Below are 114724 nucleotides of genomic sequence, written 5' to 3'. Positions count from 1 at the left end.
TCCCATTCCTTACAGCGAACCCCCATCCATTCCTCCGTCCTCGCCTCCTCGCTCAGGGGCGGGGCTAAGGTGTGACTGGAGGACGGAAGGATGGAAGTGTGAGTGTTGGATAAAGAGAGTCAAAGACAGAGAGAGAGAGAGAGAGAGAGAGAGAGAGAGAGAGAGAGAGAGAGAGAGAGAGAGAGACACAGAGACAATAGGGAATAAGGCTGCGCAATACGGACAATGCCGATATTGGTACAGTAATATCATATTGTGACGATACTATCACATTTAAAAACATTTCAAACAGCCTGAACAGCCGATCTATGAGCTTGTAGATATGCTATTTTGGCTATGGTGTTTTTGACAATTTTTTAGTTATTACAACAAGGAAAAGAATATTACACTATCCAATGTCCCAGATGATAATCTAGTCTAATGTAATATATCACAATATCGATAAAATATCGATATATATTGCCCAGCCATAAGACAAGAGATAGTGATAGAATCAGAGTGGTAGACTGATAGAGTTGGAGTGACAGTGAGATTGATAGAGGGTTTGATTGACAGTGATATAGATTGATAGTGATAAGAGGCAATAGAATGACCGATGGACAGAGTTATAGATTGATAGGATGATAGAGTGGTAGATTCACAGCCATATACATGATAAGAGTGGATTTTTAGTGAGCACAGTATGCCAGTATAACACACTGCATGTGAAACGAGAGTATATGAGGGGACAGGGGGAGGTTTATAAAAATCGCACACTCTCCATTGTATGTGAGCTTATGCAACGTGTGCACCAGGATAGATAAGAGTGCTGCTGCTTTGTGCACACACACACACACACACACACACACACACACACACACACACACACACACACACACACACACACACACACACACACACACACACACACACCTACACACTACAGCATGATCTGATCATGAAGCTCTCTGGCTTATATAACACCCAAGAATGTTTACCATGATGGAGCACAACGAGCTGCCGACGGCTGGGATGCATTAACCACTTAAACCCTCTCTCTAGACTGGAGTGGACCTGAGTTGACTCCGTACTTGGACCGCCTTTTTTTCCTCGTTTTTACACCAATTATTTTCTTCTTCGCCCAAAATAGTCGATCTACGCGACACGTTGTGTGCTTGAAGATCGGCTATTTTTGGCTAATGTTCCCCCCCTAGAATATGGATGCTGGGGTTCAAGTGGTGAACACTATGTGGATAAAGCAAATAATTGAGATACTCTTATGAGTGTGTGTGTATGCGTGTGTGTGCATGTTTTTGTGTTTGTGTGAGTGAGTGTGTGTGTGTGTGTGTGTGTGTGTGTGTGTGTGTGTGTGTGTGTGTGTGTGTGTGTGTGTGTGTGTGTGTGTGCGTGTGTGCAGGAGAGAATCAATACCCCCCTTTAAGGATAAAAAAAGGGGTTTAATTGGTGAAACTGTACTAAATCTGGTTGTTCTGCCCTGGGCAGAAAAAAAAAAACGTGTTCCGTGTTGGGATAGTGAAAGCTGCGTGCTGGATTCCGAACTGTGTCTTCATTTACGTCGGTGGAATCCCCAAAAAGAAAAAAAAAAGAAAAGAAGAAAAAGCTGCTGGAAATAATAGTATTGGCCTGTTATAGCCCCGTTTCACCTTGTACAAAATAGTCAGTTGAACCCCTGTGCTTTGCATACGAACGCCCGATTTGCGCGACGTCGTGCGGCAGTGTCGCCATGCCAGAAATAGCCGAGCTTGACTTGTGGTGGTTCCCAAACTGGTGGCCGGGACCCCCGGAGGGTCCCCGAATAATTTTGTGGGGTCCCCAGATGATTAGCTTAATGTGCAAAATAGTTCTCTCACTCAACAGTAAACAAACCAACATACAGTATAAGTGTATACATTTCTAAAGTGACAATTTAAAGACTTTTAAGACCTATTTTTCTTTTCTTTTCCCCACACACATTTCTCTGTTGTCACTGCTGTCGTATCCTACTGACCTTACCTGCCAGTGAGGAGCCCCCACCAGGAGGACGTAGAGCCTTCGTCCTACTCCTCCTGCCCAACACTCCCCGCCGACAGGTGCCCCCCAGCCCGTAGGAGTACGTGCAATGACCGATATCACCCTCCTCCCCGCCCGGCTTTCCTCCCCCGAACACGGGCCAATTGTGTTCGTGTAGAAGCTCGACAAAGCCGGATGCACCACGGTGGATTCGAACCCACAACCTCCGTGGTGATGGGCAACTTTACCACTGCGCCACCCGAGTGACTTTTTTAAGACCTTTTTTTAAGACCTTTTATAATACCAAATTAGCCAAATTATCTAATATTTCATAAGACAGAGGCAAAAATTGCAAAAATAGCCGATCGGCCCGGACTGTTGGCGTAGCGGTCCAGGCACCTAGGCTGTGGTGTAGCCTGGCAGCGCGTCGTGGGTTCGGGTCCGGGTCCCGACGGCCTTTGCTGCGTGTCACCCCCCGTAGTTCGGCTGTTTTCACAACATTTATCTGTGGAACCGAGTCAAACTAAATGTAATGCCTCAACTACTGCAATTCCAAGTGCTTGTCAGGGTGGGGGGGGTCCCCAGTTCAAATGTGATTATTTTGGGGGGTCGCGGCCTGAAAAGTTTGGGAACCCTTGTAGTGTTGATTTTGACGGCAAATTTGGATTCAGTTTTAGTTAGTCTTTTGAAACAAATTCTGTTTCGTTTTAGTCATATTTTAGTCATCTGAAATGTTTTAGTTTATGTCTAGTTTTAGTTGACTAAACATACAATTATAGTCGACTAAATCTACAGTTGATTTAGTCGACTAAGATTTATTTTGGCGGTGCCTTGATTGGCGTCGTAATGGCTGATTTTACACCTGGATGCATGCTGAAAATAGCAGATCTACAAGCTCACAACGCGTCGCAGCTCTGCTATTTTCAGAGCGCAACACCCGAGCGCAACCAAACATAAAATGACTTGTCTTTTAGTTCTACTGCATCTTTTCTCCACTAGTCCCTCACTAACATTTTAGTCTAGTTTTTATTTGTTGACGAAATTGTCAATATATTTAGTCTTAGTTTTAGTCATCATAGCTTATTTTGTATTTAGTTTTCGTCAGTGAAAAAAAGGTAGTCGACGAAACATTTTCGTCAGTTTTAGTCGACAAAATCAACACTAAACCCTTGTTGTAGATCGTCTTTTTTCCGGTACGTGAGACTGTCGCGCGGCGATGTGTAAATCACGCTTTTTAACCCACGCTCTCCATGCTTTCACCAAGGACAAAAAGCTCTTCTCCTCGGCCATTCAAGCACAGTAAACGTCAGGTATGGTCCCGTTTTAATCTCCGCCACATGCTTTTGTTTTCTTTTGAGAGTTACCTTAGATGATAAATAATCCTAATAATAATAAATGAATTAATAATACCTGTTAAATGTATATACAGTAATAAGAAAAAAAAATCATGTTATTATTAAAGTTATATGGATGTAGTAATGTAAATGTTATGTACATATGGTCTTAAATATTTATATTATATATATATTTTGTATCAAAAGAATCATTATTTGTATAAGATGACGTAGAGCTCATAGGGAGAGTTGCATGTTCATTTGTGGCTGTTGTCTCATGTTGGAAATAAAGCGTACTTCACTGGACCAATAGGAAGTGGCGTCTCATTGCACTGATCTCTGGGTGGCTGTGAGACCTAGCATGTGATAGGGCCTGGCTGATTTATCCGTCGGGCCGAATATATCAGCAATTATATGACTTATTTCTTTCGGTTTCGGCAAATATACAGCCCGATTTGTTTGTCCAAAATAGCTGATCTACAAGCTACAAGCATTTAGATCTGATATTTTTCTTTTCATGGGGCTCAAGAGATAGTTCACCCAAAATAAAAAATAATAATCAAATCAATTACTCACCCCATGGAGACTTGAATGTATATTTTAGTTTTTATCGCATTCCTAAGCCAATAATTTGATGACCAGCGGACCGGTAGGCAGTGGTTCCGGTAATTATTGTCTTAGGAATGTGACAAAAACAAAAAAATATCCATGAAAGTCTCAATGGGGTGACTAATCGAAAAGTCATTTTGGGGGTGAAATATCCCTTTAAGTGGTTTTAAAAAATGACATTCTGTTCAGATGTAGTATTTACTTCTTCATTATACTGTTTACATTTAAATGTTCTTTTCATTTATAGAAGTTTACTTAATTTAAAAAAGTTCATATATGAAAAGTTAGGCTTTTTACTTGATTATATAAGTTATATTTTCTCAAATATAAAATGTAATCCAATCTTAAGTTTGTTTGTTTTTTTATTGATTGGAAAATGTTGCACTTTTTTCACAAAATATGGGTCTAAACATAGGTAATAATGGTATGAATGAGGATACAGAGCTTAACTCCCAGAGTGTACATCCGTATCAATAATTTGATGATAATTTGATGATAGATTACTATGATAATAAGATTACTATTTCTATGCATTTGATGTGTTACCTCATGTTTTCCTTGTTTACTGTAAGTAGCTCTGGATTAAGAGCTTCTGCTAAATGCCTAAATTGTAGATTGTAAATTTAGCTGGGGACCACCTCAAGGACCCCTGGGGGTCCCCGGACCCCACCTTGAGAACCACTGGTCTAGGACTCTCTGAAATGGGGATCGGCCCAAGTCTCTGGCATCGGTCAGGCTCTAACGCAGTGGTTCTCAAAGTGAGGTCAAAATGTGGAATCTTTTTTAAACATTAAAGCAACACAAAAATCTTGTATGGGGGTGCCTGGCACTAATTATTTTCAGATACCGGTCCATGGTCAAATATGTATTAATTTAGGTGGTCCTCGACATGAAAACGTCTGAGAACCGTGTGAATGGCCTGGTTCAGGGGTGATGCAACTTTGATGATGGAGAGGGCTACACTCACTCCAGAGGGCCACATTGCATATAATGTCGGGCAGACACGTCTTATATCCGTACTTTTTTCGTAAATTAATGCTGTACTTTGAAATTCTATGTCACACAAAAGTAGCAAAAATAGCCGATCTACAAGCTCAAAACGCTTGAGCTTGTAGATCGGCTATTTTTGCTACTTCTGAATTGGAATCCTGAATTTTTCTTTGCCATTTTTTAATTGGAATCCTGAAATTTTTTATTTTTATTTAATTTCAAATGCATTTAGTTATACTTATGTTAACTTTTATGAACTTAAATACAAATACATTGGACATAAAAAAGACAATAGAATTTTAATACCAGTCACTCACTAAGCTACTAATATAGACTGAAGTAATTAAAGCGGGTCATGTTTGCATGTTTGGAATTGTAACAGCTGAAATCAATAATTTATCAGTATTCCGATATTAACCTGCAGGCCGCATTATGTGAAGGTGGGGGCCGCATGTGGCCCCCGTGCCGCCATTTGCCCATGTATGGCCCGGTTGGTTGGTTGGCTGGTCTGGCAGCTCTTCCCCCAGGGCTGCTAACGTCAGCTCTGGGTGTTTTCTGGTTATGGGAAACGCCATCTGTTTGTCAGCAGAAAGTATGCTTACAGACTGTAAGACCTGGCTGCTACGGCGGTCACACATAACACGCACGCTCCATTACACAATATCTCATGGGTCTCATTACCCAAGGTCTGGCCCGCTCCCGTACCACCCATCCACCCACCCACCCCACCCCACATTAGTAAATATTGTTGCGGTTGGGCAAAAACCTCTTATCTCCATATTCTAGCTTGTTGTGTTTTTTCGTAAATCAGCGGCACACACAAGCATCCAATGTAGAGATCTGCTACTTTTGAATTTGAATCCTGAAAAATTACAGTTTTGTACATATGAGGTTTTTCCACCCGACAGGGATGATTTGTAATTTTTGCTCTCTGGCTTGATTTGGTGTTATCTAGTGTGACATTGAATAAAGCACTAAAGAACAATTTATCATCATCTGATATTTAATATAGCAAATGGGGGAAAAAAGGGAATTACAGAGTACAAATGATAAATTATTCATCAAAACAAGCTAGAAAAAAAGTTTGTGCCCTTGACTCAAGGCTTCCCACAGAGTGAGCCACACCAGCTTAATAGTCCAGTACAAACACAAGGAAAATGCTCGAAAATGCTGGCAAAACATTAGTCATTACACATTTAAATGCCAGCCTTTTCTTTTTCTTCTTGATTAGACATTTTAAACACATCTGCGTTTGGCACCTATGACTCACTCTTAAGCAATTGCTACAGTGTATTTTTTCTTCCTCCTTTGTATTCACAGTCTGTCACCACTGGTGGAATTTATCCTCCACATGATAACACGATGCTACGAAAAACATTAAAAAAATGCAAATACAAATAATGATAATCCCGCCCACTCGTGGTTAACAGAGCCGTTAAGAAGAGCAGAGCCAAGCGGAATGAGGCTCGATGCCAAGAGTTGACTGTTGACACGACAGCAGGCGAGATCATCAGTAGCACATGGAATGATTTACAAGAACATACAAAAAAAATTATAAATGAAACGTTAAGCAGCCTTTAACCAATGTGACACACAAAGTCTCCACTCCACATGGTTGTTGTGTACGCAAGGCAGACAAGCACCATTTTAGAACTGGTTCCGTTCTAGATTCTTTGGAACCTCGATGCTTTCACGGAACGTGGCCACAAACCGGCTTGCGTTTCCTGGGCCTCCCTCACACAGTTAAAACAAGCGTTTTGTCGCTGCCTTATACCTTACGTGAGGCATAAGGCCGGTTTAATTCATTCCCTAAGGAAGTCACATGGTTTGATAAAGCCGACTTGCTTCGCCGCTCTCTGGCTTCCCCCCCCCCCTCCCCTAAGGCAAGTCAGCTTTATGAAACCATGTGACTTCCATAGGAAATGAATTTAAATGGGCTTATGCTTCACGTAAGGCATAAGGCAGCCATAAAACGAGTGTTTTAACTGTGTGAGGGAGGCCCACCAGTTTTTAGCAGAACCAAATCAATTGGTGGTGGCATAGCTGAATGGTTATAGAGCCCACCTGGGGAGCAGGAGTCACTAGATGCCCCAGGTTTGAATCCAGGGCTGGCCAGCAATGTGTCGAATATGACCAGTCGAAGTGTTCATTTCTACAAGCTACAAGCTTGTAGATCTGCTATTTTGTAAAAATCGTGAAAATGTGTGCAAATCTTTGAATATATATTATTTTAAAGCGAACATTCTTACTCCAATCTTCGCTTCTGGGGGTCCCTGGAACAAAATATTTTTGGATGGGGGTTGGCGGCCAAATATATACATTTTGGGGTCCTTGACATGAAAAAGTTTGAGCATCACTGATATAGAAACATATGTTTTTCAGAATAATGTTGGGATTTAGAAGACATTTGTAGAATCGGCTTCAGGTCTTAATGACCCTTTTATAAATCAGACTGAAGTGGACCGTGTCCACTGTGCACAGAAAGCGTGTTTTGGGTTGTTTTTAGTTGCCAGAGATTTTGTGCCGCTCAGTCTGAATCCTGAAAAGTAAGTTTGGGCTCAGTGCACATGTGGCGCTCTGGACACGATGCCGTCACGGTCGGGTGGAAACTTGTCCAGAAAACCGTTCCATTTCTATTATCATTTAAAAAAAACAATTTAAAATAGTGATAATCTACAAGCTCACAACGTGAACTGGCATTTTCTTTTTTTTTTACTTTTTACCCCCAATTTAGTCGTTATGCCAATTAATTCCTCGTGAATTCCTGGCTGAATGGCCAGCATGTCCAATGCGCTTCAATGCAAACACTGGGTTCTGGGGGCTTGAGTCGAACCCACAACCTCTGCAGTGGTGGGCAGGCACTTTACCACTGCTTCACCCGAGCACCTACAGTAGATCTGCAATTTTCACCACTACTTTTGTGCGACACTCTTGTATGATGAAGTAGGGCGTTGATTAACAAAAACATAAGTAGTTTACCCTCTGTACGATGTACAGTCAACAATGCCAAAAAAATCAAATGTACGATAATTTCACCATATCACAAAAAAGGTGCATGAATTTACTAAATTCCCTGGCTGCTGATTGGGGATCTGGCTTGTCTTTTCACAATAAGATCTGTACTTGGAGGCATTAAAGGCACTGGTCGCGTCTTTCCAGTCCAGTTCCAGGTTTTATTTGAGTACGATCCAGGAAGGAAGCCTTTTTCCACACAGCAACACTGTTATGTGTTGTGTATTTCTCTTAAGTAGTTGTGTCAAACAAGGTTGTCTCTTTACAATAAATAAAAAAAATGTGTGAAATTACATATTTACACCTGTGATTTATCTTGTCTTTGGCTGTAGTCGTCTTTAAAATATGATAATGTTAGTCATCTCATCTGGTATGATAATTTAACATTTCCCATCTGGCAACATTGTACGTCGCTCAAAAAACACTTCCTGTGGACACGAATCCTTATACTTGCGTACCGCGTCTCCCACCGAAAATAGCCGCTTAACGTTATTTCGGCAGCGTGCCGCAGTGTCAGCTGGCAAATGGGACACCGGTCTATCAATTACACACCCCATGAAGCCTTGAATTCATGGAGATTTTTTAGTTTTTGTCACATTCCTAAGCCAAAAATGTGATGACCGGGTCATCGGTCAATAGGAGACTCAGTAGAAGACTCTTTGAGTCTCAGCCGGTCATCAAATTACTGGCTCAGGAATGCGACAAAAACTAAAACATCTCCATGAATTCAAGGTTTCACCAATTCATCTGACACAACCTGAGACCCATGTACGCACACAATCAATCTCCTATATACATACTTCTCATACAACAAATACAAAAAAATAGCAGATCTACAAGGCTCACAAAGCGTCGCATCGCGGCACGCTGTGAGCTTGTAGATCTTGCTATTTTGGAATCTTTTTACAAAATTCGGTCAGTTATGTGACTTTGTTCGACATGTTATTACAATTGTGCACCTCCGAAAATACGTGCCCCAACCCCCCCAGGAATGTATGTGCATGATTGTGTGTGTGTGTGTGTGTGTGTGTGTGTGTGTGTGTGTGTGTGTGTGTGTGTGTGTGTGTGTGTGTGTGTGTGTGTGTGTGTGGACTAGAGAGGAGGGTCCTTGGGGTGCTTGGAGTCGTACTCCTCTATGAAGGCCTGCATGGCCTCCACACAGCGGTGGCCGATGTCCCGCAGGTTGTCCTGGAGAGACGTCTGCAGGGTGGGCTCCAGCAAGGGGTCTTTGGCGATCAGCATCCTCACCACCACCGCGAACGTGTCGCAGTCCTGGCGGTACACCTGTGGAAGATAAAACAACACAATGATGAATGATGAGTACGGCAGGGGTCTTCAACAGGGGGTCCTTAGAGATACAGCCAAATCTTTGCTTTGCTTCTGGGGGTCCCTGGAACAACATATTTTACAAAAAAAAAAAAAAAAAGTATATATATTATTCAAAGATTTGAACACATTTTCACGATTTTTCTAAAATAGCAGATCTACAAGCTCATAGCACCAAGTGAGATAATTGCGATTGCAATTGTGTTTCTGTTGTTGAACATTGTTGGAACATTATGAATTAAAATTACATTTCTGTTTGGCCTTTAGGCTTCGTAAACAAAAAGGCGCACCGAGCAGATACGACAAATAACTTACAGCATTTAATAACTTGACGTGAGTAGTGGAAAATAGCAGATCTATAAGCTCAAAACGCGTCAGATCGGCTATTTCCACAATTTTTTTAAATGCATATATATAATATATAAATATATATGAACATTTATCAACATGGAAATGATTATGACGATTATCTCAAATAATTGTGATTAGGGCGATTGCGTTATAACTGTAACAGCCCTACAATGGACCACACTTTTTTGTGTTATCCTTTTTTAGCATAACCTTTGACTGGTACTACTATGTACTGTTAACAATCTTTTAATAAAAGTATTATACCTTTGGAAAGTGTCATTTGTTTCATTGTTTGTTATTATTCAGACACAAGCTCTTGTTGATATACTATTTCATTGGTTCAATATCTATAAAACACACACGCACACACACACACACACACACACACACACACTTAACCACTTTTTTATAGCAAAAATAGCAGAGCTACAAGCTCACAACATGCGCCATCGCAGCACGTTTGTGAGCGCACAAACGGTCAGCTTTTGACGGCACTAGAGCATTGAGCGTGTGAGTGTGTATATTCTTGTATTATTAATACTATACTTGTGACGGCCAAATGGGGCGGCGGGGGGGGGGGGCCTCGAGTGAGACGTGTCTTAACCCATTAAGACTGGGAACGCCAATGTCATTTTTTGATTGCTTTGGCTAATCAAAAATGGCAGATCTACAAGCTCAAAGCGCTACGAGCTTGTAGATCTGCTATTTTTGAAAAATAAATTGTGGAAACGTTTTGCAAATCTTAAAATTTTTAACTCAAATACATATAATTTTGGAGGACCTTGACATGGAAAAAGTTGGAGCACAACTGCTATAGCAACATACTGTTGGGATTTAGACAACATTTTTAGATATGCGTTCGGTCGCCCGCAAAATGTTTTGTTCCAGGGACCCCCACCAGAAGCTTACAAATGTTCGCTTTAAAAATATATATATTCAAAGATTTGCACAACTTCTCCACGATTTTTCCAAAAAAGCTCATAGCGTGGCACTATGAGCTTGTAGATCTGCTATTTTTGGAATAGCCAAAGAAATCTTAAAATGACACAGATCCGTTCCCGGATTGAAGGGGTTAAGAGAAACCTTGAGTGAGACGCTGAATGGATTAGCATTCCATCGCAGAGCGCACAAACCGGCAGCTTTTCACTGCACAACAGCATTGAGCGCACGCACGCGTGTGTGTGTGTGTGTGTGTAGTGTAGTGTACTTGTATTATTATTACTATACTTGTGAGGGCTAAATGCTGGTAGACATTGTGAGGATCATTTTCCTGATCCTCACAAGAAAAAGGGTTGTTTTATCGTTAAAGAGATTTTTAGAGATAGGTTTGAGGCGATTCTTTAAAAAAATCTAGATCCTAACAGTTTTTTTAAAAGAATCTAAAAAAAAATGTTTTCAAGATTTTTCAAAAATAGCAGATCTACAAGCTCATAGCGCGGCACTCGGTGCCGCGCTATGAGCTTGTATATCTGCTATTTTTGAATAGCCAAAGAAATCTAAAGTGACACAGATATGTTCCAGGTCTTAATGGGTTAAAGATTAAGGTTGGGGTTGGGGATAGGATTAGACATTTAGAGGTTAGGTTTAGGGGGTTGGGGTTAGAGTTAGAGTTTTCCCCTATTTTATACTTAGTTGTGTGGTGATATTAAACACCGAAAAATAGCCGATCTACAAGCTCACAAAGCTTCGCAGCATGACGCTTTGCGAGCTTGTAGTTCGGCTATTTTCAGCTATTTTAAATGCCATCCTAAAATGGTAATCTCTGCCTAAGGATAGCAGTGCAAACCTGTGTGTGTGTGTGTGTGCGTGTGTGTGTGTGTGTGTGTGTGTTATGTCTGCATCAGCTATCTGTTGCCAGACAGCCTCTCTATCTTCTCCTGTAACCATGGCGATATCAAAAGCAAAGAGGGCCTCGTCTCTAGCGAAGAACAACAGATCTTGGAGCGAAGGCCTCGTGTCACGTTGGAGACCGCCATGAAGCACGCGTACCACTGGTGAAAAGTAATTAGGTACATTTACTCCAGTACCGTACTACGGGTAAGTGATCTTTTTATGTTAAATGTGTTAAATAGCTCTATATTCTGATAGTAATCATTGCTATAGAGTGTCAGTGACAGGAGTCTCCATGTCTCTCCACCTCTTTAGTGAACAGAAAATGCTTTTTTGACACAGTGTCTGGATGACGATAAATAGGCAGGGACCCCCCTGAGTCTATAAATGTATGGAAAGATGTTTGTTATTTCTTTAAAAAAAACGTATTTTTAATGGGACATAATATGCTGTATATAGCTGTTAATATAGTTGTTAAAAAGTTACATAGTGCTGCTTTAAGAAACATTTTGAATACAGGAACCTTTACTTGTAAACAAAGTATTTTTTACCATGTGGAAATTGCTACTTTCACGAAAGAACAAAATCTGAGTGCTTTTTTCCACCGCTGGTCATCACTGTGTCAGAGTCCTGCTGTGTCATGGAGACGAAGCATTTCATAACTGTCCTCAAAAAGCCACAGGCTTTCACATTTAACTGAAATAAATCACCTCTCCTCCAATCAACTACCAAAACCTCCCATATCAATCATGTCCACATGATGAAATGCTTCTTCGTTGGGCGCACAGTAAATTGAACTGCCTCAGGCTCCGTGTTTACACGATTCGTCACTGTCGGGCAGAAACCTCGTATCTACATAGTTCAACAACAGTTTTTTTTTCCAAAAAATGAACGCCCAAGTTCATCATACCCGAGTGCTGCACAAAAGTAGTGAAAATAGCTACAAGGTCACAACGCTACGATCTACAAGGTCCCAACGAACCTTGTAGATCGGCTATTTTCAATGTTTTAAAATGTTTTTTTTAAATAATAAGAAAAAGAAAAAGAGAAACGGTTTTAGATATACAAGGTTTCCACCCGACAGCGACAAATGTTTAAGACAGCACCAGTCTGATCGATTGACTTCAAACTTAGCGTGCCACGGATGACCCGCGGGCGTCCAGTGGGAATTCGGTCAGACAGGCGGTGGTCCACAACCGAAAAACCACGAATGTCTGTCGGCGAATCTACGATTCTACGATTCTACAAATGTCTTCTAAATCCTAACAGTTAAAAAAAAAAAACGTATGTTGCTATAACTTTTTCATGTCAAGGACCCCCAAAGTAACATGTATTTGGCCGCGGACCCCCATCTCAAAATATCTTGTTCCAGGTACCCCCCAGAAGCAAAGACTGGAGTTAAAAATTTTGAAAATATATATATATTCAAAGATTTTCACTACTTTTCACGATCTTTCTAAAATAGCAGATCTAACAAGCTCATAGTGCGGCACTCTGTGTTTGTAAATCTGCTATTTTTGAATAGCCAAAGTATGAAATAATGGTTAAAGTGGTTACACAGATGCGTTCCCGTTTGGACGGGCTAACAAAAAAAGAAGTAGTATTTACTTTCTTTATCAATTTCTAGTGTGCATGCATACGTGTGTGTGAGTGCGTGCGTGCGTTGACATTACACCCTCACCTCCTCTATCTCTTTCCTCTTCTGTTGGATGGCTCGGTTGCGCGCCGTTATCCGACTCAACGTGGAGGGGAGCTCCCTCTCTCGACCTCGCTCTTTCTCGCTCTCCTGAGAAGCCTGCAGGACAAAGAGAGGAGAATAATTCACATTCAGGAATTGGCGTTAATTTACAAAAAAAAAAACTGCAAGAAAATCATCCAAAATTTGCTAAAGTTGGCTCACAACAAGCTCACAACACGTTACGACGACGCGTAGTGAGCTTGTTGTAAATGATTCTATTTTATTTTATTATTCTAGAACATTTTGGAAAGTGACAATGGTTAAGCGTGTGTATCTGTGGTATATGTTCAGTTGGCTGTTCAATAATATTCATAGATAAGGCATTGCAGCTGCGTTGGAGGACGAAGTAATCGTAACTCACAGCCTGGAAAATCAATATGTGTATGTATTCTGTTTGGGGTGTATCTTGGTGTACAGTATGGACATTTTGTGAGTGTCTTATAAGCCTGTGCAGGCTGTGCATCTTGTGGTGCAGGATCTATCTATCTATATATCTATCTATCTACACATTAAAGTTCCTTCCCTTGTAGTAAGCTGATATCCAAGTGTGAAAAACAGGTGAACTTAAGAAAGGTCCAGCTCAGTTGATTTTTTATTTATTTTTTAAGCCTTTATATGGTCAACTTTAAAAAACGCAGATATGACCAACGCGTTTCGGCTCAAGCGCCTTCATCAGGGTCCAAGAATTGTGACATGCACACACTCATCATTATATAGCGACCACGGACTGTCAATCATCATTAAAAAATCTATGTCACAATACAAATGTACACACATTATGTCCACACTACTTGTCAGATGGCAATAACAAAATATAGGAACAGGAGCAGATAAACTACCCTAAAATGGGAGATGTTGTAAGCTTGCAGATCAGCTATTTCTGCTATTTTAAAATGTTTTGGAGAGTATAAAATTATTAAATATGTCAGTAATTTCTTAGTATATAGTTATTTGTCATATCTACCCCGTGCCATTTGTGATAACGAAGCCTAAAAGGCCAATCAGAAATTTAATTTTTATTAATATGTTCCAATGTTCCAACACAATTAAATCGCAATTCGCAATTATTTGTGTGACAATTAATCGTCAACTTAAAATGTTGTAACCTTGACAGCCCTGAAAACTTGAAATCAGACACCCTGGTAGTACCGGCAGGAGATTAAATAAAAGTACAGGAGAAAGCAGCAGCAGAGGATTGTTGCGTGTACTTCACTTACGTTCAACTGTTTGTCTTTCTCTCTGCTGGAAGAAGACCTGGGGAACAGAGGCGTCAGGGGAGCTGGAAAACACAGAAAGCACACAATGTCAACAGGAGAACAACACGAGAGAGAGAAGCTGAGAAAACGGCTAAAAGACACTACTAGGCTGGGTGCTGGATCAAAAAAGTTAAAACAATATACAAGAACAAAAATCCGTACACCAGAATTGCTGCTCATTCAGACCTTTTGGGGCTAGAGTCTGCAATGTGTGTATCCAAAACAGTTCCCGTCAGACACAACACTGCAACACAACCCAGCGCAACCTCACTGCTGCAACACAACACATCAATGTGTTGAACCCATTAAGACCTGGAACGCATCTGCGTCACTTTTTGATTTGAGCTAAAAAAGCATTATTTTACACTTTGGCTATTCCAAAATAGCTACAAGCTCATAGACCGAGTGCCGCGCTACGAGCTTGTAGATCTGCTATATATTTTTTTTATCGTGAAAATCTTTGAATATATATAGTTTTAAAGCGAACATTTTTAACTCAAATCTTTGCTTCTGAGGGTCCCTGGAACAACATATTTTGAGATGGGGATTGGCGGCTAAATACATATCATTTTGGGGGTCCTTCACATGAAAAGGTTTGAGAACCACTGATATAGAAACATACGTTTTTCAGAAAACTGTTGGGATTTAGAAGACATTTGTAGAATCAAATTCAGGTCTTAATGGGTCATTTGAATCCTGAAAAGTTTACAGTTTTGGACATGATATGAGGTTTCCACCCGACAGAGACATTATGCCTGAACGCTAGGGCTTGTGGGAAAAACATTGACTCACATAAGAATCGCAATTCTTACAGTATGTTCTACTACCATTCTGAATCGATTCACAACTTCCAAACATTTTTTTTTTTTAAACGTTTCATAATTTAGCATCCCTCCTCCTCAGCTAGCCTAAGCCTACTCATGATAAATTTATATACCACCATTTTTATTTTTTACTATAACTTGTTATTCTCTCAGTCACTGAGAATTGAGCAATACAAAAAGAAAAAGGTTTTATTTGTGCAAGTTTAACATGAATACATGTAAAATTTTTCATTAAGTTTTCTAATATAAAAACTACATTATCTTACACACACACACACACACACACTAATTTCTTGCCATAAAATCATGACATTACACAACAACATTCTTATATTCCCCTGAATCCAGAATCTATATTTAATCAAATCCTCAAAAATCTAGATCAAAACTGAGACAGTGAGCGCTACGCAAGGGATGGGAACCATAATCGTTATCTCTTAACAATAATCGTATTTCAGAGATAAAAATGTATCGTGAAATTGTCCTCTGTCTTACACTGAGACCAATTAGTTTTTACTGAGCTGCATACCCGGCAGCAGTGAAACCCTCTGTAATTAGTAAAACACTACCTGTAAAGAGCACACTTATTTCACTCTACACCAGGGGTCTTCCAACAGGGGGTCCGGGACCCCTAGGGGGTCCTCAGAGTTACTACAGGGGGTCCGCCAACTCTTTGTGTGATATGATTGTTTTTTTTACCTTAACCACTTGAACCCTAGCATCCGTTTTCTGAGGAGAACTTTAGCCAAAAATAGCAGATCTACAAGCTCACAACGCGTTCGTGAGCTTGTAGATCGGATATTCTTGGCAAAGAGGTATAGGTGTAGAGGGGAAAAAAGTCTGCGGCCCGAATACATATCAATCTGGGGGTCCTTGTCATGAAAAAGGTTTGAGAAGCGCTGCTTTAAAGGAGTAGTTCACCCAAAAAATTACTTATTTTCTATCAATTGCACACCACATGAAGCCTTGAATTCATGATTTTAAAAAAAGTTTTTGTCGCATTCCTAAGCTAATAATTTGATTCCTGTCTCCTACCGGCTAATGTATCCGGTAGGAGACACAAAGTAGATTATTTGTGTCTCCTACCGGAAATACACCCAGTCATTAAATTATTGGCTTAGGAATGCGACAAAAACAAAAACAAATCCATGAATTCAAGGCTTCATGGGGTGTGCAATTGATAGAAAATAAGTACTCCTTTAAGCATATTTTGATCATCGCGATTATAGCGTCAATCGGAATTATTTTGGGCCACAGTAATCGTGACGTGAAATGTTTCGTCGTCCTCCGTCTCCCTACGACTACGACTCCCCCACAGAGCAGAGCAGAGCAGAGCTGTGATAGTACGGTTGCATTTTTAGAGCATGGTTTACACTATGGCTCAGTGTGGTGGTGGTGGTGCCGCTGTCTCTCCTCAATCTCCTGTCCAGAGAGTCAGAGCTTTGTATTGTGGTGCAAGGAGCAAGCAAGCGGCTGACTGGGGGCTAAAATTAATGTTTCTTTAAGCGGGATCTGTTGGGTGTGATTTGAGAAATCTGCCTCGCAACGTCTGACTGCAGTGCTGCTATGTGAGGCGATAGCGTTGTTATGGCTCATTATATGCTGCTCTCTCTCTCTCCCATTTGCGCTCTACTGTCTCTCTCTCTCTCTTTCGCTCTCTCTCGATGAGTCACCATCATCGCACCATCTCTCAGGCACACAGAGAAACCCGTTTCTCACACACACATTTGTATTACTATACGTGTGAGGACACCTAAGAACTAAGATGGTCAAACTAAAGCCTCATTAAAGTATTGGACTACATAGTCGTGTGTGTGTGTGTGTTGACAAACTTGTTATGCTTGTTATGGGCTGTTTTTTATAATCTGGCTACGATTGCATTAACCCCTTAAGACCGGGAATGCATCCTATTAAAAAATAGCAGATATACAAGCTCATAGCGCGGCTATGAGCTTGCTTCTGGGAGTCACTGGAAAAAAATATTTTGCGATGGGGCTTCGCGGCAAACATACATTTTTGAGGGGTCCTTGACATGAAAACATTTGAGGACCACCACTGACATAGAAACATATGTTTTTTTCAGAAAACTGTTAGGATTTAGAAGATATTTGTAGAATCCCCCAGAAGCAAAGATTTGAGTTAAAATGTTCGCTTTAAAAATATATATATATATTCAAAGATTTGCAAATATTTTCACGATTTAGAAAAAAATACCAGATCTACAAGAGCTTGTAGATCTGCTATTTTTTGAATAGCCAAAGAAATCTAAAAATGACACAGACACGTTCACGGTCTTAATGGGTTAATAGCCCCCCCTTGACAATAATAGCATCTGTTGATGAAGTCCCGGGGCGGGTCGCCTGTCGCCTGATTGTAATTATTTGAGGTAATCACATTTTTTTTTTTGCTTATTACACTGCTCGGTTGAATGCTTGATTCTGATTGGTCAATCACATAAACATTTTTTATAATGACCGCTGAACTCGATAACAGACCTCTTGTCTAATCAAAGACTCAGATCACCTGGCTCAAATCAGCTTGGTTTTGTGCCGTATCCAACATGGCAGCCAGGTAAACAAACACACAATGTAATGTACAGCAAAACATTACTCACAAGAATGTTTTTGGAAACATTTGAAGTGAGATATAGACCGAATATTGATCAATACTTCCTGTTTTCGAAGAAGACCACGTTGCACTGGCATAAATGTATAGAATACTTTTATTACAGTATATGAAATCCTTTGTTTTGTTTTGACTTAAGTTTTTAATTTATTGCCGTGATACATACCCCGTTTCCCACTGTAAATTTACTCTTTGTCTGTATTTGTCTGTATTATTTTTTACTCACGTTTATTCTGTCGTCTTGAAAAAGTTAGGCTAAGTGATTTTCTTTGGTTAAAATAAGTGTTAAATAACTCTATATTCTGATAGTACTCATTGCTATAGAGTGTTTGTTCAGTAACAAGAGTCTTCATGTCTCTCCATCTCTTTATTAAACAGAAAATGCATTTTCAGGTCGGGATACCAATGTCATCCAATCAGGATAGAGAACTCGGACAAGATACAGATTAAACAAGTGAAATTGGAAGTGATGACACCAATAAATGAGCAGACAAAATTGGAACTGGAACTACTATAAAAATGAAGCTGATAAATGGGTACTCTCTCCTGATTGGCTAAAATGTATTTGAAAAAATAAAAATGTATTTTCTGTTTATTAAAGAGCTGGAGAGCCCTGTTACTGAACAAACACACTCTACAGCAATGATTACCATCAGAAAATAGTGCTTTTACCTTTTAACAAAAAATTATGTTTTAACCACAAAATATCACTTACCCTACCTTTATTAATTGTGCTGTCGTGACGTCTTAATGCTTAAATGTTTTATGTAAAACTCTTTGAAACATGTGTTGAAACATGTTTTACAAGTTGCCTTGCCTTACATAATCTGCATTCCAAATCTTTGTAAATCACACAATGGAATTTATGCCTCGGGCTGTGCCAGCACTGGTCTATACTGCCACCCACTGGTCACATATATAAATGCACAAATACTGTACTCCTTTGAAGCACATAAACATAAATGTTTAAAGCGAACATATGTAACTCAAATCTTTGCTTCTGGGGGTCCCTGGAACAACATATTTTGAGATGGGGGTCGGCGGCCAAATACATATAATTTTGGGGTTCTTGACATGAAAAGGTTTGAGAACCACTGATATATAGAAACATTTTTTTTTTTCAAAAAACTGTTAGGATTTAGAAGACATTTTGTGGAATCGGAATCAGGTCTTAATGGGTTAATATAATTCTGCTTAAACCTGGTGGAAACGCAAGCCGGTTCGGGGGCCGGTTCCATGAAAGCACCACGGTTCCAAGAATCTGGAACCAAACCAGTTCTAGAAACTGGTTGGAAAAGGGGCCTGGTGGAAAAGGGGGCCTGAGAGTGTGTACAGAATACAGATGGAACCAAATGGACCTGTAAGGGTTCATTTGCACTCAGTTAAATGAACATTGAGTATTACAGTGTAGACTGGGGTCACACGCATACGGTAAAATAGTGTGTGAGCTACCTCCAACTGAACTCTGTTATCAGCATGGAGGACTTTCGGGAAACAGGATAAAGGACTATTTGATCAGCTGTGTGAGTGTGTGCAGACTGTGTGTGTAGACTGTGTGTGTGTGTGTGTGTGTGTGTGTGTGTGTGTGTGTGTGTGTGTGTAGACCGTGCACATGTCCTGCTACTGAAACGCCACTAATCTGTATTGTTTTACATTGTTTCAATAGATTTTTTATGTTGCTTGTTTTAGTTTTTTTTTATGTGAAACGTTTTTTTGCTGCCATCTTGGCCAAAAAGATGGAAATTTTGTTTTATATATATATATATATATATATATTTATATATTTTATTTATTTTATTTATTTTATCTGATCTGATCAAATGAAACGTGGTTTAGGCCAGTGGTTCTAAAAGTTGTATTGGGACGCTAGTAAATATCCCTGTATTGTTTAATACAAGGATATTAAACAATGTATTGTTCGTTTCCTACAAATGTATTGTTTAATCATTGGTTCAAAAGGTTTTCAAAAATGTCCGCCTACAAAATAATTTCATAGACGAATGAAAAGAAATTCCATAAATTAGAAAGTAGCAGATATACAAGCTCACGACGTGTAGATCGGCTATTTTTGCTGGTTACATCAAATTCCTCTAGCTAATAAAGTTAGGGAACCGCCGTAGATTGTAGATTGGCTATTTTAACATTATTCGCCTCTTTCTTATATCATTTGTCAATTTGGACAACGTTTGACCAGTTTTTATTGTATAGTTTGTTGATTACTTTTGATGCAGTAATGGTCTTTTTTTCCCTTTTCGAGGTATTAAAAAGGGCTTAAAAGGCCTCAACCCATTAAGACCAGGAACACATCTGTGTGTCATTTCAAGATTTCTTTGACTATTCAAAAATAGCAGATATACAAGCTCATAGTGCGGCACAGAGTGCCGAGCTTGTAGATCTGCTATTTTTGAAAAATCGTGAAAAATGTGTGCAAATCTTTGGATATACGCATTTTTAAAGCGAACATTAACTCAAATCTTTGCTTCTGAGGGATTCTACAAATATCATCTAAATCCTAACAGTTTTTTGAAAAAACATATTTGCTATACTATCAGTGGTTCTCAAAAATGATACGGCCGTGGACCCCCATCTCAAAATATTTTGTTCCAGGGACCCCCAGAAGCAAAGATTGGAGTTAAAAATGTTTGCTTTAAAACAATATACGTATATTAATATATAATATATATTTTCACGATTTTTCAAAAATAGCAGATCTACAAGCTCGTAGCGCGGCTATGAGCTTATATATCTGCTATTTTTTAATAGCCAAATTGTAAAATAATGCTTTTCAGCTCAAATCAAAAAATGTCACAGATGCGTTCCAGGTCTCAATGGGTTAAAATGTGACTTCAGTGTCCCCCCCCCCCCCCCAAAAAAAAAACTGGAGGGGACCCGACCCACAGGTTGAGAACCAGTGCTATAGGGGACGTTGACAGACAGTACCTGTGAGGCTGTCTTTCGGAGACGAACTCTTGTCGTCCTTTCTGTCCTTGTCTCTCTTCATGTCTCTTTCCTTCTCTCTCTCCCTGATCCTGTCCTTCTGCCGTTTGATGTCCAGCGCTGACGGGGGGTGGTCCCTGTGCTGGAAGTACCCCCCGGAGCCGGGGGGGAAGTGGTGGTACGGCCGGAAGCCGAAGTGAAAGGCCGGTTTACGGAAGGGATACTCGTGATGATGCACATGGTATCTGCAAGGATTTAAGAGACACAAAGTCAACAAAAGCCATCATCATCATCCCTCAGCCTTCACTTTAATCATCAATATCACTTTATATGCATTAGGATAGGAGTGGACAGCAATATTACATTTTCTAGTATATCAACCCATTAAGACTTGAAGCCGATTCTACAAATGTCTTCTAAATCCCAACAGTATTCTGAAAAAAACGTATGTTTCTATATCAGTGGTGCTCAAACTTTTTCATGTCAAGGACCCCCAAACTTAAATGTATTTGGCCGCTGACCCCCATCTCAAAATATTTTGTTCCAGGGACCCCCAGAAGCAAAGATTTGAGTTAAAAATGTTTGCTTTAAAAAAATATATATTCAAAGGTTTGCACAAGTTTTCACGTTTTTTCAAAAATAGCAGATCTACAAGCTCGTAGCGCGGCACCGTATATCTGCTATTTTTTAATAGCCAAAGTGTAAAATCATGCTTTTTTAGCTCAAATCAGAAAGTGACACAGATGCGTTCCAGGTCTTAATGGGTTAAAACTCTTCTTTTTTTTATTCTGAGGAGAACTTTAGCCAAAAATAGCAGATCTACAAGCTCAGCTTGTAGATCTGCTAGGTTCGGCGTAGAGTGAAAAAAAGAGCAGACACAGTAAGTACATTCAGCAAGTACAGAGTGAAAGGTCAAGTTTACTAAGTATTGACGGTTCAAGTGGTTAAATGTCTGAAAATACACATTAACATGAATCCAACATACACTGATGACAGTGTCTGTCAAACAAGTCTATAAATCTATCTATGATAAATATCTATGAAAAAGTGTAATCTGCAACACAATTTTATTTAATATGTAGTGGGGGTCCCTGCTTCATCTCTCAGCTAGGGTGTCCTTGGGCTGAAAAACATTGACCCATGGATTAAAAGGAGTAACCTTATCTTCATATAATCGGTCCTCACTAATGCTCATAATAAGAGAAGGGCTGTGAACAGTTCGGAAACCTGCCTACCAGTGACATCATCGGTAGGTTTGGTCATTTCAAACTTCTTCCTTTTTTTCTAATGCAAGAACAATGGCCTCTATTTCGTTATGCTAACTGTCCAGGAAGAGAAAGGCTGTCGTTTCTATTAGCTTGGAATACATTCACTTCCCACGAAAAGGTAAACAAACAGAACAAACATTATTATGCAAATAGAACCGTGCCGGTCCTACCGAGGCTTGTAGAATCCTGGTATCTTATAGGCACTGGTGGGTACTTTGGATAGCCACGCTCTGGGTCTGGATGGACTTCTGACTCGTCTGAAAGGAGTTTTCTTTTCAGCAGTCTGAAAGAACAAGTGCTAGCATTATTACAAACACACTGGAATCAAACACTCTTTCACAGGTTGACCAGACAGACTGTCCGGGTTTCAAGCTGGATGTCCCGGCAATTATCTCTAAAACATTCAAATGTTCCGGGTTTTTAAACATTCGCTACCTAATTGTCCCGGTTTTCTCCCTTTTTGGTTTATTTTGTATATATATATGGCTACTCTAATCTTTCAGCATATAGTTGCTCGGACAGCAACGATAATGCTGAAAGATTACAATACCCATATATTTTTTTAAAGAAACCTCTTATCTCCATGTTTAAACTTTGTGTTTTTTCGCAAATTAACACATTACTTGATCATACTACAGCGTCACGTAGAAGTAGCAGATCTGCAAACTCAAAACGTGGTGTGAAGACAATATACTGTATGATGTTTATTATATAATTTATGATATATTGACGTATAAATCAAGCAGAGCTGCTGTAATGGTGTGTTCACACGGGCAGATTAAAAGATACAAAAATACACCGCAACTTTGACGCTTTGTATCTGTGTTGCTCAACGCTGTCGCTGACGTCATCAAACGTGCGGACATCGGAGCTACAGTTGTATCTGTTGTATCTGGAAGTTGAACCCAGCTCAACTTGAATTTGTAGCTTCGTATCTTTGTCTCTAGAGCTACAGCTACAGACGTCGGATGTATCTTTCTATCTTCATGTCGCTGGTTTCCATTGAAAATAAATGGTAGCATGTATCTTTTAATCTGCCCGTGTGAACGCACCATAAGGCTGTGTGTCCAACAAAGTGTTTTTTTTGTGTGTCAGCTGAAAAGGCAAAGTCTCTCATCCAAACCAGATGAAAACAAACACTAGAGGTGAACGCAGAGCACAGACTTTTCTCACAGGAAGTGACAAAAGAAACGCCTACATTCTAATTTGGACCCACAAGGTCACATTGTCTGTCTGTGTACAGTATTTACATGAGGAGCGTCTCATGTAAATACTGTACACAGACAAGACAACCGAGTAAACACCAGGCCATCCACTGTAAGCCACGTAACCATGGAAACATTCAGTGCACGAGATCAGCAGACTCAAGTCGGAGCACCAGCCTATTTTATTCTTGTTGGTGCAATCGTTTTATTCATTACTATTAGAAACATTAAGTCAATATGTCGTTGCTGTAGTCCATATTCCAACTTTTTGTGGGTTTTTTTTCGTAAATGAACGCCTTGATCATACCACAGCGTCAGTGGTGGAAAAAGTACAAAAATTCTTTACTCAAGTAAAAGTACCAATACTGCAATATAGAAATACTCTGTTACAAGTAAAAGTCCAGAATTCAAAATTTACTGGAGTAAAAGTACAAAAGTAATAAAGTATTGGCATCAAAATGTACTTAAAGTACCAAAAGTAAAAGTACTAAAATGTTTGAAAATAACAGATCTACACGCTCACAACGCGTCGCGATGCGACACGTTGTGAGCTTGTAGATCGGCTATTTTCAAATAGCCTAGGTACAAAATAGTGCTAAAGTGGTTGGTGTATGTTTCATAATATCATAATTTGTATCTGAAAAGTAACTAGTAACTACATTTTCAAATAATTGTAGTGGAGTAAAAGTACAATATTTGCCTCTGAGATGTAGTGGAGTAGAAGTAAAAGTATTGGAAATTGTAAATACTCAAGTAAAGTAAATACCTAAAACTTTTACTTAAGTACAGTACTTAAGTAAATGTACTTGGTTACTTTACCCCACTGCACAGCGTCACAAAAAAATTATCAAAAGTAGCAGGTTTACCAGGCTAGTTGTCCTGTCGGTTAACCACACCTTTCAACTGTTGTCGCGGGCGGAGCGTGTGCATGAGAGTGTGAGACGAGCACACACACCACAAGCTCACAACACGTTGCATTTTCACTATTTTAAAATGTTTTTAAATGATAAAAAGAGTAACGTTTTTTTGACCTACCAGGTTTCCACCCGACAGCAACGATATACAGAATATCGTATCTGTCGAGTTGGAAACCTGTCCAAACAGAACTGTATTCAAAAGCATCAAAACTTAGCAGATCTACAAGCTCAAAATGTGCTGCGTTTCAAGCTTGTAGATCTGCTACTTTTGATGCTTTTGTGTGATGCTGTAGTATGATCAAGTAGGGCATTTTTATATCGTGACGGTTTTGGCAAATCTTTGAATATATATATTTTAAAGCGATGCCGCTTTAATAGACAAAAAAATCTAAAATGACAGAGATGCGTTCCCGGGTTGAAAGGGATAAAGTGTTCACCAGTGACAATCGCACCGATGCTAAAATCCCTCTCCAGTACAAGATGGAGTTACAGAGACCCTCTGAATTGTATGTCATGAAGGTCGGTCACATGATTAAAACTTCATTTCTAACGAACGCCAGGCCGATGTTCTGATATATATTACATATTTTTGCATGTAACTTTGGTATTAGGCCTATGGCTACTTTTACTGTGTTGCATTATTGTTTGCAGTCAAGTGCATAGGAGTGGCAGCACTTTGGTGGTCTGTGGAAATGTATATACAGGGCTTTCCTGCTTGGATGGACAGGTTATCCAGCCTTTGATATTTGATCTTTGGGTGTGGTGTGGTGTGGTGTGGTGTGGTGTGGTGTGTCACCAGAGCTTCGGTGACCAGGGGTCCCCAAAGATGCTAATCAGTATTGCCATGTCGGCTTATTATGAGCGACTTTGGGCTTGTTTTTCTGTAAAGTCGCTTATAAATATTTTTGGTTTCATAATGTTGTTAAAACCAGTGGTTCTCAAAGATTTTCATGTCAAGGACCCCCAAATTAATATGCATTTGTCCACGTACCCCCCCCCCTCTAAAAATATTTGGGGCCAGGGACCCCCATTTGTTGTTAAAAATGTTTCAAGATTTTCTTTTGAAAATCGCCAATACATACGTTTAAAGTGGCCTAGTCGCTTCTTTTGGGCTTGTTTTCATAGACCTGGTTGCTTTTTTCTCACGCAAAATCTGGCAACACTGATGCTAATCCAGTTCTGGTTTCACGAGAGTGCAACCCCCGCTTGTTCCTACGCCCGTCAGACTGCCACCCCCCCAAATTAACCAAATGGAACCTACGGGTCCATTTGGTTCCATTTGTACACTCTCTCAATTATGGGGGTCCTTGAAATAAAAAAAAGTTTGAGATCCACTGATCTAGGAGTAAATAAAAATTGCAGCTACAAGTTAGTAAAATAATAATGTAAATTGTTCAGTAAGAGTATAAAACAGTAGTGCAACTGAAGCATTCAAAATACTAAATAATTGATGACTGTAAATGACATAATCATCATGTAATAAATGACATGGTATGGGAATGGCACAGACCAGTGCTTCTCAAACAGTTTCATGTCCGCGGACCCGCATTTGAAAAGATATGCCTCAAGGACCCCCATAAGAGAGGATTTTTGAGCGGTGCAACCGCTCCTATAAGAGGGTTTAGGACCCATCCGTGGTGAAAGTTTTTCTTTCGCTGTGACGCCATGCTGTGGAAAACACGCCCATAGGCTAAGCTCTGCAGGACGTGCTGTGATTGGCTAGCGAGACACATGATGAAATTAACTTCAAACTTCGCAGACGCGCTGTGATTGGCTAGCGAGACGCATGATGAAATTAATAATAATGTAAAATGGCCTAGACTGACAGACCGATACCAGCATTTTAGGCAGTATCGGCAGCTTTCCCCGATACTGGTAGTATCGGGAGTGGTGGAAAGTAACTAAGTACATTTACTTAAGTACTGTACTTGAGTACAATTTTGAGGTATTTGTACTTTACTTAAGTATTTTCAATTTCCAATACTTTTACTTCTACTCCACTACATCTCGGAGGCAAATATTGCACTTTTACTCCACTACAATTATTTGAAAACTTTAGTTACTAGTTACTTTTCAGATATAAATGATTACATTATAAAACATACATTTACCACTTTTGCCCTATTTTATACCTAGGCTATTTGAAAATAGCCGATCTACAAGCTCACAACGCGTCGCATTGCAATGCGTTGTGAGCTTGTAGATCTGCTATTTTCTAATATTTAGTACTTTTACTTTTGGTACTTTAAGTACATTTTGATGCCAATACTTGTGTACTTTTACTCAAGTCAATTTTGAATTCTGGACTTTTACAACTTGTAACAGAGTATTTTTTATAGTGCAGTATTGGTACTTTTACTTAAGTTAAGAATTTGAGTACTTTTTCCACCACTGAGTATCGGTATCAGAATAACTCTACCTAATGGTTCTCTGTGATGATGCCACCATCCTGGCAGACTGCAGTGGCACAAAAGTGAAAGCGAAAGTACATTTAATGTAGTTATAGCCTGAGGCCTCATTACAACTCCACGGTATGCAGTGTTGCTTTCCTAAAAAACAGAAGCTATAACAAGCTACCTTGTTATAGCTTGTGGATCGATTCTTTTCGACCAGTGGTTCTCAAACTTTTTCATGTCAAGGAGGGCCCCCAAAATGATATGCATTTGTCCGAGGACCCCCATCTGAAAATGTTTTGTGCCAGGGACCCCCAGAAGAGAAGATTTGAAGAGGACAACTTTGTTTTTTTACAACCAAGGTTTATGTTTTAGCTTGTAATTAAAGTAAATAAAAGACGGGTGTTAATTTTTTTTCCCCCATTTACTGCTTTCTATAGTTTTAGCAATTTTCGCGATCTTTTTTTACAGTGGGTGGGGGCATGCGGGTAGCCTGGTAAACCCTCCCTCCGGAAATCTAATTTCTATTTGATTCCTGGAATCAAATAGAAATTAGATTTCCGGAGGGAGGGTTTACCAGGCTAGCATGCGGGCAGGTGGCTAAATATGTCTTTTTTTTACACAATAACCCGGCGATTTCTTTACTATTATTTACAGTAGCTCTTCTAGCCCCCAATAACTCACATCTGGCCATCAAAGACCACGGGACCTTTTTTATTGTGTAAAAAAAAAAAGACATATTTAGCCACCTGCCCGAATGCCCCCGCCCACTGTAAAAAAGATCGCGTAAATTGCTAAAACTATGGAAAGCAGAAAATGATTTTTTTTTAACACTCATCTTTTATTTACTTTAATTACAAGCTAAAACATAAACCTTGGTTGTAAAAAAAACTAACTTGTCCTTTACAAGAAATTCAAGACTATTCCACATTTTTCTGAAATTTTCGATATTTTTCTGAAATTTTCAAAAATAGCAGATCTACAAGCTCGACAGCGAGGCACAAAGTGTCGCGCTGTCGAGCTTGTAGATCTGCTATTTTTGAATAGCCAAATGGATAAAGTGGTTCAAATGATTGTGATGCTGCTGTATTAACAAATTTAGCTGAGGAACCTCCCCAAGGACCCCCTGGTATGTTTAATCCCAACAAAGGGAATGTAAGCCATCTTTACCTTAACAGCAGAAGATGAAGATGAAGATGATGAAGACGGTACCTTAACAGCAGAAGATGAAGATGATGAAGACGGCACAGAGCTGTCACTTGGCCTCTTGTTGTCACCAGAAGACCCAGAGCTCTGCTCGACTCTCTATGGGAGGTGAAAGCAGTGGTTTAGTTAAAAGGCTCCAGTACATTTCATCATAACATCATAACATAACACCAGTGCATACAACCAGTGGTGGAAGAAGTACTCAAGATATTTTACTTAATACCACAGCATAAAAATACTCTGTTACAAGTAAAAAAGGCCTGTGTTCAAAATGTTACTTGAGTAAAAGTACAAAAGTATTGGCATCAAAATATACTTAAAGTACCAAAAGTCAAAGTACAAAGTGTTTGAAAATAGCAGATCTACAAGTTCACAACGCGTCACGATGACGCGTTGTGAGCTTGTAGATCTGCTATTTTCAAATAGCCTAGGTATAAAATGGGGCTAAAAGTGGTTAATTCATGTTATATAATATAATATTATAATTTATAATAATATAATTGTAATATATAATTTATATCTGCAAAGTAACTAAAGTTTTCAAATAATTGTAGTGGAGTAAAAGTAGAATGTTTGCCTCTGAGATGTAGTGGAGTAGAAGTAAAAGTATTGAAAATTCTCCAGTAATGTAAAAAATACTGGTACTTAAGTACAGTACTTGAGTAAATGTACTTAAGTTACTTTACACCACTGCATACAACATGCGCACACACACACACACACACACACACACACACACACACACACACACACACACACACACACACACACACACACACACACACACACACACACACACACACACACACACACACACACCTGTCAAACCACTTTTTTTGGTCATTTATAGGTGAACATTTTAAAAGATTTAAACATTTTGTTTCCGCCAACATTTCCAAAAATGTCTTAGATTTTAGCGTTGCGGCTGTTCAAAAATAGCAGATCTACAAGCTTGCAGCATGCCGCGAAGGGGGGGGGGGGTCCCGATGATTTTGGGGGTGGTCCCCAGATGACAGTGAAGAGACAATTTAAGGACTTTGTCAATCGGCAAATATTATATGAAAATGTAAATAGCTGAGCTACGATCTCACAATTCCCACAACATAAATCTGTGGAACTGAGTCAACCAAAATGTAATGCCTCAACTCCTACAATTCCAAGTGCTTATCAGGGTGGGGTTGTCCCCAGTTCAAATCTGATTATTGTGGGGGTTCACGGCCTGAAAAGGTTGAGAACCACTGGGCTACATCAACCTTCAAGTCATTGTAATGTTGAATACATTGTTCAAATCTGACATACTACTACTGTAGGTAAACAAACAAAGCCTGAGGCAAACGACATAACTCATGCAACTCAGTGACTGATCTTCTGCAGTGACAAAATGCAAACAACATAACTATAATACAGGGCTAAAGTCTAGCCTTGGATCAAGGCTATCATAGATGTATGATCGATTTTGACATTTGCATTGATAGCATATTATACGAAAGTAAAAGTCAGACTCGATTAAATACATCTATGTTAGTCTTGAATCCAAGGCTAACATGACACTCGTCTGTCACGAGCGTCATGGCGCTACTTGTTCCTGTTTTTGAAATGTTTACATTTACAATCAGTACATCTACATAAACGTTAAGATTTCAAATATAAAGTGCTGACCCCACGGTCACGGATGTTACAAGTTAAAGCGCACTTGTCTAAGTACCCGAATATTCCGTATTGTTCAATAAAAAGCTTTTTAATCTAATCGGCGGCTATTTTTAGTTTTTCTGTCATTAGTATCCGGGTGCAATACACCTCCCAACCGATAGGGGCGCGTGGTTGAAAGCATATGGAGAAAATTCGGAGAAAGTGGCCGGCGATCGGATTAAAAATCTTTTAATTGAACAATACGGAAGATTCGGGTACTTAGACACGTGCGCTTTAACTTGTAACATCAGTGGCTGGGGGGTCAGCACTTTATATTTGAAATCTGAACGTTTATGTAGCTGTACTGGTTGTAAATGTAAAATTTCAGAAAAGAAGAACAAGTAGCGCCATGACCGTGATGGTAGGGCAGTCGTGTTTCAGGTGCTACCATCGGTGCAGTCACTGTCTGAGGCTCGATCTTCCAGTGACAAGATCAAAGATGTTAACGACATAAAAGCACGTTTTACTGTACCTTGTTCGGTGTGTCGAAAGAAGAACTCATGGTGGCCGAGTTCTTCTGTTTGTCGCTATAAGACAGATAAATGTCTCTTAGACTGTTGGTGTCGTTGATCAGGAAGCGTTTCTCTGCTGTTGTCTCCTCTGGTTTGTTCATCTGGATTGGAACACTTTCTGTTTCACTTTTACCGTGGATTACCTCCTTCTTCTTGTATGATTGTGATTGTGTAGAGGAGAACATTAAGAGACCGCAGGGCAGGGCTTAAAGTCCACTCAGAGTTATTATTGTGTCCCGTTGTGGCTGATGATGTTTGATTGTTTGTTGACACACAAAAATATGCTGTTTTTTAACCGATTCCCCGGAAGAACTGCTTGTAGTTCTGACACAAAGTTGTGTTGCTGCGATCAGTCTCACAACATGCCGTTCCTTTTACTTCCTTTTACACTAATGTAATCCACAGTATTGACAGCAGGTTCCACATAGAAAGCAGAAGCAGAGCAGAAGAGCAGAGAAGTGGTTTCGGTTGAGTCTGTGTACCTAGTGTTGTGTCGTATCTTCCTCAGAATGAATGGATCTACAGCTGACTGTTGATCCGAGGTCGATGTTGTGAGTTTTAATGGTTGTTGTTGTGACGTGTCTTCGCCATAGGGTGGCGTAGGTTGACCGCTGGAGAATAATGGAGAGGCGTGGCATTTCGTGTTAGAATACATACAGCGGTGGTAAAAGTACTCACTTTTTTTTAATTTTACTTAAATAAAAGTATCGATACTGCTATGTAGAAATACTCTCTTACAAGTAAAAGTCCGGAATTCATGATTTACTTGAGTAAAAGTACAAAAGTATTGGTATCAAAATGTACTTAAAGTACCAAAAGTAAAAATAGCCTACTCATTATGCAGAATGTCCCATTTCACAACTTTTCAAATGTATGAAATGTATAAAATAATATTTTGGAAATAGCAGATCTACAAGCTCACAATGCATGGCGTTGCGAGGCATTGTGAGCTTGTAGCTCGGCAATTTTCAATTAGCCAAAGTTTAATAGGGAAGACAGACATGTAGAAATGTAGACTCTGTTACAAGTAAAAGTCCAGAATTCAAAATGTACTTGAGTAAAAGTATTGGCATCATATACTGTACCAAAAGTAAAAGTACTAATTATGAAAGAATGTCCCTGTGGTGCAAAGTACTTTTGCTGCTGCTGTGCTAAAGGTAAATCTTTGTTATACTGGTTTTACAGGAGCCTTCACTAACTAACTTATAAACACTCAGTGCTGCTGTCTCTCTAAAACATCTCTTCTTTCACTCTCTGCTGTTTATTCTGTTGCCTGCTATTCTTTCCCTTCCATTTCATTAAGTAGAAGTAAAAGTAGGCTTATAAAAATATATATATATATTCCAGTAAAGTAAAAGTACCTCAAAACTGTACTTAAAGGTAGGGTAAGTGATATTCTTAGGTTAAAACAATTTTTTTTTGTTAAAAGGTTAAAGCTCTATATTGTGATAGTAATCATTGCTTTAGAGTGTTTGTTCAGTAACAGGAGTCTCCCCGTCTCTCCAGCTCTTTAATAAACAGAAAATACATTTTCAGGTAGGTGACAAAATCTCAGCCAATCAGGAGAAAGTACTCATTTATCAGCTTCATTTTTATAGTGTTCCAGTTCTAATTGTGTCTGCTCAATTCTTAGTGTCATCACTTCCAATTTCACTTGTGAAAAATGCATTTTCTGTTTAATAAAGGGGTGGAGACCTTTAAGTATGGTACTTATCAGTAAATGTACTTAGTTACTTTCTACCACTGCTTATATGTTTATTTTTTCTATTAATTCACTGCCTGAATTATTTCTGGCTGTGTTTGCCCACTGCCAGAGATTTTTCATTGAAAGTACTCAGGAGCTGAGATACAGAATTTTTAAGTTTTAAGTTAACAAGGAAGTGGATAGGAGTCTAGATCTTCGAAAAATCATATCTCCTTGGTCTTTGGGTCAAAATTATTATTTTTTAAAAGTTGGCGGCTTTAAATAGGTTTGCGTAGATCTACGCGATTGGCAGTCAATGGGTTAAAGCAGGTGTCGTTTTGGATGAAAGCCAATGAATCTCACACGTGAGGGAGATTTAAAGATGGTTGCACTCCTATGTTTACTAGTCTCAATTTTGTTCTGTTCAATAACAATGATTATTAAATGTTATTTTCCATGGGTTCTCTTTCCAAAGCCAGTCCTGCTCCATGATGCCAGTCAGTTATATGATAAAGATGCACAACTCCATATCCTCCATATCCCTCAGCACAGCAATCTGGCATAGGCCTAAAGTCATTTTACCATGGGACAACGCACCTTGGACGCACTTGGAGCAGATAATACAGAATACAGCTTTTCAACATTATGTCAACATTACAAGTCAATGCATTATGCAATATTTAGTTATTATTTAAGGTAGGTAGGTAGTATATTTTATCCTTTTGATAATGGCCATGGAACATTGGTGAAGCATTGAAATAACATGTAGGCCCTATGACTATGTGAATAACATACCATAAACATCATATCATAAAGCAAGGACAGGGGCCCAGAAAACTAACCAATGGGCCCCTGTCCTTGCTTTATCTTTTTCCTAAATGTAACCATGTAACTATAAAACAACCATTTATTTTTTATAGTTACACACACGCACACACACGCACACACTCACGCACACGCACACACACACACACACACTCACACACGCACGCACACACGCACTCACGCACGCACGCACACTCCAATCATAACAATCTCTTACTAGGCCTCCCTCTCTGTCCTCTGTTAACCTGATGCTCTGTGTAAACAAACAAAAGAGTGTGGGAAGTATTCTAGTAGAAAGTAGACGGCCCCCGGGGTAAAAACAAAAAAAAACACAGTAGAACTTTGGGTCCCTTTGCTTCTATGCTTATACCTGTTTCACTGAAGAGCACCTGTTTTGAGCCACTGCCATTGAACCCAGGCAGCCATCCATTTCTTTTGTTTAAAAAAAACCCACTGTATTTGTCTGTGAGATGTACCCTGTATGTGCAGTGCAGTAAAAGTTTAAACTATCCAAAAAAAATAATATATATATATATATATATATATATATATACTGTATATATATATATATAAAATAACATGCTATCTAAATGACATTTTAACCTTTGCATAATGTAGAGCAGTGTTTCTCATAGTGGGGGAGTCCGGGGACACCCATGAGGGTCCCTGAGGTGTCAACTGGTCGGTAACTCAGAGAGTGCTCAAATGTTTTTGTATTTGTACACTCTCTGAGTTAGGCTTATACAAATTCAAATTCAAAAATAGCAAAAGTAGCAGATCTACAAGCTCAAAATAAAACGTGTGTTTACTAACTTGTAGATCTGCTACTTTTGATGCTTTTGTGTGACGCTGTAGTTTGATCAAGTAGGGCATTTAAGTATATTTTGATGCCAATACTTTTGTACTTTTACTCGAGTACATTTCGAATACAGGACTTCTGTTTGTAACAGAGTATAGTACATTGCAGTATTGATACTTTTACTTAAGTAAAACATCAGTGTACTTCTTCCATCACTGCTTGTGAGGACCTCACACTTTTTTGCCATTTCTAACCCTATAAACCAGTGGTTTTCAACCTTTTTCATGCCAAGGACCCCTAAATTGATATTCATTTGGCCGCGGACCCCCAGAAGCAAAGATATCAGTACATTTTCGCTTTAAAAAAATATAAATATTCAAAGATATGCACACTTTTTCAAGGTTTTTCAAAAATAGCCAAAGCTAAGTGGTTAAAAAGGATTGTGACGCTATGTTAACTAATTTCTCTGGGGACCCCCTGGTACTCCCTCCCTCAAGGACCACTGGTGGTCCCCGGACCACTGGTTGAAAACCACTGCTATAAACCTAAAGCCTGAGTTATATAAGAATGAATCAGGCATACAGTACTCCAAGGCCTAACCTCTAAATAGATAATCTTTAAACCCCAACTATGAATATTTTTCTTAAATGTAACCTCTTATAACTATAAAACAACCATTTATTTTGTGAGGACGAATGTTACAACTGCCTATATTAACAGTTGAACAGGGCATGAGAGAGATTTACATGCTCAGTAACCATAACACCACATTCATGCAAATACCCAACTGTAAATGTTTATCTAATCTTTAGTCATAGTTACACTGTGTGGTGTTTTAGCTGTGTTTGTTTAAACTAACATGGAGAGTTTTTCTATGTTGGCTATTCAAAAATAGCAGATAAACAAGCTCACGGCACTGCCACACTGCAAGGTTGTTGTTTTTTTGTTGTTTTTTTACATAAATCTTTTCTCAGGGGTCCCTGGCACAAAACATTTTCAGATGGGGGGGTCCGTGGCCAAATATGTATCAATTTGGGGGTCCTTGACTTGAAAAAGTTTGAGAACAGAGTACAATTTCAACAATGTCCTCATCTCTAGTGCTTTATGGTGAGATAAAAGGATAATTGACCCCCAGTTAGCCTCTCCATTCACTCTAATCTGCTGTTTCATAAGCTACATCAAGTCCACCACCCAAACATCCTAAAGATGATGAGAATATCTAGGTCGTATTCTACAGTCTGTGACATATCTTTATACAGTAACAGCATTAGCATCAACAAACATAGCTATACTTCATAGCAGAGAAGCCTCTGTTACTTTATATGGTTTTCACCTTATAAACACTAGAGGGTGATATAGGCTCGATGCTAGAGACTATGACGACTATGACGCTGTGGTCCTTTAACATTGAGCAGGTATTGTAGAATGCACTTTTTATTTTAAAGGTTTTTATGTAGAGTAGCCAATATTTCTTTAGCCCCTTTTTCTCCTTTATTTAGTAGTTATGCCAATAACTACTAAGCACTTGTTTTAACTTTTATATTTGTATTTGTACTTGTCTGTATTGTATTTGCTTTGTTCAGGACCCCATGAAGACTAGAGGCTCATTCATGTGTCTCAAATGGGGATCCTTTAATAACATTAACAACATAAACCTCTCTCCTTGGTTGAGGGTGTTTATTTGTAGAGCACATTTCAATGACAAAATACTTTACACGAAACATTAAGACTGTTAAGACAAAGTGCAAAATATTATTAAAAAAATACATTGGAATTGAATTACAATTAAAAACAGAGTATAGAATAAAATAAAACTGATACAAAGTTGCAACTGCAGTTTTCTGAGAGTTTGTGCCAGCGTAAAAACCTGAGAACTGGAGTGATATAATTCACTTTCGTGGTTATTAGTAAGGACTAGAGCGGCAGCGTTCTGAATATTGATATTTTTAGTAAGACTGGCTGTAAAGACATTACAGTAGTCAAGTCTACTGAAGATGAATGCATGGACAAATGTGTCCAAATCCTGCTGAGACACAAGTCCGTCCTTGATATATTGTTAAGGCAACAGAAGGATGACTTTGTAATTGTGTTAATGAGGCTGTTCAAATATGACTACATCAAGATTTCAGGCGTGGATTGCGGTTCTACCATTATTGCGATTGAAGCTGAGCACCGACTTTGAAATCATTCTTCCTTGGCTCCAAAAAACAATGTGCTTGTGATTGTTCAATGCAATTCCTCAGTGCTTGTATTGGACCATAGGCTATAGTCCAAGTCATTTATGATATGTCTATCATGACAGACCCAGTCCAAGGTTTTCATTGTCACATGCAGTTTACAATACTGTACATGCTTTGGCTTTTTGGCAGCACAGGTAAATGCCTTGAAATAGCCAGGTAGTAATTGTAATGGTAGCAATGGATCATACAGGTATATTGACCCAGTGGTTCTCAACCTTTTCAGGCCGTGACCCCCAAAAAAAATCATGTTTGAACTGGGGACCCCCCGCCCTGATAAGCACTTGGAATGTAGGAGTTGAGGCATTAAATTTAGTTTGATTCGGTTCCACCGATAAACATTGTGAAAATAGCCGATCCACAGGTTGAGAACTGAATTGAACACAGGACCACAATGAAAATAAGCCCTCAGGGCTTTTTGTGTTATCCTTTTAGCACCATCGGATGATCGTAACACTGTACTGTATTTGCAAACTGTTAATAAAGTATTCAATCAATCAAAGCCACTGGCTTAACCCACCATTGCAAACCCTGGCCAAACGCCTCTAAAGTTCAGTACGGAATCGTAGAGTGGGATTCTTCTTCATCTTTGTCTTGTAATCTTCATCAAAGTGTTGACTCTGGGCCTCGGTGAAATGGTTCTTCCAGTCGCCAACCTTTCCTGGGGAATCACAAATACAAAGATATAAAAAACAGAACTGTTCATTTTCATGAAAAGAAAAAAAAATTGAGTTATGTGATTTAGTCACAAGCTCTAATACAGGGGTCTTCAACGTTTTCAGGCCAAGGACCCCCTGGCTGCGAGAGGGATGAACCAGGGACCCCCTCTATATTGTATAACATTGTGTTTCAGATAAACTTTTGCTGCTCTTTTTTCCCTCTACACACCTTTAACTCTTTGCCAAAAATATGTATGCTATTTTTGGCTTAAGTTCTCCTCAGAAAAGGGATGCTAGGGTTCTCTCTTTTCTTTCTTTTTCCTTTATTTATTCAGGGAAGCCCATTGAGAGCAAGCTCTCTTTTTCAAGGACGCCCTGATAACAACATATAAAATACATACATAATGAGAAACAATAACAAACAAAAGTGGTTCAAGTGGTTAATGTAAAAAAATATACATATAAAGATAAAAAATCATATCACACAAAAGATTTGGCGGACCCCCTGTAGTAACTCTGAGGAACCCCTAGGGGTCCCGGACCCCCTGTTGAAGACCCCTGCTCCAATATGTTTCATTGGTTAACCACTTTCAACCTGGTGTCCCTACAGTATAAGTGGAAAAACATTCTCCAAAAAAAATCTTCAAAAAGGTACTAAATCTACAGGTCCACAACATGTTGTGTAGCAACGGGCTTGTAGATCTGCTATTTTCGCTAATTTTGATATATACGCAGTGAGAAGTGTGTTGATCTTTAAAATCAAACACAAAATGTAGAGATACAAGGCTGCCACCCAACAGTGATGATACAGTATACAGTATTAAGCTGAATCTACAGGGGATGATTTTAACAGATATTGATGCATGATGAACATTGATATTTTGAACACAGATTATAGTTCACACTGAGCACTATAACTATAAAACTATAGTTTTACAAATCGTTCAATGGCAGAGTTCACACCAGCTATGAAGAAATTACAACTGCGAACGATATAGATATAGTTATAGTTATTGTTATAGGTATAGGGCTCAGTGTGAACGGCCCTTTAGAAAGGGTTGTTATACACGGGATGGATCACTGTACCTTTCCTCATGAAGGGGGACACAGTAAAATCCATAACTGTGACGGTGGAGTAGTTGGCCATTTTATCCTTCTTCATGTTGTCAAACTGGGATCCTGTTGTGACTCTCTCCTTCTCCTCAGCCGATGGAGACAACCCCAGAAAGGAGCACAGTCTGTCTATCTCTGCTCCAGTATCCTGTCAACACAAACAGTCAACAATAACAATAATAATAAACACATACTGTATTCAACAACAAGGAAAATATAAGGTAATAATCAAGGAATAGCAGCATTATTAAGCATTATGCCGTTAAAACTGGGAAAGTAAACTGTGTCATTTTAGATTTGTGCGATGGCCATTCAAATATAGCCAATGTACAATTTTGAATTATGAAAAAGAACTGAGAACTACTGATTTAGAAGGCATTTGTAGAATCAGCCTCGGGTCTTAATGGGTTAAAACAGTTTGTATGTTGGTCCTATTGCATAACGTGATTGAAGGTGCTGTGTGCAGATTCTTTGACTTCTGTAGGTGAGAAAACAAATCACTCACTCACTCACCTCAATCAGATCTTCATAGAACATGTAGTGGAGTTTAGAGTGAGTCTGTTGCTTCTCCCACCAGCCGTTTACGTGGTCATACCAAGATCCAAACACCACTGAAACAAGAGCACAACACATATGGATAACTAAAGCTATAGTAGAATACACCCACATAGACACAATAATAGCAAAAGGCAGTGAATCAGGCAATACAGTGAGGTCATGGATAACCTAACCCTAACCCTAACACAGAGATTTATAAATCAACAAAAAAAAATCAACTAAAAGCAAGAGTGAAGAAGTAGGTCTTGAGCTGTGCTTTAAAGCTATCCACAAGCTGCCTGTCTTAGGTGTAATGGGAGTTTATTCCACGCTGTTGGTCCGTAGAAGCAGAATGCTGCTTCACAGTGTTTTTTATATGTCAATGTAGGCACCTCAAGCAGCTGCAGGTCAGCACTTGAAGACCCGAGGGGGCGGTTTGGAACATATCTAGGCAGGCAGTCATAGAGGTAGGAAGGTGCCAGGTGCAATGTACCCCTCGTCATCCCTCCTCTGCACATGCCCAAACCATCTCAACCTCGCCTCTCTTGCTTTATCCCCAAACCTTCTAACCTGGGCTGACTCTCTAATGTAGTCATTTCTGATCTTGTCCAGCCTTGTCACTCCCAATTATGAGAATCTTAGCGTACTGACGTACTCAATTTTGCCACCTCCACCTCCGCCTCTTGTTTTTTCGTCGGTGACACCATTTCCGAGCTGTGGAGCATGGCTACTGTCTTATACATCTTCCCTCTCACTCCTGCTGGTACCCTTCTGTCACAAATCACTCCTGGCCAACACTCCTGACACTCTGTTACACATTCAGGTACTTTATTTCATGGCACTCACTCACTCTTTCCCTCCATGAATCTGTTCAGAAAGCTGTCCCAGTCTCCTGGCTCTGGTTGGAGCATGTTCATACGATCAAAGTGATAAAAGGACACCGCGTTGTCTTTGGCATTCCGACCCACATAGACCACCTATACAAAGAGAAAGAACGTTTACACTTTGTAGTTTAGCAGTTGGAGGCAGTGTTGATTTCGTCGACTACCTTTTTTCACTGACGAAAACTGAATCAAAACTAATCAAAACTAAGATGACTAAAGCTAAGACTAAATATATTGACAATTTCATCAGCAAATAAAAACTAGACTAAAATGTTAGTGAGGGACTAGAGGAGAAGAGATCCAGTAGAACTAACTAACTAAGTCATTTTATGCTTGGTTGCGCTCTGGTGTTGCACTCTGAAAATAGCAGATCTACAAGCTCACAACGCGTCGCAGCGCGACGTGTTGTGATCGACTAAATGTGATCGACTAAATCAACTGTAGTCGACTAAATCAACTGTAGATTTAGTCGACTATAATCTTATGGTATTTAGTCGACTAAAACTAGACTAACAGTAAAACATTTCAGGTGACGAAAATGTGACTAAAACTGAAAGGAATTTGATTCAAAAGACTATGACTAAAACTGAATCAAAATGTGCTGTCAAAATCAACACTAGTTGGAGGTAGGGTTGTCGCGATCATGACATTTGATTTGAACTGATGACAGTGATGTTACAAAATACTGTACCCTGCAGTTTTGCTCCCAGAAGGACTTGGGCACAAGCTGGACTGGCAGGTGGGTTTTGATGAGGCGAGGGGAAGTTGGCAGCTTATCTGCCAGCTCGGTTCCTTTGAAGACCCCAAGCAGAAAAATGCACATTTCAAAATACAAAAATAGACAAACATAATTTTGGCCCTCTGTATACAGTATGTACTGTATATGGGATCAAATACATTTTGACCTTTCCAGGGTACAAAATAGATTTTTACTGTGCATTTGTAGTCTTCTTTTCACATTTAAAAACACATGAATGTACCATTTATTGCTGTTTGGAGACAATTGCAGTTAGATTGAAAAGAAGTTAAAATTCTGTGCTTAGAGTTGAAGACCAGTGAGTGATCCTACTGTATGTGTATGAATACAGAGGAGTCAATTCAGACAAACGTACAAGGAATAAATGTGGATGCCATGTTTTTAAAGTTGTTAATGAATGTAATGTTTCGGACAAGGGGAATCGTGTCTATAACCTGTGTCACATACAGTATGTCACATGTACCGTAGCTGGAGAGTGTGGATTAAGGTGCACTCACCGCCAACCCCCCCAAAAAAAGGTGGAGAAAATATGCATCAAAGAACTGAATTTGTGGTCAACTACTTAATCCCCACATGGTTGAGCTCTACATAGTGTCTTTTCTGTTTTCTGTTATTGTGTGGAAAGCTTTCGCAGAAAATGTTCCTGCTGGGGTTTAAGTGGTTAAATGTGAAAGCCGTCCCCTGGAACCCCAAATGACGCCCCTGTATGAATATGATCTTTTGTTCCAACCTGGAGGGAAAGGAGGCGCATAGATCTCCAGGAAGGGGACTCTCTCATGGATAGGTTTGGACGTCTGGCGTTCTGGAGATGTCTGTCCAAAATGTAGAAGGTCAAGGATATAAGAGACCCATGTGGTTCCTGAAAGTCAAAGATGTAATATTTAGAATACTATCAGTGGCGGAAGAAGTACTCAAATGTTTTACTTAAGTAAAAGTATCAATACTGCAATGTAGAAGTACTATGTTACAAGTAAAAGTCCGAAATTCACTTGAGCAAAAGTACAAAAGTATTGGTATCAAAATGTACTTAATGTACTAAAAGTAAAAGTACTGAAATGTTTGAAAATAGCAGATCTACAAGCTCACAACGTGTCGCGATGCGTTGTGAGCTTGTATAACGGCTATTTTCAAATAGCCTAGGTATAAAATAGGACTAAAGTGGTTAATGTATGTTTAATAATCTAATCATTTATATCTGCAAAGTAATTAGTAACTAAAGTTTTCAAATAATTTAAGTGGAGTAAAAGTACAATATTTGCCTCTGAGATGTAGTGGAGTAGAAGTAAAAGTATTGGAAATTGGTAATACTCAGAGCCGTTTCACACTCGGGTCCCGGGTGCGCACTCCAGACCACATGGCAGATGTTGTGGTAGTGTGAACGTAGCGAACCGTTCCCCGTAACGCATCACCGTACCGTACTCGAAACCACCTGGGGAGGTAGTCTCGGGTCCGATTGCTGCGGAGTCGGGAACGGAACGCGGCAGTGTGAATCCATCCATACCAAGAGAAGGAAGTGGACAGACTGGACTGCTAATCATATATCATTTTTATATTTGTTATGACGCATTATTTTAGCTGGGTTATACCTTCTCATTGTTCTACTTGAATGTTGACAAGAAATAATAATCCCGCTAGTGTTTGAGTAGCACGAGCCGTGAAAAATAATAAACAAAAAACACATGTGTGGCGAACGTATTTATAAGGATAAATACACCAAGGGTTAGTCCGTGACGTCATACCAAGGATGCGTCCGTGACGCCAATATCATATTAACAGACGACGTTACATTTCGAGGTTTCAAAGACCAGTGCACACACTGCTTTGGTTGTGTATTGTTGATCTGTTGTTATTATAACTCAAGACATCGTCAGGAACACAGTCAAACTTTATTATTCACTCTAGAGTGACTTTTCTTCTGAGAATGACATTCTCTCTTCCAAAGCCCCATAGTCAACAGCGCCCCCATGAGGCACATATTTACCATTACTGCTAAATTAAATGGTCGAGTACGAAAGGATTTTGGCCAGTGTGAATGCTGACCAGCTGGGAGAAGCCAAGCGTACTCGGGAACGCTTCGATTCAAACGGATCCAGTCTGAAACCGCCCTCAAGTAAAGTACAAATACCTCAAAATTGTACTTGAGTACATGTACTTAGTTACTTTCCACCACTGAATTTAACATGTGTCAATATATGATAATATATGTCTATAGCAAACATAAAATACATGGTCAGGCCAGGATATCTATTTGATCCAATCAGGAGAGAGAACCCAGGCTACAGGATAAACAAGTGAAATTGAAAGTGATGATGAACTGGAACTCTATGAAATTGAAGCTGATCAATTGTCGTTGCGGGGTCCTCTCTCCTGATTGGATCAAATTGGTATCCCGACCTGAAAAGGAATTTTCAGTTTTTACTCGCCAGGGGAGACCCCTACTGAATACTCAAAACCATATGACAACCCTTTTTTTTCTTTTTACCCTTTTCACTTCATATTTAAAAAAATATATTTACAAACACATCACCTGCTTTTGGATAAGTAGCGATCAGAATGTCATCTGGTCTGGCTTTGAAGTTCTGCAGATTGTCCCAGTTGTCGGTGAAATACGTGATCATGGAGACTCTGTGGAAGTCAAACAGCGTTGGTCGAGGTGGTTTCTCCATCTGTAAGAGTTTACGTTTGAGCTCACAGTTGTTTTCTCACTCAACAGTAAACAAACCAACATACAGTATACGTTGTCACAGCCCCTGTAGTCTGGCCTAATGGGGCCTGTGTGTACACACGCCTTCACTGAAACCATAATGAATCTGCCAGCACAGCCTGTGTTAGAGAGAAGCCTTTGAAAACTGTGTTAGCCCAACCAGTGTTGCCATTTCTGCTTACAAAAACAACTTTCTGCAGTTACTAGAAGTATTTACAAGTTCCTTGTAAATATTGATAGTTGCAGTTCTCAAATATTTGCACATCAAGGACGCCCAAATGAATGTATTTCTCGGCAGACCCCCTTCTGCAAAAATAATCTAATATATTCCAAATATTTTCTTTTCAAGATCTTTTTGAAAATAGCAGATCTACAGTACAAGCTCACAAGGCGTCGCGGATGAGACGCGTTGTGAGCTGGTAGATCAGCTATTTTCAAATAGCCTATGTATATACCGTAGGTTTAAAGTGCTCATGTAGCCTCGTCGCTTCTTTTGGGCTTGTTGTCATAGACCTGGTTGCTTATTTCTCTCACAAAATCTGGCAACAGTGTGAGCCCAACAAGTCTGTCAAGAGAATAACGGACCACTGAAACAGTGCACAAAAACAATAATGCTTTTTACATGAAAACCTTAAAGTAAGTACTTCACACAAAATGCCCTGCAGCTGCCTCGCTGTCCTTTTCACCCTTCTTATTTCCTCTATTTGGAATGTGTTTTCTCTCTTTCCTGAGGGGCCCCCATGGTCATATCTCAATCTCCTGTGTGTACAAACATGGCCTGACATGAACCACATGGGAGGAAGGTATTGTATACAACCCTCTGACATTCCAAAAAAAGACCAATGTAGCCCTTAAGTTAACTTTTAAAGGAGGAGTTCAACCAAAATCAATTACACACCCCATGAAGTTTTGAATTCATGGACAGTTTTTTGTTTTTGTCGCATTAGTGAATAGGAGACTCAATTGACCTGCATTTCAAGTATTGGCTCAGGAATGCGACAAAAACAAAAAAATCTCCATGAATTCAAGGCTTCATTGGGTGTGTAAATGATAGAAAATAAGTAATTGTTTTGGGTGAACTACTCCTTTAAGAATAATATAACTTAAAAGGTAGGGTAAGTGATTTTCTTTGGTTAAAATAAGTGTTAAATAGCGCTATATTCTGATAGTACTCATTGCTATAGAGTGTTTGTTCAGTAAAAGGAGTCTCCTTGTCTCTCCAGCTCTTTATAAAACAGAAAATGCATTTTCGTTTCAGTTTCAGTACGTGCCTACTATTGCTTTTGGTCATTTATTGGGATATGAACTTTTACCTTGTAATTAATTTCAAATCTAAAATACACATTATACTACAGTACCCTGTCTTGTGAATTAATATGAAGTCATAAGAGTAAGACGCAGTCACTCACCTGACCTGGTTCAATAGATCAAAGTGTGAGCAGTGCCGGTCTCAACTCCAACTCCAACAAACCGCTTGCTGAGCAACAACATGCCCCCAAATGACATTATGTAATTTCCTGATATGACTGTAGGCGTGTACCTATAATGTCACACACACACATCCGTTTGTATTACTATACTTGTGAGGACAGCAACATTTTAGGACAGAAGTGCACGACACCAGCACGCAACTCGAGTCTAATTAAGGCATTAACCATAACCCTAACCCCTAAACATAACCTCTAAATGTCTAATCCTGACCAGAATATTTTCCTAATTGTAAACCCAACTCCCCAAATCATCTTTAACCACAAAAAGCATTCTACTATGCTTGTGGGGACATTGCGCACACACACACACACACACACACACACACACACACACACACACACACACACACACACACACACACACACACACACACACACACACACACACACACACACACACACACACACACACACACACACACACACACACACACACACACACACACACACACACACACACACTTAGCTGACTATCACAGGACAAACATTTGACCTCCTGTTTGCCATAAAGAAGCGTATCTAATAATATGCAAACTATTATAATAGTTTTGGCAGGGAGAATACACGGAACATTACTAGAGACTTTGTGAATGGCAGCAAAATATATTCCTTTTTTCATGTTCTGAGGAAATCTGGAACAGGCTGAATCATCATCCATTTTGTCTTCAAATTAATCAATGCATTCACAAAAATGAAAAGTGTAACCTAGTGTGAAAAATGAAATGACTAAAATCGAATCTAAATCCAAATTGAATCGCTTCCAGAAATCCCAGAGAATGATCCAATGTTTTTGTGATATTTTCATTAGGGATATGAGCTCAGTGTTGTTAGAAGTACTGTTATTTAATCCCTTCTTATAGTCTTAGTAAAACGGGCTTCGAGTTACATCTGTGCTCGGACCACTTTTTTCGCGTCACAACGTGCCACATTTTGATCTTGTAAAGCAGCTATTTTAGCTGAATGTTCCTCCCAGAATAGGCATGCAGGGGTTCAAGTGTCAACTTGTCTTAAGTAACAGTAGAAGTAACTACTGGTGCCGTGCACAAGATATTGGGTGCTGATCGGTCAAGTGGTTTGTGAGATTATTATCCCTGGACATGGACACACTCACACTTTGCTAAGTCTATGGTTTAACACGAGCGTGCGTGCTTGCGTGCGTGCGTGCGTGCGTGCTTAACCTTAAACCATGGACTTAATAATTAATAGTAATAATACATTTTATTTGTTTTGCATTCACAGGGAAACTCAGAGTGGTACATGCTTAAGACAAATAATCAATCATAGAAGGTTAAAAGCAGGGTTTAGAAAATGTGAAGCACAAAACGTTTTTTACCCAACAATTCAACACGAAAAGGCCTTGCGATTTTTTTTGTTTTTAGGCCTGTTTTAAAAGAGTCCAGGGTCTGCTGTGCTCTTAAATCGTAAGGCTATTCCACATGCAGGCGCGGTGCTGTCGAGCAGAAGGCCCGCTTCCCCTAATGGTGTATAGCTTGGTACTGAGGACCTGGAGGAGGAAACTGTTCGCAGATCTTAATAAATTTGACCTGAGTCGGCTAAATGTTTTGGCTAATGTGTGATGGGGTCGGTTTTGCAGTGTGCATAGAGTTAATGTTACTGACTGATTGAACTTTTGATTGAGAAAGGACCTGCACCTGCGAGATTGGGTGCACCTGGGCATACAGCCTTTAACCCATTTAGACCTGAGGCCGATTCCAAAAACGCCTTCTAAATCCTGACCTAAGTTTTCTGAAAAACAGGAACCCCAAAAGGGGTTTTCGTCTTGAAAGGTATAGTTACAAATAGGGGTTCCCACTCAAAATGGGTTAAAAAGCAGACTGCAGTGCAGAGAGGAGAGAGCTGTGTGGAGAGGAACAGAGTGCCGAGGACGGAGACCTGGCTGGAAGGAAGGAGAGCGGCCATGGACGGGGGCCGGAGTCGGGGGATCGAGCACAGGGACACCCCAGCTGGGAAAATGGCTGTTTGGCACCAGGCGGGATGTGCCCTGTCCGACTGTGGGGTGGCTGAGAGAAGACGGCAGTGGAGGGAAGGTTCGAGAGAGAACCGACCAGCCGATCCTGAAGCACAGCATCAAAGTCCAGGTGTAGGACCAACGGCCATGGTGACGTAGTGGAGCAGAGGGGAAGGGAGTAAAAAGCAGGAGAGGGCTTAAGTTGAGACTTACCCCTCTTTCGAGATAAGTACCCTCTCTTGTTGCCAGTTGGATGGCCACTGCCTCGACTGTTTTACATTTTAGTTTAGTGATTTTGCAACCCTTAACCGGACAGTTTAGCCTATTGTATTTAATTAGTCATTTTTAAGCTTTCTTGGCCTTGTGTGGACAGACTTGCAGTATTTTAATCTTAGTGCCTACGGGTTCTTAATATTGAGTGCAGTGTCAGTGTGTGCAGTGTCTTGCTAAGTGTATATATATATATATATATATATATATATATATATATATATATATATATAGGAGGCCATACTTTAAGGGAAACGAGATGAATGAGATGTCCTTTGATCCCTCAAGGGGGAACAGAAGGACTGACTGCCCGTGAAATGGGACATTATGGACTGGTGGACAGCCTGTCCGAAGGACTATTGGAGCTGGGTTTGGGATGTATTATTTGATGTCATGTTTTCGGTTTAATTATATAAAAGCCTGTTTAAATTTTACCCTTGGTTTGGTGATTCTATAACTCTGCTCAGTGCTCAACCCCGGGTTTACAAGAACCTGTTAACTTGGTGTTATCTATTGTGTGGTCTTAAGTGGAGTCCTGGGCTCCATAGCCCCCAGGTGGCGTAGTCGGCTACTTTAGCATAATATACTTTTTAACCTCGACACAAGTGCTCCCCCCAGAATATATGGATGCTGGAGTTCAAGCGGTTAAGAATGATGCTGCAGGACACACATTCCACATAGAAAGAATGCACCTGGCGTGTCAACAGTAGTCTCTCCAGACGGACCAGTTGGTTCCCACCATTTATGAACGCTTCCGCCTCTCTACAGAGTTCAAGTAGTGTTGCCATATCAGCTTGTCATAAGCAACTTGTTTTTCTGTAAAGTCGCTTGCAGATATTAGAAGTGACGGGTTGTGGGGTTTTTTGGGCTCGTTTTGAAAATAGCAGGTAGCCCTTTTTCATCCATTTATTTATCTCCCTATAGTTGCTTTCGAAGAACTGGTTGCTTGATTCTCTCATGAAATCTGGAAACGTTGGTTCTCAGATCTAATGCTTCCTCCTCTACAGCATTCAAAGATTGTGGAAGGGATAGTCTGGCTTCAGAGACTATCACCACCAGCATGTGCATCCAGATGTAAGGTATGATTTGTCTTCCCCTTTCTTTTTTTATTGTATAGACTATATACTCAAGGATTATACAAGCAGATGTTACTGTACTGTACATGTCTTTGGCAGTATATAATGTATTTATGGATACAACAACAACAAAGCATGTACTGTGACAATATAAATTGTCATTATAGTGGTGTTGGTGTATTAAAATACACACACACACACACACACACACACACACACACACACACACACACACACACACACACACACACACACACACACACACACACACACACACACACACACACACACACACACACACACACACACACACACACACACACACACACACACACACACACAGGATTTAAACCAAGCTTTGTTGGCCTAACTTGTAGGAAACTCTCCATGCTTATGACATTCGTAGCGGTTTCTGCCCGAACAACAATGATATATTGAAGCATGTTTCTGTTCTCATTCTCTGTTCTCATTTTGGTGTTGTAAGTTGGGCCAAACCAAATCATTTACGTAATTTGTGTTGTTTGTCTCTTTGTGTACACATGCTGATACAATGGGACCACAGAGTTGAAACTGCAGACGTTACTCCCTGGAACACCATCCGGCATCCGCCACAACTACAACTACTGTACCTCTGTAAAGGCCTTAGAGTTCATGGATTATGGAAACTCAGGACTCCAGTCTGTCTCACGCCGTCCTGCAGGGAAAACTCATAGAAAGCGCCACGTCCTTTATCGCGCTCTTCATTCGCGACAAAGACCGTCTTCAAGCGACTGCCGATAAGTTCAGAGAGTTGGCTGTCGGTCCCAAAACTCAGACGGGCAAAAAGCTGCTCGGCTTGTGTGTGGCAGTAGGAGGTGGAGTGCTGGGCGCAGGCGTCGGCGCGCTTACCGGTGCAATGGGCGGGGCCTGTGGCGGAGTTGTGGCGGCAGCTTGTGACAAAATTCTCGACGGTATCGGTGCAGTGGGTGCGATTCAGGGTGTTTTTGGTAGTGTAGTTGGTGGTGCGGCGGGGGGCGCAGCTGTAGGTGCTGTGGGTGGCGTAACTGGGGGTGCACTTATAGCGTCAGGTGGCTCAGTGGAATGGTACTACTACACCACACTAGGTTTTGCGGTATGGGGCCCCGCTGGCTGCGTAACGGGGGGCGCATTTGGCGCTATCTTTGGTGATGCGGTCGGTGCAGCAGGCGGTGCACTGGGTGGTGCATTCGGCGCGCTGTGCGGCGCACATTTAGCGGCCGGTGCGATTCGTGCCGTCGCAGCTCCGCTCGATCTGCGAGCTGAAGCTGCTGAAGCCAGCCAGGTTGAGAAAAAAGTCACGATTGTTCAAGAGTTCCAGCAAACGATCCACCCGCTTGTGAAAGAGCTGGAAGTCATTAAAACGATCTGCGACTTGTTCCATCCCGGTGCCACTGTGCAGGCCGTTGCCAGGCACAGCATGAACGCTATGGCTGCTGTCTACAACATGAACAGAACTCTCTCTGGAACCACCGGGTCCACCAAACAAGACGCTGCTCGCTTTGAAAAGTCTGCAAGGCAGTGTACGCAAACCATCGAGGAACTCGAGAAGATCAGAGAAGAACTTGGAAAATGTTTAGCTTCGATAAAAAGTCAGATTTAATTTTGAGAGCATTCACCACCATGCAGGATGTCAGGAGCTAGTGTCATGGTTCTGTTAAACACAAGAGCTGTGATTGTTTCCCGAGTATTATATACTGTAGGCCTACAATACACAGTGTTATTAGAGAGGTTTGTAAGGGAATACATTCAACAGTGTCAAACTGGCAAATGGTACTTTTAATTTTGTTATTAAAGTTTCAAAGGACTTTGTTTAATGAAATGATTTAATTGAAATGGCTATTCAACTGCTAAAGTTACCAAGGTAGTGCATACCGTAAGTCAAGGGTTTTCAACTGATTGTGAACCAGGGACCACCACCAGAAGCTTAGCCAGCGCTGGGCAACTCGGGCAGTTGCCCGGCCAATTGAGCTCTTGTCCTGCATAGCTGCTGAAAGACGGCGGTGTAAAAAAATAATAATAATAATAATCTGTTCCTCCGACAACAATAGATACATTGACTGCCCCTCTATTGGCTGCCCATCAGACGGGCAGCCAATCACCACCGTGTCCATACTGTGGGAACGGCACACAGTGCTTGCAAATTTCTGTTGATGTAGCCAACCACAGTCGCCTTTGTTTTCAAATGGGGGGGCAGGCAAGTCGGCAAAACCGGTTTTACCTGCCAGGTACAGTATAAAGAGGGCACAGAGTCAACAGACGGTATCTGACTGTGAGTATACTGTAGCGAGATGGGAGAGGGGCACACTTGCACAGAAGCTAAATAACACATTGTTGTCTCAGATACAAACAAAGAAGTTTGTTTACCTTCTCATCGTCTTTGCAAACCTGTTTAGTGTTTCTGATTGTGCAACCAAGGGCCTGCAGTCTACCAACATAACTTTGTCAGATTGCCTAGTGTAGATTTACAGGCAGATTTACAGGGGGGGGAACCTGGGGACCACTGTTGTGTTGGGTGGAGATGGGCTAATAGTGCTTTGGTAACACTTGCTATGCATCCCACTGTTTCTCAACCAGTAGTCCACAGACTACTTGTGGTTCATGGCATAATTAGGCCTGCTGGTGGTCCAAGGGTTAATGTTTTAAAATGTAAATACTGGTACATGAATAAAATTCCTTTGTTAAACATATCAAAATATGTTTAAACTAGAAAAAGTCCTCCTCTGAGCACAGGTCTCCGACAGGTCAGGTAGAATCGGCCTCCTGGTGGCGCTATAACTGGCCCATGTGAAAAAATTGGGGCAGAGGTTCGGAATTGGCATCCAGGGAGTGTGTGTGCAAAGTTACGCTGCGATCAGGCCAACGGTCCCTTCTGTCTGCTGTTCACAGACAGAAGGACGGACGGACGGACGGACGGACGGACAGGGTGCAAAACATACTCTCTCGCCTAATGCCTTCGGCCTGGCGGAGACAATGATATTAAGTCCATCAAATGTAAGAAAGTATTAGAATTAATAGGGGTGGTGTGGGAGAAAAAGCTTGCTATTAAATAATGACTGTTAAGGGCTTGATTTAATTCGTTGCACGATACCATGCCAGTGTCTTGTCTAAAATATTGGAAAGAATCCTCCTAACTAGGCTGGAGATGCGTGTTCTCACTACTGATAATCAGTTTGGGTTCAATAATAATTTAAAAAAAGAAACATATCAAATAGCAGCAGCTATATATTATGTCCTTACAGAGTATGGGAATTAGAATGTAGCACAGATAGCGTAGCACTGATTTATGTATGCCTTAAAATAGTTGAAGAATACCTACTTTTGTGTTTTATTGATGCTTCTAGAGCATTTGATAGAGTTAATCATATAAAGTTATTAAATTGATGAGAGGTGTTCCAAAATACTTAGTAAGAATACTAGTCTTTTGGTATGCCCGTCAGATGTTTCAGGTAAAATTGGGCAATTGCATTTCTATACTGAACCATTCTATGTCAGTAATGGGGTCCGCCAGGGTGGGATTTTATCCCCTATGTTGTTTAACGTTTATATGGATGACCGGTCAAGACATGCGCTCGAGTGATCTGTTTTGTTTTCTTTTGTATTGTATGTATTTACTGCAGTCTTTTTTTATATTATGTGCCGTCTTCTTTTATATGGACCCACGGTTCTGAAATAAAGATCATACACAGTATTATGTGCAACAAATTATATCAAGCCCAGGCATTATTTAACAGAAATATGCTAGTGGTCCAGAGCAACACAAAAAAAAGGTTCCATTCTCTTACTTTATCCATCCTTCCATTAAACTCATGTTAACTGATATACTGATTTGCATCTTATGAGTGAGCAGGCACATGCGATCATATGGGCACATTTCAACTCAACGTTGATTTATAAAGCATATTCAAAATGACAAAGCCAACCAAAGTGCTATACAAGGTGTGAGCAGTCTTTAATTGCGTGGAAACTTTAACAAAGGTAGGTAGGGGAAAACAATAACAAACTCCCCCCGGATTGGGGTATAACAGTTTTCTAGTCCATGAAGTGCCCTATGGTGCCTAGCCATAAGCCATAATTAGTCTTATTCAGTCTTAACAAGCCAATGAAGCCATACAAGGACAAATGTTGGAGTGTGTTTTTGCTTACCGCCTGAGCCTGCGTCTAAGAGAGTGAGTCTCATCTGACGAGATGTTCAGCAAACATTTATAGGGCTGGGCTGATCAGACCAGGCTGTCACCACTCTGGCAATCAGACCCCAGGTGTCATCATATCAAGTTGAATGAGGATGAAAACAGGCACATACCTTCCTTCCGCTACTTGCCCCAGTACCTGCACTGTCTCTGGTGCTGAAACCTCTCCTCAGCCCGCAGAATAAAAACACAAAAAGAAACAACACAACACAATAAATAACAAAAACAAGGTAGAAAACAGAAGGGAATGCAGTTTTATATCAGCGTTTTTGTCCTGATAATGATGACTCAATCAGGCAATCCGGCACACTTCCCCTTCTTGAGATTCTAATTCCCTTTTCTGTGGACTTTCTTGACCTCCGACCACCCACCAGTGGTCCACGGACCACCTGTTGAAAACCCCTGCCGTAAGTTACTGAAAATAGTCATGATAATCCTGGTCATCCGTTTTCTATGAACCTCCTTAACCCTAAATACAAAGCCATGTAGTGACCCACACACCTCAGTCAGTGACATTCTAGTAGGATGTGACCGTTTCACAATTAATTTGAACCCATCCCTATTATGGGGTGACTATGATGGTGACTATTCTCTGAAAATAGCTTATAGATCTGCTATTATTTTCATCAAAGAGATTTGATGCAAAGGGAAATATTTGCAAGAACAATGGCTTATATTTCAGTATGCTAACGTTCCAGGAAGAGAAAGGCCGTAGTTGCTATTAGCTTGGATTCCCCATCGATGATGTCACTGGTAGGCAGGTTTCTGAACTGTCCACAGCCCTCCTCTGAGACAGAGAGACTTGACAGAAATGGCGGCATCTTATAATGAGCTTATGGTGAGGACCAATTATATGAAGATATGGTTGAAAATGTGTGAAGTGCTCCTTTAAGGTCAGTTCTATGTCAGGGCCTACAATGTGGAATCTGATATCTCTGGAAAGATATGAGGTGATCATTTCACTGGATACTTTATGCATAACTTTTCTGTATAATTATTAACACAATTAAAACAAACTGATTATGAATACATTATTATTTTAAATTAAATGATAGATTATACATTATTATTCTATTATTAATTAAATAGATTATTTGATTAATTGTTGCACCCCTACTCCACTTACTTTGTATTATCTACTGTACTTATTCTGTTATTCTCCATTGTACATAGTGTTTTATATGTATTGATGATATGTATTATTGTGTTATTTTAATGCTATGTTGATGAATTGAATACATATGACCACAATGGAAAAAAAAAGTCCCCGGGACTTTATTTTTGTATCCTTTTAGCCTTAATGTATGACTCATACTGTTTATATTTCTAACTAATAAGGTATCCAATCAATCATTCAATTCAATTTGACCACTAGATGGCGACATCTGTTGATGGCTGTAGATTACATTCCAATTCCCATACTCTGTAAGGATATATAGCTGCTGCTATTTGATATGTTTTATTATTATTATTAATAATAATAATAATAATTATTATTATTTATAATAATAATAATAATAATAATAATAATAATAATAATAATAATAATAATAATAATAATAATATTAACACAAGAGACTGTGGAACACTGTCACACCATGTATGTGTTTATTTGATATTTGTTTTGATGATACATATTTCTGCTAATACTTTCTATCTTATTCGTATTGTTCATAAACTGATGTTGAAGTTAAATGACAAAATGACTGGCCAAAAAAAGGTTTGTATTTTAGAATGTGAAAGAACTGTCTGTCTGTCTGTCTGTCTGTCTGTCTGTCTGTCTGTCTGTCTGTCTGTCTGTCTGTCTGTCTGTCTGTCTGACTATAATAATTAACATGCTCAGCCAATGGCTGGCAACTCTATTTACATATTAGCTGCACCCCCTACGGAAATATGCTGCACTTATACCTCGTCGTAAGACGGTGTCGCGTGTCAAAAACAGATCTACAAGCCCACAGCAAGCAAGAGCTTGTAGGTCTGCTATTTTTGGCACGCGACACCGTCGTATGACGAGGTATAAATCCAGCTCAAGTCTCCGCCCACCTGCACCTGAGAGAGAGAGAGAGAGAGAGAGAGAGAGAGAGAGAGAGATCATTATTGTTAGCAGACAGTTTTATAAAATGATTTATGACTGTGTTTAGCCTCAGTCTATATCCTGACACTGACTTAAAGGAATACAACAAACAAGGTATGGATCAAATTAAAGTACAGTAGTCAGTAGGCCTAGTAAAGCTGGGGTCTTTGTTTAGTATCGGTTCCTTTTGTGCTGTTGCTAGGTAGGAAGTTAGAACTAGTTTGAGCAGTTTATGTTCTGTAGGAAGTGGTGGTAGAAATACTCACATTTTGTACTTTGTAGTAAAAGTACCAATACCACAATGTAGAAATACTCTGTTACAAATGAAAGTCCAGTATTCAAAATGAACTTGAGTAAAAGTATTGGCATCAAAATATACTTAAAGTACTGAAAGTAAAAGTACTCATTTAGCCATTTCACAAGTTTCGAAATATATAAAACTGCTTTGAAAATAGCTGATCTACAAGCTTACAACACATCACTGTGTGACATGTTGTGAGCTTATAGATAAGCTATTTTCAAATAGCTTAAGTGTATAGGGATGAAGTGGTTAAAGTATGTTTTGTAAAAAATAATCATAATCTAGTAACTAGTAACTAACTAAAGTTTTCAAATAATTGTAATAGAGTAAAAGCACAATATTTGCCTCTGAGATGTAGTGAAGTAAAAGTATTGAAAATTGGTTAGTGTTAAAATAGCCTCATATATGGTTTATAATATAGTATTATGTAATATAGCAATGGAATGTGCAAGTCAGGATGGACTATAATTTGTGTATATTTAATTGCATTATTTGTTTGGACAGCTGTAGGCTGCTAAACAAAACAACTACACAGGGCTGGTAAATAAATGCCTCAAGAGTGATAATTGTGTATTAATCATGTATGTAGCACATCTGTTTATGTCATTGTTATGTCTTCAACTTTATTGTCATACCACGTGTACAGGTGCTACAAGCTTCCACTAATTGCAGTTCAAAGAAAAAAGAAAATGTCAAAGACTTATTGCAATTGTTTGGTGTCACATAGCTCTGTTGAGGAGGCAACATTTGATTTTTAACTATTGGGGGGGGGGGGGGGGTTGACAACAAAACCAGATGCACATAGTGCTATAAACAGTTAACACATGTAGTGTTTGAGCTTTTAGTATATATTTTTATATATTTTATTACTTTATTTACTTATTACTTATGCAACACGTCTTCATGTCATGTCTAATCATCCCATCTCTCTTCTAGTGGGAATATATCAATGATTTCTTTTGATAAATTCAGAAGCACTTCAAAGGAATTATGAGGTAAGGAATTGCAACTCCACATTTCATCTTGACAACATGGCTTTACTGGATCTACTGTCTGATGTTCAGAATGATGATTCCATGTTATAGTCTTACAAGCCACAGGGTGCGTGTGAACCAGTCTTGTTATTGCCTATAATATAATAATATATTTATAAGATTTATAAGTCAGTGCTATTTAACACCCTTTACGTCTGTGTGTGTGAGTTTTTACAAATATTGAACCAATGCAAAGTGTAAAAAAATGCTTCTGACTAAACCTCCTAACTCCATTGGATCCTTAACCCATTAAGACATGTGTCACTTAAGATTTCTTTGGCTATTCAAAAATAGCAGATATACAAGCTCATAGCGCGGCACCGAGTGCCGCGCTATGAGCTTGTAGATCTGCTATTTTTTGAAGAATCATGAAAATTCGTGCAAATCTTTGCATATATATTTTTTCAAACCGAACATTTCTTACTAAAATCTTTGCTTCTCGGGGTCCCTGGAACAAAATATTTTGAGATGGGGGTCCGCGGCAATACATATAATTTTGGGGGTCCCTAACATGAAAAGGTTTTGAACACTGTACCAACATATGTTTTTTTTCAGAATACTTAGGATTTAGAAGATCTTTTTTTTTTTATCAGCCTCAGGTCTTAATGGGTTAAAACTGTTCAAAGTCAAACCACCTGTGCATTGATCAGAATGACAGACAGAAAAGTCAGACAGAAAAAAACATCCATATCACTGGTCAAAAACGTATTTGGATAAAGTGATGATAAGGACACATTCAAGTGTCTGACAATGTATAAAGTCACCATACCAACTTTGATGAGGCAGTATTGTGTTGTTCTAAAAAACATGTTTTACTTTTTTTTATTTCCTGAAAAGTTCATATTTTGACATAGCTGGTTTCTGCCCGACAGCAGAGATATATATATATAATAAATAAATGATCTCTTTCAGGGTACAACCTTTATCAAGAACACACATCCTACAGCAATTCCAGCTGCACTGTCAGTCGCAGGCTGCCAGCGACAACAGGGGTTTCAAGCAGGAGTTTGAGGTAATGTTTGTTCAGTGCATTCCTAAAGCTTAGTGTTTTAGAAACAAGGTGTGTTAGACCAGTGTTTCTCAAACGTTTTCATGTCAAGGACCCCTAACTTGACACTTATTAGCCCGCGGACCCCTATTTGAAAAGATATGCCAGGCTCCCCCCATAAGAGAAGATTTTCACGGCTCTAGCAGTGATTCTCAACTATTTTCATTTCAAGGACCCCCAGTTTGACATGCATTAGGCTACGGACCATTTAATGGCATTTCTATCTCTGGGACCCCAATTTTTATTGTAAAATCAATGTTAATTTAACTCTGAGAGTGTACAAATGGAACCAAATGGACCCGTTAGGGTCCATTTGGTTCCATTTGTACACTCTCAGAGTTACAGACCCAGAGTTACAGACCCTGTGGGTCTGTAACTCTGGGTCTTGGTTCCTCACTATCCATCATTTAGCTGGGGACCCCCTGGAACTCCCTCAAGGACCCCTGGGGGTCAGAAAATGTGCTTATTTAAAGTGCTGAAGGCAAATCATGTTCATTTAGGGCATATATGTTTTTTTAGGTGTAATACAGGGTGCTGAATCCAAATCTGCTGTATAACCAGCTCAAAAGTGGCACAGAAACATAATCCTGGCTGCGTGGTGGCCTGTCTCATTCAGGACAGCCTGCTGACAGGTGGTGCTCCGCGTTGTTCATCAGTCTGATGGTAGCCAGGGGGAAACGGTTCACATATCTGGTGGATATCTGGTGCAACTGATGCTACTTTGCATCAGTTGCCCTTTTTGATGCAAATTAACCTGTTCCCCAACAATTTCTAGTAAGCAAAAAGGCAACACTCCCAGTTTGGCTCCCTGCTGAACAAGCTGGCATCCCGACCCCGAGTCGCTAGTAGCAGTGACAGGGATTGCCCTCCTGTGCTGCCTCCTCAACCAAGGAGGATTCGAACCGCAGACTCAGTGGTGGAAAAAGTACTTAAATTCTTTACTTAAGTAAAAGTACCAATACTGCAATAAGAAAATACTCTGTTACAAGTAAAAGTCCAAAATTCTAAATTTACTTGAGTAAAAGTACCAAAGTATTGGCATCAAAATGTACTTAAAGTACCAAAAGTAAAAGTACTAAATATTTAAAAATATCATATATATAATCACAACGTTGTGAGCTTGTAGATCTGCTATTTTCAAATAGCCTAGGTATAAGATAGGCTGAAGTTGTTAAAGGTATCATGACATTCATTTTCACTTTTTTTATTTTTTATGTTTTTTGGGGGGTTTTATGACCTCAATTACACCAAAAAAAATTGAACTTTGAACATTCAGTGGATTTTCTGTGGTCTGGGGTTTTCTGAATAATTAGGCTGAAAAGTAATCTGAGCTTGGCCCTTCGACAGTGAGGTCACTGTCGATTAATCCCGCCCACTCTCCTCCTCACCCCTCCCCTCCCCTATCCTTTCCTTTGGGGGGGGGCGGAGCAGAGGCGATGATTGACAGGCAAAATCCCTCACCAGCGACACCCGCAGGCAAAGATTTCTTTTTTCATTGCAGTTGAAAAGGCTTTAGAAATGTGAGACAAAAACACCTACAGTGGATCACTGGAATGGAATTTTCACTTAAAACTTTTTGTACACTTTTGAAGGACCAGGACAAAGACTTTGAATGTGGTGTAAAAGTGAATGTCATTAAACCTTTAATGTATGTTTCATTATATCATAATTTATATCTGAAAAGTAACTAGGAACTAAAGTTTTCAAATAATTGTAGTGGAGTAAAAGTACAACATTATCCTCTGAGATGTAGTGGAGTAGGCCTAGAAGTAAAAGTATTGGAAATTGGAAATACTCAAGTAAAGTACAAATACCTCAAAATTGTACTTAAGTAAATGTACTTTGTTACTTTCCACCACTGACCGCAGTCTCCACAGTGGTGGGCAGGAACTTTACCCTTGCAGCACAATGACAGCCACCATTTTCAAATGCCCCTTTATGCTTTTAAAATCATTTTTTATGCCTCATTTAAAGCGCCTATATGCAAATGACCGTTCTTTTTACTCTCTGTTCTGTCTCTGAAGGAGCTGAATGATGTCGGCAAAGACTTGTCCTCCCGGGTGGGGAGCCTGGAGCACAACAGGGAGAAGAACAGGTATCCCACCATTTTACCGTGTAAGTACACATTAAATAGCCAATCAATGCAAAGCCCAGGAGATTGTGTGTGTTTGGAACAACCTGTGATGCCCAAAAGCCTGATTTAGTGTCTCATAGGCCTGTCCCCGACTAAGGATTTTTTGCATGATTCGGCTGAGAGATTGGCAGTGGAATCAGTCTGATTTGACTGCCAATCTCTCAGTTGAATCATGCAAAAAAGATGTTATGCAATAGAGGAACATTTCATTTGGGCTGTAGGTGCTTATGTCTGATTTAACATATACTTGCTTGGTTTCTCCCAATAAATCATGATGTATATCCTATTTTTGGCAAACTATTAGTTAATTAATGTAACAAATTAGGCCAATCTCTCAGTTGAACAATGAAAACAGATATATATATTTTTTTTTAATAATTCGACTAAGAGATTGACAGTCGACTCAGACTCCCCTCGACTGATTAGTCGACTATTCGAATAATCGAGGTCAGGCCTAGTGTCTCATAAAAATAACTCATTCGAAATAAACTATTTTCAAGTGTCGCGTCGTCATGATGGAGAGGTCAACCTTTTTCATTTGAAAGTACATTATTTTGGTGGAGCGACTCATGTTTTAATTAACCCCTCTGGTTTCAGATGACCACTGTCGTGTCAGACTGTCACTTCAAGACCACCAGCCTTACTCGGACTATATCAACGCAAGCTTTGTGCCTGTAAGTACATACCACTTAAACCTATATATACTGTACTTATAGTAGACCGGGGTCCCCCAGGGGTCCATGGTAGGGCCTCTCCCTTTTTCCCCTCTACAACCCAAATCTCTTTGGTGATAATGGCCGATGTTCAAGCTCACATCGAGTTGCAAATGTGACACGTTGTGAGCTTGTAGTTCGGCTATGTTCGCAAAAATGTTTGCCCCAGAATACGGGCTCTTAAAGGTAGTGTAACTTTGTAGTAGAGAAAGTCCTTTTGCACATCTACTGAAATGGACAGGAGCTTGAGAAGAGCAAAAAAGGTCCTGCACACCCTTCACTTACAAAAAAAAAAGTTTAATGCAGATACGTTTCAGTCACTCGGATCTGATGAAGGTCACCGAAACGTTGTATCTGCATTAAACTATTTTTATTGTGAAGACAGTGTGCGAGTGTAACATTTTAACACAACTTTTTTGGTTTTGGTTAAAGCTCTATATTCTTATAGTAATCATAATTGCTATGGAGTGTTTGTTCAATAACAGAGGTCTCCCCGTCCCTGTCTCTCCAGCTCTTTAGTAAACATCTTCAGGTGGGATGCCAATTTCCTCCAATTAGGAGAGAGTGCCTATTTATCAGCTTCAATTGTATAGTGTTACAGTTCCAATTTTGTCTGCAAGTTAACTCTAAACACTATAGTAATGATTACTATCACAATATAAAGCGTTACAAGAAAAAACATTTAGTTTTAACCAAAAAATAACACTACCTTTAAATTATATTTCTAGGCAGTAGGAATTATGAGTAATGTGATGATTGTTTGTGTGTATTCAGGGAGGAGGCACAGAGAGAGATTTCATCTGCACCCAGGGTCCCCTACGCAGCACCATGGCCGACTTCTGGAGAATGCTTTGGGAACAGAACGTCTCCGTCATCGTCATGGTCACAGCTCTGAGACACAAAGACATAGTGAGACAGAAGCATTGTGTGTGTGTGTGTGTGTGTGTGTGTGTGTGTGTGTGTGTGTGTGTGTGTGTGTGTGTGTGTGTGTGTGTGTGTGTGTGTGTGTGTGTGTGTGTGTGTGTGTGTGTGTGTGTGTGTGTGTGTGCGTGCGTGCCACACTGTCACACAAACTTTGTCCCTGGCATAACTGAACTCAGACAGTGTCCGTCTGATTCTTCGCTCTGAAAAAAAAATCTCCCCCAAAAAACGATCCCCTCAATTCTAGTTTTATGTTATTTGGTTTGTTTTAGTTAAAGGACCACTTCATATAATTCAGTGGTTCTCATTGAACTCTTTAATATGTTTTTGGTAATGTTTAGTAAGATGCAAGAGTCATGACAGTACTCATTCACTGCCAGACTTATTTCTGGCTGTGTTTGCCCCAAAAAAGAAAACTCACACGACCCCCCTTCACTTGTTACAGGCCGTTGAATATAGCATCTCTAGTCAAAAATGCACGTTTTTCTTACCTTTTCAACTGGTCACAGAATATTTATATCCATGTATGATCGATCGCCCGACGGTTTCACTGTGCTGGCGCAAGAAAAAAAACGGGCTGTTGAATGTAGCATGTCTCGCCAAAATGCAGGGGAAAAAAATAACTCAAGATACAGCTGTTTTCCCAAATACGCTAAATGGGAAGTGGATGGAGGAGGAAATCTTGGGATCACGTGATCTCCTGGACCTGTGTGACTTGAGAATGAAAATGGTCACTGAGGTGATAGAGAACAGCGCCATCTAGTGGAAAATCACTGAAAACGAAAAAGTCGCCAAAGTCGTCCTTGCCAGTGTGGGCCTTTGGATTTTTTGTTTTGTCATAGTCGTCCTTGGCAGTGAATGAGTTAAGGGTTTTAATTTAGCTTCGCTCAAGCTGGTATAATATGGCTGTGTCATTTCTTGTTTTATAATGATTCCACTGTAAAATACAGAAGATTTTTTAGTGCACTGATTTTTTCCTGTTGCTGTTGGTCATGGCTCTCAGTTCCCACTTGATGTCGTGTGGGAGTTCTGACTGCTCCAGAACGTACTGAATAACAGCTAGCTTGCATAACGTTTTCAGACTAGGACTTAAATCTAAGATGTACAGGTCATCAGGTGTGTTGAAGCCTCCAAATTGGATGATGCGATCTCCCACCATGCAACAGCACATGTTATACATTGGAGCCGGTCCTTTCCCCTTGGCCTCAACCTTCTTCCAGGAGAGGGTCTCTGGATTGAATCCCCACAGATCATTGAAGGTCTGACGTTCACCACTTTTGCGAGCACCAAATATGTACAGCTCGCCATTGTAGGCAAAGGCTGAATGATCACAGCGTCCTTCTAGACGAAGCTGTACAGAAGGTGTTCTCTGCCAGCAGTTGGTCTCTGTGTCAAACACTCTGACCTTGTTGTAGACGACCCCCCGGCCCCCAAATACAAACATCTTTGTCCCGATGATGGTGGCAGAGTGACTGTATGTAACAGGTGGTGGAGTACCTCTGGTGTTAATTAAAGACCAGACCATTGTGGTGGTGTCCAACTTGTAGATGTCATTGCATATAGTCACGGTTATTCCTCCATGGATATACATGACCTTCCCCAAGACACAGGCTGAGTGGAACCTCCTCCTCTCTGGAGCAGTCCCAGACACTCTGGGTTTGAACCATCTGTGGGTGTCGACATCAAATGCACAAAGCGAGCTGCAGTACGTCATTGGATAGAAGCCACACCCGCCCCAGACGTAGATGATATTTTCTATTGGCACAGCTGTGTGGCCCGTACGCCAGGCGAGACCCTCAAGGTGGCGCTCTCTTCCTGTTGTCATTAGGGTCAACTTCCTCCAGCGTAAAGACACTGTGTTGAAAACGTGGACCTCTATCTCAGTCGCTATGTCAAAATGGCCCCCTCCAAAGAAGTACACCTTGTGCTCCACTGCAACAACAGCACAATCACCACTTGGCTTTGGTCCTCCATTCAGATACCGTCCAGCAGAACATTTCTCACACTGTAGATAAGGTTGGATTAGTAAACTATGCCTCTGAAAAACAATTAAGTCATGATGTGCGCGTCATCGCTTATATTGGTTCAGTGGCACAAATGTCACGCAAAGCTTGGCCAATCGCCAAAGCCAATCAGTTGGTTTGGCCAATCAATCAGCCGATGACTGTCGATCTCCTGTGTGGGGGTATTTCACTGTAATAGGGTTGCAACAGTTAATCCTATCCTATCCTATCCTACTACTATAATTGACGAGGCCTCCGAAGTTCGTCCGGGGTTCCCAAGCACAGGATCACTCCACTTGTCTCCAAACTTGCCACAGACTGTTTGGAGGCTACATCTCTTACTACATTTTAGCCACAGTACCAAAAAAAGAGGAGGAGAGGAGAGGAGAGGAGAGGAGAGGAGAGGAGAGGAGAGGAGAGGAGAGGAGAGGAGGGGAGAGGAGGGGAGAGGAGGGAGGAGAGGGGAGGAGGGGAGAGGAGAGAGGGGACAGGAGGGGAGAGGAGAGGAGAGAGGAGGGGAGAGGAACTCAAACTCAAACTAGATGTGAGGGCCGCGGAGCGGCCCAAACCTCTAGTTCTATTAATCAGAAAAACAAATCAATAGAATAATCCCAATTACTATGGTCCGTGCTGTTTTATTGGGGTAAATTTGTAAAAGAAAAATCCAATAGCATGTTGCAACCTCATCTATCATGTTGATGTGTTCCTGTAGATGCTATGTGATCATTGTTGAATCTATCATGTCGCTGTGTTCCTGTAGATTCTATGTGATCAGTACTGGATCTGTAATGTTGATCTGTTCCTGTAGATTCTATGTGATCAGTACTGGCCTCTGGAACAAGGCTCGGTCTGGCATGGATCCATCCAGGTGACCACACTGTCCCGCAAGCAAGGTCCACATTATTTCATCACCAGCATCAACCTGAGACAGGTGAGCACAGCACGCATTCTGCACCAGAAATGATAGAGTGTGTACTATTAAAGAAGGTATAATCCAGTTCTTCTGTAAACAAACAAACAAACAAAAACACATAGGGGAGAACGGGGTGGTTCAACTTACTCTGGGTAAGTTGAACCACCCCCTGTATCTTTAAAACTATACACATGAGTTGTCATGTGACCTTAAAATCAGGACACACCCATCATTGCCACCCGGCTGTGAAGTTGAGAGACACATGGGCAAAGTGATAAGCATATTTCTACACAAAAAAGTGTTTTTTGCTGGTCAAAGTTAATTTTTTACTTTTCTGGTATAATGCTTTTTATTTTAAAGCAAATGTACCCAGGTCTAAACTTATATATCATGCATGTTGGTGACATTTCAATGTATAAAACCATGTGAATCATTTAGCTAAAGATTAGCCTGAAGCATTAAAGGGATACTTCACTTTAGGGCCGGGGAAACATTTAAAAAATATATTAAAAATAAATGAAAAAAGTTATGGAAAATTCATGGCCCCCTCACGCATTAGAGTGTCCTACTAATGTGTGAGGGGGCCTTTATTTTGCCATAACTTCTTTCATTTTTTTTTTATATATATTTTTTATGTTTATTTTATGTGAAAGTGAAGTATCCCTTTAAGCTCGCCAGGTTAGGTCAAAATGGTGGCCATGGGGCAAGATGAACCAAATGCCTGGGGGTAAATTGAACCAATTATCCTAATATTAATCACTATTCATATTTTTTATTATGTCTTTGCTTATCAAATTATGCTATATGACCTTTCATTTGGATGAATACACTCATTTAAGAGAAGTTTTCAATATTGTATTAACAATTGCAAATGTTAAAAGATTCTGAACAACAAACTTTATTTTGGTTTTATATTGTTTAAATACCATTAAGAAAATAAATACTGCAAATAGACTATTTGCAAAAGGGAAAAGTGTTATTAAATTATTTTTGATATGTGAATACATTATTTGTTCAAGTTTAAACTTACCCCTTGACTAGGATCAACTTACCCCTTACCTGTTGCACCCCCTATTACAGTGAAATACCCCCACACAGGAGATCGGTCATCGGCTGATTGATTGGTCAAACCAACTGATTGGCTTTGGCGTGACCACTTTTTTTTTGAGAACCCATATTTTTACAGCCCTTTGTCATAGATGCACACTCATTATTTCAATTGATAGAAGACATCTTGAAGTTTTAGTAGATTTAGTAGATTTTACTTCCATCTCATTTTGCCTTGCCTAGAGGATAAGTAAAAAGTGGTTCATCGTACTCCGTTCTCCCCTACAGGATACATGATAAACAAGTTCAATTGGAAGTGATGACACAAAAAAACTGAGCTGACACATTTGGAGCACTATAAAATTAAAGCTGATAATGGTTCTTGATTGGATGAAATTAATAACCCGCCTAGCATTTGTACTATAATGTTTATTAAAGAGCTGGACTGACGGGGAGATCTCTGTTACTGAACAAACACTCTATAGCAATGATCATTATCAGAATAGAGATCTATTTAACACTTGTAAAAAAATAAATAAAAAAAAAGTCAAGCGTGGTCAGCTTCATTGCTGCTTCAACAGTGACTCTGTTGAAGTGTTGCTCAAGCCACACTGAGTAAATTAGAAGGGAGCCCAGGGAACTGGTTAACTATTTAAAGAATAGAGTTTAAAGAAGAGGTTTTCTTCCTTTTACAGAACAGAGCAGGAATTATGAGGAGAGAAGCGGAGTGGAAATGATGAAACAAAAACATAACTGATTGACACCTCACTGCGTCATTGGAGCGCTGAAAATAGCTGAAGCCAGCTCAGCTTTTTTTGTAGTGTCACGCCCTTTAAAGGTGCATTTCACCCCTGGAAGAACTTACAGTCACTCAATGTTAATAATATTTGTAGTAGATAACAGTAGCAAAATTTAAAATTTGCACCCTATGGCCAGAAAAATATAGAAGTCTGTGTGTTTGACTGGGGTTTGACTGGACTGCTGCATTACTACAATGACCATAATGCTTTGGGGCACTGCCCTTCCTTTTGGGGAGGGGAGGCTGCGTGGGGGTGTCAGGAAATAAGGTGAGATAAAGAGACTATGAGTCAAATGACTCATAGTCTCTGAGGATATGGATAAAAATAAAAAAATACAGATAAAACACAAAAAACACACCAGGATCATGTTTATGGGTCCTAGACTTAGATAAAAATAGGGGTTTGATGCAAAATCGTCGAAATGTCCCTTTAACACAGAAACAAGTGTCGGCCAAACACTTTAAGGGCTCTTCAGACAGGGAGCGACACAATGCCTGCGTTCTCGCTTGGATCGGCGGGGTCACACCGTGCTCCTCGTGAACACACAGACACACAATCGCTCCGCGAGCAAACGGCAGGCGATCTATGCCTTCTACAGCTGCCTGTATCAAAACTTTGTCCTGCGAGTCGCGTGGAAAAAAGCGTAATTTCACGGGATTGCCGCTCCGCCGCTTCAGATTGTCCGCGAAAATTCATTTCCAGGCGTGTCAATGGCTCCCCGTTTGTAATCATCAATAAATGTATGAAACGCTGAAATGAGAGGGAAATCTACATTAGTTTATCCCTCCCAGACCAGTCTGTGTCATTTTAAGATTTATTTTGGCTATTCAAAAATAGCAGATATACAAGCTCATAGCAATGTAACAAATTAGGCCAATCTAATGAGCTTGTAGATCTGCTATTTTTTTTGAAAAATCGTGAACATTTGTGCAAATCTTTGAATATATATATTTTTTTAAGCGCACATTTGTAAATGTCAAATGTCTCAACAAATGTCAAAATGTTTCTGAAAAACTGTTGTTGCTACAGTATATCATTGGTGCTCAAACTTCTTCTTGTCAAGGACAGCCCAAAATGATATGTTTTTGGCCGCCGATCCCCGTCAAAATATGTTGTTCCAGGGACCCCCAAGAAGCGAAGATTTGAGTTACAAACGTTCACTTAAAAAATAATATATATATATATTCAAAGATTTGCAAAAAATGTCACGATTTAGAAAAAATAGCAGATCTATATATTTTTTAATTGCCAAAGTATGAAATAAGGGCTATAGCTAAAATCTAAAATGACACAGATGCATTCCCAGTCTTAACTCTCTCAGTGCCAATGAAATAAAAAAATATGTTCATACTGTGCAAGCAATCTTTTTTTTTTTTTAAGTAAAAAAAAGTGCTTAGGAAGCGAGATACAGCCTTTTTCAGTTATAAGTTAAACAAGGAGTGGATGGAGCTGCAAATCTTCAGATAATGATATCTTGGGTTCTGAACATTTTTTAACATTTTTTCTTTCTTTTTTTTAACTCGGGATTTTTCGTTCTTGGCACTGAGGGCATTCAGAAAAAACTCGGGATATCTCGTTGTGTGGCACTGAGAGAGTTAATGGGTTAAGGTTGAAGTGTCATTGCCACAGTTGTATGTACAGTGAAATATGCAAATGTATCGAGTGTGTGTTGATGGCGGGGGTGTTTGTGAGTTTCAGAGAGGATGTTCGACAGAGAGGACAGTCACACACTACCACTACCCCGCCTGGCCGGACCAGGGGGTCCCCAAGGACCCCTCCTCTCTTTGTGCCCTCGCCGAGAACGTACGCAAGCACCTGGACGCCGCTCTGCGCCTGGGGCCGGCCGTGGTTCATTGCAGGTGTGACTTTTTCCTCTTAGAGAACGCAGTCAAATAGACCCTTACTACGCGTCCATTTGGTTCAATTTCTACACTCTCAGAATGAAATTAAAACTATGGATATACTGTGTATTGATGATCACAACCTTGTGTGGATATTCAGGCTCAATAATCTAAATTAATTCAAAATCTAAAAATGCAGCTGTCGAGTCTATTGACAGCCTGTCAATAACTGCAGTCTTGCGATGACAGGCAGCCCATACAGCCCGGTCTGTGCTCTTTAGATACCTCAGTAATATTATACAATGCGCCTATCGAAAAACAAGAGATCAGATAATAATGTATTTTATTTTCTTGAACCGATTATTTGACAAAGATCATTCAAACATAGTTAGGATTTAAAGTTCAAACTGGAGCCACAAACCACTAGGAAACAAAGGTTACAATCCAATATCCAGTTTATTTAGCCGGATAATGATGTATAGTGTTGGCATTGGGTTTCATGATGATTGCCATGGTTCTAAACAAAGACACAGAAACAAATTATAATATCATGCCAGATAAAATATCAAACATAAATATGGCCTTTAAATCATATTATACATTAAAGGGATACTTCACTTTAGGGCCGGGGACACATTTAAAAAATATATTAAAAATAAATGAAAAAAGTTATGGAAAATTCATGGCCCCCTCACGCATTAGAGTGTCCTACTAATGTGTGAGGGGGCCTTTATTTTGCCATAACTTCTTTCATTTTTTTTAATATATATTTTTAATGTTTATTTTATGTGAAAGTGAAGTATCCCTTTAAGTTATTGTATATCATCAACATAATAATTATAATATTAAACACATCTATATATCCATATAACTCCAAGTTCATCAATTCTTAAATATAATCCACATCACTAGAAGTAAAACACTGGAACTTACCTTATAGCAGGTTTAACAGATGCATGGAAAACATCAGTACATCAGAAGCACACGGCGCACACACACACCGGCTGCATGTGTTTGGAAACAAAGGACAAGGGGAGATTGGGAACATAGATATAGAAACCTAGATACCTCATTGGCCTCTGCAGTTCATTGGAGCGACTGGTATCTCAATACAAGGCTCTTCCGCAGGGCTGTTTGACTACTTTTTTTTTTCTAATTTTTTTTTGTCCCGCGATTTTTGTAACCCATTTTTTTTCACCCGGTGCCAATTTCCTAAGTGATCCTGGGCGCTACACCAGCACTACACCAGTCCCCCACAGTAGGGAGGCCAGGGCCGAGCTCATGCTTCCTTCAGGCATGAGAGCCAACTGACCTTCTTGTCCAACCAGTTCCCTTCCCCTCCATCAGGCGCCCCGGCTGTCATGGGGGAAGCGGTATAGCGACCAGGATTACTACATGTTTTTGTGAGTGTATTAACTACCCTAGGAGACACGGGGAGAACATGCAAACTCCACACAGAGTAGGCCCTTTCGCCAACCCCACCTAGGGTATGGGCGCTGATGACGCGGAGGAGAAGACACGCCCCCAGCGCCCACAGCGTCCCCCGGCGGGAATCGAACCCAGGACCTTCTAGCTGTGAGGCGACAGCGCTATCGACTGCGCCACCGTGCCTCGGGCTGTTTGACTACTGACCAATCACAGCGCGTCTAACTGACTAGTTGCTGCGCGGCTGCCTCTTCAGAAAAGACCCGCCCCACCTGCCTCTGATTGGCCTACCGAACGCCCCCTGCTGAAGCGGAAGGAAGTGATAGGCTAGCCCTGCTGAACAAGGAAGCGCGCCCGAGATACGAACGCTTCAGAGCCGAAGGAGGCGTCTACCTTTATATGTCTATGATTGGGAATCCAGTCCTGCTTTTATAGTGGGAGGAAGTGAGGTCAGCACCACAGGTACCACTGAACCCCATTGTGGTGTCTCCTTGTGGAGCGGAGGGAAAATGAACCTTGCAGTTTCTGACAATAGTGTTTGTTCATAGGCTTGTCCACCAGGCTCTCACTGAATTCAATGCATTCCGTCACGGCTCTAGTTCGCCTCCCAGTAGCGTAACGTTAACATAACGTTATCTCTCTCCGTCACTTTTTAAAAACACCTGTGTACGTGTGGCCAGTGCCGATAAAGACAGATAAGATAAGTAAGGATCAACTCAATAAAAGACTTTGTTTTATAAATCATTTATTTAGTTGATTCCTGGTTGTTCTTTTATCTGCTGGTGTGCTTCTCTCAATGTGAAGCCGAAACAAGCATTAACAAAGTAGACCATTAAGGTGTGTAGCAGTATCCCAGGCACTCAACAGACTGACTGGTTTATGTAACAAAGCCTTGATAAAGAAAGCACAGATCATCCTGTCTGACTGCGCCTAGAAGAGCTTCACACACCTCGGCTCTGGGTTCCAGCTTCAAACGCCCACCAGCCAAAACCAACACAAAGTGTATATACAAACACTCCAGTAGTAAATGCTCACATCAGCTCGGCCACCCAACTGCGTTTGTTAAATATAGCTTTAATTTAGTCATATTAACCACTCTCAATCTTGGTCATTATAGGCATACAATGTATTTAAAAATTGCAACATAACATAATCTTATGACAAAGTACAGTATACGATAGTGCTTAAGTGGTTAAACAAAACAAGGAGTATACTTAATATGTACACTATGTTTCCACTTCTTCTTATGTTGTATTGAATTGCTGTGTGTGTTTTGATGTTGATTTTGTGTTATTCCTGTGTTACTTACTGCTGCACAACCAACTGACCCTCTAAGGACAAATATTTCTACTTGTCTTTGACTTGACTGTAGAATATAATATAATATGTGATGGTCTGTGGCAGGGCAGGGATTCCGCGGAGGCCATAATGAAGGTCAGAAGCCGTGACCTCTCAGCTTGGCCTTTCTGCCCCTCAAATAATGATCTGCCCTGATAGGCCACAGTGGCCTTGATGCCCCACCCCCACTCTGCCCCGGGCTGATTCCACAGTTTTCTTCTCTGCCTCTTTCAATTTACAATGTAGGCATTTAGCAGACGCTCTTCATCCAGGGCGACTTACAATAAGCAAGGTAAACACATGCCTGTACATCAAATGCAGAGAGACAGTGTAGTGCCTCAGTAGTATCAGTCTAAACAATATAAAAAAATATATAATCTATATATTGAAACTATCGGATGCCAGGTAAACAAATGAACCTGGCATCTGTCTAAATACAATTTTAAACTTTGCATAAAACTGCATCGTCGACAAGGCTAGGTCAAATGCTACGGGCTAAGGTGCAGTCTGAAGAGGTGAGTCTTCAGACTACGTGGAGAATTGGGAGTGAGTCTGCAGTTCTAACTGCAACGGGGGGAGTTGGTTCAGTTAGGGACGTGTGGAGCGTGCTCCCGGATGTTTTAGGGAAGGTTCTGACAGCTTCCCTGTGTTGATTTGAGTGAGCGGGAGGGGTTGTAGGGTTGGATCAGGCTTTGATGGTACAGTATGGGGGTGTCATCATACCTTTGGTTGCCTTGTAAGCCAACATAAGTGTTTTGTTTTCTGTGTGGGCAGCAACTGGGAGTCAGTGGAGGGAGTGGAGACCTGTCAATATGGTTTTTAAACACCAGTGTCTTTTGTTGACATTCTGAATACCTGCCCTGACATCTGGCCTTTGTGCCCTCGAAGGAATTTACAACACCGAAGTAGGCCAAGTGGCTTTGACCCTCGGCTTGATTACTGCAATGCACTCTACTCTGGCCTGCCAAAGAAAACAACTGACAGATTACAACTTGTTCAAAATGCGGCAGCCAGAGTTTTAACTAAAACTAAGAGAGAACATTTTACTCCAGTTCTAGCTTCACTACACTGGCTCCCGGTTGTTTTTAGGATTGATTTTAAAATTATTTTACTAGTTTATAAAGCTCTAAATTGTCTGGCACCTTCCTACATCTATGACTGCCTGCCTAGATATGTTCTAAACCCCCCCCCCTCAGGTCTTAGTGCTGACCTGCTCGAGGTGCCTACAATGACATATAAAAAACACGGTGAAGCAGCATTCTGTTTCAACGGACCGACAGCGTGGAATAATCTCTCATTACACCTAAGACAGGCAGCCTCTGTGAATAGCTTTAAAGCACAGCTCAAGACCTACTTCTTCACTGTTGCTTTTAGCTGATTTTTTGGTTGATATTTATATCTCTGTGTTGTTATTCATGTCCTCACTGTATTGCCCGATTCACTGCCTTTTGCTATTATTTTAATGTTGTTTGAAATTGAAATTCCAGGCAGAGGTTTCTGATTAACGCTTCTTCTCTGTGTTTTGGTTGCTGCAGTGCCGGAGTGGGCCGGTCGGGGGTCTTTGTGGCGTTGCTGTGGCTGACACAGCTGTGTGCGCGGGGCATCCGGCCTGACATCCGCGCCGCCGTGGAGGACCTGAGACGACACCGCATGTGGATGGTCCAGACCCTGGTCAGTCCCCTCCTCCCCTCACAGGGTCATCACACATTACATTACACACGTGGTGGAAAAAGTACTCAAGTAAAAGTACCAATACTTAAATTTATAAATACTCTGTTACAAGTAAACGTTCGTGATAGGTTCTTGATCGTTATCTTAAACCCCCTTGCTGTTGATCACACACAGATAAAGAAGACACGTGACACACGAGATCTCTTTTACTCGTACGAGGATTGTAAACGACCATGTATCTCACTGGACACGATCCCAACTTACAATGGCGCATCCTCCCCTCTACCAAGCACTTTATTATCACAAGACAGGAGAGAGGAGGAGACAGTGGAGTGGAATTCTACTAGCTGATAAGGACTGTCAGACATATTACACATTGGATTAATACATTGCAGGAATTCCATTAAATGAATACAAATCAAAGAAAGAACTTATATACACACATTATAATATATATCTCTGTACACAGATATTATAAACTGGTCCTAACATTCCCTCCTGTTGTTCATTTAATTAATACTTCTGAACATCACATTTCAAAATGAACATCATAACAGGATTTTTATTAATCAACCCAACAACTCAAACATTTGCCTCTTCGCTTCCAGTGGCCTTGGGACTAACTTTCTATGTCACTCTCAAATAGGGCTTGAAAGGAACAACTAATGGTTTGCTTTGCGTCACTAACATTCTTGGAATTAATGTCATCTGAAATAAAAAAAACACCACATGTCCTTTTTATCAGAAACGCAGACCCCTCCACTCGCAGCAGTCAACAGGTCAAGAGTCCATCTATTCTGGACGGCCATTAACGACGCTGACTCAAACTCACGGTTTTGGGCCTCTTCAAATTGTCATTGTAGCATTGAGGAACAGGCTACGTCTATAGTTAATTGTCTCTACACGTAACATAAGCTTTCCCACTCCAAGATGGGGAAAGAGAGACAAACCAACCTTATTGGCACGGGATTACCAGTGAGATTGTATTTTTCTTACAACCTCCAATTCTTAGTTGATCTAAACAAACACGGGGGAGTCAGCATTAATGTCTGTTGACAATTGTGTTCGTTGATCTGACCCTTCTTCACAGAGCCAGCGTGGACATAACAAAGGTTAGGCTTCCGAGTGACATACAGGCTTAACAGTGCTATTTAGGGCGTATTTCAACTGATGGTACGGTTTACACGGCAAATAGCTGCTGTTAGTTCAAAGTCATTTTCTCCCAAGGCTCACCAGCGATATTGGATTTCGAGGCATGTCACTTCTCATGACCAGTTGTGTGAAGCAGATATATTTATATGTGTGCAAACATAAACATTCACATTTTAGTCTTAGCGATTTGATTAGCGTAAAAATATACCTATATATATTTAGATCTAGACGGTGAGAAACATTTTCGTCAACACTCCTCGATTTACGAGTAACTTTAATAATACAAATATATAATACACTCATAGAAATTAAAAAACTCACAAAAATACCAGGGGTGCAATTCTACGTGTAATAGGAATGGGGAAGGGGATTATTCTAATGGGAGTCTTCTCCAGGTTTGGGTCTGACCGTAGCGCTATCAGCTCGGCCCCACCCGCTGCTGGCTTTAGCACTCCTATTACTTAAATGTCTGATAATGTTCGAACCAATTTACAGTGGCCTTTTGTGGATCCAAATAACACGTTTCACAGCAATTGTGTTGGTGACCAGGACTCGGAACGGACCCTCTCAGCGCAGAGTTGGTCCTGGTCCTTTGGCTTGATGATCTTTATCACGGCATGCAGATCACCAGTGCTTCAGTCCCTGTAGGGAGAGAGAAAAGACTAGACAGATAATTTGCACTTTGGACTATTTTCATGTAAAGCTCCACTAATGTGATGCATTATGGCTATGGCCGTTTTGACACATCTGTACTTCAATCTAGTTTTACAGTATCATCACTTTTCAATAAGTGGAAATAATAGTCTTACATATGGCCTTTCGTTACCTTTTCATTGTCTAAAAACATGTACAAAACTGTTTAGCATAATTTTGAAAATTATAAGTGTGAAAATGCTGCTTAATTATATATTATATGTGTACCATCCCTCCTGTTTGAGATATGACCTATGGTCATGACTCAACTTCAGATCCTAAGTGTGAAATGGTCTGTGTCACTGGTGGCAGACATAACAAATAAAAACTCCCACTGTGAAGCGCAACTAGGTTCCTTTGCTATCTTATCTACATAAGCGCTTCCCAGGCGTAAAAGTGCCTCTGCTAGTCTACTGTGCAGCAAAAAAAATAAACAAAGTAGAAAATGCATCTTGGCATCATGTCTAACTTTCTAGTCTTGGGCTTTTGTGCATGCTGAGTGAGTGGCCTAGGAAGCTAGATACTTTATTGCCCGTGACCTTCAAGTGCTTTAAGAGCTTACTTGTGGTTTTCCACACATACCTCACGTGTGTGGGAGATTCTCCCAAAATAAATCAACACAAAAGATTACGTGAGACAACTGAGAAACGTGGCCTCAAAATTTGCTATTTCCCTTGAGAAAATGGCTGGACTATTAACAAACTCTTGCTGATACTTAAATGAGTAGAAATACTTAAATAATGAGTACAGATACTTTAAAGTTCCCAAACTGAGTAAAAATACTTTAAATGAATCGTTTGCCTCTGGCTTTCTCCTTTTTCTCTCTTTCTTGGCTTGACTTCACTGACACACACACGCACACACGCACGCACGCACACACACACACAGAGGCAGGCTCACTGGAGCGCATACACACACTCTCCAGTACTCAGTCTCTGTCTCTCTGTCTCTCTCTCTCTCACGCACACATGTGAACACACACACACATGCGCACACATGCGCACACACAGACAGTCAGACAGACACACATACAATCTGGCACATTACAGATTTCAGACTCATGCATCACTTCTATAATATATATATTCTCACTCCTCTCACACACACAGTACCTGACACTCTCCAACGTAAGTGACGTCATTCCACATGCTCCAAACACACACACACACACACACACATTCTTTTCGGTACATGAACCTACACACATGCACATATACAAGCACACACGCACATCATAACCCATTTTTTTTTTACACTACTGTTGCTACCCTTCACACTTTACATATAGTACATATGTATTACACCCAAACACCACATTCACTCACAATTCATGTACACTAACACCTGAACACACACGCACACTCTCTCTCCTTTCATGCAGGACATAATTAATCATGTAGGTGGACTGTACTGCTCATGTTGTTACTAAAAAAAATACATTCATCCACACCCACCCATACACTCTTACTCTCATTTAAACATCACTCCTTCCATGTCGTTGTGCACCACGACATGGAATTTTGAAATGTTTAAATGATTACTGCATCTATGTGGGGCAATTCATACAGATCACGAAAAAATGCACAATCCACTCTCTCATTTACACATCTTTTAGACAAAACAAACCATGTTCTTCTTACTACAAAACTCTCTCTCTCTCGCTGTCGCTCTAATGCGCACAGCCTCCTATCTTCTTCTCTTTCTCTCTTCTCTAATCATCCCAGCCTGACATATTGCATGACTCGCAAAGAGCCAGTCCGAAGAGAAGATGGCCCTTACGACCACATATACAACATGAGTTGGGGGCCCTTGTTTGGCCTTTCTCTTTCCTCGTATCATCCCATCCATGTACTGTTGTGCTTGATATACAATCAGCCACAAAATGGCCTAAACGACCACACCTAAAACATGAGTTGGGGGCCCTTGGCTGGCCTCTCTTCTTGCCCTGCTTTGGCTTATCTCCTTCGTTGGTAACATCGACTACAATCACTTGTTTCACAGGAGCACCTGTATCTTCTTTTTCCTTCTCCATATTAGCAGTCAATTACTATTATGTGGGTGAAAACTTAAATATGTGTGGTTATTATAATGTTCTGTTCAATGTGTAGAAATTATTTTAATCACTGTAAATATCTTGTTCTTATCCTAACTAAGTGTATTTCAACGTTTCTAGGCACTGCTGTATACTGGTCAAAAACTGTATCACACCCAAATATTCACCAGTTCACCACGTGTTGGACTAGCCCAGGGGATCAGCTAACTTATCACATTCAAACCACACACCGTACACCCCTGAGAGTCTTATGGGGGTTATACAAGATATATAGACTAAACATAGACAAAAGGATCATGCCCTGGAAGATCCACCACGTGTCGACTTGCCCCAGAGGATAAATCACTGAATCCTCTGGAGGGAGTTAATCAGACTCTTTATCTTATTAACTACCGTGACTCTCTCTTGAACTCACACAAAACTCGTTTTCAGTATACTCTTGCAGCTAATAAAATGCAGTGGCCCCCGCCACTACAACACAACTATAACTGTAGTTGCTTATCTATGCACAACTACAACACACTTGTCAATATTACACCTAAGTAATAACAACAATATGTCCACACCAGGACCACTTACATGTTTCTTATAGGCGTGTGATCACGTTCAGATTTCGGCAGTCGTTCGTCGAAGAGAAGATTTCGGACTGGTGAACACCGGCCTGGTGTGACTTTACACCCCAGGGCTTGCAGGACCCTCTCAGATCTCTGGCTATCGATAGACTTGCGATGCGTCCTCTTCTCCTCTTCCAAAAACGACGTAGAAATCCGACACGAAGGACCAGTGAAATGATAGGTTCTTGATCGTTATCTTAAACCCCCTTGCTGTTGATCACACACAGATAAAGAAGACACGTGACACACGAGATCTCTTTTACTCGTACGAGGATTGTAAACGACCATGTATCTCACTGGACACGATCCCAACTTACAATGGCGCATCCTCCCCTCTACCAAGCACTTTATTATCACAAGACAGGAGAGAGGAGGAGACAGTGGAGTGGAATTCTACTAGCTGATAAGGACTGTCAGACATATTACACATTGGATTAATACATTGCAGGAATTCCATTAAATGAATACAAATCAAAGAAAGAACTTATATACACACATTATAATATATATCTCTGTACACAGATATTATAAACTGGTCCTAACAGTTCGGAATTCGAAATTCACTTGAGTAAAAGTAGAAAAGTACTGGTATCGAAATGTACTTAAAGTATCAAAGGTAAAAGTACTCGTTATGCAGAATGTCCCGTTTCACAAGCTTTCAAATGTATAAAATGCATAAAAATCCTTTGAAAATAGCAGATCTACAAGCTCACAATGCGTCGCATCACATTGACGTCACATTACACATGAGGATTTTACAGTGCAGGTTGGCATCCCAGAGATATGCATATAGAACTGAGGATCTTTGAAAAAAAAAAGAAACGCTGGTCTAACGGTGTGTGTGTGTGTGTGTGTGTGTGTGTATGTGTGTGTGTGTGTGTGTGTGTGTGTGTGTGTGTGTGTGTGTGTGTGTGTGTATTCAGGAACAGTATATACTAGTTCATCAGTGTCTACTCCACTGGCTGAGAAGAGGATCTCAGGGAATCTCTGCACGGTGAGAATGCAAAAATATGTACTGTACTACAGTACTAAATTATGTACACTACGTACAATCTCACACTTTATTGTTTTATTCTCTAAAGTTTTCAGTCTCGATTTTCTTTATGTCTCGTATTCATTTATGTATTTGAAAGTTAATGAATGCCATTTCTCCACAATAACTATCTACAAGCTCACAACACCTCAATGTGCGATGCGTTTTTTGAAAGAAATTGAGAAAAACGTGAAAAAAAAGTGAATCATTTATAAATAAATAAAAGATGTAACACAAATCTTCTCTTCTGGGCGTCCCTGGCACAACATATTTTTAGATGGGGGGGGTCTGCGGTCTAATACTGTACATATCAATTTAGGGGTTCGCCTTGATATTAAAATGTTTTGCGTAACCCTGGATGAAGGTGTGTTGTGTCTCTCGCCACAGCCCACAGGACCAGGCAGCCGTTCCCGACAACGCAGGATCCCAAAGCACACAGGAACGTTCCCACGGCTCGTCGGGCCGAGGGGGAGGAGGAGGGGGCAGAGCGAGGAGGAGAACCCAGAGTGACCAACATTCACCACAACTACAGAGCACCCTGCAGAGCATACTGAACCCTGGGAACCTACTGAGGAGGATAATGCCTTCATCCTCCTCGTCCTCCTCCCCCCATGTGCACTTCAGTCCAAAAAACTCACACACTTGAACCTACACAATGCACACAAACACACCCAGTCTAACACGTCACTCAACAATGTCTAAGACTTCAAAAAGGTAGACATTGTTGGCCCAGTTCCAATGTGCTCCCTAAAGCCTCGAGTCCTGAACCATTACGGACTCAAGTGACGTCAGCTGTAGCCCTAGAATGTCTGTGATCTTACATACATTTCATGTATTTCAAATACACAGCCATAGATCGGTCCTATCCCCACCAGGTTAGCAGACTGATCTGCGAGGCAGAAAAGTGCTCTAAGCTGAGTCTACTCACCCAATAATTAATTTCTAAGACTTGGAGTCAGATATTGTCCTCTAGTTTCATATCCATTTGAAAGTTCAGCCAGAAAACGTGTGTTTAGTAAAATATCTCCACTTTTCCACAATTTGCACACAGACGACTTTCTGTACGGGCGAGGGGCCCGAAATGAGTGCAGGACTGAATATATCTTCATTTCCGATCTATGGCTGTGTATTTGAAATACATGAAATGTATGTAAGATCACAGACATTCTAGGGCTACGTCAGCTGGTGAGTGTGAGAGGCTGTCATTGGCTCCAAATGGCATAAAAGGAATGGGACAGCACTTTGAAGATGAGTCCTTCATTCATCACATTTTACATAATAGAATTTAACTTAAATTTGATTTAACTTTTAAAACTCTCACTGTCAGTGTTTTTAAAGGTTGAGTGTTTATTATTATTCTCATTAAAATGTGTGTTTAGTTTAGGGATTGTATTTAAAAGAAATATATTTCCGTATTCTGTATATATGTATGTAGGCTACTTTGACTAAAAGTTACTCATTTTTTAACTGCTCTCTCTAATTTTTACTATTGTTTCTCCATTCTGTCTGAGAACGGTGAGAAAGCACTGCTGTTTGTTGACATTCTTAACAGGCTGCATGGCTCATTTCCATACTTAAAGGAGTAGTTTTCTTTTTATTTTGTCGCATTCCTGAGACAATAATTTGGCTCATCAAATTATTGGCATAGGACTGCGACTAAAACAAAAAGAATCTTGGGGGGAGTGTAATTGATAGAAAATAAGTAATTTCTTGGGTGTAATTTCACGTCTGGAGGATACCCTGGTAACCCCTTCTGTCATGTCACAAGGCTATGAACTGTGGGTAAGGTAAAGGGTGCATGAAGGGCTCTCTCTGAGGCAGAGCCCTTACACACTTGATGATTGTACAACGGCCGGGACAGTTCACGAGAACGTGTGTTTAAGTCAGTGAGTCTGTAAGAGGGGGACACTGGAACTGGGCCATTAATGTCTAAATTAAATGGAGGTACAGCTACTAGGTGAAGTCTCTAAAGGCTTGATTTATACTCATCTTGCACCAAAAATACACTTTGATCTACAAGATCGGCTATTTACGGTGCCAGAAAAAGTATGAATCAGGCATTACTTGCTCTGCCTTATTTATATTCTGATTAAGTACACACACCTTTATGCATATAGGACGCTTAATAATTTTTTATTTGACACTTTACTTTTTCTTATGATTGTCTTTTGAAGCGCAATTCGTGGGAGCTTGTACAGAAAGTAATTCCAGCCTCTCTGTTACACCTTTAAACCTGTGAATGTGACAATAAACTTGAAGTAAAGCTCAACGTTTAGCATTGGTGGCACACAGTGTTCCCATCATTAAAGAGAGGAGGGATCCTGCAATTCCGGTTGAACCTGTTCAACCGGACAGGCTTACTACTCAGCATTGTACTGTAATGGCTGGCTTGTAATTTAACACTCCTATTAGATAAGCATGTCTGTCAGTAAACCAGGTCAGAGAATATAATAGAAAATAACAAAATGTATGGTGTGCTATATTCAAGGTGCAGTAAGTGATTTTCTTTGTTAAAACAAGTTGTTCAATAGCTCTATATTCTGATAGCAATCATTCCAATAGTGTTCTGTAACAACGGTCTCTCCAGCTTTTTAGTAAAAGAGAAAATGCATTTTCAGGTCAGGGATACCAATTTCATCCAATCAGGAGAGGGGACTCATACAGGATAAACGTGTGATGACACAAAAATAAGTGAGAAATTGTAACTGGAACACTACGCAATTTAATTGATGAATGGGTCTCTCCTCATGGGATAAATTGGCATCCCACCTGAAATTGTATATATATTTTTTAAGTGATGGAGAGAATGTTGGTGAGACCCCACTCTACAGCAGTGGTTCTCAACCTGTGGGTCGGGACCCCCAGATGATAGTGAAGTGATAATTTAAGGACTTTAGAGGCCTTTCTAATACCTTAAAAAAGCAACAACAAAAGTAATCAATAAACTAGTATAAAACATTGGCCAAATTGTCAAATAATATAAGAGACAAAAATTGTGAAAATAGCCGATCTACAAGCTCACAACACGTGAGCTTGTAGATCAGCTATTTTGTATTACATTTGTAACTCATATCTGTGGAACGGAGTCAAACAAAATGGGGGGTTCCCAGTTCAAATATGATTATTTTGGGGGGTCACGGCCAGAAAAGGTTGAGAACCACTGCTCTACAGCATAGTAATGATTCAGAATATAGTAGTATACGTTTTTTTTTTACAAAAAAATGTTTTAACCAAATAAGTCACTTGGAGCACCTTTACAATATGTAGGCTACTATGCAGATAGAGTGGACTTGCTAGAAAGGCAAGGACACATGGTTGTAGTGGCTGTACAAAAAGGTCATGTTTTCAAAAACACAGGCACTGCCATTCTCCTTATATGACTGAAACGCCTTACAGTACATGAAGGAGCTGTGAGTATTATACATTATATAACAATAAGGGCTATGCCACTTTGTCAAGAGTCTCTTTCATTGGTTGTGTAATAAAAAAAACATTTATGATACAATGGATTGGGGGCGGAGGGGGGGGGGGGGGTCCTGGGGTTTGGTGATGCATTCTGGAGAGAGAGAAAGAGGGGAGAGAAAGGATACAGCAGAAGTGCTCCCTCTGTTGGCTATCCTCAGTGTTGCAAGGAGCTGGGTTGGGTAGTTATGCTGTATGGAAATGTCCAGAATATAACATGATTTAGACACTGAATTTATTCTATTAACTGAATTAAAGCCTCATTTATACGCGGTCATAATAACAGCGTCCTGCACCGAAAATAGCACAACGAAAAAGCTCACAACGCATCGAGTTGTGAGCTTTTGGAGATCTGCAATTTTTGCCACTGGACACCGTCGTACCACTAAGTATAAATCAGGCTTAGAGCGCCACGTACGTCCAATCGGTCCACGGTTTATTTTTCCAAATTGTTGCTGTCGGGCAGAAACCTCGTATCTCCATATTTCGTAAATGAATGCCTTACTTTGTCATATAACAGTGTCACACGAAAGTAACAACAATAGCAGATCTACAAGCTATTCTAGATTGACTATTTTTGCCATTTCTGAATTTGAATCCTGAAAAAGTAAGTTTTTGGACAGTTCCACGAGCTGTGTAACTTCCTAGCTGCTATTGTCAAAACGTGCCAAGAGGAAGTTTTGTGTGCAAGTCTGGCATCTGCAGCTATGTGGGGAGATTTTCCGAAACATTTTTAATTGTGTATTAATGACTACACGGTTGAGTTGGAAAAAAAACTCCCACCTGACAGCAACGATATGTAAATGCATCTCCAATGTGAAATTAAGAGAAAGACCACTGTTACTCAACGTGGGGTTCGGGGACCATCAGGGGTCCTTGTTCCGGGGGGTCCCCAGCAACAGCTAATCAAAAAAAGCTCACAACGTGTCACGATGCGATACAGTGCGAGTTAATAGATACCTTTTTTTTATATCTTCTCTTATGGCGGTCTCTTATGGTGGTGAAAAAATCTTTTCAAATGGGGGTCCACTGCCAAATACATGTAAATTTGGCGGTCGTGACATGAAAATGTTTGAGAACCACTGAGATAGAGCAGTGGTTCTCAGCCGGGGGGTCCCTAGGCCTAGATGACAGCTAAGTGACAATTTAAGACCTCAAACAAGAAAAGACAATTACTGTGTTAAAAGTAATCAACAAACTATACATATATATAAGAGCTGGTCAAACATTGGCCAAATTGTCAAATAAAATAAGAAAGAACATTTTTGAAAATAGCCGATCTACAAGCTCACAACGCCTCGCATTGTGAGCTTGTAGATCAGCTATTTATTTTCACAATATTTATCTGTGGAACCGAGTCAAACTAAATAAGTAATAAAAAGTAATGCCTCAACTCCTACAATTCCAAGTGCTTGTCAGGGTGGGGGGGTCCCCAGTTCAAATGTGATTATTTTGGGAGGGGGGACCAGTTCAAATATGATTATTTTGGGGGGGGGGGGGTCACGGCCTAAAAAGATTGAAAACCACTGAGATAGACGATAGAGCGAGGTACTGAAGTATCCCATCTGCAGCCACCTGATCCAGGCTAAATACAACGGTGGTCTTGTTCTGGTTTTGAAATGCGCATGAGAAAGGCAGAGATGAGGGGAGGTTTGGCAGGAAACAGGCAGATATACGTATATAACCAGAATACAGGAAAAACAGCATGGAGCAGGGCCAACCCTGGCCAACCTATATATACCATATACACATATACATATATATTACAGATTACAAACAAAAACAAAAAAAAGCAATGAAAATGTACAATTATTCCATAGCCTATTGGCAGGAGAACCAACAGTTTAAAAAAATAACATTTTAAATTAAGAGTTCAGGTCCAATAAAAAAAGATTAGACACTACGTCCTTTGGCAAAAGAAACTATAGAAAATATGTGCAGGTGGGGTCGGAAGATTATTACATCAAAACATGTCATCTGCATGTGGGCTGTGTATGTTATGTACAGTCACTGTCTTCAGATGTGCAGATAGATACGTATAATGGCGACTATAAACAGATACATGCATCCCTTGATGCGTTGGATGCGACGAAGACGAGACAGAATGGAAAGCTACCGACATCCTGCAAACAAGAGGATGAGCGAAGGGAGACGATGGGACCAAGGTGGCTCCGTTCCTCAGCGTTAGGAGTTCTCCACAGAGCTGTATGTGTGTGTTTTCCTTATTGAAAGGGTGCACAATGTCTACTCTTTAGTACAAATTAACAATATACATCCAGCCACTCATACTTGTTGGGGGGAAAAAAAGCCTATTCTCCGCAGTGGGAAGACTCTCTGAACACCACCTTTTGTGTAAAATCCACTTTTTGGCCAGAAAATAAACTGTATCATACCAGACAGAGACACTTTTATTACTACAGACCCAGACAATGGCATTTTACTATTGACCAGATCTTGATTGAATAAAAGCATCTCCGTCTGGTGGATACATTTTATTACCAGGCCAAAAAGTGGACTTTACACAAAAGGCAGGGTTCTGAGAGTCTTCCCACCGCTAGCCTGGGATCAATACCTTTTTCGGGTTTATGATCCGGTCGGGAGAGGAAGTAACCCTACGTCACCAGGCGCATCATTCGCGTCATCAGGCGGCCGGAACCCGCAAGCCTCACCCTCCGGTAACTCCGGCCACGATCAAGGGCATTGTAATAGGGCCTACCTAATAAAATCCTTGATGTGGCGCGGTTTAGCTTATTTTTAAAATACAAAATAAATATAAATGTGAGTGTACTTTCCGGAGATTATTTTAGCGTCTGTCTACCTTTGTTATCCCACGGGGAAATTCTATTCCATTTAAATAGGGATTGGGGAAACAAACAGGGGGAACCAAAACAAAGCGGCTCAGCCAAACCGGAACCCGCAACTTCCGGAAATAGAATTGCTTTTTCTTTTTCAGTAGGCGTGGCCTAGACCGGATCACACAGGCCTTTAATAACGAATACCAGGCTTTCCTCCGAGGTGGAAAGCCTGGTGATGCGAGGTTATCCCACCGCAGAGAATAGGCTTTCAACAATCAAAGATCGTCTGTTTTTGTAGCAAAAGTATATTGTTTATTTGTGTAGACGCCGGTTCAATGAGGAAAACACACGGTACGGCCGCATAGCGTTAAGGAGAACTCTATGGACCAGAGCTTAGGGAACCGAGGGAAGGATGAACGTAGTCCGTTTGAGCCCGAATCTCAGACTTCGTCGCCGAAAATCGCAGACCTACAAGCTCACAACGCGCCGTATATCCGCGACGCGGTGTGAGCTTGTAGGTCTGCTATTCTTGGCCATTCTCTTGTCCGTTCGACAGAGCATAAATTAAGTCTTTATTGTTCTTCTGCTCCTTCGCTCCGTCCGGCGGCAGCTAGTGCAAGTTTGCCGCCGACATCATGGCGATGGTCTCTTGGATCTCCCGGACCACCAGGATGCGAGCCAGCATGTGCTCCAGCTGCTCCCGGGGGATGGGCTGGGTGGAGTACCAGATGGGGCTGTTGGGGGCCACCACGGGCTCGGGGGTCAGGTAGAAGGTGTCGTTACGCCCTTTAGCGCTCTGCGGACTGGAACGAAGAGAAAAACATAGGGGGAGAGAGGCAGAAGATGTACGTAAGTAGGGCTGTAACTATCGATTGGTTTTCTCTAGCGATTGTTTTAGAGCTTTTATTTGTTTTTGATCGTTTTTTTTTATTAATTTATCATATATCAACAAATTGACGTGAAAAATTTGGATAGATTTTTTTAATAATCGACTAAATCGATAACCGCTTACACAGCGGTGTCATGCAAAAACACAGAAAAAGGCTATTATTGGTATTTTTTGTATAAACGTTGACCGAAAAAAGACATGTTCCACCAAAATCTATTTGATTATTTGATTGAAAATCATGATCGATACGTTCGATTAACTGTTGCACCTCAACATGTAACATTCGCCCCAAAATCACCGATCTACAAGCTCACAACTGGCCACAACGCGTCCAAGTACATTGCAACTCAGGTACATATTTACTAAGATTAGAGGGTTTATGTGGTTAAACAGACAACGAACACACCGTGCAGCTGAACAAAAGTTGACCATAATGGTTGGTGAACTGAACATGGCGTCGTGATTTGAGTGGCTCCGTTCACAAACTGCACGCCTACTAACTCACTATCGATACCTAAAGCCAAGTCCGCGAGGGTTCGCGACGCCAACGAGCTGAACTTGCGACCACATGCAACAGAATCCCTTTGTGACGTTTTATTTGAGACCTGGAACGCATCTGTCACTTTAGATTTATTTTGCTATTCAAAAATAGCAGATATACAAGCTCATAGCGTGGCATCGAGTGCCGCGCTATGAGCTTGTAGATCTGCTATTTTTTTTCTGCAATTTTTTCAAAAAACTGTTAGGATTTTGAAAACATTTTTAAGAATCGCCTCAGGTCTTAATGGGTTAAAACTGGACAGTCCATATCCACAAGTCAGGCTACGACGTGACGAGTGACTGCCGTTTCCACAGCAACAGAGTTGTCACAGTCCCTCCGGGATATGGGATATAAACAGCAGACAGGATGGGCTGTCCCTAGTCTTGCGTAGCCAGACAACTAATCCACTATCACTGAATGCTATATAGAGTCTGGAATTACACCTCCCAAATCCAAGACCGGAAGCTGTAATCTTTTTGTCATGAAAATATATCTTAGAATATCTTTACATTCAAAACATTTTTTTCCATTTCTGCTAAGCAGCAAGCTATATATGGTATGCTTGTATGATTTTGATTTCTATTCGGATACATTTGCGCAACTGTAAAGACGAAACAGAAGTGGGAAGGAAGCGTCACATCCGCTTTATCATTTTCGGAGCTTCCGTTGCTCCAGACTGTATGACGGAAGCATTTGAAAATTGTGGGAGGCAACGTCTGGCTCGTGAGACTAGGCCGTCCCTAAAACTGGACCGTGTATTATAGAGGCGAGATTGTTTATCATTTCATAGCACGTTAACCTTTATATTATATTATAAAACATTATATTTTATACTCATGCTAATATTGAATAGCTAAGCCTACGCTCTCACAGGCAGGTGGGTGCGATAAAAAAAAAGATGACTCACGATAGACTGTGTGTTTGTATGTGTGTGTGTGTGTGTGAGAGAGAGAGAGAGAAAGAGAGATGAGGGGGAGGGACAAAACATGTTAGAACATTACAATGGTCAGATTGATATCAGCAATGTGATTGTGTGATCACTGAACTTGTTGCTTGTGATTGGACAAGTGGATTCAGTTGCGACTCAATGAGGCAGCATGCGCTGAACTGGCAACAGGGATCATTCAGACCGCTGCAACTTTGCAACGTTCTGCAACGGTTTCCGGGAGGTCCCACCGTTATATGTACATATACATACATACACACACACATACATATACATACAGTACAAAAATACATAACAGTCTACTGTATACAGTAAATTAAACTAAAGTATACTTTAACCCATTAATTAAAACCGGGAAAGCATCTCTGTGTCATTTTAGATTTTTTCGTTAAAAAATATATATAATCCAAGATTTTGCCACAAATTAAAAATAAATAAATAAATTACTAAAAAAATTACACAGAGATGCGTTCCCGGTCTCAATGGGTTAAGCAAATTTAATGAACATTTTCAAAAAGGTAAAGACATCCTTGCGTTTACCATTTGAAGAGGTAGAAGTCGTAGAGCTTGATGGGACATCGCAGAGGGTTCTCTGGGTCCTCCTGCTGCTCAGCGTACATGTCATCTGTCACTACGAAAAATAAACATTTAGAGACGTCATCAATTAGCAATGTTACCACACTTCAAAACAGGTGTCCTTTACAGCATAACAGAGTCTATATGACTGAGGTGGTAGGCCGGGTGTGGTTGGTCTGTAGCACCAAGGACTGGCATTCTGGGGCAGTAGGCATCACTTACAGAACTAAATCATTTACTATACTATAATTCAGTACTAGAAAGGAAGCTGCCAACGTGGTATCAACGTGTATACTGTATATCGTCGCTGTGGCGCAGAAACCTTGTATCTCCATATTTCAACTTCATGTTTTTGTTGTAAATGAATTCCCTCCTTACACTGACTCCCTGTGTGTCAAAGAATTGATTTCTAATTACTACTGTTGGACTATAAAGCTTTGAATGGTTTAGGGACAAAAACAAATTCTGATCTTGTATATCGTCTGTTTTCTGTCCCTAGAACCATAAATAAACGTGGGGAAGCAGCATTTAGTTTTTATGCACCACATATCTGGAACAAACTCCCAGAAAACTGCAGGCTCTGCTGCCACTCTTATTTCTTTTAAAAAACAACTAAAGACCTTCCTGTGTGCCACTGCCTTTGATTGAGTTACTTTTGTTTTTCTTTCTCTTCTGCACTGTAACTGTGTCTGGTTATCTTTTACTTATTTCGTTTTTTATGCATCCTAGTGTCATTGTATAATTGTTTCCTTTGCTTGATGCTCTGTGTAAAGCATGTTGAATTGTCTTGTTGTTGAAATGTGCTGTACAAATAAAACTTTTCTTTCTTTGTCATACAAAAGTGTCATGCAAAAACTGCAAAAAATAGCAGATCATTCTGATTGCGGGTTTTATGAAATATTGAACGAATGAAAAGTATTAACACATCGGGTGCCGAACACGGTCTGGACCGTGTTTTCACAGAGTAGCGCATTGGTGCCGAACACGGTCCAGACCGTGAAATATGTCTTTTTGTTTTTTTCGTTTTTCTCCACACGGGCGGGGCTAGAGCAGCTCTGGGAGTACCCATTGTGATCTTGAGAAGGATCGGCCAGATAGATCACCGGAAACAAAAACATGGCTCCCATCCACTTCCTGTCTATTTCCTTCTTTAAAACACCTATATCTCCGAATCTGTTTCCGGTGGGGAAAACCGGTCATGCGCGACCCCCCCCCATTGTAACTCGCAAGTGAAATGTTATCGTTCCAGGCTGTAGCCAGGGTCATCGCGCTACATGAATGGATGCTTTTTTTTACATGGATTTGCTCCTCGTGGAGTTTAGAGCTTTAAACATCAAAGCACAGTCAATGGGGAGAATGCTGGCACCCAACGTAAGTTGTTATGAAAAAATGCTGGCACCCAATGTGTTAACAAGAGCTTGACTAAATAATAACTATATTGGATCAATTTTGAACACAGGCTCTTTTTTTTTTTTTACATTTCCTGAAAAGTTACCATTTTGTACATACAAGGTTTCAGTGTTGATTTTGACAGCAAAGTTTTAGTCATAGTCTTTTGAATAAAATTCCATTTAGTTTTAGTCATATTTTAGTCATCTGAAATATTTAACTGTTAGTCTAGTTTTAAATGACTAAATATCATAAGACTTTAGTCGACTAAATCTACTGTTGATATAGTCGACTAAAATGTGTTTTGGCGGTGCCTTGCTGTGTCATAATGGCTGATTTTACACTTAGTTTTACACTTGTAGATCTGCTATTTTCAGAGTGCAACACCCGAGCGCAACCAAACATAAAATGACTTGTCTTTTAGTTCTACTGGATCTCTTCTCCACTAGTCACTCACTAACATTTTAGTCTAGTTTTTATTTGTTGACGAAATTGTCAATATATTTAGTCTTAGTTTTAGTCATCATAGCTTAGTTTTTATTTAGTTTTTGTCAGTGAAAAAAGGTAGTCGACCAACATTTTTCGGCATAGTTTTAGTCGACAAAATCAACACTGCAAGGTTTCTGCCTGACAGCAACTATAATCTTTGCCCCTTACCACCCACCACAAGCCACACATGCCAGTACCACGAGGGGACACCTATATCTCACCCTTCTGTCCGATGAACCTCTCTGAGGCCTTCAGGTATCGGATGCTGGTTGCCTTATCTTTGGGGTTGTTGGGGCTCTTCCTGGTGTGTCTCAGCACCTTGGAGAAGGCCACTTTCAGATGCTGCTCTACCGTCCGCAGGTGGAAATACCTGGAGACGAGGAGACCGTCGGACACTAATGAGTTAGTTGGATGAGGGAATGTGGACCCCCATGGGTCCCTGGGGGGGGGGGGTCCAGGGCAATTTTACATTTTTTAACCCTTTAAGACCAGGAACGCATCCGTGTCTTTTTTTTTTTATTCCTTTGGCTATTCAAAAATAGCAGCTGTACAAGGTCATAGCGCGGCACCGAGTGCCACGCCATGAGCTTGTAGATCTGCTATTTTTGAAAAATCGTGAAAATGTGTGCAAATCTTTGAATATATATATTTTAAAGCGAACATTTTTAACTCTGTTTCAACTTCTGGGGGTCCCTGGAACAAAACATTTTGAGACGGGGTCCACGGCAAAATGCTGTAAGTATAATTTTTGAGAACCACTGATATTATAGCAACATTAGTAAGGATTTAGAAGACATTTGTAGAATCCCCCAGAAGCAAAGATTTGAGTTAAAAATATTCGCTTTAAAAAAATATATATTCAAAGACCCAAGATTTTCCAAGATTTTTCAAAAAAATAGCAGATCTACAAGCTCATAGCACGGCACCATGAGCTTGTATATCTGCTATTTTTGAATAGCGCAAAGAAATCTAAAAATGACACAGCTGCGTTCCCGTTACTTATTCAGTGCCCGGCTTATTTATGGCAGTTTGGCTCTGAGTGCCACAGCCAAAATTAATTGTAAAAAAAAAGTGCTTAGGAGCCGAGATACAGCCTTTTTCAGTAAGAAGTTAAACAAAGAGTGAATGGAGCAGAATATTTTCAAATCATGATATCTTGGGTTCTGAACATTATAATTTTTTTGGACGTCTTAGACGTCCAGTGGCACTCAGGGCTTATATTACAGACGTCTTAGACGTCCAGTGGCACTGAATGAGTTAATGGGTTAAAATATAAATATAAACTTATCAGAAAAAGTGGTTTTGCACACCTACTGAAATGCACAGGTGCGTAGGAACTTGAGAGAAGCAAAACATGGGAGTCCCAAACATTGTCTTCACTTACAGCAAAGAAAGTTTGATGCTGATACAATGTTTCGGTCGCTCGTCCTTCATCAGGAATGCCTTCCGAGTGACCGAAACATTTCTTTGCTGCAAGTGAAGAAGACAGTGTGCTGTACTCCCCTTTTTAAATAAGGGGAATTTAGGTTAAAGCTGAACCACTTTAACCCTATTTTATGCCATTTGCTTCAGCTATTTGAAAATAGCCAATCGCTTGTAGATCGGCTATTTTTTTAATTTATAAAGATTGTGGGAAAAGTTTGAACATTTATTAACACCACAAATCATCTTTTATGGGGGTCCCTGGCACAAAATATTTTCAGATGGGGGTCCAAAAAATACACATCAATTTGGGGGTCCTTGACAATGAAAACATTTGAGAACCACTGGTGTACAGGAATGACACCAGACATGTACGGTATGTAGAGAAATCAGTAACAGTGACATGTTGTGTCCAACTCACTTGGTGTTGAAGAACATTAGAGTCGTGAGTAGCGTGGAGGGGGAGTGGGCTCCGAGCTGTTTACATTCCCACAACATCTCTTCAGTCACATGACTGGGGATGACGTACCCTGTGAGAGCAAGTATAACCCATTAAGACCTGAGGCGATTCTTAAAAATGTTTTCTAAATCCCAAAAGTAAAAAAACAAAAACAAGCTCATAGCGCGGGACTCGGTGCCGTGCTGTGAGCTTGTATATCTGCTATTTTTTTAATAGCCAAAGAAATCTAAAGTGACACAGATGCGTTCCAGGTCTTAATGGGATAAAGTAACTACATCAGTCACATCATCATCATCATCATAACCTTTATTTAAACTCAAAGTACAGTTGAGGGGCAGGCCCTCATTTTCAATGTAGTCGAGATACACAACATAATATTCAACAGGAATAAACATTTATATACATCAATATTAACCCATTAAGACCTGGAACGCATCTGTGTCACTTTTTCATTTGAGCTAAAAAAGCATTATTTTACACTTTGGCTATTCAAAAATAGCAGATCTACAAGCTCATAGCGCGGCACTCGGTGCCGCGATATGAGCTTGTAGATCTGCTATTTTTGAAAAATTGTGAAAATGTGTGCAAATCTTTGAATATATGTATTCTTTTCAAGCAATTATTTTTTACTCAAATCTTTGCTTCTGGGGGTCCCTGGAACAACGTATTTTGAGATGGGGTCGGCGGCCAAATACATATCATGTTGGGGGTCCTTGACATGAAAAAGTTTGAGCACCACTGATATAGAAACATATGTTTTTCAGAAAACTGTTGCGATTTAGAAGACATTTGCAGGATCAGTCTCAGGTCTTAACGGGTATGAATTAGAGGACAGAGAAAACTCAAACATATTCAAAGAACTAAGACAGATAGGCCGGGAATTAATTACCGTACAACAGTTACACTCTGGAACAAAAACGTTGGAAACCATCTCCCTAAATTGACCCAAGGATGAAGGATATGATTTTTAGGGATTTCTGGAGCTCATTCCAAGCAGATGGAGCACTAACAGAGAATGCTGCCTTGCCTAGCTCTGTGTGAGTAAATGGCACCTCGAGCGTCAGGAAGTCACTCGAGCGAGTCTGGTAGGGACTAGGGTTCTGATCCACCAAGGCACAGATATAAGGGGGGAGCATTCCTGAGATGGCTTTAAAAATAAATAGATACCAGTGCTTATCACGCCTCTAAGAGAGAGAGGATAAGCCTGCGTTCCCATAGAGAGTACAGTGATGGGTACCAAAACATGACTGTATCCTGAGAGAGTAAAGTAACTACATCAGTCACGTGGCTGAGAAGGTGGAGACACATTCTACACACACAGGGGTGTCAAACTCCTCAAATCTACACCATGGCCTAACGCAGAGGGGTCTTCAATAGGGGGTCCGGGACCACTAGGGGGGTCCTCAGTGTTACTACAGGGGGGCTGCCAAATCTTTGTGTGATTGGAACTTTTTGGAATTTGTGTTTACATGAACCACTTGAACCCTAGTATCCGTATTCTGGGGGGTACGTTCGCCGAAAATAGACGATCTACAAGCTCACAACGCATCGCGAAGATGAAGAGGTTTGGTGTAGTGCGGGGAAAAAAGAGCAGACCAAGTACAGAGTCAAAAGTCAACCCTTAAAGTATTGAGGGTTTAAGTGATTAAATGTCTGAAAACACACATGAACATGAATCCAACATATTAACACATTGATTGCCAAGATATTAAACATAGTTTTCTATCCCCTTGCCAGCGTATAATTACCTCAATCCGATCGCCATGGAACCGACATTGTGTCCCAAAAACACAAACAAAATAGTCCCTGTGGGTTAGCGGAGGGATCTGTGTATCCATAGGAACGACAACGTTCCAACCGCGATCCGCCATTTTGGGGCTTCGGCCCGCTGAAAACTAGTGGTTTTCAATGCAAAAAAAAGAAACTGAGTTACAGCAGTTTTTCTGAAAATCCCAAACAGGAAGCGGATGGTTTCCTGTTTTTTTGGAACGACGTCATATCCACATTCTACTTCTCTGAGAGACGATCGATCATTCCAAAGCTGTGTTAGGTCGCCCCTTGTGGAATAGATGCACAGGGAGGCCAACTGGATGGAAGTTCAATGGAACGCAATGTACTGAAGTCAATGAGAGCCGGGTGGACAAGCTTATGAACAAACATTCTGTTATAATTCTGTATGAAATGGGGGTCCGTGGCCTAAATGCATATCAAACTGGGGGGTTGGTTCAAGTGAAAAGGTAGAGAATAACTGACCTAGGGGATGGACAGAAGGCCTCCATGGCTCCAGTATCTGGTGCAGACTGTGACAGAAGCGGGCGTAGTATGGGTCTGAGAAGACGTCATCCACACGACTGTTATCAAATAGATACTGGAGAGAAGGAGAGAACACATAACAACCTCAAAACCAAACGTCAGTTATCGGTTGACTACACGACTCTCCAAAAAATCGGGATCGGACCCAAAACTCTGTCATCGGCAGTGTTGACGGCGTTACAAGTAACAATGTTACTGTAACGGAATACTTTTTGGGGTAATGCGTTAGTTTTGCAATTAGTGTACTTGGTTACTTACGTAGTTACCTCTTTCCAAAATAACGGCGTTACTTCCTTACATTTAAGACCTATATTTCCCTGTTCTTTCTGTTGCCACAAAGGAAAAGGAAAATCCATCCGACGCATTTGCACTGTTCCCAGATAAATGAATGAGCTTGTCTCTGTCAACGGAGACATGCACGGTCCCGGGTGTTACACGAAAACCGGTGACCGATGCCTTGCAGTCTGTGGTGATTGCGTAATCATTCTAACGTATTCAATGGGTCACCACTTTTGGTGTGACCCACAGCTCACGGTATTGCTGGTCTTGTTTACATTAATTTGTTGCACGTGCGCGACACGGCAGAGATTGAGAGAAGACAGAGAGGTCACCCTTTAATACGGTCGTGGAAGTATTCACACTATGTTTGGATTTATTGGTGAAAGGAGGAGTACGTCAATGCAAATCAGCCTTGGTGAAGCCCAGCACAGCTCCACAACACTGGTGGTCACTGCGGTAGGCTGCACTCTTGATTTTATGTTTACCAAACTTCCTCGCAGGGGGGGTTTTAATCATCGGTAACGCAAAAATAATTACTTTTCTCAGAAGGTAATCCTGTAACGCAACGGAATACTTTTTAATGGCAGTAATCCTGTAACGTAACTGGTCATCGGCAGTGTTGATTTTAGTCATAGTCTCTTGAATAAAATTCCATTTAGTTTTAGTCATATTTTAGTCATTTGAAATGTTTTAGTTTTTGTCAAGTTTTAGTCGACTAAATCTACAGTTGATTTAGTCGACTAAAATGTATTTTGGCGGTGCCTTGATGGTGTCGTAATGGCTGATTTTACACTTGATTGCATGCTGAAAATGGCCGATCTACAAGCTCACAACGCGTCGCGCTGTGAGCTTGTAGATCTGCTATTTTCAGAGCTCAACACCTGAGTGCAACCAAATGACTTGTCTTTTAGTTCTACTGGATCTCTTCTCCGCTACATTTTAGTCTAGTTTTTATTTATTGACGAAATTGTCAATATATTTAGTCTAGTTTTAGTCATCATAGCTCAGTTTTTATTTCGTTTTTATTTAGTTTTTGTTAGTGAAAAAGGTAGACGACGAACAATTTTTGTCATAGTTTTAGTCGACGAAATCAACACTGGTCATGGGTCGGGGCTCTGGTAAAGAGAAGACAGCTGGATGTAACGTACTTTCTGTATGCAGAGGAAGACGTAATAAAGGACGTCAGCGTCGTAGCTCTCTCCCTCCAGCCCCCGGGCCTCCTGGGTCATCAGGGACAGAGCCATGCTCAGCTCGGCCACCGCGCACGACACCAGGTCCTCCCTGAAACGCAGCGCCTGGCGGCCTGGACGCATACCACCCAACACACACACACACACACACACACAGAGAGAGAGAGAGAGAGAGAGACAGAGAGACAGAGAGACAGAGACAGAGAGAGAGAGAGAGAGAGAGAGAGAGAGATACCACCCAACACACACACACAGAGAGAGAGGACGCATACCACCCAACACACACACACACACACACAGAGAGAGAGAGACAGAGAGAGAGAAAGAGAGAGAGAGGTGTGTGCTTTAGCAAGTGGTGGAAGACGTACAGTGGCTTTAACTTAAGCAATTAACAACAATGTTGAATGTAAAAAGTCCTGTGTTCATAATTTTTCTTTAGTAAAAGTGCAAAGGTAATGCCATCAAAATATACCAAACTAATCATACTCATTTCAAAATGTTGTCAAAAGAATTTGTCAAAATCCTTTGAAAATTGCTGTTGCAAGCTCACGACGTGTCACATCATGACTCCTTGTGAGCTTGTAGATCGTCTAATTTCAAGTATAAAATGGGGCTTAATTGGTCAATGTAGATTAATAATACACAGTAACTTGTAGCTAGAGTTTTTCAAATAATTGTAAAAAGTACAATTATTTGCCTCTGAGATGTAGCGGAATAGAAGTAATATACAGTATTGAAAAAAGTAACACCCAAAGTAACACACAAATAAAGTAAAAGTACCTAAAGAATACTCAATACTTGAGTAAATCTACTTTCCACCGACCACTGGCATTAAGCATGATGGCAGGAGAAGGATTTACAACAGTATGCGTTTTTGTGACTGTGTCTGTCCGTCCGTCTACTTACGTCCGATGGGAGCCAGTTTGTTCTTCTCATCCTTGTCCAGCTCAGCGTTCTTCCTCTGGGCCCAGATCCTCCAGACCTCCAGACCCTCCTCTGGCTTCAGGGAGGCAGGCAGCAGTAACTCCTGAACCTGTACCTGATGCTGCTGAACCTGACCGTCTACCTCCGACACCGTCACCGTCTGACCCTGCACACACAGTAGTGTTGATTTTGACAGCAGATTTTGATTCAGTTTTAGTCATAGCCTTTTGAATCAAATTCCATTTAGTTTTAGTCATATTTTAGTCATCTGAAAATCTGCTATTTTCAGAGCGCAACACCAGAGCACAACCAAACATAAAATGACTTGTCTTTTAGTTCTACTGGATCTCTTCTTGTCAGTATACTTAGTCATAGTTTTAGTCATTGTAGCTTAGTTTTGATTTAGTTTTATTTAGTTTTCGTCAGTGAAAAAAGGTAGTCGACGAATTTTTTTTGTCATAGTTTTAGTCGACGAAATCAACACAGGTTGAGAACCACTATGTCACCATAACATGAAATCACCTGTAGCTGCTGTGTGTCGTGGCCCGACAGCCCCTGCGTGTGCAGCACCTGCTGCTGGGGGTCCCAGATGAGGGACTGCGTGGCGTTGGGGTAGCCCTGCACCGCCACGGGGATGTGTATGTTGCCGTTCATCAGCTGGGCGCCGTGGAACAGCGTGTTGCCGGCCAGCGTGTGGACCACCTCCTCCTGGCCCCCGCCTCCCCCTCCCATCACCCCTACCACGGAGTTGGTGATGCTGGAGACGGCCTGCGCCGTCTGGCTCTGGTTGGACACCATCTTGAGCGTGTGTTTGTCGTTCTCCACGGCCACGTGGTGGGTCTGCATCGTCCCGTACGCCTCCTGCATGGGTGGGGGGGGGGGGGGTATCGTTAGGACTTATCAATTCCCCGTCCGTTCGCTAATGGTAAAAAAAAAAAAAGGTCAAATGATAAGACCAGGGGTCAAGGACCACGTGGCTGAGAGAGAGATGAAGCAGGGACCCCCACTACATATTGGATTCATGTTGGCTTTGAGACTTGGGCAATATGCTACACATGGAGAGAATTCGGTATGCAATCATCAAAAAAGATCACGTCTTCCTGTAAATATGGCAACCCCTGTTGGATAGGTGGTCGGTCTCCTGTGACGGAGCCCGTGCTCGAGGGGGCCCCTCAAGTGCTTGAGAACAGTGTGGGTTAAGCACTCTCTGTGCCTTTCTTTGTGCAAGCGTATAACATATGCTGTCACGTCATCTACTTTGATCCTCTTTTGGCTGATTTTTCTTTCTCTTTTTTTTCCTTCAGTTTTTTATTCCATTTTCTCTCCTTTTTCCACTTTTTGCCCTCATTCTTGTACTTTTTAATTCACTGTTAATGTACTACATTGAGAGGGTTGGGTGGGGGGGTTTGTGTTTGTCTTGTGCGTTTGTTTGTTTCACAGAAAACCTGAAGAGTTTCTTTATCATTGCTTATCCTCCTGTAAAGCTGTGACAATTTTTCAATAGAAATTATGTGAAAATGAAATGTGTGTTTACCGACATTTATCCACTTAAACCCTCAATATTTGTAAACTTGACCTTTGGCTCTGTACTTGGTCTGCTCTTTTTTCCATGCACACCGAATCTGTTCGCCGAAAATAGCCAATCTGCAAGTTCACAACGCATCTGCGACGCGTTGTGAGCTTGTAGATTGGCTATTTTCGGCTAATGTTCCCCCCCAGAATAGGGATGCTAGGGTTAAAGGTGGTTAAAGGCGCCCCCCCTGCAGTATCTCTGAGGACCCTCTAGGGGTCCCGGACCCCCTGTTGAAGACCCCTGGTTTAGACAACATATATCTTCATTATTTTAAGCGCTAAAGCTAACGTTTTTTGGGTGAATGTTATTCCAATCTGTATGTTAACTCTTTGACTGCCAGAGTATTTTCATAAAGTACTCCCCCAGTGCCAGCGATTTTCGTGTTTTTTTATTTTGTTATTTAATTTTCATATAGTAAGTCTAGCTGCGGTTTTGAACACATACGATGGTTCCACCAGCAGAGAGCAGCAAATAGACACTTTCATCAGCTCGCTGACTCGCCATCCCCCCCCCCCCCAACAGAGCCAAACAGTGAAATACGTCAAACCGGATGTGACGTGTTCTCAGATTCTCCGATTGGAAAAATGTACGATGTGATGCACGACGGCGATGACTGTTCGTCACCCAGACTATAGATTATAGAAGTGGACCTCTCCGTTCGTTTTTTATACCGTGTGAAAAAACGTGTGTTTCCCTATTCTGGCCGAAAATGACCGTGGAAAAAAAAAGATAACCGGAAACGGAATCTGCGTCATAAAACCGGATGCAGCTGTGGGTGAAGTAAGTGGAACCCGAAACCTAGAATGAAAAATGATCAGAATAGCGCGACCAGAGATTAAACAATGAACGTGCGTCCAACGCGTCTAACGCGTCGACGGCCAACTGGACAAACTAGCAATTGACACGTTATCGAGTCAACCGCAGTCAAAGAGTTAATACAATATTGGTTGTATTTGGTCTCCCTGCTCTTCTATTGAGACACTTACATCCTGTGGGCTGTGCTGGTAGGACACCTACTGGTTGACAAGTGGTACTGCCTGAAGGTCAAAATTCAATTTCTCTGCTGAGCAAGAAGGCAGGCTCTACAATGTACAATGTAGGCATTTAGCAGACTCTCCTAGCAGAGTGACTTACAGTAAGCAAGGTAAACACAAGGTAATACATCAAATGCATAGAGACAGTGTAGTGCCTCAGTAATCTAGGATCATAGGTAAACCAAGAACCTCATCATCAGTCTAAACATTATAATATATTTTATAGAGGCTCACTTATTTGTTTAAAAACACTGAGACTGCACGCATCAATTCCCAACAGATTGGGGAGCACTGGTTTCAGTTCATTCAACCTCCTCATGTGTGTTGGCTGGTGAGGTGCTCCCTAGCGAGACATATATACGTCCTTACGCAATGGTGTTGCGCGCCGAGAATACCTGACATACAAGCTCAAAACGTGTCAAGGATGCGACCGTTGTGAGCTTGTATGTCAGTTATTCTGCAAACTGTGTATATTGGTAGTACCTGCGACACCTTCCGTGTGACAGAGCATAACTTAGGCTTGAGGGGTTGCAGCTGCGTGAGGTAACAGGAGCGCTATTATTGTTTACACACATATTCTCTCCCTATATTTCAAGAGGGAGAGATAACAGTACACCTCCCAACCCTCCTTCCTCCACACTGGGAGAAAAACGTCATCCGAGAGCTTAGCTGTGACCATTTTTCCACTGCATCTTGTGAGCGGTCGGGTTCTTTTGGTGCCGGCCTGTGCGCACATACTGGTTCTTATCAGTTAAGTGTGATGTTGTCTGATAAGGGGTCAATTAGCTCAGTGGTAAAAATGTCAGCCTTTAGGTTTAGTAAGTAAAGTAAGTGAAGTAAATAGTATTTACTATTACTACAAACTGTGTATATTGCTAGTACCTGAGATAGAGCCACGGCTGAAAGGTTTTGTCGTGAAAATACTGGTGTTTAAATTGTCCTTGTAAACTGGACTAAATGAGTGAATAAAACATTAATTGTTAATAATTAATTATGTAACATTTAGTCAAGTTTACAGGGACAATTTAAACGTATTTTCAGGACAGGGGATAAATGTTATCTTGACCTTCAGGTCAAAATTCGTGTCAGATCCTGTGTCTAGCTGAGACATGACCTTTGACACGATCTAAATGTCTCAATAGCAGAGCAGGGAGACAAAATACAACCAAGTTATATTGTATTAACACAGATTAGACAAAATTACATTTTACTCATTTAAAAAAAGTCACATAGTGCCACTTTATGGAACCGTAATCGTTAAAACCCTAAAGGATCCCAACCCTAGACTCCGGCAATGTGGATTGATTCGGAACCGAATTTCGACAGCCAAACCTAACCTGTGGGATGGCGATGTGTGTGACCTGGTCGCGCCCGCCCGACCCGGCTGGAGCAGAGTAGACAGGGATGGTCCAAGTCTCTCCCGTGGGACTGGTGATGGTGCCCGTGGCGCTGTACAGGTGAGAGCTGTCCACCGTCAGAAGGTCTGGACGCAACGACACGTAGCTCTGCTGCTGGCCCTGGCCCTGAGGGGATGCATGTCACAAATCATCACATCATCCAGCTAATCGCAATTATTCTGCAGAATTGTCAGAATTGTTTCCTATTGAAAACATTTCAGAAATGTTCAGGAATTAAAAAGAAATAGCTAAAATAGCCAATCTACTTTCTGAAAGTACATTACATGTACATTACATGTCTACATTATTTTAATTATTAGATTGCTTATTGTCAGGTAATTATTTGTATATTTCAGTAAAAGGATTTGTATAAGTTATGACCATCAAAAAGTATTTTATTTTTATGTTCCAACGTTCCATGCCAAAATCACAAATCAAAATTTTAAAGTTAAAAAGTTAAAACTTTATATTGCAATAGTAATCATTGCTATAGTGTTTGTTCAGTAACAGTGGTCTCCCTGTCTCTCCAGCTCTTTAATAAACAGAAACAACAAAACAATTTGAGGTCGGTTGCTAATTTCAACCAATTAGGAGTAGAGTACCCATTTATCAGCTTCAATTTTATAGTGCACCAGTTCCTACTTTGTCTGCTCATGTATTCGTTTCATCACCTCCAATTTCACTTGTTTAATCTGTAGGCTGTATACAGGATAAACTCCTGGTTGGATACAATTGGTATCCCGACCTGAAAATGCATTTTCGGTTTACTAAAGAGCTGGAGAGATGGCGAGACCCCTGATACGGAACAAACACTCTATAGCAATGCTTACTATTGCAATATAGATCTATTCAACACTTATTTTAACAAAATATATCACTTGCTACACCTTTAATCATGAACAAAAAACATCATGATAGTAACAGCCCCTACCTGAGGGATGGCCAGGACCGTCGCCATCTGCTGGCCAGGCAGAGCATAGGACACAGTGATGGGCATGTCCACTTTGCGCTTCTTGGCAGGTTGGAGCACCCCCCCTGCCCCTTGGGACATGGTGACCACCCTCCGCTCGCCGTTGTCCTGCTGCTGCTGCTGATGCTGGCCGGGGGACAGCGCCCCTACTGTCTGGATCTGGATCTGCTGCCCTCCAGCCACGGCCGCCACCAGCTGAGCTTGCAGCTGAGAGAGAGAGATACATGGGAGGAACGTGGTTCAGATTAAACCACACAATGGTTCATTAACCCATTAAGACCGGGAACGCATCTGTGTAATTTTAAGATTTCTTTGGCTATTCAAAAAATAGCAGATATACAAGCTATACAAAAAATAATGCAGATCTACAAGCTCATAGCGCGGCACTCGGTGCCGCGCTATGAGCTTGTAGATCTGCTTTTTTTTTTTTATCAAGGAAAATATGTGCAAATCTTTGAATATACATTTTTTAAAGCCAACATTTTTAACTCAAATCTTTGCTTCTGGGGGTCCCTGGAACAATATATTTTGACATGGGGGTCCGAGGCCACATACATATCATTTTGGGGGTCCTTGTCATGAAGAAGTTTGAGAACCACTGATTAAAGCAACATAAGTTTTTTTCAAAAAACTGTTAGGATTTAGACAACAATTGTAGAATCCCCCCAGAAGCAAAGATTTGAGTTAAAAATGTTCACTTTAAAATATATATATTCAAAGATTTGCAAAAAAAAAATCACGATTTTTTAAAAATAGCAGATCTACAAGCTCATAGCACGGCACTCTGTGCCTGTCACAGCAGTCATATTGGAAAATAAATTGGGCCTCTTCCTTACTTCCTTCACCGGTTTTACCAATTATTATACTAATTGAGGCTCGGTTCCATTGTGGTCAAACAGAGTCAGGGTGCTGATATTGTGCATATGTTGGCTCACTGGAAACACTCTGCTACACCAGTGGGTCTCAAAGTGTGGTCCAGGTATCCTCGTGGTTCCTTGAGGAGGTTCCAAATGGCCCCTTATGGGCTGCGTAAATCAAGAGTTATGGGGGTTCTTGAAAAAAAAACTGTTTGAGAGCATCTGTGCTACACTAAATGGAACAAGAGCCTTAATTAGTAGAATTGGTAAGACCTGTGGAGGAAGTAAGGAAGGAAGAGGCACAATTTCTTTCCAATATAGCTGCTGTGAATAGAGCCTATAATTATACTAACTAGACCATACCCGTGGGGGGATATGCACACATGATTTGGCAACCCGGGAGCCAGCGAACACAAAAACGCTAATAAACAGCTGACATTTGGGGAAAGCGAAAAACGGGCTTCGGTGTTCCGTGCACATGGTAATGGTCAATGTCTGTGTGCAAATTCAGATCAATTGCTCCAACCACTGAGGAGAACCGGGCAGAAGAGATTTTGGGCTCACCGCACAGACAGAGCTTTGTCGAATTATAGGAGGATGGTCAACTACAATGTCACGATGGTGATTACGGCCCTAACCTGTTGGTGCTGCTCGTCTGTAAGGTCTCCATGTTGGATGAACTGTGCGGTGGTCACACCCTGGAGCTGCTGGTGGGACCCAGAGGGCACCTGGAAAATCTGGCCCTGCTGCTGGCCCTGGATCTGCACCTGGTGGGGGGGTGGGGGGTGGGGAGGACAGTGGTTAAAACCGAGACAGTCATATGATGACTCTTTTCCACTACAAGAACTAAGCATACCACCCCATGCAGTGTAATGCATTTCCAGTTTCACCCCAAGCAGTGTAACGCATTTCCAGTTTCACCCCATGCAGTGTAATGCATTTCCAGTTTCTGGATTTGTATAGAAAGAGCACAAAGTACCTTTCTGAACGTTTGCCAAAGTATCGCGAGACTGTCGATCACTGACAGCGTGACAACCAAATCTTGCAATACTGCTAGAACGCGCACACGCAAAAACATTTTGGGTTCTCAAAATGCATATTTATGCTCAAACACGAAGTCTTATATCTTATATAGTACATGTGCACAGTAATAATCTGTATAGTTTACATATGAATTGTCTCCAGATTTAGGAAAATATACTTTTATTAGACAAAAGTATAGACAAAAGTATACAAATCAGTCAGTCACACATCAACAACTAGTGATGGCACAGATGGCGTCCTGCCTGAGAGCATTTGAACATTATATCAATGCATTTGAGCATTGATATAATTTTTTCTGTAAAAAAAAGTGGCCCGCCACTGCTTAATGCATATAGGGTAAACACCGATACCAAATGCCTCAATAAAATTAAGCAAAAAAAAGTTGAAAAAAACGTGATTACAAAACAATCTGTGATATGCCTTCTTTTATATTCCTGAACCGATTAACTGAAAAAGGACGCATTCGTTCAGAAATAGTGTTTGTTCACAAGCTGGTCCAGCCGCCCGCCTCTCAATGACTCCCAATGTATTTCACAGAACTTCCGGATCCAGTTTGCCTCCCATGGGTGTCAATGGTGCCCGACTGGCCCGTGGACTAGTAACAGTACCTTCTTCTATCAATTACCTTGGTGTCACATACATGATGGACACCACAATCACATTATGACATTGTGATATATTATTCTGATGCTTGGTTTTGGCTGTACGAAATTTAGTCTGTGTGCTTTGCGCTGAGCCTAAAAGAGAACGTGATGACTGCAGTAATAGGTGAATGGAATGGTGGGCGACACCAACCTGTACTTGGATGTGTTGCTCAGAGTGATGCTGTTGCTGTTGAGCTGCGGACACCTGAACCTGCATTACAGACACACACAACCTTAAAGACCTGCACCTGAACCTGCATTAAGGACACACACAACCTTAAAGACCTGCACCTGAACCTGCATTAAAGACACACACATCCTTAAACACCTGCACCTGAACCTGCATTAAGGACCCACACATCCTTTAACACCTGCACCTGAATTACAGACACACACATCCTTAAAAACCTGAACCTGCATTACAGACACACACATCCTTAACTCTTTAACTGCCAAAAACGGGAATTCCCGTCCGATGGCTCTATGGCTATCATGGCCAATGACGGAAAGACGAAAATATGAAGAAAAAAATTTCTTTGAAAAATTGTTTTTTTATTTTTTATTTAATTATTTTTTGATTTTTTCTGAATTTTTTGGGTTTTTTTTGTTTTTGTTTATCTCAAAGGAACTAGGAGATAACGCTATCCAAAAAATTGCTGCTCCATTCACTTCAATGTTAAAAAACAAACAGAGGAAAAATGCACCTTTTTCGTGGCAGTCTGGCAGACACAGTCTGAAATAAGTCTGGCAGTGAAAGAGTTAAAGACCAGCACCGCTTTTGATCACAAACCCCCATTGTTCCAATATAAATATGGTATGGGGGTGGGGAAATACACACTATGTCTTCTGTGTATTTCTCCGGTAAAATTAACTAGTGTACACTTGTGCAGCGTTGTTCGGGCGTACACCCGACGATGATGTGACGTATGAAATTTGAAGTCACGGACGTTGTACACTTCTGAATTTTGCAGGAGAAATACACAGAAGACAATGGGTATTTTTTACCCACGCTATATGTAACAGGGCTGCAACTATTGATTATTTTCTTAGCGATTTTTCTATCGATTACTCGTTTGAAAATGTTTAATTGATTTTTCATAATTCAATTAATTAGTCTAATTAAGCACTTAAGCTCTATTTTATACTTTGCTGTACAACGCTAACACGCAACAATAGCACCATATTTTTGCTACTGTATTTAAGAATACAAAATAATGATACTGTACATCAATTATGTTATTATTATTGGCAATTCTTATAATTGAAAAGTTTCATTAACCATCGCAACTCTAATATGTATGATCTCAATTCCCTGCACAAATGAATGGAAGTCTAATAAACTATGCTTAATAATGCAAAGACTTACCGGACAGGCCAGCTCCAGCAGTGAGCCTGCGACCTCGGTACTGTCTGTGTAGATGCAGTTGTTCTCTGGCTGGTACACCATGGTAGTGGTGGTGGTTGTAGCATCTCCGCCTTGTTGGCTGAACTCCTGCAGAGCATCTGATGGCCCCTTGTTGGCCAGGGACTCCAGGAATTCCTTCATGCGGTGCTGAGGGATACTCCGGGCTTTCTGCCTTACCAGCTCCTCATAGGAGACTGAGGCATCCAGGGAATTGTTCATATCTGGCAAAAGCTACACTCTTCTGTGTGGGGAATCTATGAAAAAAGGGGAGAATTCTGTCAATTTCACCCCCTAAAAAACATGTGAATGACTTTTTATCTATCGATTAGTCACCCCATGCCGGTAGGCAGCGGTTCCGGTAGGAGACACAAAGAAGACTCTTTGTGTCTCCTACCGGAACCGCTGCCGGTCATCAAATTATTGACTTAGGAATGCGATAAAAAACTAAAAATATATATGAATTCAAGTCTCCCATGGGGTGACTAATAGATAGGGGGAAAAGTCATTTTTTTGGGTGAACTATCCCTTTAAGACAATGTCATGATTTCACGACATTTATGACAATCAGCAGCACAATTTTCCTGTGGCCTCGTCAAAGCTTAAAAAACATGAATTCAGATGAGTGAGTGTTAGTTTGAGAGAGTGCAAATGGAACCAAATGGAGCCTTACTGCCAGCCATGTGTCCATTTGGTTCCATTTGAACAGAGTTCAATTAAATTAAAGCTGCAATCCATAGTTTCATGTCCTAGTAGCCGGGATTTGAACAACTTCTACTGCTCTGTCAAGAAGAAATAACTTGTTTCAATCCACTGTTATCTCCCCACCTACAGTCGTAGAAATCTAACAACAAAAATAGTTTAAATACAGATAACCTTGTGCCCATGCCCTACCTAAGCACCCTGCAGTGCAGTAGTTATCTTTATAGTTTCTCAAATGATTTAAAGCATGTACATGTTCACGTGTTTGTTGTTGAAAAAGACATCAAGCCATAGGCTATTTTTGTCACCATGGTAGCCGTCTGTCGGTGTCGGCTCTCAGGTGCATTAGCTACTTTTTTCCCACACCTTCCAACCCACTGATCTCCAGACTTCATTCGACTGCCAGTCTGTAGTAATCTGTAGTAGTCTGTTTGGTGGAGACTGGGGAGCTACCTTTATTAGCGTCCCTGGCATAAAAAATGGTTCCAGCCTAATACATAGTAGCCTATCAATGTGAGGTGTGGTTGGCATGAAAATGTTTGAAAAACCACTGCTTTATCAAACAGACTGGTTAAAATAAGGTTTTTTATTATTCTTTGAAATTACGATTGCAGCTTTAATGCTTATACTTTTTTGATTGATTGAACACTTTATTAGTAGGAAACCACAGCACATGGTACAGTCAGACATTAAGGCTAAAAGGATAACACAAAAAAACATAGCATAACAATTTTACACAATAATACTTGTCATCAACAAATGACTGAGGCCATCAAATCTGAGCCATCCCAGACTAGCAAAGTGTGTTGGAATAGGCGGGTCATCATGGGCTTAAGGCCGAGAGGTTTTACTATCATGCCCCACTGGCAACAAGCGCAGTATGGGTTAGGGCATACATGGGCAACTGGCGGCCCGGGGAAAACATGCGGCCCCCACCTCACTTAATGCTGCCCGCAGGTTAATATCGGAATACTGATATATTGATTTCAGCTGTTACAATTGCAAACATGACCAACTTTAATTACTTCAGTCTCTATAGTAGCTTAATGACTAGTATTACAATTCTATTCTAGTCTTTTTTATGTCCAATGTATTTAAATTCATAAAGTTAACATAAGTATAACTAAATGCAGTAGATCTGCTAATTTTGATATTTTTGTGTGACATAGAATGGCCTGACAGTATATGCAATGTGGCCCTCTGGAGTGAGTGTGGAAATAGTGGCCCTGCTCTCCATCATCAAAGTTGCCCACCCCTGGGTTAGGGGTAGTGTACAAATATATCCCATTTTGTACCCTCTCTACTGGCCACCACTGCAGTGACAGACAGCAGTATGAAGGGTTAACTCTGGTGTGTGTGTTAAAGGAGCTGGCTGCGGGGCAAAGCGCGGTTTCATTCCAAATCTAACTGCCACTGTGTGTGTGCCTCATCCTGGAGGCTGCAGGACAACATGTCACTGTGGTCTTACTCTTTTTACACTAAACAAAGACACCGTGCTCACTAATGTTATGTTATTGCTTACATCATAACAAGCTAGCAGGGGAACAGAGCTACGCTAAAATGCTAGCATGTTGCAGCAGCCGTTTGGTTTACAAAGAAACTAACATCTGATCATAATAATAAAGTGTTGACAGTCGGTCGCACAAAGAGAGCTCGCATTACGACAGTTTATGGATTATTATATATATGTGTGAACAAAAAGGAATATAAGAAGACGTGGCTGCTATGCAATGTCTGTCGGTACACCGACAGCAAGTACATTATATATCTCTCTCTGTCTGTTATATTTTCTCCATTCCCACCCAATACATAGTAGCTTATTGGTTAGCATCGGCTAGCTAGCTACCGCGGTTAGCGGCTGCGTCAAGTCGCCTTTAGTGAAGGTACAGTCACACCGGAAGTTGAGCGGTTTCACTGTCACAATAAAATCCGATAATACAAAATGTTTATTTCCCCACTTTATTAAAACTCTTTGAAAAAGACAATCTGTTTGCGACATGTAAGACCTGATACAATCTACACTGCTCTTTATAATATAAGGTATTATATAAAATAATATATAAAATCTACACTGCCCTTTTCAATATAATATTTGGTATTATATAACTGGTTCTCAAATTGGGATCCATCCGGGGACCCCTGCATGGTCCTTGAGGGGAATCCAGGGGGTCCCCAACAATATGATTAGCAGTTTTAATACTTGGGAGGCCCTGTAATTAGATTTTTCGGCTAATCAAAAATTGCTGTTCTATACGTTGACACCATTGTGAATTTGTAGATCTGCTATTTTTGAGAATTTGTTTTGTTTTGTTGTTATCGTAACAAATCTTCTCTAATGGGGGTCCCTGGCACAAAGTCTTTTCAAATGAGGGTCCTTGGCCCCCCATTAACTTATCAATTTGAGGGCGGGGTGTTTGATAAAATGCTATAAAGCATTGGTTCTCAAAGTGGGGTCCAGGGACCCTCAGGGGTTCTTGGGGGGGTACCAGGTGGTCCCCAGCAAAATATGTTAATACAGCATCACAATCATTTTAACAACTGTATCCATTTATACGTTGGCTATTCAAAAGTAGCAGATCTACAAGCTCGTAGCGTGGCACGAAAAATATCGAAAATGTATGGCAATTTTTTCTATCATTTTGAATTATTAACACAAATCTTCTCTCCTGGGGGTCCCTGGCACAAAACATTTTCAGGTGGGGGTCCGCAGCCAAATATATAACGTATATAAATTTGAGGGTCCTTGACATGAAAGTTTGAGAACTCCTACAAAGACAGTACCATACACACATCTTATTTTGAAATAAGTCAATCAATACATATAAATCAAATACATATCAATTGGGGGCGGGTCCTTGACATTAAAATGCTACACAGACACAGTACCCCAGACGTGCCTTATTTTGAAGGCCTCATACCGGAAGTGCACTAGTTTTATTGACGCTAGCTTGCCGCTCCTCTGTTAGCTTACCTCCTCTGGCGAGGTTATGGAGGTCCGGCCCGCCCAGAGCCGCTGCAATGCCCGCAAAGCTGCGTCTATTTACCCTCCGACACACCGCTGACGGTCCTCAGCGCGTGGTTTATTCTTTTATTTATCGTTATTTTTGCGTTATTATGCCTCTCAATGTTTTGTTTTTTTTCTCCTTTCTTTCACTACTCATATTTTGCTCGGCGCCATCTTACAACCAACGGCACGCGCTTGACCAATGAGCGGGCGTTTCGGTGATCTGCTGCTTCTCACGCGAGAGTACGACCAGCGTTGCCATGTCTGCTTATTATAAGCGACTTTGGGCTTCTTTTTCTGTAAAGTCGCTAGAAATATTGCTAGTTGCGGGTTGTTTTTTTGCCTTAGTCAGTGTAGTTGCTTATTTTGGTCTTGTAGTGTTGTTTATAAACCAAGTGGTTCTCAAACATTTTGAAGCCAAGGACCCCCAAATTAATATGTATTTGTCCACGGTCCCCCATCTGAAAATATGTTATGCCTGGAACCCCGTACAAGATTTATGTTGTTAAAATGTTTCAAAACATTCCACATTTTCTTAAATATTGTTTTTGTAATATAGCAGATCTACAAGCTCTTGTGAGCTTATAGTTCGTCTATTTTCAAATAGTCAATGTACAGTATATGTTTAAAGGGCGATGGGCTCGCTTTTTTCTGGCTTGTTTTCATAGACCTGGTTGCTTGTTTGTCTCGCAAAACCTGGCAACATCTCTAGCTATCGCGACACTCGGGACTCTCTTAAAGGGGAATTGCATAGTAAAATGTGATTGGTGTTGTTAGTGGGTCCTTGTTGTTTTCAGTCCACCTTAAATCCTCCCACACATCCCAGAGACACGCCGTCTATGGTTCCATTGGCTGTGAATCTTTTAAGGTGGTCCACGGGAGATGCACTGAATGGGTGGGTGGTGTTCAGGGGATCTGGGCAGCTGAGGGTTAATTCCCACGCACTTCCACTCAGCAGCATGGTCTAGACTCTATGTTGTGTCTGGAGTGTCTGTCTGTCTGTCTGTCTGTCTGTCTGTCTGTCTGTCTGGGATATGATGAGAATAATGCCAACCGTCATACAGGACCAAAACTAAATCAGATTTGCCATTGTCTTTTGGTCAGAACAATGTAAGCAGTGGTAGGAAAAGTACTTATTTTTATTTTTGTACTTAAAGGTAGGGTAAGTGATTTGCTTTTGTTAAAATAAGTGTTAAATAGCTCTATATTCTGATAGTACTCATTGCTATAGAGTGTTTGTTCAGTAACAGGAGTCTCCTTGTCTCTCCACCTCTTTATAAAACAGAAAATGCATTTTCGTTTCAGTTTCAGTTTCATTTCCAATTTTAGCCAACCAGGACAGAGAACTCAATCAGGATACAGATTAAACAAGTGAAATTGGAAGTGATGACACTAAGAAATGAGCAGACAAAATTGGAACTGGAACACTATACAAATGAAGCTTAAAAATGGGTACTTTCTCCTGATTGGCTGAGATTTTGACACCTACCGGAAAATGTATTTTCTGTTTATTAAAGAGCTGGAGAGACAGGGAGACATCTGTTACTGAAAAAACACTCTATAGCAATGATTACTATCCGAATATAGTGTTTTAACCTTTTAACAAAATACTTTTTGTTTTAACCAAAAAATATCACTTACCCTACCTTTAAAGGGATATTTCACTTTCAAACATGTTTGGGGTCATTTTAACATCTACTCAGGCTTTTGTGAGCACCTCACACAGTTTTAAAGTGGCTTGATTCAGTATTTAGATATTTTATATTCATCTGATCATCAGACACGCCCCCTACAAGCCCATAGAGACACATGGGAACTAAACATTTCACGCCCCCCTATTGAGACAGTGCACCCATGCGAGGCCCGTGAAAACGAGCGCTCCTTTTTCAATTTCCCTGGAATGCCAATTTCCCTGTAACATATATACGTCAGGTGGTCACCAAGAAGAGAATTCACCCATGGCTGCATGGAGGAGGCTGATGTAGATTGTCGCCTTCCTCAAGCAGACCATCAGACCATCAGCCAAGCAGTGGCGGAAGGAGTAGGCTACTCAGATAATCATATACCACAGTGTAAATATACTTTCTTGATTTGATTTATTTGCACAATATGGAATGGATGATATTCACATACACAGTATACAACTTCTTTCCATGGGAAAGAGGTGACAGATTATTGTTGTGCGGTTGTGGTAAGACACCCTAGGAGGGCTTATGATGGAACCTCACCGTTTACATTATGCTACATTATATATTGCACTTAGAATTTGAATTTAAGTAAAAGTCCTTCAAGTAAAAGTCTTCAACAATTAAGTACTAAAATATTAGCATCAAAATATACACATAAAGTAGCAAAAGTAGAGGTACTCTTATTCCTCTTATATTATTAGGGTTGACCTAAATAGCCGATCTACAAGCTCACAACGCGACACGTTTGTAGATCTGCGAAATATTTTGATTATTTCTGGTAAACAATTTGTTTATTAATAATTGAAATCTGCAAAGTAACTAGTGACTAAAGCTGTCAAATAATTGTAGTGGAGTAAAAAGTACAATATTTACCTCTGAGGTGTAGTGTAAAGTATCAGAAATGGAAATGGAAACTTTTGTTTTTCTTTTCATCACTGCAGGCAGCCAAGCCTTCGAGTAAGGAAATCTTTACTACTTAAGCATTAAGCAACTTAACTCTTATCCTAGCATCCCTATTCTGGGGCTAACACAAAGATATTTAGTGCAGAACGAAAACAGGAGGGGACTAGTATAGAGCCCTGGTATTGTATGTCTTATATGTATTACTGATGAATTGAGTACAATGGAGTGGACCACAATGGAAACAAGCCCCTTGGGAGCTTTTTGGTATCCTTTTAGCATGACTTTTGACTGTACTACCTTTACTATTAATACTCTTGTTAATACAGTATTCAATCAACCATTCAATGGGAATCAACTCAAGTCAACTAAACAATAGGGTTTAAGTGATTAATAAATATACCAGTAACATATGTAGTTTTGTTAGACCAACCATCGATCTGTGAAGCAATCTAAAGTGAATTTTCTTACTATTGAGAGGATCTGCTGCTTGATCTCATATAAACATCCAAGAGTTGAACTAAACCGTAGGCTAAGCTCACATTAAAAAAAACATTTAAACTGCAAGTAGAGACATGAAAAACAGAAACGGAACACTATCGTAAAATGTTTTTAAAAATAAAATAAAAATACACATGCCTATCGATTTCCAGCAGTTCCATTTATGGAAGGAAATTGGCTCAAGTTACAAATCACTTCATTTTCTCGCACAGAACATTCAAGATGACACGTTCATCCAGGGACCCCCAGAAGAGAATTCACTTTCAAGATTTAAAGATTAAAAAAATGTAAAAAACAAGCTATGAGCTTGTATATCTGCTATTTCTGAATATGCTAAAATCTAAAATGATACAGATGCTTTCCCGGTTTTAATGAAAAAGATTGCTTATTAATAGGACTGGTTGTTAAAGATCCCTAAATATTCAACACAACAATTGAATGAGGTTGGAGATGTGGGTGGGGTGGAATTTGCCAATGATCACGTGGTGCCACCAGTACGAGTCTGTACGACACATCTTCAGTTGTGTGGGATCCTCATTGGGTGTTTTGGCCATTCATGGGTTAAAGTCAAGTCAATCACCTTTATTTGTATAGCACATTTAAAAACAACTGGAAGCGCTTTCCATTCAAAATAACATGATATAGACCCCATAAAATAAAACATATGTAAAAGGACCACTTTGCCTATTTTAAAGCTTCATTCCTGTCTATTCACTCTCTGTGTCTCAGAGGAGGGTTGTGGACGGTTCAGGCTTGTTTAACTTGTGGGCGGTCCATTGTACTCAAGATTATTCATGCTTCTGACTTGGCTTTCATACCTCCCTATTCCAATATTCCCACTCTAATCCCAATCCCCTCTGTCTTTGTTCTCCACTCTACTTATTGTCGTTGGGCTTGTAGCTGACTGAAACGGCAATCTGACTCTGGACCTCCTGCCTCTTGCCGTTGACCGTGAGGAGTAGAGGGGAATCCACTCGTATGCTCCTAAACTGAAAAGACTTGTCGTTGTGCGTCACGCTGTGTTGTTTGACCTGGGGTTCTGGGATGACCACGGTGTCCCTTATCATTACAGCCCAGCTGTCAGCGGTGTTGTAGACCATCACAGCTATGCACGTCCCCTCACCGTCCACCATGCCGAACGTGAAGGCCACGCGTCCTGCCGGGGCCAGACTGAACACTACCTTGCCTTGGGCGGCTGCTCCGGCGTTGTGGCCCAGCTTGAGGGAGGACAGGCTCTGTGGCTCCAGGCTCCCCGCGCCCAGGGCCCCCGACGTGTTGAGGTTAGAGAGCATCGTTCGTAAGCGGCCTGCCTTCACCTTCCCCTTGTTCTCTACGAGTTCCGTGACTTTCCCCAGATACTCGAGCAGTTGCTTTTCTCTCTCCGGAGGCTCGTTCCAGTCGGGGTCGAGGGCGGCGGCCCGGTTGTACCCAGCCAGCGCCGGCCCAAACATCTCTTCATACTGGAACAGGTTGGCTCGGTTGAAATGCAGGTCCGCGTTACACTTGGCGGTCTTGTCCACTTTCTCGGACTGCGCGTAGGCGTTCAGGGCTCGTTGGGACATCTGCGTGTTCTGCCCGCTGGAAAAGAACAGGGACAAGTAGGCGTTCCCCAGGATGTACCAGGAGGTGGCATCCGTGACGTCCAGTTGAACGGCCTGCCGGGCCATGTCCACGCCTTCCAGCACCCGCTTTCCCCGTTCGTCGTTGTCATCCGCCGGCAGCTGCCTCAGCAACATGGACAGGCTGCGCAGGGACACCTTGTTCTTGCTCCGTTGCAGCGCTCCGGTGAAGCAGGCCTTGGCGGCGATCATGTCTTGTTTCTTCCAGTACTGATCCCCCAGGGTGTTCCAGCCTTCCATCAGGCCGGGCTCCAGCTTCACCGCCTTGGACAGGCACTCCTCCGCGGCGGCACTGTACTTTGGAGAGACGTTCAAACACTTGCCCTTGAGAAGGAGAAACTCTGCCTTGTTCTTAACTGACTTTTCGTTCTCCTCTAGCTCCTTTAGAGTTCTCTCCATCTCCTGAGCGACATCGGTCTTTTTCTTCCGAGCGTCCTCCACGCTGTGAGTCTCAAAATAGTGATCTCTAAAATGATACAGCTCATCCACGAGCCCGTTCAGAATTTGTAATTTATCTTCCTCTTTTGCAGGCTCCGCTGTCTTGTCGACTTCCGCCATCTTTGAATCTGCATTAAAAAATGTGTTGGTCACAAAAGGGAATTAAGCTTGGTATATATTCCGGATATATTTAGAACAATCCTTGACATTGTTTAAAAAATAAATCTAAACACAACTGTTGCAAAATGATATATATATGGAGATGTCTGACGTCATACAGACTGGCCTCCAGGTACTAAGTCCCATGACAACGGGTACTGCACTGGTTAACTATATAATAAGAAGTCCATGTCTGTTATATCCAAATATGGACATAAGATTCCCAAACCCTCCCAAGTTGTGGCGTCACATCTGCGTGCTGTATTGTAGACCAAGGGTTACCAAACTTTTCAGGCTGCGACCCCCCAAAATTACAATATTCAACATGACCTACCAGTGACATCATCAGTGGGGAATCGAGGCTAATAGAAACTGCGGGCACAGAGAGAGAGACAGAGAGCGAGAGAGAGACAGAGAGAGAGAGAGAGAGAGAGAGAGAGAGAGAGCTGCGTGGCATGAGAAGAGAAACGGACATTAGTGATCTCATCATCTTTTTTTCTTTTTACATTTTTAGTTAATGACCCTGATGCTGTTGGCTATTATTATTATGTGGATTTAATTTTTAGCAGTCGCCTTGGTTAGAATTTGGTATCCTGTGTATGGTACTGTCTGTGTGATGTAAGGTTATTTAACTCAATGAGAAAACTCACATTTATGGCTATAGCATGATTTGGTTTGACCGTTCTTGTATTAGTCCACAGCCCTACTCTGAGACACAGAGTGAGGAGACAGAAATGGGTGAGAACCAATGATATGAAGACAGGTTGAAAATGGGTGAAGTGGTCCTTTAATTGGTTAATGTAATAATCGAAATCTATGAAGTGACTAAAGTTTTCAAATAATTGTAGCGTACAACATTTGCCTCTGAGTTGTAGTGGAGTAGAAGTATTAAGTATTGAAAAATGTACATACTCAAGCAAAGAAAAAAATGTCAATACTGTACTAAAGTTCAGTACTTGAGTAGAGATCTACTTAGTTACTTTACACTGCCTCCCTACCTGGGTCTAGACTCCCACCATTACCCCTCATCTGTGCTCTATGACATCAGCAGCTGTGACATCACAGAGCCAACAACACCTCAACATATTTCCAAAGTGGTCTTGGCTTCTGTTAAACTGTGTTGTGAAGAATTGAATTCCAACATGACCACATCTACAAAACACTCCCAACTATTATGTGTGTGTACAGTTTGTGTGGTGGCATGATTATGTGAACATTTACAGATCGATTGTCGTTACTGTCGTAAACCTCATAAGTAGTAAAAATAGCCGATCTACAAGCTCAAAACGCACACAAAACCTACATTGTAGCATGATGTACTGTAGGGCATTCATTTGGAAAACAACATAAGACGTTAAATTACTGAGAACCGAGGTTTCTGCCCGACAGCAACGATATAAGACATGTTCTTGCTATACTCATTGAAAACCCCTAAAAGTTCAAATGCTTTTTTCTCTCGTTTCTGTACCTTATCGTCTCTGTCGGGTGGAAACCTCATTATGTCCAAAACAGTTACTTTTCAGGATTCAAATTCAAGAATAAAAAGTAGCAGATCGACAAGCTCAAAATGCGTCGCTTCGCGCCACGTTTCGAGCTTGTAGATCTGCTACTTTTGATGCTTTTGTGTGACGCTGTAGTATGATCAAGTAGGGCGTTGATTTATGAAAAAAAACAAAAAGGTAAAATATGGAGACCACAGGTTTCTAAGTAAAAGTATCAATACTGCAATGTAGAAATACTCTGTTGCAAGTAAAAGTCTGGTAATCCAAATTGACTTGAGTACAAAAGTATTGGTATCGAAATATACTTAAAGTATCAAAAGTAAAAGTACTCATTATGCAGAATGTCCTGTGATACAAGGTGTCATACCGTATGTATAAAATGTATTAAAATCTTTTGAAAATACAAGCTCACAATGCGTGGCGATGTGTCGCGTTGTGAGCTTGTAGATGGGCTATTCTGAAATAGCCAAAGTATATATAGGGCTGAAGTGGTTAATGCATGTTTTGTACTAATAATTCAAATTTACAAAGTAACTAGTAACAATATTTGCCTCTGAGATGTAGTGGAGTAGAAGTAAAAGTATTGAAAATTGGAAATACTCAAGTAAAGTAAAAAAATCCCTAAGAATTGTATTTAAGTACAGTACTTGAGTAAATGTACTGTTACTTTGCACTACTACAAACGATCTCCCTGTAGTGTTCTCGTTTGCTTTATATTGCTATACTCGTAATCTACAGTAAGTACAGTAAGCTATGGAGCAAAGGTTAGTTTGTCTCGTTAAAGTTTATCTTCTTCCCAAAGCCTGATTTATAGGCCACTTCATCGCACAACAGTGGTGTCAGGTGCAAAAAAAGGCCAATCTACAAGCTCACAATGCATCGCCAATGCAACGTGTTATGAGCTTTTACATCAGCTATTTTCTGTGCTTGACACCATCATACGACGAAGCATTAATCAGGCCTAACTCGTAGTAGTATATGTTTGTCACGTTGAACGTTGACTACTTATCAGTAGTTTTTACTTAAGCAAGCAATACCACAATATAGAAATAGCCTACTCTGTTACACGTCAAAGGCCTGTGTCAGAAATGTTACTTGAGTAAAAGTACAAAAGTATTGGCGTCAAAATCTACTTACTTTTTTTGGGCTAATGTTTTCAAAAATAGCGTTGTGAGCATTTTGTTCTAATAATAATCTATTTATGCAAAGTAACTACTAACTAAAGCTGTCAGATATTTGTAGTGGAGTAAAAAGTATACAATATTTGCCTTTGAGATGTAGTGGAGCATAGCCTAAGCATTGCAAAATGAAAATACTCAAGAAAAGTAAAAAAATCCCCCCAAAAAATATTTACTTGAGTACATTACTTGAAATGCAGCTACTTTCCACCACTGCCGCTTATAAAAATGACATTACCGATATACAGATGATTCTCATTCTCAGGTGATGAAAGCGTATAGCCTATATCAAGGGTTTCCAAATAATTCTGCCACGACCCCCTCAAAATAATCATATTTGAACAGGGGACCCCCCACCCTGACAAGCACTTGGAAATGTAGAACAAAGGCAAGCCGAGTGCTTCTGAGT

General features: G+C 40.7%; 7 protein-coding genes across 11 annotated transcripts; 2 read left to right on the top strand and 5 right to left on the bottom strand.

Moving 5' to 3' along the window:
- Nucleotides 1-5907: 5907 nt before the first annotated feature.
- Nucleotides 5908-30569, bottom strand: LOC308097539 (uncharacterized protein). 3 transcript variants are annotated; one of them, XM_080445369.1, is made up of 7 exons: nucleotides 29972-30569; nucleotides 27775-27909; nucleotides 22260-22372; nucleotides 20825-21066; nucleotides 14397-14458; nucleotides 13123-13236; nucleotides 5908-9218 (listed from the first exon to the last, which is right to left on the bottom strand). In XM_080445369.1, the coding sequence occupies exons 1-7, from the start codon at nucleotides 30194-30196 to the stop codon at nucleotides 9027-9029; spliced, it is 1083 nt and encodes a 360-aa protein (XP_080301495.1). In that variant the 5' UTR covers nucleotides 30197-30569; the 3' UTR covers nucleotides 5908-9026. The 3 variants fall into 3 exon arrangements, with proteins under 3 accessions (XP_080301495.1, XP_080301496.1, XP_080301497.1); XM_080445370.1 differs by having other exon boundaries at nucleotides 27781-27909; XM_080445371.1 differs by having other exon boundaries at nucleotides 27817-27909.
- Nucleotides 30570-34981: 4412 nt separating this feature from the next.
- LOC308096744 (cytosolic sulfotransferase 3-like) lies at nucleotides 34982-43742 on the bottom strand. 2 transcript variants are annotated; one of them, XM_080444182.1, is made up of 8 exons: nucleotides 43620-43742; nucleotides 42034-42172; nucleotides 40237-40365; nucleotides 39441-39541; nucleotides 38716-38842; nucleotides 37842-37939; nucleotides 37302-37476; nucleotides 34982-36217 (listed from the first exon to the last, which is right to left on the bottom strand). In XM_080444182.1, the coding sequence occupies exons 2-8, from the start codon at nucleotides 42170-42172 to the stop codon at nucleotides 36102-36104; spliced, it is 885 nt and encodes a 294-aa protein (XP_080300308.1). In that variant the 5' UTR covers nucleotides 43620-43742; the 3' UTR covers nucleotides 34982-36101. The 2 variants fall into 2 exon arrangements, with proteins under 2 accessions (XP_080300308.1, XP_080300309.1); XM_080444183.1 differs by having other exon boundaries at nucleotides 43625-43699.
- A 3046-nt stretch (nucleotides 43743-46788) lies between these two features.
- On the top strand, nucleotides 46789-50667 carry LOC308096934 (uncharacterized protein). Of its 2 annotated transcripts, none has more exons than XM_080444459.1 (2): nucleotides 46789-47013; nucleotides 47578-50667. In XM_080444459.1, exon 2 carries the CDS (start codon nucleotides 47674-47676, stop codon nucleotides 48631-48633), a length of 960 nt encoding a protein of 319 aa, XP_080300585.1. In that variant the 5' UTR covers nucleotides 46789-47013; nucleotides 47578-47673; the 3' UTR covers nucleotides 48634-50667. The 2 variants fall into 2 exon arrangements, with proteins under 2 accessions (XP_080300585.1, XP_080300584.1); XM_080444458.1 differs by having other exon boundaries at nucleotides 46789-47018.
- Nucleotides 50668-53269: 2602 nt separating this feature from the next.
- On the top strand, nucleotides 53270-77495 carry LOC308096901 (receptor-type tyrosine-protein phosphatase beta-like). The gene is made up of 11 exons (XM_080444418.1): nucleotides 53270-53408; nucleotides 54532-54590; nucleotides 55542-55641; nucleotides 57702-57792; nucleotides 58409-58485; nucleotides 59299-59433; nucleotides 62257-62379; nucleotides 65907-66067; nucleotides 70348-70483; nucleotides 75919-75989; nucleotides 76416-77495. Exons 2-11 carry the CDS (start codon nucleotides 54586-54588, stop codon nucleotides 76672-76674), a joined length of 1158 nt encoding a protein of 385 aa, XP_080300544.1. The 5' UTR covers nucleotides 53270-53408; nucleotides 54532-54585; the 3' UTR covers nucleotides 76675-77495.
- Nucleotides 60128-61682, bottom strand: LOC308097262 (kelch domain-containing protein 3-like). The gene is made up of 2 exons (XM_080444936.1): nucleotides 60963-61682; nucleotides 60128-60917 (listed from the first exon to the last, which is right to left on the bottom strand). Exons 1-2 carry the CDS (start codon nucleotides 61268-61270, stop codon nucleotides 60404-60406), a joined length of 822 nt encoding a protein of 273 aa, XP_080301062.1. The 5' UTR covers nucleotides 61271-61682; the 3' UTR covers nucleotides 60128-60403.
- A 2067-nt stretch (nucleotides 77496-79562) lies between the features above and the next one.
- Nucleotides 79563-106505, bottom strand: LOC308096900 (transcriptional regulator QRICH1-like). Its single transcript, XM_080444417.1, has 14 exons — nucleotides 106298-106505; nucleotides 102589-102881; nucleotides 101374-101433; nucleotides 100173-100301; nucleotides 98639-98884; nucleotides 97648-97833; nucleotides 94226-94564; nucleotides 93686-93869; nucleotides 92738-92892; nucleotides 91251-91365; nucleotides 88959-89067; nucleotides 87337-87485; nucleotides 85202-85292; nucleotides 79563-83088 (listed from the first exon to the last, which is right to left on the bottom strand). Exons 2-14 carry the CDS (start codon nucleotides 102844-102846, stop codon nucleotides 82896-82898), a joined length of 2214 nt encoding a protein of 737 aa, XP_080300543.1. The 5' UTR covers nucleotides 102847-102881; nucleotides 106298-106505; the 3' UTR covers nucleotides 79563-82895.
- Nucleotides 106506-110294: 3789 nt separating this feature from the next.
- Nucleotides 110295-111596, bottom strand: LOC308097440 (tetratricopeptide repeat protein 5-like; the record flags this gene model as incomplete). The annotated part of the gene is made up of 1 exon (XM_080445198.1): nucleotides 110295-111596. The coding sequence occupies one exon, from the start codon at nucleotides 111594-111596 to the stop codon at nucleotides 110295-110297; it is 1302 nt and encodes a 433-aa protein (XP_080301324.1).
- Nucleotides 111597-114724: the final 3128 nt, after the last annotated feature.

This window comes from Gymnoscopelus braueri (genome assembly GCF_963280865.1).
Source record: "Gymnoscopelus braueri genome assembly, chromosome: 12".
Classification (NCBI taxonomy): Eukaryota; Metazoa; Chordata; class Actinopteri; order Myctophiformes; family Myctophidae; genus Gymnoscopelus; species Gymnoscopelus braueri.
Note: the sequence above shows the minus strand (reverse complement) of the source record. Positions and strands in the feature narration are given on the sequence as shown.

Bases quoted from the DNA above. Each gene is read 5' to 3' on its own strand.
- LOC308097539 (XM_080445369.1), bottom strand. From the start codon at position 30,196: ATGTTCTCCTCTACACAATCACAATCATACAAGAAGAAGGAGGTAATC. The intron at 13,237-14,396 runs GTAAGTGAAGTA...TTTGTCCTGCAG, and splicing joins AGAAAGACAAACAGTTGAAC to GCTTCTCAGGAGAGCGAGAA. The intron at 9,219-13,122 runs GTGAGGGTGTAA...TATCTTCCACAG, and splicing joins AGAGGAAAGAGATAGAGGAG to GTGTACCGCCAGGACTGCGA.
- LOC308096744 (XM_080444182.1), bottom strand. From the start codon at position 42,172: ATGGAGAAACCACCTCGACCAACGCTGTTTGACTTCCACAGAGTCTCC. The intron at 38,843-39,440 runs GTACAGTATTTT...CTCTTTGTATAG, and splicing joins TCTGGGAGCAAAACTGCAGG to GTGGTCTATGTGGGTCGGAA. The intron at 36,218-37,301 runs GTACAGTGATCC...GTGATTCCCCAG, and splicing joins GTCCCCCTTCATGAGGAAAG to GAAAGGTTGGCGACTGGAAG.
- LOC308096934 (XM_080444459.1), top strand. From the start codon at position 47,674: ATGGAAACTCAGGACTCCAGTCTGTCTCACGCCGTCCTGCAGGGAAAA.
- LOC308096901 (XM_080444418.1), top strand. The intron at 62,380-65,906 runs GTGAGCACAGCA...TGTGAGTTTCAG, and splicing joins CCAGCATCAACCTGAGACAG to AGAGGATGTTCGACAGAGAG. The intron at 66,068-70,347 runs GTGTGACTTTTT...TGGTTGCTGCAG, and splicing joins CCGGCCGTGGTTCATTGCAG to TGCCGGAGTGGGCCGGTCGG.
- LOC308097262 (XM_080444936.1), bottom strand. From the start codon at position 61,270: ATGACAACAGGAAGAGAGCGCCACCTTGAGGGTCTCGCCTGGCGTACG. The intron at 60,918-60,962 runs GTCTTTAATTAA...TGTTACATACAG, and splicing joins GACACCACCACAATGGTCTG to TCACTCTGCCACCATCATCG.
- LOC308096900 (XM_080444417.1), bottom strand. From the start codon at position 102,846: ATGAACAATTCCCTGGATGCCTCAGTCTCCTATGAGGAGCTGGTAAGG. The intron at 101,434-102,588 runs GTAAGTCTTTGC...TCTGTAATGCAG, and splicing joins TGCTGGAGCTGGCCTGTCCG to GTTCAGGTGTCCGCAGCTCA. The intron at 87,486-88,958 runs GTGAGTTGGACA...CCTCGTCTCCAG, and splicing joins CTAATGTTCTTCAACACCAA to GTATTTCCACCTGCGGACGG.